This window comes from Cajanus cajan, chromosome 11, assembly GCF_000230855.2.
Source record: "Cajanus cajan strain Asha chromosome 11, NIPB_CcT2T_4, whole genome shotgun sequence".
In the NCBI taxonomy this organism is placed as follows: Eukaryota; Viridiplantae; Streptophyta; class Magnoliopsida; order Fabales; family Fabaceae; genus Cajanus; species Cajanus cajan.
The window spans coordinates 23,191,722-23,335,900 of NC_138527.1; the positions used below are offsets into that span (position 1 = coordinate 23,191,722).

Here is a 144,179-nt window from a genome sequence, read left to right on the forward strand (position 1 = left end):
CGGTGAATGAATCTGCAGTACTGATTTTACTTTCGCAGCCCTGTGTAAAAACGAGAATGACTTTCTCTCTTCCTCTCTCTCAAAGTGCTGGTGCTCTAAGTGACTTATGACTTTCCCTCTTTCTCTCTTGCCTGCTTCAGACTCTCTCTCCACTTAATTAAGTGAGACATCAAGTGGGCTTCTCAATTTTGGGCCTTTTCTCCACATAGGAAGGGAGCCCAATACCCAACAAGAACGGGCCGTTCCAGAGTTGAGAACGGTCATTCCAAAATATGACCGTTGTAAGTATTAAATTCACCCCAGAACGGTCCGTTCTGGTTTGAGAACGGGCCGTTCTGGATGTGATTTTTACTCGTGATTTAAGGGTCCAGAACGGGCCGTTCCGAATTTGGAACGGACCATTCTGGAAACATCTGATCCTATAAAAAGAGCACTCTGGTACTCCCAAAAGGACACTTTTCACTTCTCTCTTCTTTTCTTCTTTGCTCTCTTCTTTTCCTTCTACACTCTCTAAAGACCGAGAGGCACTCAGAGGAGGAGACCAAGGAGATCTCTATTTTAGTTTCAGCTACTGTTTATCCAGGTACGGGGGAAAAGGGGATTATTTGTATGTAGAGTTACATGAGGGAGTTGGGTAGAGGAAGAGTCCCTTAAGATTATGAGTAATTTTATAATTATTTTTGTTTGAGAAATTGTTGATCCCATTAGATTCTATATATATTGAGGATTAGAAATATATATTTATTTTATAAGAATGTGCCTGTAAGGTTTTGGAAAAATTGGATTATTTCTGTTTGAGGAATTGATGATCCCATTAGATTCTGAATGTGTTGAGGATTAGAAATATATGTTTAATTTGTAAGAACGATGATCTGGGAGAGAGAACAAAATTGTAGAAAAGTGTTTGTGAGTTAGGTTTTGGAATAATTGGGGGTTTTACCATTTATGTTAAGGTTATATTAAATTGGTAATTCCATTTATTATTATATTAACTTATGAATGTTATTCTTATATTACTTGATAAGAATTGATGATTTAGATGTGAATTATTTGAGGGGTGTGTAAACCCTTCTTTTGTTGGACTTATCTATTGTGTATATGGAATTGTGTATGTGATATGGAATTGAGCTATGAGATGAGAAGTTGCATGAATGTGATTATGATTTTGATTGTGGTTCCTCACATCAATGACTAGGGATGGCACGGCCCCTAGGTAAGTGATGTTACAGGGAGGGCATGAGCCAGGCATGGTGTGGGATGAGTGAGACAATTAACGCGTATCGCTTATGTCAGATGTGGCATGGCCTTGGCATAGTGTTAATTGTAAGATTTGTGATGATCATGATTGTGATGTAATTGTGGTTCCTCACATTATGACTAGGGGTGGCACGACCTTGGGCAAGAAATGCTACAGGCGTGACCTTGGCATAGTATGGGATGGGTGATTCCTCATGCTTATGTCGGGGGTGGCACGACCTTGGGCAAGAGATGTTACAGGCGTGACCTTGGCATAGTCTAGGATGTGTGATTTCTCATGCTTATGTCAGGGGTGGCACGACCTTGCAAAAAGAGATGCTACATGCGTGACCTTGGCATAGGGTGGGATGTGTGAGGCAATTAATACTTATGTCGGGGGTGGCACGACCTTGGGCAAGAGATGCTACAGGCATGACCTTGGCATAGGGTTGATTGCAAGATTTGTGATGATTGGTGTGATTACGAATTGTGACGTGATGATGATGCACGATTGATAAAGTTATGATATATTGAAATGTTTATGAATATTTAATTAAGTATCGAGTTATAATGAGATGACATGTTGTGTGTTTGTTTGTGCTTTACATATAGATGTTTTCTTTTCTCACCGTACAATTTGTGGATGTTTTAGGTTAGGAAGATCTGGCTTTGAGTGGCATCTAGAATGTCAACCGTTGAGTTGTGGGTGTGCTCTGATATTGTGACATCGGGGCAAAGAATTCTAGGATAAATTTTTATATGTATTTAGAGTTATACCTTCTCTTTTGAAAGCAATTTGTAAACTCTCAAGTTTTACTTTCTAAATTTCATTTTTAATTATTTTGGTTATTTATGAAGGTTTTATGTGAACCCTTTTACCGACGTTGAATATTTTATTCTTTAGTTTATTTACAAGATTTATTTATATATGTGTTGGGGTAGTAAGGGTGTCACATTTAGTGGTATCAGAGCAGGTCGATCCCACCAGCCGTGAGTTATGAGTCTATTATGCTTGTTTGGTAGATGAAAGATGGAATGAATTAATTGTGGAACTTATTGATATGCTAGTGTGATGATTGATTATGTTTGTTGTGATTGTGTACTCAAATGTTTTGGTTTAGGATGAGGATAATGATGATGAAGATGATGTGTCCCTGGTGTTGTTAGTGTTGTGCTTAAACTTATATTATTTTCTCAAAATTTGGCTGAAAGACATGATATAGCTTAGTTGATGCTATTCATGATTGCTTATTTGTTTTGATACTTCTTACTTACGTAAGAAGTAGTGGTTGAGTGGTATCGCTCGTATTGCGAGCATATGTGCCAGTAGTAGTGGACGAAGCCTTGCTAATCTACTAGAAATTATTGGGACCTTAGATTTGGGTGAGACATTGATTTGTCGAGAGTTTACGGTTAATGGAGTTTCTGAAATCTATAGTTGTAGCGATTGAATCCAAGGAGGTTGTATATGAGAATTGGAGTTTTGGTATCATTGATGAGAGATTGAAATGTTGGTAATTCCCTTGAGTGTTGGTGCTGGCATGTTAACCGTTTATGGTTTAGGTAGCATGTGAGTTTTATTTTCTAAGTCTGTTGTACTGAATATGTGAGTTGTTTTGGTTTAGGATTGTAGTGGGAAGCTTGAATGTGAAGTTGAGAAGTGAGATGGAAGGATTGAGGTATTTTCGTGGTTTTAGAGGTTGATATAATATTGTTGTCTGCTATAGAGGATTTTTTCGCTGAAGTTTTGTTATGCCAGTATGAGTACCGTATTGACATCATCAGGAAAGTTGAATCCTTAGATGTTATCTTTTCAATGGAACTAGAATTAGGAAAAATGAATGTCTAGAACTCCAGTTATAGCTGCTTGGGTGATCAAAGGTCTAGCTATAAGTGCTAAATATATTTGTCGTGATTTTTGAATTTTTAGCTAAGAAGATAATCATTTTATAATTTTATGTTTTCATAAGAGTTATAGCTTATTCTCTTAGCTTTCTTTTGAGATAGGTTTGAGATCATTTGGATGAGTATGACTCTGTGTGTGTCATTTGCTTCAACAGTTGTTAAAGGTGTATGATGTTATGATGTTTTTGAGTTGTTAGGCATAGCAAGGATAAAAACTGATTTGGATATAATGTTCTGAGGTGTTTCCATTGAGAGGTTGTTTAAGATGGTATGATGCTATGTGGTAAGGTTGGTTCATGTACATGTTATATGGAGTAAACGATGATTGATTCATACATGCTTAGGGATGGTATATATGAATGTTTGAAGTAGGTGTTCTAATATGATTTGATATGCATGTATGTTGATATGAGGATAGATGACCTTATATAACAATTAGTGGGTGTTTGTGTGTTTAGTAAGATTGACCTTAGGATGTGGTATCATCAAATTAGAGTTGAGGATGAGGATATATACCAGACAGTTTTATGCTAGTTATCTAAGTGTGATTTTTGATTATATGAGGTGAATGTTCTAGGCCCTGTAATTTCTAGTGGAGATATAACGTAGATCTACCTAAGGTAGAAAAGTTGTGCTTAAGTGGGAGATACCAAAAGTCAATTAGTGAGGATAAGAGTTTTCTTATATTAGTTTATTATTATAGGAGAGTTATTGAGAAAATTTCTAGGATATCATTACCTTTGACTAGATTGACTAAGAAGATTGTTGTCTTTGTGTGGAATAGTGTGAGATAGTTTCCAAACTCTAAAGGAAAGATCGCATAGTGTTACTGGATTTTAGTAAGTCTTATGTGGTATATAGTGATGCTTCTAAGATGGGTTGGTTGGAGTATGGATGCAAGAAGGAAGGGTAGTAGCTTATGTGTCTAGGCAATTGAAAATTCATGAGAGAAATTACCTTACCATGACATTGAGTGAGCAGTTGTGATATTTACACTAAGATTTGGAGATACTACCTATATGATTATAAGCTTGAGGTATTTAGTGATCATTAGAGCCTTAAATATCTATTTGACCCGAGAGAGTTGAATATAAGACAAGAGAGATAGTTGGAATTTCTTAAGGACTAGGATTTTAATCTTAGTTGTTATCTGGGTAAAGTCAATGTAGTAGTCGATGCTTTGAGTAGGAAACATTTACATTCATCTTCACTTAAGATTTGAGAGATTGACCTTTTGGCTCGGTCTATGGATTTAAGTTTGAATTGTTAAGTTACTCTTAGTAGTGTGAAACTAAGTATGACTCGAGTAACGAATTGATGGTTGAAAGAAATTGGAGAAGCACATTTAGATGATTCATTTTGGTGGTAAAACATGAGGCTATAGGACAAGATAGTGGATGAGAGTTTGCCTTGGATGTAGGAGAGTGGTGAGATTTAGATACCGAGTATGAGTACCTAGTAAACCTATGCCTAGGTGTTTGATCTTTGGAGAGGGTCATAGAAGTAAAGCTAATATTGTGACAGATGCCTTGAGTATGATGATCATTCATCTATCGTTTTTGATGATGTATGTGTTGGATTTAATTGAGGAGGTTAAAAACATAAGCGTGATGTATAAGCTCACCCTTAAGAGCATTGGATTGGGTATGTCGAAAGAAACTAGAGAATTAATGGATGAGATTAGAGAAGCCTAGGAGTTAGATCTTTTCTTAGTGAACCAAGTGGAGAGAATTGGTAGGGGTATGGATAGCCCTTACAAGTGGATGTTGATGGTATTTTAGGGGTTCGAGGATAGAATATATGTGCCTAGTAATCCCGAATTAAGGAAGATGATCTTAGAGAAAGGACATAAGAGTACTCTTAACATTCATTTAGGAGCTATTAAGATGTATCAGGACCTTAGGAGGATGTATCAGAGTGGTGCAACGAAAACATGGTGGCCTAAGATAAAGAGAGGAGTAGAGGAATTTGTATACTCGTGTTTAGTATGCTAGAAGTCTTTAGGAATTTTTGTAGCACTTAGACGTCCCATTTTGGAAGTGAGATTGTGAGTGGATAGACTTTAGTTGTAGGTTTGTCTGATACGCTTAAGAGATTGATTCTCTTTGGGTTATAGTGGATAGACTCGCCAAGTTTACTTGTCTTATCCTTATTGATAATAGACATTCTTGGGTGAAATTGATAGAGTTGTACATCTATAAGGTAGTGAGGTTGCATAGGAATTAGAAAGCAAGATGCGAGGAGTCTGCCTTTACAAAAATTTTGGGGACGAAATTTCATAAAGGAGGAGAGAATTGTAACAGCCCAATTTTCACTGGGCTAAGAGCCCAATTAAGGTGGTTTAGTAGCCCGAAACGGGCCGTTCCAATTTACTAAATAGACCTACTTTCCGGGCCATTCCAAACCATTAAAATTGCCTATGATTCTTAGTTGGGAACGGGACGTTCCGGTTTTCAGAAATGGCCTTTTCATCTAATTGAGAAGGGGTCGTTCCAGAGTTGAGAACGGTCGTTCCAAAATATGACCGTTGTAAGAATTAAATGCACCCCAGAATGGGTCGTTCTGGTTTGAGAACAGGCCGTTTTGGATGTGATTTTTACTTGTGATTTAAGGGTCCAGAACGGGCCGTTTCGGATTTGGAACGAGACGTTCCGGAGACATCTAATCCTATAAATAGAGCACTTTGGTACTCCCAAAAGGGAACTTTTCACTTCTCTCTTCTTTTCTTCTTTGCTCTCTTCTTTTCCTTCTACACTCTTTGAAGACCGAGAGGCACTCAGAGGAGGAGACCAAGGAGATCTCTATTTTAGTTTCAGCTACTGTTTATCTAGGTACGGGGGAAAAGGGGATTATTTGTATGTAGAGTTACATGAGGGAGTTGGGTAGAGGAAGAGTCCCTTAAGATTATGAGTAATTTTATAATTATTTTTGTTTGAGAAATTGTTGATCCCATTAGATTCTATATATATTGAGGATTAGAAATATATATTTATTTTATAAGAATGTGCCTGTAAGGTTTTGGAAAAATTGGATTATTTCTGTTTGAGGAATTGATGATCCCATTAGATTCTGTATGTGTTGAGGATTAGAAATATATGTTTAATTTGTAAGAATGATGATCTGGGAGAGAGAACAAAATTGTAAAAAAGTGTCTATGAGTTAGGTTTTGGAATAATTGGGGGTTTTACCATTTATGTTAAGGTTATATTAAATTGGTAATTCCATTGATTATTATATTAACTTATGAATGTTATTCTTATATTACTTGATAAGAATTGATGATTTAGATGTGAATTACTTGAGGGGTGTGTAAACCCTTATTTTGTTGGACTTATCTATTGTGTATATGGAATTGTGTATGTGATATGGAATTGAGCTATGAGATGAGAAGTTGCATGGATGTGATTATGATTATGATTGTGGTTCCTCACATCAATGACCAGGGATGACACGGCCCCTGGGTAAGTGATGCTACAGGGAGGGCGTGACCCTAGCATGGTGTGGGATGAGTGAGACAATTAACACGTATCACTTATGTCAAATGTGGCGTGGCCTTGGCATAGTGTTAATTGTAAGATTTGTGATGATTATGATTGTGATGTGATTGTGGTTCCTCACATTATGACCAGGGGTGGCACGACCTTGGGCAAGAAATGCTACAGGCGTGACCTTGGCATAGTATGGGATGGGTGATTCCTCATGCTTATGTCGGGGGTGGCACGACCTTGGTCAAGAGATGCTACAGGCGTGACCTTGGCGTAGTGTAGGATGTGTGATTTCTCATGCTTATGTCGGGGGTGGCACGACCTTGGGCAAGAAATGCTACAAGCGTGACCTTGGCATAGGGTGGGATGTGTGAGACAATTAATACTTATGTCGGGGGTGGCATGACCTTGGGCAAGAGATGGTACAGGTGTGACCTTGGCATAGGGTTGATTGCAAGATTTGTGATGATTGGTGTGATTGCGAATTGTGACGTGATGATGATGCACAATTGATAGAGTTATGATATATTGAAATATGTTTATGAATATTTTATTAAGTATCGAGTTATAATGAGATGACATGTTGTGTGTTTGTATGTGCTTTACATATAGATGTTTTCTTTTCTCACCGTACAATTTGTGGCTGTTTTAGGTGAGGAAGATCCAGCTTTGAGTGACATCTAGAATGTCAACCGTTGAGTTGTGGGTGTGCTCTGATATTGTGACATCGGGACAAAGAATTCTAGGATAAATTTTTATATGTATTTAGAGTTATACCTTCTCTTTTGAAAGCAATTTGTAAACTCTCAAGTTTTACTTTCTAAATTTCATTTTTTAATTATTTTGGTTATTTATGAAGGTTTTCTGTGAACCCTTTTACCGACGTTGAATATTTTATTCTTTAGTTTATTTACAAGATTTATTTATATATGTGTTGGGATAGTAAGGGTGTCACATTAACCTTATCTACCTCATTTTGCATTTTGAAGGGTTAGAAGAGAAAAGGAAGAGGAGAAAGGACCTCTGAAGAGAAGTGCTTAAAACCATCTCAAACTACGTTAGATTTTTCCTATTAACACAACAAGGTACGGGGAGGGAAATAAGTGGTTTATATGTGGGATTATAAGAGAGAATGGGTAGTGGAAAAAATTTCTAAATTTTTAAGGTTTTTTCTATTTCTTTTCTGAAGTTGAAATTGACGATTGTGGTTGTTATATTGTTTGATAAAATTGATAATATAGATGATAATTGAATTTATTAGGATGTGCTCTATAAGTTAAGGTTCGTGCAGATCGATGAGCACCCTTAATTATATAAATTAATGAGTAATTGAGAGATTTTACTTATGAATGTACCTTAGCATTTTTTCATATCTTTATGTGTGATTAACCAAATCAATTTTTGTTTGTTGGGTTAGAAAGTAGACACTTGAGGCTATAATTTAGACTCTAGAATTGTGTAAAAATACTAAGAATTGATTGTCAGCCATGCGGTGTGACCTTAATGACATTTTTAGGCTTCGTGTTCTTCACAAAAGTTGTAGCCTTGGATGTTATCTTTCCAATGGCATTGGAATCACTCAAAAAGGATGTGTATAACTCAAGTTATTGTCAAAATAGTGAGTTGAGGTAAAGCTGTCATGATTTATGATGCCCGACGTGGGTATTCTATTTCAATTTGTGTTTTTGACATTTTGGGATCCTTTTTTTTTGCATGTTTGTGATACTTTATGATTTCTTAGTGATGCTTTATAATACTTATGATATGATTGAATGCGTTTGATGTGGGATTGTGAAATATGGTATTATATTGATGGAATTTGATGATGGTTATGAATTGTATGATGTCTAGTAATGACTATTGTATGAATAGATATAAATGGTGTGTATTTGGCTAAGTATATTTGAGTAAGAATGGTTTGTATTCGGATGAGTGATTTATAAATGTGGTTGTATGCAAAACTACTTAATAATTGTGCATTAGCATGAAAGAAGATGAGGAATGAGTTTGGTGGCATTAGCATGAGCATTGGGGCATGTGCCTATGCATTACCCTGGCCTGTGTGGTGATTAATAGGGAATGCATTACCCTGGCTTGTGTGGTGATTAAGAGGGAATGCATCGTATATTTTATACACTGGCCTGTGTGGTGATTAACAGTGAAGCCAGACGTGGTAATGCCTAAGGAGATTGATAAAGTTTGCCCATTATACGACGCTTTGAGTCAATGCTTCTTAGGAGGTTGCATTACATAAACATTGATGTGAACTTGAGCATGGTGCATAGTTGTATTGCAATGTGGTGATGAGGATAGTAGTGGATGGATTAGGAAATCAACAATAATGTTGTGATTGGATATTATTATTGATTATATATAGGTTGACTTTGTATTGAGTGGGAATTCTTTCTTGTATCTCACTTATGAACTCTTGTTTTTCTCACCCCGTATGTTTTGTGGTTATTTTAGGTAATGATGATCTTGATGTGGTGGCACTCAAGATGCCAAGAGTTAAAGTTATGGATTGCTCTGATAGTGTGACATTAGGGCAATGGAATTAGATTAGGAGTTTATATAATATCTGAATATACCTTTTCTTTTCGATTTATAAACTATTGTAAAGTCTATAAATTATAACTTCGTTTCAAATTGGTTGAATGTTAGAGACAGTTTTCATGTGAGCCTATTTTACTTGCAGTTTAATTGAAAATTTCACAAATATTTATATTGTTTGTTGGGGGTAGAATGGGTGTCACAAGTACAAATTAATTCCTTTAAGTCATCCTCAACTATACAATCTCATACTTGTACAATCTTTGGATCCCTTCCATTTCAGTGTGTCCAAGTTGTTACAAGCTCACCAGCTTCCACTTGGTTTGTCTCCGAACCACATTGTACTAGGAGAGAGGACCTGCTCTGGTTCCATTTGTAACGTCCCTCATATTTGATGTCTCAGCGGCTCCACTCCACGAAACTTTACATGATGACACTTTACACAGTTTCTCATTGGTCAACACCTTTCATCAGTTAGAACCCTTAATGGGTAGTCCTTCTTGCGATGTTCGTCTACTTTTAGGATCAACAATTGACCCCACAAACCAACACAAGACTTTTCATCATGCTTTGTTCTCACTCACATCATCCATCCACTACAAGAAAACTGACATGTAGTGATACAGGCCTTATAATGACACAATAAGTGTCACTAAAAGGTACTTTTACTCACACACTAAATATAGTATATGTTGGTATATTGTTAAAAAAATGTTGGTATAGGCTATAGTGACACAAAATATGTTGTTATATCACATTCAAAATCAATACTTAAATTATATGTAGCTATATGTCAAATAGATATATACCTACGTATATTGTACCTCTAGTGACATTTTTTGTATGTCATTATATGTAACATTTTTTGTAGTGATTCCTAAATTACTCCAAGTTAAACACGCTTAACTGTAAAGTTCTTATGGGATAAGCTATCGAAAATTAGATGCATCTTGTTGGTATAGATAGTACAAATTAATTCTTTTAAACCATCCTCAACTATACAATCTCATATATACTTGTATAATCTTTAGATTCCTCTCATTTCGGTGTGTCCGGACTGTTACAATAACCATCCTTAAGGTATATTTGGAAAATAGGTAGGGGAAGACAAGAGAAATGTGTGGACATCTAAAAAATAAATGTTGTTTGATAAAGGAGAATTGAGGAGAAATGTAAGGATATTTTTATGAGTTTCAAACAAAAAAATCTCTCCCTTTAAAATAAGGAGAAGTGTAAGGAAGTGGATAATAAATAATAATTAATAATAATCATAATCATAATAATAATAATAATGAATATAATGAAAATATTTATTATATTTAACTAAAATTAAATTTATAAAAATATTTTTGTTTTTTTATTTAAAATAATAATAATAATAATATATTTATTTTTATATAAATTATCTATAAAAAAAATTAACTTCCACTCTATTTTCATCTTATCAAACAATTTTTCATTTCTATTCTATTTCTCTATACATTCTCACCCTTATCTTCTTTTCTTTGTTTTTACCTCTATTTATTTTCTCTTTATCAAATAGTGTAAACCAACGATGGGAAAAATGGTTACCCCAATCAATTGTCATCAAACTCAAAAGAAGCACAACAACATTAAAATACACCAGAAATCAAAAACATATATCAGCTGAAACAACCGACCAGAAACATAAACCACAAAAAACAACAATAAATTAAAATAGAGCATGTGAAATATTTTTAGAACTTTATTATATATTTTTATTCATAAACAATATTTATATAATAATCTAAAATTAATAACTAAATATTAATTTATGAGATTTTTATTCATCAAACAAATAATTATATTTTCATTTTATTAAATACTTGGTATGTCAAAAATAGATTGGATCGACCATATCAACTAGTCTGATCAGGGACTAAACAGATGACCTATCCAACAGCTTAAAAAAATGGTACATTTTAGAAATGGTGTTAACATGTCAAGAACTGATTATATCGATCCAAAGCCAGTAACATCTGGTCAAAAACTAGTGTATAAAATCATGTTGAATTGGTACCGTTAATTTTTCTGATAATTTTTTAATTTTAAATTGTATTTAAATATTTTATAAAGATTATAACTAGAGCAAATTATTTTATCATTTTTTATTAATTTTATTAGAAAGAATTTATTTATTTATATGAATTTATACTTTTTTATGTCTTGATATTTTTCAATTTTATAGATATTAATTTGACATTTTTTATTCTAAATGTAAATTTATTATTGTTCATGGGCATTGTTATATTTTATTAAAATTTAAATTTTTTATTTATTTTGAATATTAAGAATTTATTTTGATTTTTAGTGTTATGAAATCATGATATTATATTTAATTAATGTTGTCATTATTTATATTATAATAATAATAATTATTATTATTATTATCATTATTATTATATTATTAGAATATTAATAGTCATGTTTAACAACGGTTGAAGCATTAAATCTTTAATTAATACTTTTAAAATATTACTTTTATGTATTCTCTCAATATTAATAATTATAATAAATGTAGTAATGAAAAGATATATACAATAAATAATATTATTCTAGTTGTAATTTATCATTATTTTTTAATGTAACATTGTCATCTCATAACTCTATTGTTTGATTTGGTAGTTGTTGTTGAGAGTTCTAGAGTCGGAAGATCTTGAGAGCTTGTTGATCTCTAAAGGGTTAGACTAGAGATAAGTGAAGTTGACTCAAAGAAAGTATAAAAGGATTTTTTCACAAAAGAAGTTCATAATTCAAGTTTTTCAAGAAATCTAAAGAGTAGAGAGAGAATTCCCCATTTTCTTATCCTTTATTTCTTCTCCATTTCACTAAGAACATTCCTTTCCAATCATTTTGTCAGCCGACTCTAGTCAAAGAAAGTGAAAATTAGAGTTTTCAAGGTTGGAGTTCAAGTGATTGAAGTACGAAGTCACCCTGTTTCTTCTCTTCTTTATGAATTTTCTTCAAGAGGTAAGGAAAGTTGTGATTTTTAATTGTAGGTTTATAAAGAGGATTAAAATGGTGTAATAGATTTATTTTAGATTGTTAAGAAGATTTGATGATGAAAACAATGAACTGAGGGAGGCTTCTTGGTAGCCTTAGAGCGGGGTATGAGAATGGAGTTGACTCTTGATGGATTGTTATTGCATGTTGTTTTTAATGATGAAATCATGTTGAAAGTGTTGTATACATGTTGTTTATTATGTTTCATGTTGTAAGGAATGGTTGATTTTTCAGGTGATTTGGGCGAAATTAGTTTCTACATAGGTGCGAAAATTGATATCAAGTCAAGGGCGCCTTCAAGATGCCAAGTGTGCTTCCAAAGAGAGGTATTTGTCTCACTCGCATTAGGCGTTGGATTGATGGTATTGGGTGTGAGGAGAGAGAATTATCTCAAGTTGAAATTATGCCATACGTGGGATGAATGACGTTGAGCTTGAGATAAGAGGTTAGTCTCTATTTGGGTTCATGCCAAGCATTGATGGAGTGGAGCTGGGCGTGAGTCAGGTAGAGAGTTCTCTACCTGATTGGGGCCAAGTGTGGATGTTGTCATGCCAAGCACGAGACTGAGGGGAACTCTCTATCTCAATATCACACTAATGGTGTGACATCGAGTGGGGGTGAGATAGGGAGCTCCCTATCTCGGTGGGGCCAAGCACCTAGTGAGTGGTGTCAGACACAAGTTGTATGATGAAAAGTTTTGATTTAATGTTGTTTTATAGTTGATTGATGGTGAATGAGTGCAGGGACGGAGCCAGGATTTTAATACTGGGGGTGCCATATAGTAATATATATATGAGTTTATATTAAAAATATGAGTTTATATTAAAAATAGGGGGTGCCATATAGTAATATATATGTATATAAAAAAAAATTAAAATTGTTGGGGGGGCCGTGGCACCCGTAGGTCCCCCCTTGGCTCCGTCCTTGAATGAGTGGTATGAGGTAAAACTAATGTGTTATAAAATTGAAAGTTGATAAAGTTGTTAAGTTGATAAGCTATAAATATATGGGTAGATACATGTCTTACCTATGATACATAGAGACTATAAGAGAGTTAAAGATGTTTTCGAACTTTATATCCCATTATGCAGATAAACATTGTAGTTGATGGAACCTTCAAGTGAGAAAACTCCATGAATGCTTCAAAAACTTCTCCTTGGTTCCTTGTGAATGATGCAAGGAGTTGAAACTAAGACGAGAAGAAAATGTAGCCGAGAGTGATCTTCCAATCTCTATTAGAAGACAAAGTTCCTAGCTCTACAAAGAGAGAAGCTCAAGTAGAGAAGGAGAAAGGCTCATAGTAGGTGACTTTCGGTGGAGAGAATTTACAAGAAAGAATTCTCATATAATTTCCAAAAGTGATTACAAATCCAGCCAAGGTGAATTTATAGGGAAGAAAGTGTAGTGAACAAGTTTGACTTGACCCAAGGTTAAGTTAAACCATACCATGGTTTAATTAACCTTAGGCGCCAAAATTTGAATGTTTAAATTCAAATTTTGGTGCCAAATCCGGTCACCACCATGTGCGCCTCACATTTGTATGTAATTTGGTATTCATTTAGGCATCATTTCGGTCACACTATGTGCATGTGTGCACATGGTCGAAATGCCTACTAAATGGAATACTAATTACATGCAAATTGAAATGCACATGTTAACCTAAATCAACCCTAAATTCACATGGCAATGAAATGAAATTCCTATCCTAGGTGGCCAAAATACAAGGCCCAAAAATACAATACAAGCCTAAAGGCCCAAACCTATACTACAACCTATTCTACTTAGGCTTGAGTTAAAGCCCAACTAAAGAGTACTATGGGCTTCTCTTGAGCATTGGCCCATTCTTCATGCATTCTTTTGCCCATAGCCCTAGTAGTTGGGCCTTTGGCCCATGGGCCTCCATCACCCCCTCCCTCTTGAAGAGGATTTGACCTCAAATCCAAGGAATCCTCCTCTTGATCAGCAAGTCCTGTAAAAAGAGATAAATCAGATATGTTGAAACTAGGACTAACCCCATACTCAAAGGGAAGATCTAGGACATAGGCATTATTGTTGATACGCTTAAGGACTTGAAAGGGTCCATCTCCTCTAGGACTAAGTTTAGACTTTCTTTTGGAAGGAAATCTATCCTTCCTATGGTGGAGCTAAACTCAGTCACCTTCATTGAAGACAACTTCCTTCCTACCCTTATTATTGTATTTTGTGTATTTTTCAGTTTGGGATTGTATATGATTTCTAACCCTCTCATGCAAGTTTTTAACAAATTCAGCCCTAGATGTTCCTTCTTTATGAATAAAAGAAGCAACATCAGGTAGGGGTAATAAGTCTAAAGGAGTAAGAGGATTGAAACCATAAACAATCTCAAAAGGAGAAATCTTAGTGGTTTTATGAACCACCCTGTTGTAGGCAAACTCCACATGAGGGAGATAGTCATCCCATGACTTTTTATTGCCCTTGAGGATTGCCCTCAACATAGCTCCAAGAGACCTATTAACTACCTCAGTTTGTCCATCAGTTTGTGGGTGACATTTGGTAGAGAATAGAAGTTTAGTTCCTAGCCTTTGCCACAAGGCTTTCCAAAAGTGGCTAAGGAACTTAACATCTCTATCAGAAACTATAGTTTTAGGTAACCCATAAAGTGTGCCATCTTACTAAAACGGTCCACTACCACAAAGATGGAATCCTTTCCTCTTTGGGTTCTAGGCAACCCAAGGACAAAATCCATGGAAATGTCAAACCAAGGAGCATTGGATATGGGCAAGGGGGTGTAAAGTCCATGAGGTTTTTTTGTAGACTTAGCTTGAAGACAAGCTATACATCTAGTACAAAACCTTTGAACATCTCTTTTCATATGAGGACAAAAGAATTTCTCTTTTAAAAGTAAAAGAGTTTTCTCAATTCCAAAATGCCCCATGAGCCCACCCTCATAGCTCTCCTTTACCAAAAGTTTCCTAATAGATCCTTGGGGAATACAAAGTTTGTTTTCTTTAAAAAGAAACCCTTCAGAAATATAGTAACCTTGATAAGGTTTTTGAATACATAAGAGATAAAAGTTAGCAAAATTGGGATCTTTCTCATACAATTCCTTTATGTCATCAAACCCAAGTATTTGAGATACTAGGATGTTTAACAACACATGTCTTCTTGATAAAGCATCAGCTACTACATTTTAGTGCCCTTTTTATACTTAATGACATAAGGAAATTGTTCTAGGTACTCAACCCATTTTGCATGCCTTTTATTTAACTTACCTTGGCCCTTCAAATATTTAAGTGATTCATGATCACTATGAATGACAAACTCCTTGGTCACAAGATAATGTTCCCAAGTTTGAAGAGCTTGAACTAAAGCATATAGCTCCTTGTCATAGGTTGGGTAGTTCAAGGCAGTCCCATGAAGTTTTTCACTAAAATAAGCTATGGGGTGGCCACCTTGTAACAACACAGCTCCTATGCCAATACCAGAAGCATCACATTCTAGCTCAAAAGTTTTGCTAAAATTAGGGAGAGCTAGAACAGGTGCTTGAGTGAGTTTTTGCTTAAGTTCTTGAAAGGCTAAATTATGTTTTTCTTGCCAAAGAAAGACCACATCCTTCTTCACCAACTCATTGAGAGGTGAAGCTAATGTAGAGAAGTTAGGAACAAATCGTCTATAAAAGCTTGCCAATCCATGGAAGCTCCTAACTTCACTTACATTAGTAGGAATAGGCCATTCTTGAATGGCTTTGATTTTCTCAGGGTCCACATGAACCCCTAGTTTTCTCACCACAAATCCTAAGAATATAACATTATCAACACAAAAGGTACACTTGTCTACATTGGCAAACAAGTGATTGTCTCTAAGCACAAGTAACACTTGTCTTAGGTGATCCACATGATCACTTAGACTTTTGCTATAGATTAACATATCATCAAAATAAACAACTACAAACCTACCAATTCAATTCCTAAGGACATGATTCATTAACCTCATGAATGTACTAGGTGCATTAGTAAGCCCAAATGGCATTACTAACCATTCATATAATCCAAACTTAGTCTTAAAAGCAGTTTTCCACTCATCAACTTCCTTAATTCGAATTTGGTGATATCCACTTTTAAGATCTGTTTTGGAGAATATGGATGACCCATGCAATTCATCAAGCATGTCATCAAGCCTAGGAATTGGGTGCCTATATTTATTGGTGATGTTTTTGATGGCTCTACAGTCACAACACATCCTCCATTTTCCATCCTTTTTGGGAACCAATAAAACAGGTACAACATAAGGGCTTAGACTTTTTTGAATCCAACCCTTATCCAACAAATCTTGTACTTTGTTTCTCTATCTCTTTTGTTTCTTGAGGATTTGTCCTATAAGATGGTCTATTGGGTATACTAGCCCCAGGTTCAAAATCTATTTGATGTTCTATTCCCCTAAAAGGTGGAAGTCCCATAGGACATTCACTAGGAAATACATCATCAAATTCAATCAAAAGATTTTGAATCTCAAGAGGTAGAGAAAGTTCCAAAGATTTTGTGGCAGTGCATGTGAGTGTTCCTCTACACATGAGGATATAAGAAGATGGTTCAAGTAAGAAAGATGTTTTTTTGCAAAGTTTTTGTTTCAAGTTTCTCTTCTTGAACTATCTCTAGAGAAGGAACACTAGTCTTTCTAGAATCTCCTTGGTTCCTATTTTTTAGGGGTTTTTTTTTATTCTCCTTTTTTTTTTGTTTTCCTCTCCTTTTTCTTGGTCACGTTTGGTCTTCATTTGGACTTGATCCTCTACTACTTGTGACGGTGTTAGAGGATGAAGTACAAACTTTTTACCCTTATGAGTGAAAGTTATTTTGTTAGAAAAGCCATCATGATGTGTTTGTTTATCAAATTGTCATGGCCTTCCCAACAAAATATGACAAGCTTCCATGAGAACTACATCACATTTAACTTTATCTTGATAGTTCCCAATGGAAAACTTTACTTCCACTTGTTGGTTAACCACTATGTCCCCATCATCATTGAGCCAATGAAGTTGATAAGGTTTTGGATGGGGTGTGGTAGTTAAGCCCAACTTTTCAACCATCCTAGTGCTACAACAATTGCATCAAGATCCACTATCCATAATTAGAGAACAAGCCTTATTTGAAATGTTACACCTTGTATGAAAATTTTTCTCTCTTTGGGATTGTGTATCACTAGGTTGGTTATTGAGAACCCTTCTCATCATAAGAAGTTCCCCGTTGTAAGGGTAAGTGACCTCACATGGTTCTTCCTCACTTGCTTCCTCTTCATCTTCACTTGAAGATGAAGAAGTAGTAGCTTCATCTTGGCTACTATAAATGTCTTGGCCCCTTAATATCATGGCCTTCTTGTTAGGGCATTGAGAAGCAATATGGCCTCTCCCAAGACATTTAAAGCACTTTATCTCACTAGATTTGGTACTAGTGTGTGAGGTGTATTTTTTCTATTTCTTTTTCTTTACCTTTATCTAGGTTTTTGGAGGAATCAAAAGTATTTTTCTTTTCAAAATCTTTACCCTCCCTCTTGTAGTCTTTCTTGGAATAAGAAGATGAAAATGAGCTTTCTTTCTTGAAACTTTTTCTCAAAACTTGTTGTTCAACCTTGATACAAAGTTGAACTCAATCATTTAAATCTCAGTATGGTAAAAGCTCAGCTTTATCTCTTATTTCCAAATTAAGACCACTCAAAAACCTAGCAATGGTAATGTCTTCCTCTTCTCTAATTCCAGCCCTCATCAAATATAACTCCATTGTTTGTCTATATTCCTCAACACTCATGTTTCTTTGATGGAGTCTTTGGAGCTTATTCATAAGCTCCCTAGTGTAATATGAGGGTATGTGTCTCCTCCTCAAGGAACTCCTTAACTCATTCCAATATTGAATTGGAGGGTCATTATGAAGATGCCTATCCCTAACAAGGGATGTCCACCAATACATGGCATGGCCTTGAAAACTTAGAGTGGCAAGAGACACTTTTCTTTCTTCACTCACTTGATGGCAAGTGAAGATTTGTTCAACCTTCATTTCCCAATCAAGATACCCCTCCACATCATCTTTTCCATGAAAATAAGGGAGATCCACTTTGGATTCCCTAATTTTGGGGATCCTATGGGTTCTTCTAGGAGGTGGTTGATAATGATCTCCTAAAGCTAGGCTATCATCATGCATGGACTCTCCTAGGGCTGAACTATGGAATTGAGAACTACCATGCCTACTTCGGTGCTTGTTGTGTAGATTTTCTTCCTTTTGCTTTAATAGCCGAATTTCCTCCTCTAAGAGTGCAAGTTGGGCCTCTATTTCAATTTTCTCTTTAAGTCTTTGTTTGGCCTCTTTCTCTCTCCAAAATTTTAGTGATCTTAATTCATGTGCCACCTTTGAAATATCTTTGTAGGCACTTGAATCACTATCACTTTGAGGAGTAGAAAATTCTTCCATTATAGGCGAAAGTTTTTCTTTAATAAAAGACTTTTTGAAAGCAAGTACTTGGAGGACTAAGTATACAAATTAAACTTTGGAGGGAGGTGAGCTACTAAGATCCACTTAATAACCAAGCCTCTTCAAGTAAAAATTATTAATCCCCCTTGTAGTTAATCCTCACCTAAAACCATTTTTTTAATGAAAATATTTTTATGATTTTGATGTAGTGATATATCTAGACGAAACAAGTAATTAAGGACAAAGTAAATTGCAGAATTTTAAAGCTAACTAAACGGATTCCTAAGGTGAAAGCTTGATAGGTACCAAAGACCTTCAAGGACCACTTTCACCAAGTCTAACGCAATTAGGGTTCTATAGAGAGATGGTTGTGTACCAAAGACACTTCCAAGACACTCCAAATGGACAATTACAATTGATGCACAAATGCTAAAACAGAAAATGAATCAAAGTGGCTTAGTAATTAAAGTAAAACAGCCACCGAGACTAGTGATGGAATTAGAGACCAATTTTGCAAGGAAAAGCAATTTTGTGACGGAAATTTCGTCTCTAACTCCGTCTCCAGTGCTCTGTTGTTTTTTTTTTATCAACACAATTTAAATGTCTCTTTCAAGTTGAACTCCGCAAATTTGAAGGAGATGCAGCAGCCAAAAATCCAGGTGTTTAAAGTGTTTGATATTTTGCTTGGTAGCCAACCGAAAGTCTCCTCCACTTGTCACCTTTCCACAACTCTTTCTTAGTTCTCTTTTAATCACCCTTGTAGAACTAGCTTCTAAAGAAATGTGTTAGATCAACACTAGGCCACACTTAGAGTTCAATTTCAAGCACAAACAATCAAGACATTTTTGTGAACTTAAAGACAAAGAGTAGAGTTGAAGAGTTAGATGATCAATGAAGACAATAAGGCTAGCTCAAGAAAGAATTCTCCTAGATAGGTTCTAGATTTAGAATGACAAATCAAAATAAACTCAAGGAGTAAAGCTGAAAATCATCTCACATACTTCATACCACACATGTAAACCGAGAAGCATTAACATACAATTCAATCTCCTTTTGGCTTTTACTTGAAGTTATGTATGCATTTTTTTTTTTATCAAAGTTCTTTTTGAATTTTCTTTTGATTTTGATTTGATTTCTCTTTTTTTTTATATCATTTTATTTTTAGGAGATGCCTTTTTCTTTTCTCTTTTTGAATTTTGAAATCAAGTAGCTCTCGGTCACTCTCAATATTACACCAAAACCAGTTTGAACAAATTAAAACAAATGAGATGCAAATTATATTGAAATGAAAATCACTAGATCATGCTTTTCTCATTTGCTTTTACTCACACCACATGTCATGGTTTCCCTCTCAAAGTTTGAATTCAAATTTTCAATCAAATTTCCAACAACTAGTTTCTTATATTTTCAAAGATTCAACATGGATTTTTCACAAGAAAAATTAGGAGACAAGTTGACACATAGGAAACTTAAATCTAAGAGAACTACTAATGAACTAATAGTAATTCATGAACTCAATTTAAAATCAAAAAAGGAAGCACAACCAAACTCAAATGGATTCGGCCAAGTCCAAAACTCAATTCAAATGACACAAAATTTAAAGTAAAACAAGCATAGCTAGGGAATTAGAACATACAAATGACTAAACATGACACTAGACATATGGATTCAAAAATTAAAAGACTCAAACAAGCATATGACCGAAAATTTTTAAATCAAGACTCAAAGAAATAAAAAGCACATAAGCTGAATTCCTAAGGCACATTTAGATCATGATTCATAGGATAGCAACAAGATCAAAAGCATTTTATGAATCATTGAAGCAAACGAAACTAGATCTCTCAATTTAAATCACAAGAAATTAGATCTAGGAAAAGGAAACTCAATCAAGACAAAATGACACAAAAAATTTGAACGGATCACAACACAACCAATCACCAAAAGATGAAGGACTTATCTCTTGATGATCCGGCTCTAGATACCACTTGATGGAACCTTCAAGTGAGAAAGCTCCATGAATGGTTCAAAAACTTCTCCTCGGTTCCTTGTGAATGATGCAAGGAGTTGAAACTATGACGAGAAGAAAATGTAGCCGAGAGTGATCTTCCAATCTCTATTAGAAGACAAGGTTCCTAGCTCTACAAAGAGAGAAGCTCAAGTAGAGAAGGAGAAAGGCTCATAGTAGGTGACTTCAGGTGGAGAGAATTTGCAAGAAAGAATTCTCATATAATTTCCAAAAGTGATTACAAATCCGGCCAAGGTGAATTTATAGGGAAGAAAGTGTAGTGAGCAAGTTTGGCTTGACCCAAGGTTAAGTTAAACCATACCATGGTTTAATTAACCTTAGGCGCCAAAATTTGAATGTTTAAATTCAAATTTTGGTGCCAAATCCGGTCACCACCATGTGCGCCTCACATTTGTATGTAATTTGGTATTCATTTAGGCATCATTTCGGTCACACTATGTGTATGTGTGCACATGGCCGAAATGCCTACTAAATGGAATACTAATTACATGCAAATTGAAATGCACATGTTAACCTAAATCAACCCTAAATTCACATGGCAATGAAATGAAATTCCTATCCTAGGTGGCCAAAATACAAGGCCCAAAAATACAATACAAGCCCAAAGGCCCAAACCTATACTACAACCTATTCTACTTGGGCTTGAGTTAAAGCCCAACTAAAGAGTACTATGGGCTTCTCTTGAGCATTGGCCCATTCTTCATGCATTCTTTTGACCATAGCCCTAGTAGTTGGGCCTCCATCAGTAGTGCTCTAAGAACGCAGTTGAAACGTTTCAATAGGTAAGTTGGCCTTTGAATGGATAAACTATTTTTAGTTGTTTTCTCTAAGTTCTATATGATATTTGTGTCTAGGCAAGGTCAAGATACACGTGTATAAAATGACCAACCATGTAAAGTATCAGATCAAAGACTTAGTCTCTAATATAGTATCGGAGGGTTGTAGTATTTAGAGAGTAGTTAGTAGGCTAATTCTATAGGTGATTTAGTGTTGTAGATTAATGTCATAGTAGGCATATACCCAAATTAATCTGCCCTAACATAATATCATACTTCCTTATTTAAGTGGTGAAACCTTAGAAATCAATCCAACTTATGTTAGTTATTGTTTCTAGCCTTGTGCTAGCCATTTTTTTTTTGCATTAGTATCAACCGTTATTTCTAATATTATATTAATCATTGTGATTCTTTAGGGTCAAACCACTTAAACTACTCACTTTAAGATGTAGGAGATCTCCATAATTAATATGTGTGACAATACATTAGATGTGGCATTTATATATATGTTGATATGCTTAACATGCTATGAGATGTTATGTTGTTATGATGATGATGTTATTCTGTTTTAAGTTGAAATATTTTGTTATGATGATATTGTTCATAAGTTGTTATGTTGAATTCTTTTCACAAATTTATCTTGTGTTTTCCTTATAGTTAAAACTACAATGATCATATTTGGTATGGGACACAACAGGATTAGCATGATGGTTTGCACAGTTGAAGAATAGTCATATCGAAAGTGGCTAGTTTTGGTTATTATTGGTCACTCCTATATAGTCAAGTTTTGTAAAGATACCAATTAAAATTTAGGTTTATTTTACTCTTAGTACATATTTTATATATGACTTCTATATATAGGATATTAGTTAGTGACTCTAATATAATAGGATATTAGTTAGTGACAATATCATAATGTGGAAAACGTTTTTATCATATGGTTTCCATTTTTATTTTAAAAAACATGGGAGCGAAATGTGAATTAGATGTTTCTTTTCGGTTTTACTTTAAATGTATAAAAACAACACAAGAGTAAAATATTACCCAGCCTAGGCCCAAAAGTAAGAAACATCCTACATCTGGAAGGGTCTAATAATTTATTTATTTTTGGCAAAATACCATTCCTTTTATTTTGAAATTAAAATAAAATAAGGTTCGCACAATTATCCAATGATGTGGGGTTGGTGTTGAATTCGAATTTCTCTACATGCTGTCTATGATTGAAATTGAAGGGAAAACGCAGAGAATAGCCGACAGCGTTTTCCATGTTTGTTTTAATAAATAAAACGTAAATTTTATATTTGTGTCATTAGTGAGTGTGAGCAGTCCATGTTAGACACTACACAGAAACGCTAGAAAAAAATTAAAAAAAATGACGTAATTTTTTATAATATCCACAGCATGTGATGATTAGTTTCAGAAGACCCTATCCAGAAATCTAGTGACTTTTAATTAGAAGGTCGAGTAAGTATTGTAAACATTTACACTATTATTATTATTATTATTATTATTATTTTGCATTAAATTCGATTTTTATTTTAAAAAAATGATCAAAACAGCCTTGTATTAATTGTTTGTAAAAGATCCGTTTGTGCTTAATTATATGATAAATTAATCATTATGCTTGAATATGGATTCATTCCAAAAATTTTGAAATTGTGCAAATATATTCATTTAAAATAAAGGACGAAGCATGTTTATTTATTTATTTATTTTTAGAGAAACGAAACATGTTTATATGTACTTGTCGCATACGTTTCTTTTCTTCTTTTTTTATTATTATTTATAATTATTATATTTGCTTTAGTCTTCAAAGAAAGAACTCTATTGTCATAACAATAGTCAAATGGTGAACTTATAGTAGGACACCAATCAAATGTAAATTTACTTATATGACCTAGGTCTATGATCCACTAATTTAAGAAGATAGATAACCTCTCAATCTCAAATATTAAAAAAGGTGAATAGACTATTAAAAATAAAGTAGTCGAAATATAAGTTTCTAGCCTAAGATCAATTATTGATTGTAGGGATGGTAAAAATATTTGCACCCGTAGGTATTTGCGAGTAAAATCTGCTATGAATAATAAATGGATAGGTATGATGATATCCATACTCGCGAACAATGGGGACGGATAATTTTTTACCCATTTATAAATGGGACGAGAGTGGGTATGATGATATACATACCCAGGAGTACCCGTTTAATAATATTTCTTAAATATCCTAATTATCATTGTACCACATAATCCTAAAATTACACTTTCTCATCTTATTTTCTTACAAAAGTGAGGTTGATGAAGTTACCAACATGTGTTAAGCATGTTATAGAATTATGTTAGATGTAATTTGATTAATTTTCTAGCTTTGATTGGACCAATAAGATTTATGTATTTCAAGTTGTTTAATTTTGTTTGGAATTATGAGATTAAATTATTGTAGTTTTGTGATAAGACTTTAACTTACTTATGAGATTGATGTATTTTAAGTTATTGATTATCTTGCAATTTTTATTATTATTTCAACAAAATTAACGTTAAATACAAGTTCAAAATTAACACTAAATTTTTATTTTTAATATTTCAATGATATTAAATATACACTTAAAATTATTTATAATATAATTTTTTTAATTTCTTAAAAAAATTATAAATATCCATGGATATTCGTGGGTATTTAAGAAATTCATGGATACCCGCTTAATAGATACCCGCCTGGATATGAGGTGGATATGAGGCCAATTTTCATCCACCGAGATGAAGTTGGGTTTACTACTACCTGTCCCATGGGCCCATTGCTATCCCTAGTTGATAGAATAAATCATATTATGAAAAATTATAAGATAATATTGAAGATTAGGTTTAGGGTTATTAACTTATGAAGGTACATGACCTCTTACTCTTGAGTCTTAGTAAGACAAAGAGACTATAAAATTGTATTGAAGTCAATTAGAATCGACTTAAGAAGATATATAAATCCCTTAATCTCAAGTCTAAGCAAGATTAAAAGACTATCAATCTATGATGATACACAACCCTCTAACTAGTCTCAAGTATTAGCCAAATGAAAAAAAATTATGTAATTATACTAAATCTCTTGATTAGTGAAATAATCATGACACATGTGAATCAACTAGATTTAAATTTTAACAAGACAAAATAAAATGTTTTCTTATAATAACTAATATGTGATTGATCTGGCATGAACTGAGACGTTTCTTCTTCTTATATTTATTTTGTATTTTAAAGAAAAATATAATATTTATAATTTTAAAAATAAAATAATGTAATTTAATTTAACCGTATTAAGTTAAATTAAATGTGCTAAATTAACTTTGGAGATTTTTAGTAAAAAAAACGGTGGAAATTGCATGCACCCACTTTAAACTTTGATTTCTTTTGTATTTGTATAATTTATGTGTTTAGGGTTAAAAGTATCTATGTCTCATTCAACCACGATGTCGATGTAAATAGCTTCCTACCACGTTTAACGAATGAAAGTAAAAATAAATTCAGGTTAAAAAATTAAATAAGATTTGGCTTAAATAAGTATCTAATTATTAAATTTTTCAATATGTGAGAGTTTGAATTATAATTAAATTAAAATAAATTTTTAAAAGATATTCTAAAAAGTCACATAAAAAATACGAAAAAGATAAACAACTTCTATAAATTTTTAATTCAAATAATTTCTAAAACACACCTAACACCAGGAGCTTTTCTTTTCCAGGAACTAGAAACAAAAAATGGGGTAAAATTAAATTGACCTTTCAATAAGGCTGTTTTGTAATTTTGGGAACAAACTTTTAAGCTTTAAATATGTTTTTAGTCTCTCAAATTTACGATAAATCTGTTTTTGGTCCTTTAAATTTAAAATTATTATTTTTAGTCCCTGTAATTTTAAAAAATCTTATTTTAGTCTTTATATTCAAATTTTGTTAAGAAATTTATTAAACATTATTGCATAAAATCTACCTATTGGTATTTTTATTAGTGAAAATATTACATTAAATTTGATTGATATTTCATAATTATCTTAATTAGTCACTTTTAAATATGTTATTAGTGGCCTAAGAGACTAAAATAAAATTTTTAAAAATTACATGAATTAAAAATAACAATTTTAAATTTAAAGGATCAAAAATAAATTTATCTTCGATTTAAGGGACTAAAAATATATTTAAGTGAACTTTTAATTATGGGAATTTATGTATATATGTAACGCTTTCAAACATAGGAATGTGTGCCCATTTTCTACGTTCGTATTCAATGAGTGGTCAATATTGCATCTCACATACGTTCAACATAGTACGTCGTAGATATTAATATAACTTCACATAAATACGATATGAAATAGAAAATGTTAAGAAGGAAGAATATTTATTTTATGTGTGTTTATAGTATTTGACAAAAATTATTTATTATTTCTCTCACAATAAATATTTTGTATTAATATTATAATTAATAAAATATTATATATATATATTATTTCTTTTTACACAACGTTGTACTTGTACATATTCTTCAACAACCATTGTTTTGTAGTGACTGACTGACTGGTTTCTACTTGCAGAATCAATATTTTCGTCTATTTATTACGAAAATAAATATTTTTCAGTCTATTTTGGGGACAGCTTATTAAATTATTTTTCAATTTGAATTGAGTTGGATATATTTAAGAAATTATATTTTAGTGTTTATTTTATTTAGGTTAATTACATTTTTAATTTCTATAATATTATAATTGTGTGGTTTTGGAGTAAGTAAGTGGATTATATATATATATATATATATATATATATATATATATATATATATATGTGTGTGTAGCAAAGGACTATTTGTAAACATCTTTCATTTAAATATTAAAAATAACTTGTTACTTAATAATATCATAAATCATGTTAGGATATATCAAAATTATTTTTTATGTTATTAGTGTATAACCATTAAATCATATAATTTATAGTATTAAATAAACAAAAAATGATTTTGATGTATGCATGATTCATGATATTAATTGAATAATAAATATTGTCTGTTATTTGAATCGAAGATATTTATATATGATTTAGTGAAAATAGACTTAGTGTTACATAGATATTCAATTACAATTCACTATAAATGATTAGTGTGTATTGAATTTTATTATAACTATTTAAAGTTATACAAAGATTCTCAAGACTATTTTTCTATTTTATATTTCTACTAATGACAAGAAAACAAAACCTAGATGATTAGCAAAATGTGCAATTAGTTCTCTCCCCCCTCTCTCTCTACATAGTATATATATATATATATATATATATATATATATATATATATATATATATATATATATATATATATATATATATATATATAAACGAAATAAAAACAAGGTCAATAAACAACAATGTGAAACGTGAAGGTATGATGATTAAAATTGGTTGATAGAATAAATGATTTACAATATGATTTACGAAATAAAATAAAATATGATAAATTAAATATATTTTATATTTTGTTTCATTCTATTTATCTGTCTCCTTTTGTCTCTATTCCTCCTCCTCCTCTTCTTCTAATTTGTACGGAATGGAATAGGACTTTTCTTTCATATAAGTATTTAAATAATAAAAAGATACCTTTTATTATATTTCATTGCTTTTTATCTTGTATTTATTTTATAGGTGGTGCTTCGATAAAGTATCATAGAATAGTACGTGTGAAATAGAATATCAGATTTAATAGTATTTTTTTACTTCGCGAAATTTTTCTAAATTTTGGTTTTAGTCTCTAACTTTTAAAAGCATGTAGAGGTTTAGGTTTTAATTTTGTCAAGTTAATATCATTTCTTGCATATTTAATGTCTAAGTCTCGCTCACAATCATTTTTCTCAATACCTTCATTTGAGACCTCAATACCTTTTGGAAGATTTGAGTCCTCTGTGTTTTTTTTTTTTCTTTTTCTTTTTCTAGTCTTATTAAAAAAAATTATTTTTACTTACATTATAAATACAATAATATATTATTGAAAAATATACACTATAGTAACAAAATATGTTAGATACAACATGGTTTATTCCATTATTCAGACCATCAATCAAATCTAAACAAAACAAAAGTTCTCTATTCTGATCTGTTCTGATTTCCTTCAACGATGAAGCAATTGGGAATGTGCGAAAATTGAAGAAAAGGTGAAAGAAGAAAGTGAAAGAGGAGATAAAAATAATATGCAACGAATGTAAAAATGATGACATTATTTTTAAAAATGTCACTCCCTCTTCTATTACATCAAGCAAACCGATGTTAAATCCTAACATAATATCCCATTTTTATGCTAGTGCTACTAAATAGAGGATTTTTCTTTATAGAAACCCTACATGTGATGTATCAATTCCGCTTCTTTGTTTGATGTTGGTTTCTTCATAATTCATGAAAGGCTACGTATGATTGATTTATCTTTATATATTTTTGTAGTTCTTTTATAGTACATTATTTGCAAAAAAAAAAAAAAAACCTCTAATTTTTATAAATAAAATAAACTACAAATAAAACTAATTAATATTGGAGTTTGAGTCATTGTGATTGGACATCACACCTATTAGTCAAAAAAGTTTGGTACAAACACATTGAATTACTTAAAAATGGAGAAATTTGTTTCATGTCATTTTTCTCTATTCTTGAGAATGTCAAGGTAGGAATATTTATTTCCACTTTTATTAAAAAGTCATGCAATAACATTTCTAAATATCTTTTATTCTAAAAAAAATTATATTTTCATAGTGGAGTGATGGGTATGTGATAATTCTATTAGAATATTAGAAGTTATTTTTATAGCTCTTGAAACTTCCACTTTTATTTATTTATTTAAATTATTTTTAATTTTAAAAATATTCTTAAGAATATTAAAATAAACTAAATACTTTTCTTATATTCTCAAAAAATTATATTATTTACGAGAATATTATTTTGAAAAATGCAAAATTATTACGTTAAACAAACCGTTTATCTTGACAATTATCTCGTTCCAAAGTATCACTTGGTCATTACTGTTAATTGTTTTCTGACTTTTAAACCACTCTAACTCTTTTCTCAAATTTTTCTTCCTTTGACATTTTTTCCTTTCTTCATAATTGCAGTTCGTTCGGTTCAATCTCATTAAGTCTTCCCTAATTCTCCATTATTAGCATTACTTGAACCAATTCTAGACTTTCATATCTATGGTCTTTTGAAAACTCAAATCATATTTTTCAACACTTGGAAAAATTCTTAGTTTGAAACCACCAATTTCATAATATATATATATATATATATAGAGAGAGAGAGAGATAGAGAGAGAAAGAAGGGATCCTTTTACTCTAGGAGTAAGTCTACCTAGACTTACTCCATTCAATAACTCATTTTCTACATCAAATTTCAACGATTCAACCATTCAATTTAAAGTTCTTAATGCATAGATCAAATCTGCAAATTTTTAAAAAATTTTAAAATCATTTGATACTTCATTTCATTAATTTAAATTGAAAGATAATCATAAAATTATTTTATAAATTGATTTGAATTAATGAAAAGAAGTATCAAATATATTTTAAATTTTTTAAAAAAATTACAGATTTGATCTATACATTAAGAACTTTAAATTGAACGGTTGGACCGTTAAAATTTAATGTAGAACATAAATTAATGAACAGAGTAAGTCTAGTAAACTTACTCCTGGAGTAAAAAGATCTCTCCTTATATATATATATTATTTAATATTTACACTTTCATAAATAGTTTTGTTAATAAAACTTTATAGAAAATAGAAATGAAAGTTTTATTAACAAAAGTATTTACTGTATTGAAAGTGTGAATATTAAATAATTATATATATATATATATATAAAATTAAATATCCCTAAGGTGCTCATTAATCAACTCTAGATCTTTTATATATTATTGTTAGATGAAACATGATTCACGTTGCAATACATAGATTTAAATATTTTTTTAAAGTAAAAGGTGAAAGTAATAATTTAAAAAATAATTTGAAACAATTCTAAACCATAAGATCCCACCAAACATAAATATGTTTTCTAGTATCCATCGGTATCCGCCACTAATGTTGGAGACCGAAGAGGTTTATAAATACTCCCAAATGGTTCCAACTTTTCCCCAAGGCAAAACCAAAGCTAAAGGCTATATATTTTCATACTTTCCAATATCCTAAACCTTCATCATGCTCACCAAGTACCTAACTCTAATTTACACTCATCTCAAATGGGTACTACATTTTCTTCTCTACTATCCCTTTGACATGCTCCATGTTTCTCAGCCACCCATGACTATTGGAGCTGAGTTGAGTACATTCCATTATGAATCCTCGGATGAACATGTAGATTGTGCTGTGTGTCTCCACACAATATGTGAAGCAGATGGGGATATTAGAGTGCTTAGATGTGAACATGTTTTTCACAAAGGTTGTTTGGAAACATGGTTTGGTTTCAAGAATGCCACGTGTCCTCTTTGCAGAGGATCAGCAGCAACAAGGCCTATCACTCACTCGGGGGCTGAGGTTTTGTTATTTCAGTTTTGTTCTGTCCGAAATGAAAACCGTGACACATGGTGGCTACGCTGAGTAATCAACATTGTGGCTTCAAGACCATTTGATCTGATGAAAATATCGTGTAATCAATTCACTTTGTTTTTGTTGTTATGCAATTGGAAAAGGAATCAAATGACAAAAGTTATATAATAATGGTGGGTTTTATTTTGGTGTTTAATGACATCGGTTTTACACATTTAACTAATCAGAAATCACCCTTTGTATAATTTTAAGTTATTGTGTAAAAGTAACAAATTTACCATGATAGATTTTGATTGATTAATAATGTAAGATTATTTTACGCTGTCAATAATAACAATTAAATTTTTTATTTTACAAATTGTTTAAAATAAAATAAAATATGATAAATTGTGATGATTTATCTCTTTTCTCCTTTATCAGTTGCCTTTTTCTCTTCTAATTTGTGGGTACAAAATGAAACAAATCATTTTTTTCATTATATATAAAAATATATAAATAATAAAAGGAGACATTTTTCTCTTATTTTATTCTGTAATTCAAATAATTAAATAATTAACTCTTTTTATTCTACATTATTTCATCAAATATCATTTTATTCCATTTTATTCTTAACCATTAACATTGAAAATAATGGTTGATTTACTAGGAAATGCTTTTATATCAACCAATATTTTAAAAATTGATACAGAGTGATTGGTTAGACCAGAAATTAATAGTCTAGTTGATTCAAGTCTTTCTATTAAATTAGGTACATATGTCATTAATTTGATATAAATCGATATAATTTGACAAGTTTTCTAGATTAATCAAAAAAATAAATCAATTTTTTACATTTGAAATTTTTAGGGTTAGTATTGCATTTCACTGATATCTCTTATATATGATCTCTACAAATCCATACCACACTATTCAATAGTTAAGGGTGACAAAATGTAACGACCCGACAGGCCACTACACTCACAACCACAGCACACCGGAAACACTAGGTAAAATAGAACGAGTATATAAATATAGGATCTAGAATATAAATATATACGAATGTTCCAATCCAACTAGAGTTAGGGCGTACAATACAAACATTTCATCAAAAGTCACTATGCCAAGTGACTGAAAAACAAACAAAGCATCCTAAAGGATTCAACTCCACCTTCCAGCTACAGATACACCACCTATCCCTGCTCTGCTCCCATACATAGTATGATCATTGCAGTCCAACTACATGGAAACAACAAAAGGGTAGCTAGTATAAAAGAAATAACATATAGAAAATTTAAGAAATATAAATAACCACAACTATCAACACTTCATCAACATACATCCCATTGATTTTTCAACTTGGTCATCAATATTCATGTAATGCGTCGTCATGCATATCAACTCGGAGATCTCATACAACAACTCAGCCTTTCGACCTACAACAACTCAGCCTTGCGGCGTACAACAACTCAGCCTTTCGGCCTACAACAACTCAGCCTTGCGGCCTACAACAACCAATATCAACACACAACACAACACAACCGTACCGCTCAACATAGCAACTTACAATAATGTACAACTGATACAACTCAACTCGTCTCAACAACGTTAATCAATATTAGTCAACATATTCATGAAATAACACATCCAAAACAACCTTCAACATATCTTAATCACTCATTGTGAAGTGACAACCATTACTAATCATAGAATATCTGGAGTTATAATGCTCCTATCAGGCTCATCCTTATCTCATATTAAAGATAAGAAGATTTCCTATAACTCTTATGAAGACACCAAATCCTAATTCCTTCATCTACCATGTTAAAAAAAATGATAAAAACCGCAACAGCTATAAGGAATACTGGCAGCTTGACCCCTCTTCACTAAAACAGACATATATGGCGTTATAGCACTCCTATCATACTCATCCTTATCTCATATGAAAGATAAGAAGATGTTCTACAACTCTCATGAAGACACCGACTCCAAATTATTTCATCTACCTTGTGAAAAATTATAAAAACCGAAACAGTTATAACCAATGCTGGCAGCCTGACCTCTCTTCACTAAAACTGCCATATCTAGAGTTCTAGACCTCATTTTTGGGTGATTCCAACGCCATTGGAAAGCTAACATCCAGGGCTACAACTTTCATGAAGACCTCAAGACCAAATTCGGTCATCTAGGCCCACCGCTGCAGCGCTCAATCCAGCGCTTTAGCTGTAACTCTCTGCCAGCTCATTTTCTCCTGGGCTTCCTTTTTCGTTTCAGCACCAAGTGCAGAAATTCTACACTTCCATGGCTTCCCTTTTTATTTTTCAGCTAAAATCCATCAATGTTTACCCTCAAAACATGATCTACCAACCACATACAATCCAAAAACATCAACAATTACAATATACATGCATCAATCATCAAAAACCCCAAATTTTCATCAAGCACCACCATCAATCCACAAAAATCAGCCATCAAGTGAGTTTCTAACTCACTTCTAAACAATCAGCATAAACAACTAACTTCCCTTACCTTGGCTCAAAAACTCCAAGCTCCGGGAAGACGAGTATGGAAGGGAAGAAGAGGAAGAGAACTCCGCACACGGTATGCTACCCTTAGCTTCCAGCTTGCAAAGAAGGGTCTTCAAAATCACTCACGGATTTAGCTAGAAAAAGAGATTTGAATAAGGTTAAGAATTGAGAGAAAAGAAAGATCAACCACTATGTGCCCAAAAGAGAAAACAAGTGAGAGTGGGTGAGGGTCCGGGGAAGAAGAAAAAAAAAACAAACATCATGGGTCTCACACAAAACATGTCAATCTAACCCATTTTGAATCACTCAAGCTTGCAAAAAAGGGGACAATGTAGGTTGGCCTGCTTACTAAAAGTGAGAATGATATTTTTATGTGAGAATTAGAACTATCACTCTTAATCATCAAATTAAAATAAATAGTCATGATCAAAACACTCATTAAAATATATCTTGATTTCTCACTTATAAGGTTAACCATTCAAATTTCTCTTACTCACACTCCCACCATCGTCACCACAACCACCACTAATATATTTTAATGAGCAATTGAAATTGTGAAAGATTAATTTGATAGTAAGAGATTGTAATATATTTTAATCACAATCATATATTTTAATTTGACGATTGAGAAAGATAATTCTCATTCTCATAAAATTGTCAATCTCATTATATATACCCCTTTTATACATACATACATACACACACATATCTCTCTCTCTCTCTCTCTATATATATATATATATATATTACATATATTTTAAGTTGTGGATGCAAAATTTTCATATATAAATCAGTAGTTTAGTTATATACTACATGTTCAAAAAAATATTTTTAGATGATTAATATTTTAAAAAAAATTTATCACTCTAATAAATCACTCATAATGGTTAGAAGAATGAAAGAAGAGTGATTAGAGAACAATAGAGTAATAGAAAATAAAAAGTGAAGGAAGAAGGGGTGAGTGGAGAAAATGATTTTTGGATGTAAAATTTATTTTAATAAAAAGATAATAAATTAAAAGAAATTCAAGAAATTAAAAAAAAATGAAAAGAGAGACGTAAAATGAGATAGATATAACATTTACCTATTTTTATATTAAAAGCAAGCTAGTAATAAAATTTAATAAAAAAATTATCCAACACATTAAAATTATTTCAACACAATCACTAACACCGAAAAAATTAACATTTTCCTTTATTAGCAAACACCAATAAACTTTTTGATTTTGTAAGTTGGAAAAAGTCACATATAAACACATACCGATATACCGCTCCAAATCAAAGTCAGTCACTAATAATTTTATTGATTAGAAAAAGGAGTCATAAGATTAAATGAGTTTTGTCTTTCCCAACCAAATACTCTTCATACATACAACTAGAGAATCAAACCATTGTCATCATTCTTAAGAACTCATTTATCATATTAAAATTATTAATAGAGCAATAATAAGGTACGAAATTTATAAATCAATAACTATTACATCCATCCTTATATATAAGAAAGAATCTTTCAATTAATTCCTACTCATTAAGAAAACTGTGTTAATTTAGTTAAGGAAAGAATCTTTCAATTAATTCACACTCATTAAGAAAACTGTGTTAACTTAAGTTTATATCAATTGTATTATTATTTTTTTTTCAAAATTACTCTTAAATTATAAAGGACAAAGCAATAACCCATCGAATTTGAATTTTAATAGATGGAATGATTAAACTTACAACATAATATCAATATCACTATTACTTATGATCCTCAATGGAAAGATCCACTATGATAACACTTAAACTTGAGAAATGACATTTAGGGCTATTTGATCGGCTTTGTTTAAGTTTGCTTTCAGAATTACATCATCAATTTCGTTGGCGGCCACGTGTCAACTTCTCGCTCTCTGATCTTTGCTTCTGCAACCTTTATTGGTGATCGAATCTAACATGATGAAGATGATAACATATGAACGATCGAACAAAATGACCTAACAATTAGACGATAGGTGCAAACACTTGTCTGAAAAACAAACTTCCAAAATTGAAAGATTTTGAATGAAATAAGTTGCTGACTGGCAAACAATTGATTTTCAATCAAGTTTTTAAAATGGAAAGCAGAAAAAGTGAATCAAACACCGTTAATAATTTGTAGTAAAGGTTTGCAAAATAGTCAAAGTGCATGTTAAGCTTTCACCGTTTTCCTATACGGATAGTTATACCAAAATTTGGCAACATTTACTCAATTTCGAATGAACGGCAATTACATGTTTCTTGAGTCCCGTTTTCTCCAGGAAAGGGAAAGGATAATTGTTACTAAGATTAAATATATCCTTAATCCCTAAACTTTTATCAATTTTCCAATTTCTATTTTTAACCTTTGAACAAATTTTTAAAATCCTTGAACTTTTTTTCACGTTAATATTTTGATCCTTGACATCAAATTTTTTTATGTAAAAAAAATGTCAATGACTAAACCCAAATAAAATTTAATAAGAGACTTAAAAATATATATAATCCTTATTACCGAGGGAGGGAAATAGGGGAATCCTTACGGAAACCAAAACATATAAGGGTTAACTCTACCCTATATTATGATCCTAGGGATATATGCAAATGCAAGAGAAGGGACAACGAAAGCTAGTTAAGATTTTAAAACCTGCAAAGAATAAACTCGAGACTGCATTTAAGTTTTCCAACAGGAAAAGCAGGATCCAAGCCAATTGACATTCTTATGCACCATTATTCTACCAACTGATGTTCCTTCCTCTTTCTTTTCTTTTTTTTTTTTTTTTTTTTTTTTTTGAATAGATGACAATTTGAATACAAACAAAAGATTTGGAGAATTAACGATGGACAAACAAAGAAAAAGCAAAACTGATAACTGATACATACAAAACACGTCGAATAAATAGAATCAATAGACATACAAGGGGGAACAAAGCAGGTGAAAGAAAACACCTTTCAAAACTGCAGACAGATTTCCCCAACCTGAACATGGGAAAATATTGATTTCCAACCATCTTTGTTTCACTCTGGTAATTATCAACCCATCCTTGAGACGGCACTCGCTGATTTCACACTAAATTCTCATCTCTTCAGTACCATTTGAATGACATTTCGTTGAGAATGAGTCAAGTTCTGCAGTGCAAGACAATACATTTCACAAGTTAACATTTGTGGGTGTGTTAAAAGATGAACTTAATGATGAACATATTATATGATAACCTCGCAAATGTGATCCAAGAGCTCTCTGTCTGACTGAGAAAAGCTAACAAAGAAATCAACCAGGTAATTTGCCAGATTTATCTGTCAGTTACAACCATACTTGTTAATAAATACACATGCAAGTTGGTGCATCACATTGAACAAACAAAACAGACTCCAGAGCACAGACCTGATTGAGAGGATCGGCAACACTTAAAAGGTCATCTTCATACTGATCAACTTGATCCTTGTAATTTAGAAGCAAATTCAACAAAATAAAATAGAATAGATTATAATTTCAAAATAAAAGAGATATAATTGAATAATACAGAAAATAAGAGAGGTGAAAACTACTATAAGTCGAACAAACCTCGTTAAATACTTTTGCCATTGCTTCAAGATGTTCATACGTGGCTTTTCCCGAAGATGTAGACATTGAATAAAAAAATTCTTTATCATTTTCAACACCATCTGCTTGAACTTCTTCCCAGTCACTATCCTGAATAAACAGTTTATATAAGGTAGTGAGCTTACTCATTAGTGTATAATTATACACATCAATATGCGTCAAATTACCTCATCATCAGCGGCCGAAACTTGTTCTCGTATTTCAGATAATGCATCTGCCAATAAAGCTACTATCTGCAAGAAATTAAAAAAGAAAAAACAAACTAGGTTTATCTACAATATCTAAAAAAATTCAACTTTTACACATTTTCTCCTACAGATAACCGATAAATTTTAATTGGATGGTAACACAGTAGCATTGTTGCAATTCATCCTAGACATTCTGTCAAAACTGCACTTTGGGTTCCAAAAAAGCAATCATTTTCTGATATAACAAGTGCTAAAGAAGTAATATGAAACCATTCATGTATTTTGACCAACTAACAAGATGTTGGGATAGTTGACCATATCTTTTGAGATGAAGTAGGTGGAGAAGGGGAGGACGGACTGGAGGGAGCAAAGAAGGAAGACGAAGAAGTGGAGACACTAGGAGAAGTTAAAATAAGAATGGTTGCACTGATCAGAGAGGGGAATGAAGTGGTGAAAGAAATTGGAAGAAAAATATCAGTATAGGGAACCTGTATTTATTAAAAATGACATCCTTAGAAACATATTTGACTAGTAGAAGGAAGACGTGTGTATTTGAGAAGGCCCAAAATGTAAATCCAGCCCAAATAGATATAGAAAATTTGGCAAATATTACACTAGAAGAAAGAAAAATATCGTAAAGGAACTTGAGCAAGGCCTCTCGGGAGAGCATGGGCACTCCATAACTGCCTAGAATCTTAATTCCCTTCTGTATTTTCATCTATAGTTTTCTTACCATCAGTTCTTGTATCACTTTGGCAAAGGTCTGAAACTATCTATAATACAGGGAATATTCAGTATTGTTTTCGATATAATTTTGGGTACCTAATAGTATCCCTAGTGTTTAGCGGCGTATCCTAAAAATATAAATTTGTGACTTGATTCAGGTTGATGATTAAATAACTTGATGAAAGGTACTTCAAAATTTAAAGTGGGAAGCCTGATGATAAGAAAGACACTTGTGGGAAATGCATCATCCCAATATTTGTAGGAAGTGAGGTTTGAGCTAGGAGTCTTTCCATTCAATAATTCCATTTTTATGATGGGTATGTAAACAAATGAGCCTATGAATATGACAACGAACTGTCTGAGATATTTTGAAAAAGATCTAAACTCACCACCCCAATCAGTTTGAACAGCTTTGATATAAGTGTTAAATTGTTTTCAATCAGAGATTAAAATTGTTGAAAAATGCTAAGAGCTTAAGAGATTTTTGTTTTAAAAGGAAAATCCATGTAAACCTAGTACAAGCATCTACAGAAGTAGAGGTAAAGAAAACCATGATTAGAAGTTATTGATGCAGTCACTAAAAACAAGTTCAAGAGGATTACTACAAATGGCGTTGGAGATATGATGGCAATCTATGTGCCTTTCCTAGAAAAGAAGCAGCAAAAAATTCATTAACATTTTTACTCGTTGTACAGACGTTAAAAAGTTAAGAACAATTTTCTGAATGTTGGCACAAGGATGACCTAAGTGAGTCCCTAAGAGAGTAGGATGCATCAGAAACATAAGTAATATTTCAGTAGGATTGGTTATACCTGTGCAAAACTATAAGTGTTACTAGTATTGTCTTGTGATGTAATGTGCTTCAATAGAGAAAGAAACTAATACAGGCCATCTGAGCCCTTGAGGAGAACCTCATTGTTGTCCTATAATTTCACCAGCCATGAAAAGGGTAAAATTAAAATAAATAAATAAAATAAATTATCCCTTGCAAACTAACTCACACTAGCAATGGAAGGAACATAAGTTGCATTTTTTAGGGAGACTGTAACTTGATCAGGACCTTAAAACAGGATATTGTTTGATGTTTTGACTACTTGATGTAACATGATGGGATGCCCCCAATCAGGGTACCAAACAAACAAACATAATTTAAGGCATGGGTGCTGGTGAAGCAGACAATGGAGCAAGTAGTGGCTGCATACACAATCTGTAATACTGTTGGGCCAGGGTGAGTGGATTTGTTGTGGATTCCACTAAGTTTGGGCTTGAGAACCATATACAGAGACTAAATGGCTGTTGGGGATAGTAATTAGGTTCAAATCGATGATTACAGACAGATGCATCATGACCAAATTTGTTACAAAATTAACAATGAACCTGATTCTGGCCACCACAACCACCAAGGCTATAGGACCTAATCTTTCTCTGCAACCAACACAATGGCCAGAGGTCAGTGTAATTGTAATCTAGCTGGGAATCATTAGATAATGTTGTGTAGGATTTGCTTGAGGCTGCACTGAAACACTTGAATTTTGTGGTCCAGCCTCAGTTATATTGCTAGAGACAAGATTCTTGCAAAACTTCTCAAGATAGGCTTCATGTGCAAGGAGTGATTCAACTTTATCAATGATTAAAGGATCAAATTTACTGCTAACTAGGGAAATAGTTAACTCCTTTATCAGGTAGGCTCTCAATAATGACATCATGGTGTTATTTGGGAAAAAGAGTGTCACCAATAGCCGTGAGTGCATCAACAAGGGCCTGCATTCAAAGAAGGTATTCAGAGATGGAGTGACTTTCAATTTCATGCTCCTAAGTTCTGTTCTCAATTGCCATGCCTTGGCATTGGTGTGCAAATGAAAGGACAAGTGAATCTTTTCCTTAAAGTTCACAATAACTTTTGCAACCAAGAACCTGAGTTATCATTTCACGAGCAATTGAGAATTGAAGCCATGAGAGTAGCAATTGATCTTTCTTCTCCCATGCAAGAAATTCGTCTGAAATATGGCCTGCATCATGGTCTTCCCCAGAGAGGATTTTTGCAGTATCACAGGATTAACAGGGTTATGAAGCTAATAACCTTGATAATAGGTTTGAGTTCTTGACACCATTAAAAAAAATAGTTCTTGGTGTCAAGCTTTTAAAAAATCGCGTGCAAGAATGTTACATGTGAAGAGAATGAAGACACCATTGATGACGACTTGTAGGTGGACGGAAAGGTTTGCAACAGTGAAGCATAGATAGGGGTGGGAGAAAAATAGTAACTCATTGGGATTCAAACCCTGCTCTGGGTACCATGTAGATTTTCAGATAGAGACATGTAACTGAATCAAACAAAAACTGAATAAATTCATTACAGACAAAAGAAGTGTTTACAATGGTGATTACTCATCTATTTACAACAGTGTCAGCTAACTAACTGGACCCAAAATACTAAAACATTACCGAAGCCCAAAGAAGAAAAACAGCAAGTGGTATTTTTAAAACAGCTATATCTCTCTAATACTATGTCATAAGATAAGGCTCAAATAAGTTGTAAATAAGGTTTCCATATACACTAATAGAGTTTGATTCTTGCCACCCCCATTACTCTACTAAAATGTTGAATTTCAGCATGTGTTTCCACAATATTCACATTTCAAGTCCCAAGGGCTCATAATCATATGAGGGCTTGTGATATATCATAAAAGGAATTACCTTTGTAGGAAGTGGCAACATTACCCATTGATCCGGAGCTGATTTAGCTTTTGATCTTGTGGTTATTCCCATGCCAGACTTCATGAGACAAATAAGTTTAAGAAATCAGTTAGTATCCCCTCCCACGTCCCCCCTCAAAAAAACAAAAAGAGTGAAGAACAAATAAATAAATAAAATAACAGTAATACCTTAATCAGATGGCCCTGGACATGTGTTTTTGCCAGTTGATTATGCCTACTGGTTAGCAACAAGGCCAGGGCACTTGTAGTGACTTTGATTTGATAGGCCCCCTGTATCTCCCCTACAACCAGATATCACATGGAAAAACATTTACTTGATCTTGCTTGTGCACATAGCATCCCTAATTTATCATTCTCATGTTTGGCAAAGAGCTAAAAGTAACATAAACATGATTTTCCAGAAAAAGGATCAGCTATTCACACACATAGTGACAAATAAATAGGTGTGCGGAAGGGGAGTAAATATATTCAGATCTATTAATAATTTTTAAAATTGAGTATAAGCATTTTGTGAAACGAGAAATTTATTGTGCAGAGGAAACCCTTGGATTACAGATCTCTCTCCTATTTGTGTATTTTCCGTTTAATTCAATAAAATCCTTTTTTCTTTTCCCATTTCTATTCTTGGTTAAACCCTCTGGCATAACTAATAGTAGTGATCCTTAAACACTATTGGGAATTTGGATTTGACCCTTAACAGCTGAGTCAAAACTAACAACAGTTTCAACCATTCATGCATGAAAACTCAATAGCGATTACAAAAAAATATAAGTTAAAGAAACATACTTCAGTGCTATGGACAAACTATGTTGTGACAAGTTCAAAATTTGAAAAATAGAACATCTAAAAAAAAAAATACATACTACTGATACTGGGATACCTTAGCAATTATAATAGTGTAAGGACACTCACCTTGCTGCCTAGTCCATTCTGACATCACATAAGCAAAGGAATTATCATATCCTTCCACAGGAATTGAGATCAGCAAATCAATAAAGTGTCCAGCATTAACACTCATGTGTACCTGAATTTTAAGTATTATTTTGAAAAATTATCCCTACAGAAAAAGTGAAAGGGGGCAGGTTTCTTGCGAAACATAATGAAATACAAAATCAGAAGCTAGTGATAACTTGACATGAACCAGAAGTTAAGCCATTAAAGGATACCATAAAACACATGCTCTTACTAGCAACGAATAATAATTGACATAAGGGAAACACCAAAACTGGGAGAAATAGAAACATGAAACAGAGAAACATACAAGCAATTTGAAGATTATAAAAAAAAAAAAGTAGTTTTGCCATTAACCATTACCATCAAAAATTGACAGCAGAATCATTAAAAATCAATTTGAAAAATTGGCTACATTACCAGTCTGGCAAAAACAACCAGCAATGAGCTTTTCAAGGCATCAATTTGAGCAGATTGCATACGTCTGACAAGAGCAACAACCAAGTCTCGTATATGTACTGCCATCTGTGATGGTAAATGCAAAATAAGTTGAAGAATGTAACTCCCAACAAAGAGAGACCCAGAGCTTTCCAAATTGGGGTCTAGTAGTCTGTTCCAAATTTACAAGAAATCATGCAACAATTAGAAACTTGAAAAGATAACATCAGATACACCTGCACATGCACAAATAAGCAGAAAAAAGAAAATAAAATAAAACAATAAGATTTATCCAACCCGTAACTTATATATTGGTTTGGCTACTGCACTTAATGTCAATTGATTTTAAGATGAAACCTAATAGTATATAGTGCATCACTCATATTCAAGCAATCAAAGATATGAAGTTCACAAGGGCAAGAACACAAGATGGGGCCATAGAAGATTTTTTGATAACTATAGAACTGCATCAAGGGTCAAGTTTGAGTCACTATGTTTTTTACATTGGTATTGGATGTGCTCACTAAGCATATCCAAGAGTCAGTGTCACAATGCATGTTTTTGGCGGATGATAGAGTCCAAGTTAGAGAGTCAACAGAGAAGCAAATGATAAGTTAGATATATAAAGACAAGCTTTAGAAGTTCAAGTCTTTCATTTCAGCAAAAGATGGAGTATATGGAATGTAAATATTGTGAGATAATGATCCCAAACTTAGATGTGAATCTTGGAGACCATACCATACATATAGGTGGAGTTGTCAAATGAGCTGGTCTAGTGCCCAGCCTTGCCTACACAGGCCAATGCTTGTAAGTGGATTGGCCCAACTTGGCTTGGATTTCTCATGGGACATTTTTTTAAACAGTTCTAGCCCATTTTCCTGTTGGACCAAACCAAATTGTCCCATTTTTATTTCATTTAAATTTTATTAAAGAATAAAAAAATATTAATCCAAACAAGACTGTCAGGTTTCGGGCTTAAAAATTATTGGCCCAACTTCGTAATACTGTTGTTTATATACCTATGTGATATGTTGTTTGATTTTACATAGTTGTTTAAGGGAGATCTAAGGAAGAGAGAACTCTAGAGTCAAGTTGTGAAACCTTAGTTTAAGAATATGTTGAAGTTGGTCAAGACAGGGTCAAGGAATAAATAGGAAAATGAAAAGTGGAACATCATGAATTTCATTTTTTGAGATTTCTAGAGAGATAAAATAGACAGAAGATCTTTGGGAACCAGGAAGATCCAAGAGCTTCTAGTCTTGTCCCTGAAGTAGAAATCAGGCTCAGGTAGCTGATAAAGGATCAGTGGAGCTCAAATCTGAGGTGGGAAAGCTGGTTTAGAGGGTTTTTGGAAATGTTTGTTTGCAGCCTGGTGCAATGGTTTGCTTATTCCAATACCATTGTTGGGTCTCAAGTTCAAGACATGACATGCCCTCATCCAAAAAAAAAGGTTTCAGGAAATTCCATTTTCCTTCCGATTCTTGCTTCTAGGAGGTAATGTGAGGTAAGGAAAGTTTAATTTTATGTTGTTTGTGTGTCAAGATCACTGATTTGAAGTTGAAAACGCAGCATTTATTGAGATTTATGATGTTTATATGGTGTTTGCGGGTTTTGGTAAGGGTCCTGCCTGTTGAGGGAGAGTTTATGCTCAAAATGTAGTTGTATGTGCTCTTTTTATGCAGTTTTGAAGTGGGTGCATTGTAATGTTGGTTTTGGCTCAAAAAGAAAATGGTTTGGAACCCAAAAACCCCGAAATACATGACTGTTCTGGGTATCTTTGCTCAGTGAGCCTTTACAGGCTCAAGGCCAAAAAGGAGAAAGGTGGATTTTCCCTCGGCGAGATTGGTCTCACTCCGCAAAAGTTGTGAGCATAATCATGTTGAAATACATGTTTTATGAATGTTGTTTTGGAGGAGAAAATGTTAGCTTCAGTTAAAAAAGCAAGTTGAAAAATGTTTTAAAGTTTTAAGATCTCATTGTGTGGATCTAAGATATGGTGTTATACGTCCAAAGTTGAAAAACCTTCAGCAAGAAAGTTCTCTTCTAAAGTGAAAGTTCTTCTAAAGTTGTCTCCTCTTAAGTTTTTATTGAAAACAAACAGTATGGAGGAAGCCAATTCAAACTTGGCCTAAGTAGCTATGAGTTGGCACAAAACCAAGGATTCATGATAGTAACCTAGGGCTGGAAGCGGGTGTGGTATTTAGAGGATATGCAACAGACTAATACCATTTAGGACTTGATTTATGTATGTCAATGTTATGATAGGCTCACACCCAAGTTGTACTATACTTAATTGATGGAGGCCCATGGGCAAAGCCCAACTATTAGGGCCATGGCCAAGAGGATGCATGAAGAGTGGGCCAGTGCTAAAGAAAAGCCCATAGTTCTTTTTAGTTGGGCTATACTCTAAAGTCCATGTAGTGTAGGTTTGGGCCCAATGGGCTTGTATTTTGTTTTGGGCCTTGTATTTTGGCCAAGTAGTTTAGGAATTTCATTTCAATATAATTTGGAATTTAGGTTAAAGAGGAGTTTCATGTGCATCTCAATTTAAATGTCATTAGCATCACATTTAGAGAGCATTTCGGCCATGTGCTTTCACGCACATGGAGTGACCGAAATTCACTCCCAAATGCATGCTAAATAACATTCAAATTGAGTAGCACATGGGGGGTGACCGGTTTGGCACCAAAATTTGAATTTAAACATTCAAATTTTGGCGCCTAAGGTTTAATTAACCATACCATGGTTTAAATTAAACCTTAGGTTAGCCAAACTTCCCTAGCACACTTCCTTAGCCTATATATTTCATTTGGACGTGTAATTTGGCACTTTGGCAATTGAATGAGAAAATTCTTCTTCTTAGAATCCTTTTCTCTAAACCGAAGTCACCAAAGGAGAGTACTATCTCCAATTCACCTTGAGCTATCCTCTTTGTAGTTCTAGGTGAGATCACTTCTTCTACTCAAGGAGCTTAGTTCTCCTTGTTCTTCATCGGCGCCTCAACTTGGCCGAAACTCCTCCTTGAACAATTCTTCAAGGACATCCAAGAAGAGACGTTAAAGGTTCCATGGAGTTGGCATCAATCAAGACTCCATCAAGTGGTATCAAGAGCTCGGTTTCTTCCTAAGATGAGTCACTAATTCTTTGAGTGATCTATCTTCTTGTCTACACCAATTCGCTTTTCATGTCTTGAGTTTGTGCTACCTAGATCTAATTTTTGTTCATCTTATTGATAGATCTAGTTTTCATTTCCGGAAAAATTCTATATGGTTCATAACTTGTTCTTATGGATCATGAAATTCAAAAATGCTTTAGGTTCATGTGCTTGTGCGTTTTCATTTTATTTGAGTCTTCTTAAATTTTGATTTCAATCGGTCATATGAACAATCTTTGAGTCTTTGATTTTTGAATCTATCCGGTTTTGTCAATAGAAGTCATGTTTAGTCATTTTACTTGTCAATAACTCTTGTTAAGCTTGCTTGCTCCGAATTTGTGTGAAGTATGATATACAATACTGTTTTGACCGATTGATATATACAAGCTTTGGTGCTTTTGATTTTAAATTTTTTGAGTTCATGAATCACCATTAGATCATTGGTAATTCTCCTTAGAGTTCAGATTCCATTATGTCATTTGGTTATCTACATTTTCTTTAAATTCCGGATGATAAATTCTCTTGATGTGAATGATAGTTGCTGAAACTTGAAGTTGAAATTTGAATTAGACTAGACTGTGGATCATGGAGTGGAATTGGAAAAACAAGAAAAGCATGACACATTTCATGTCATTTTAAAACAATTTGTGTTGCATTTGAAATTCAAATTACTTAAAGATTACCAATCCGGTGCCTAGGCTAGATATAAGACCGAGACTCGCATTTGATTTTCAAAGAAGAAAAAAAAGGCAACTCCTAAGCATTGCAAAAAAAGTATTAAAAAAAAGAGAAGCAAAGAAAAGTATAAGAAAATTTTAGTTAAAAAAAAAAAAAAAAAAAAAAGCCAAATAGGAGTTTAAAATTTCTTTGATGCATTCGATCTTTTGTCTAAATTTTCTGGAAAATTTGAGCAACTATTGAAAGCAATTGACATTGTGATTCCTTGTTTTGATTTGTCATTCTTCTCTAGAACCATTCCTAAGAAAATCTTTTGAGTGCTTGCCATCTCTAAATTACCTTTCATTCTAGTTTGTGTCATTGATTGGCTTTCTTGAGTATCAACTTCTCTTGGTTTGTTCTTAACACTTTTATTTCTCAATGCGGAACAATGTGTGGACTAAGCATCCTTGGTAGAAGCTAGTACTACAAGGGTCATCAAAAGGATACTAAGGAAGACTTGTGGAAGCATTCAAATTTGGTGATAGTTGAATAGGATTCTACAAAATAAATCAAACACCATCTTAAAACACTTGGAGCTGCTGCAACCAAAATTCTGGAGTGCTGATCAAGCTGGACCAATCTGGTTCAGCAAGGGGCATTTGAAAATTTTTGTAAAAAATCTGGAAAAACAGAGTTTAGAGACAGAATTAGAGACAGAAAATTTTCCATCACAAAAATTTTGTCACTAAATCCGTCTCTAACTCGGTGGCTAATTTCTTTAATTTTCAAAGCTACCTTTGATTCAATTCTGCATTTGTTTTTGATTCTTTTGCTGTAATTGATCATTTGGAGTGTCTTGGGAGTGTCTTAGGTACACGACCATCTCTCCATAGTACCTTATAGCTTGCGTTAGTCTTGGTGAAAGTGATCCTTGAAGGATTTTGGTACCTATCAAGCTTTCACCTTAGGAAACCGTCTAGTTAGCCTTTAAAATTCAGCAATTCACATTCCTAGTTGAATATTTGTTCGTCTAGATAATCCACAAGGCACAAGAAAAACAAAATTTTTCATAAATAAATTGTTTTGGTAAAGATTAACTACAAGGGGGATTAGTAACTTTTACCCAAAGAGACTTGGTTATTAAGTGGCTCTTAGTAGCTCTTAGTCTAAACCTTTCAAAATTTCTTTCCAAAATTCTTTTCTAAAAGAAAAACTTTTGCCTATAATGGAAGATTTTTCTCCTCATCAAAGTGATAGTGATGCAAGTGCTTACAAAGACTTTTCAAATTGAAATCACTAAAACTTTGGAGAGAGCAAGAAGCCAAACATGGTAGAGGAGGCTCAACTTGCAATCTTAGAGGAGGAAATCCGAATTTTAAAGCAAAAGGAAGAAAATTTACACATAAAGCACCGAAGTAGACATGGTAGTTCTGAATCCCATAGTTCAGCCTTACAGGTATCTATCCAAGAGGAAAGCCTAGCCTTAGGCAATCATTACCAACCCCCTCCTAGAAGGTCTCATAGGGCACCCAAAGTTAGGGAATCCAAGGTGGATCTCCCTTATTTTCATGGAAAAGATGATGTTGAAAAGAAAACAACTTTTGATTCCTCCAAGAACTTAGACAAAGGTAAAGAAAAAGAAAAAGAAACAGAAAAAGGAAAATACACCTCACGCACTAGCACTAAGTCTAGTGAGATTAAATGTTTTAAATGTCTTGGGAGAGGCCACATTGCTTCTCAATGCCCTAACAAAAAGGTTATGATCTTAAGGGGCCAAGACATTTATAGTAGCCAAGATAAGGCTACTACTTCTCAATCTTCAAGTGAGGCTGAAAAAGAAACAAGTGAGGAAGAAAAATGTGAGGTCACATACCCTTATGATGAGGAACTTCTTATGGTAAGAAGGCTCCTCAGCAACCTAGTGATACACATTCACAAAGGGAGAACATATTTCATACAAGTAATACTTCAAACAAAGCGTGTTCTCTCATTGTGGATAGTAGCTCTTGGTAACTGTTGTAGCACTAGGATGGTTGACAAGTTAGGGTTAACTACCACACCCCATCCCAAACCTTATCAACTTCATTGGCTCAATGATGATGGAGATTTGGTGGTTAATCAACAAGTGGAGGTAGAGTTTTCTATTGGGAATTATAAAGATAAAGTTAAATGTGATGTAGTTCCCATGGAGGCTTGCCATATTTTGTTATGTTAGGAAGGCCATGGAAATTTGACAAGCAAACAACTCATGATGGTCTTACTAACAAGATAACCTCCACACATAAGGGTAAAAAGTTTGTACTTCATCCTCTTTCACCATCTCAAGTGGCTGAATATCAAGTACAAATGAAGGCTAAACGTGAGTTTGAAAACAAAAAAGGGAGATTAAAAAAAAACCCTAAAAATTAGGAATCAAGAGGATTCTAGAGAGTCTAGTGTTCCCTCTCTAGAGATAGTTCAACAAAGAGAGAATCATTCTACTAAAACTGTTAAAAACATCTCTCTTGATTGAACCATCTTCATATGTCCTCATCTATAGAGGAACACTCACATGCACTGCCATAAGTAAAGTAAATACTTCTGTACCCCTTGACATCTAAAATCTTTTAGTTGAATTTGATGATGTATTCCCTAGGGAAGGGCCTATTGGTCTTCCACCTTTTAGGGGTATAAAACATCAAATAGATTTTGTTCCAGGAGCTAGTCTTCCCAATAGACAAGCTTATAGAACAAATCCACAAGAAACTAAAGAGATAGAGAAGCAAGTACAAGACTTGTTGGATAAGTGTTGGGTTCAAAAAAGCTTAAGCCCTTGTGTTGTGCCTGTTTTATTGGTGCCAAGAAAAGATGGGAAATGGAGGATGTGTTGTGACTGTCGAGCCATCAACAATATTACCATAAAATATAGGCACCAAATTCCTAAACTTGATGACATGTTTGATGAATTACATGGTTCATCTATATTTTCCAAAATAGATCTTAAAAGTGGATATCACCAAATTCGTATTAAAGGTGATGAGTGAAAAATTGTTTTTAAGACTAAGTTTGGATTATATGAATGGTTAGTAATGCCCTTTGGGCTTACTAATGCACCAAGTACATTCATGAGGTTGATGAATCATGTCTATAGGGATTGTATTGGAAGATTTCTAGTTGTTTATGTTGATGACATCTTAATATATAGCAAAAGCCTAATTGACCATGTGGATCACTTAAGGCAAGTGTTGCTTGTGCTTAGAGAAAATCACTTGTTTGCAAATGTAGACAAGTGTACCTTTTGTGTGGATAATGTTATATTCTTGGGATTTGTAGTAAGTAAAAATGGGGTTCATGTGGACCTCGAGAAAATCAAAATCATTCAAGAATGGCCTATTCCTACTAATGTAAGTGAAGTTAGGAGCTTCCATGATTTGGCAAGCTTTTATAGACTTTTTGTTCCTAACTTCTCTACATTAGCTTCACCACTCAATGAGTTAGTGAAGAAGGTTGTGGTCTTTCTTTGGCAAGAAAAACATAACTTAGCCTTTCAAGAACTTAAACAAAAGCTCACTCAAGCACCTGTTCTAGCTCTACCAGATTTTAACAAAACTTTTGAGCTAGAATGTGATGATTTAGGAATTAGCATAGGTGTTGTGTTGTTACAAGGTGGCCATCCCATAGCTTATTTTAGTGAAAAACTTCATGGGGCTGCTTTGAATTACCCAACCTATGACAAGAAGCTTTATGCTTTGATTCGAGCCCTTCAAACTTGAAAACATTATCTTGTGACCAAGGAATTTGTCATTCATAGTGATCATGAATTACTAAAATATTTGAGGGGCCAAGGTAAATTAAATAAAAGGCATACAAAATGGGTTGAGTATTTAGAACAATTTCCTAATATCATCAAATACAAGAAAGGCTCTACAAATGTAGTGGCTGATGCCTTATCAAGAAGGCATGTCTTATTGAACACCCTTGGTTCTCAAATATTAGGGTTTGATGACATAAAAGAATTGTATGAGAAAAATCCTGATTTTGCTAACTTATATCTTTTATGTATTCAAAAGTCTTATCAAGGTTACTATATTTCTGAGGGGTTTCTTTTTAAAGAAAATAAACTTTGTATACCCCAAGGATCTATTAAGAAACTTTTGGTACAAGAGAGTCATGAGGGTGGACTCATGGGACATTTTGAAACTGAGAAAACTCTTTTACTATTGAAAGAAATTATTTTGGCCTCATATGAAAAGAGATGTCCAAAGGTTTTGTTCTAGATGTATAGCTTGTCTTCAAGCTAAATCTACAACCAAACCTCATGGTTTATACACCCCCTTGCCAATATCCAATGCTCCTTGGGTTGATATATCCATGGACTTTGTCCTTAGGTTGCCTCGTACCCAAAGAGGAAAGGATTCTATCTTTGTGGTAATGGACCGTTTTAGCAAGATGGCACACTTTATTCCATGCCACAAAGTGGATGATGCAAGTAACATTGCTAAGTTATTTTTCCAAGAGGTAGTAAGGTTACATGGGTTGGCTAAGACTATAGTATCTGATCGAGATGTTAAGTTCCTTATCCATTTTTGGAAAACACTTTGGTCTAGGCTAGGAACTAAACTCTTGTTTTCTACTAAATGTCACCCTCAAACTGATGAGCAAACTGAAGTAGTTAATAGGTCTCTTGGAACTATGTTAAGGACAATCCTCAAAGGTAATAAAAAGTCATGGGATGACTACCTACCACATGTAGAGTTTACCTACAATAGGGTAGTGCACAAAACCACAAACATGTCTCCTTTTGAGATTGTATATGATTTTAATCCTCTTACTCCTTTAGATTTGTTACCTCTCCCTGATGTTGCTTCTTTTATCCACAAGGAAGGATCATTTAGGGCTGAATTTGTTAAGAAATTACATAAGAGGTTAGAGACAATATCCAATCCCAAACGGATAAATATGCTAAATACAATAATAAGGGTAGAAAAGAGGTTATCTTCAATGAAGGTGATTGGGTTTGACTTCACCTTAGGAAGGAAAGATTTCCTTCCAAGAGGAAGTCTAAACTTAGTACTAGAGGGGATGGTCCCTTTCAAATCCTTAGAAAGATCAACAAGAATGCCTATGTCCTAGATCTTCCCTAATATCACTTATTTATCTCTTTTTACAGGGATTGATGATCAAGAGGAAGATTCTTTGGATTTGAGGTCAAATCCTCTTCAAGAGGGAGGGGATAATGGACGCCCATGGGCCAAAGGCCCAACTACTAGGGTCATGGCCAAGAGGATGCATGAAGAATGGGCCAGTGCTAAAGAAAAACCCATAGTTCTTTTTAGTTAGGCTATACTCTAAAGCCCATGTAGTGTAGGTTTGGGCCTAATGGGCTTGTATTTTGTTTTGGGCCTTGTATTTTGGCCAAGTAGTTTAGGAGTTTCATTTCAATATAATTTGGAATTTAGGTTAAAGAGGAGTTTCATGTGCATCTCAATTTAAATGTCATTAGCATCACATTTAGAGAGCATTTCGGCCATGTGCTTTCACGCACATGGAGTGACCGAAATTCACTCCCAAATGCATGCTAAATAACATTCAAATTGAGTAGCACATGAGGGGTGACCGGTTTGGCACCAAAATTTGAATTTAAACATTCAAATTTTGGCACCTAAGGTTTAATTAACCATACCATGGTTTAAATTAAACCTTAGGTTAGCCAAACTTCCCTAGCACACTTCCTTAGCTTATATATTTCATTTGGACGTGTAATTTGGCACTTAGGCGATTGAATGAGAAAATTCTTCTTCTTAGAATCCTTTTCTCTAAACCGAAGTCACCAAAGGAGAGTACTATCTCCAATTCACCTTGATCTATACTCTTTGTAGTTCTAGGTGAGATCACTTCTTCTACTCAAGGAGCTTAGTTCTCCTTGTTCTTCATTGACGCCTCAACTTGGTCGAAACTCCTCCTTGAACAATTCTTCAAGGACATCCAAGAAAAGACGTTGAAGTTTCCGTGGAGTTGGCATCAATCAAGACTCCATCATTAATAGTAATATCAAACCTTTCTAGAGATAGTCCAGTAAGGAGAGTAGATCAAATTGAGGGAAGCCCTATGACAAGAGATAGAGGGAGGTCAAGAAAATTAAATGAGAAACCACTAAGATTCAGAGTTACATAGTTTGTCTATAGATATGATACATAATAGTACATTATGATATCATATGATCCAAATAGATAGCTAACCCACCAAGTGAAAAACTACTTGCTTTGTTGGTTTTTACTGTTGTTGAATTTTCCATTCATTTCTGGCCACAAAAACAGTATACACAATCACTCCACCAACAACTAATAGTAGGTAACAAAAAATAAATTGCAAGTTTTAGATAAATCTATGTATAAACTTGGGTAACATGTTGATCATTCTAGAATAAATAGAAATAGCAATGAATCTCAGAAGTCATGCATTTGTCATACTGGTTTTCTCCTTTTTCAGAAGGTTCAACACGAAAAGCACAAGGTTAAAGAAATAACAAAAGACTTTAATCAATTAAAGTGTATGTTGAACTTGAACTCCATAATTATTAGGGATTGATCATAGATATCCATTCTAGTCCAAAGGTCCATTATGAAGGGTAATAAAAAAATTGTCTGAACTATTACAGAAAGGAAGCTTGAAGCAAATAATGGTAGTCAATTTACTTAGAAATATAAAATAACAGCCAACTACCTTGAAGCTATATCAAGTAGACTTCTCATAGTTGATCCAGAATCAGATCCCCACACAAGAATTTCTTGTCTTCCCCCAGATATAAAAGTAGATAAACATTCTGTAGCATTCTGTTCATGTCAATCAATGCATATATTTAATCTATGTTCCAATCAGAAATCACTGAAAACACAAATATCGAATAGGGTTGGTGTGTTTAAAAGAATAACCTGAATTTCACTGTGGTCATCACTTTGAAGGATTATATTGATAACAGCATTAAAAGAGACATCATATATTGCTTTCACTACATCAGAAGGGGCATTCTGTATAAAGCTACAACAAACTGAGATGAGAAAATCATAAGATAAATAAAAAGCTCAAAGTTCAAAGCTGGCATGCTTCCAAGTATACTTGCCTTCAGTAACATTGTTACCAAATCTAGTGATCCAGCTACCAAACCATCTGCCTGCTCTTGGGGCTGTAAGAACATTTACAGAGATGTATAAGTAACAGGTATTATTCTAAACTCATTAACTCTGACACTGAATAACTTTGAATAGTCATACTTGATTTAAAATTGGTCCAATATACGGCAAAATTCTGGAAACCAATGGATGTACACATCCGGGAATGCTTTTAATAGCCTGGAAAAAAAAAATTAATCAGATGACAAAAGAAATTATTTATAATTATTGAAATAATTGTTTTCTAAGTCTTTGTGAATGTGCTTAACTGAGTAGAACCACTCAGCTGAATGATCTATTTATATTCAAAAGTATTACAAAGATAATCAATGATAGGCTACTTGGAAAAAGGAACAACATTAAAAATGCTCTTATTTCCAACACTCCCCCTCAATTTGAAGTTTGGATATTTTCCATTCCCAGGTTGGATACAATTCTCAAAATCCGGAATGCACAATCCTTTGGCGAGACTATCTACTAGTTGATTTTGTAAATGTACATATGGAATACAAACCAAACCACATTTGAGTTTTTCCTTGATAAAAATGTATATCCACTTCAAGGTATTTCATTCAATCACACTAAACAAGATTACTATCTACGACTATCGCTGACTTATAATTACAGTAGAGACTCATATGTTCATCCCATTTAATCTTGAAGTCTCGTAAAATATTTTTTGACCAAAGTAGTTCACAAATACCTTGTGCCATAGCTCAAATCTCAACTTCAGTACTAGACCGAGCATCAACAATTTGCTTTTTACTCCTCCAAGTTATTAAGACTCCTCCAAAGTGTAAAACCCAGTAATAGAACTCTTCTTATTCATTGACCCAGCATAGTCAGCATCATTGTAAGACTCAAGAATTGCATTTCCATTCCTTTTATATAAAATTCCTCATGAGACAGAAATTAATTTTCTAACCAAATGCTAATACATCTCCTTATCCACTGTAGCATTATCATCTCCCAGTTAAGAGGGTACTCACAGGTTTAAAAGTTGTCTTACATGTCTCCTTAGCACAACTCTGATATATTTCTGTTGAGATATGGAAATACCTTTTTTTGGAGTAAGTCACCTCAATTCCCAAAATATATTTTAGCCTCCCTAGAGTTTTCATCTCAAACTCCTTAGCATGATAATTACTCAAGATTGATTCATTTCAATCATCAGCAATTACAATAATATTGTCTCCATATACTAACAACAGTCAACCCCATCCCCACCCCCCGACATTGAGTGTCAGATGGATACAGTGTAGTCTCCTTGACTTTGTATTCTAAGGCTGACATAATGTAAGAGAATCTTCCAAATCATGCTTAAAGGGATTGTTTCAACCCAATTGGAAGCAACATTTTGCTATATCTGGTGAAACCTCCATATAAATTTCTTCCTCAAGCTCCCCATATAAGAAAGCATTCTTCATGTCAAATTGCAGTAATTCCAGCCATAATTGGCAGCAAGAGATACCATTACCTAGACTGTATTTATCTCTGTAATCTGGGAAAGGGTCTGTAAGTAATCGGTTCCTTAAGTTTGGGTGAAGCCTTTGGCTACTAATCATGCTTTATACCTTTCAAGTTTCAATTGACCAATCAGCATTATACTTCAAGGTATATACCCACTTGAAACCAACTGCCTTCTTTCCTTCCGGTAAAGTAACTAGATTTCATGTATGAATCTGATCATTTCCCAATGCATCCATCTCTGTATCCATAACCTGTTCCACTTTTTATTATATAATGCCTCAAAATTACAGGGTATGATGTTTTCAACTGCCCTGTTTTTGTCTTATGCATTTAGTTTTTCCCTTGTTTTGCCACTTCATGTTAATGTTGTGCTTTTATTTGCTAGAGCTTAGAAACCTTTATTTTGATCAATGTTGTCAAATATCGGTTATGACTGCCATGGCAGTTTTTTAACAAGATGCCATGTGTTATGACACAGCAGGTTCTCATGGCATAATCATAGACCCAAAAAAAGGATTATGGTGGAAAATTCAAAAAGGCCTACCTTGAGGCATCAATATGACCCAACTAAATTTTTACCTATTTACATGGGCATACCATGACCCATAAGCTCGAGTGAAACTCCACCGCACAAGAGTTTACTTTGAGGATCCCAACATCCATATATTTTAATTTTCAACTCACTCCCATATGTTTTCTTCTTTCCTATACATCACTGCTGACAGAAGTTTCACCTCCAATGATGTGTATTTTCCAACAACTTATATTTTTTCCAGTTACCCATATCCCCTTTCCTATTCTGAGCTTCTCACCTTTTTCTCTTCCCATTTCCTGTAACCTTCTCTGGAAACCAACCATTCTTTTCTTTTGCCTTTTCTTTTTCTTTTCCATCTTGTAATTTTTTCTATTGATTCTGTCCACCATTTTTTTCAGTTAACCTGTCCTTTAGAGCTCTAGCGCTACATTTCTATTTTGCATTCAGCCCTTCATTCTTTAATGATACTCGATATTTAATTTATTTTTGTCCTATTTTTTATCATTTTATTGTCTCTTTAAATTTGCAATTAACTTGTGTTGAGAATTGTGACATTGTATTTAAATTTTCAAGTTAATGAATTGTGACGCTTTTAATTTAATGTTTTTTTGACATGTCTGCTTTTCTGGTAAATTTTGTATATATATTACATTTTTATTATACCTTCCATGCTTCCGCCATAACCCACAATGCCATCCACTATTACCTTTATGGCATTTTTTTTTCACTTCTCGCCAAGAGCTGACATCCGTCATTAACAACACTGATTTTGATAAAAGACATGCTTTGTCACTGTTGGTAGGATAGAACCTTTCGTGTTACAATCTCATGTTTTGCCTTTCTACCTCCCTTGACCAATTGTATACATGTTTGACTACATTTATCATAACTACTGTAAGATGCTAAGAAAAACAGAACTCTACAGATAATAATATTCACAAAATAATAAATAAATATTATCAATACCTCGAGAACTTCAAGTACATCAATACTGATAAAAGGATCCGAAACATGTGATGCCCACACATTAAGCATTATAGGAGAAACCATGTGTTCTACTAATGTCGACGATTCATGGCCTATAATAATAACGAGAGTATAAATACAGTTGAAACTGAGACGAAACAAAGATTTGAGTGAAAACTTGCTTGAAAGAAACCCTCTTAGCCCAATGATTTATAATACATTTTCTGTACAAGAGAATACCAAAATTTTGGAAAAGAACAAGATTACAGCATAATTTCCAATTCTAAATATGTGCAGAAAATCAAGCTCACAGTAAATATCCTCAATATAATCAAGCTGAATCAAATCAAATTTAATCAAACATAAGAGGATTACTCCAAATCTCAACAATCCCTTATGTTGGTACATGTAAGTCATATGCAAGCAGCCTGTTACACAAGTTTGATATCATAGGTCCACAAAGAGACTAGTAAAGTTGTAAGTTAGTAATTAGAACCAACAATCGATGTAGTGAACTCCCTACAAACAATCTTCTCAAATAAAATGAAAATCTCATTATACTTCATTCCCTCCAGAAAAATTGGATTAGAAGTGATATGCAAGGGTACATGAATATCACAAAAGGAACTCATAAGGCCTACTTTAAAAAACTAGAACTTTGGGCCAGGGCTCAAAGTCCTCAATACTAGGACTAAGTCACATTAACAAATTTCTCTAGAAAACCATGCAAGGCGAAATGCCAATCTTAGATATGAACAAAATGCTTGCAATATGATAAGCACGCAATCACTTGGAGAACCCTCCTGTAAAACTAGTTGTCGAGGGGGAGAACCAAGACACTTAAGTGAACTATTGAGCTTCTCATAGAACTGGATGTTAGACTTAGGCACACCACAATACCCAAGTTCCTATCTTAGCACTGCTCATGAAAGCCAACATCCCAATGGCTGCATTCTATGAAGCTTCACTCATCCTTTCTCGCTAGTCCATCTGTAGTCTAGTTGCTCTTGTTATCAAAGTTGGCTGTAGGTGTCTAGGGGTAAAACAACAAAGAAAGGTGGTGAAACATTCAAACCCAGAAACCAAAAAATGGTAAAACAGACTGAGGAAACTCTAACGAACAAAACCAGGTCAGTAAAGTCCCAAACTAATGACAATAAAGTGGCATGTGGGCCCCTGCATTGGCAACAGCACAACTAGCGAACAGCGCATATGGGTACGGGCATGTGAAAATAGATCTGTAGGCAGATCTCTAGGAGACAAATGGTTGGTGGCCACTTAACCAAACAAAACTGGTCCTACTTGACTGTAGCTGAAAATAAAAAATAGGGTTCATGGACTAAAAAGCACTGGTAGCAAGTTGAAACAACCATACAGATGAGTGAAAATTTGCTTGAGAGAAACCCTCTGAATCCAATGATTTATAATGCAAGCTTCGTACAAGAGAATCCCGTTATTTTGACAAAGAACCAACAAGATTATAGCATAATTATTATAAATATGCACAGAAAATCAATCTAATATCTGAAAATACATTCAATACAATCAAGCTGAACCAAATCAAATCTAATCAAACATAATAAGAAATACTAGACCTAATTCACAGAAAAGATAATGCACAGAGAAAATGAAAGAGAAATGAACAACAATACACTGTCTTACTTTATTGAATAGAAGAATATGGTTTAATATGTACATGAGGGAAGCTGAAAAGGAAATAACTAACAGAATATAACAAACTAATGATAACAGAAAAAGGGAAATTGCAACAGAACTATTCTTGAGACTAATATCAGCAAATACAAACAAATTGAACTAGCTAACTGAAATATTTATTAATCATGGGTGGAAGTTTGATGAGAGCATACAAACATACTACATTATAAATAGTAATACATACATATCTCTTACATGCATACATATACAGGGGATGTATTAAGTGAGAAATGAAAACTACGAAATTAAGTCATTCAATCATACATGGACAGTCAAGATTAAAAGATAGTAGTCATATAACCACTTAAAAAAGTGTATTTTCCATGACTTTTAAGTTAGTTAATGATCAAAGTTGAATGAAAACATGAACTTTTTAAAGTGGTCATGTGACGACCAACTTTTAATCTTGACCATCCATGTTACATGTATCATTTATGGTTATATGACCTAGATTATACTTCTCATTTCTACAAAATATCTCAAAACCTAAGCAATATATAAAACTAACCTGCTTTTACTGCAGCAAGCAATGTATCAAGTACCATGTGCAAGGTTTCATCTGATGCCTGGAAATCATACTAAGGTAACTATCACATGCAACAATAGTAGAAAATATATGGCAAAAGGATTATAAGTATTGTACATGATTAAGAAGATCTGTGAGAGATGACAATAAACCCAACAACTGTGATTGGACAATTTCATTTTTTGCTTCAGGAAGAAGGTTAGAAAGTGCTCGGCAGGCACCTACTTTTACAGGTGGGGGCCTGTTAAATTCAAAAGTTAGAAGGGTATATCATACAAAGAATACAAACAGATACAGATGTGCTTACACATCCATTGTAATTGCCTTCATTGCTGAATATAGAAAATGTTCTAGTAAACCGCTGCTTATCTGTAAAATATTTTGAGCAAATAGAAGTCAGGCTGTCAGAGAGACAATCTTAAAAGTTAGGGAGGATCATTTACCATAGAGGAGAATTTAGCAACTGAAGTGAAAAGGCGGGCATATAGAAAGGGATATTCAAGAGGACCTGTCAGAAATACAAAAACAGTATTCGAACAAAATATGTATCACAGCTGCATTCATTGAAGCAGTATGGGAACTTAAAGGAAGCAAGGGGAAAGTTGAGAATGACCTATTAGAGAGTCCTCAGTGAAAATCTGCTCTATCAGGTGCTTCAAGCTACTTGTCTCAAACCCAGACTCCTGTACCAATAACAAAATATCTCATATTTTATCTTAGTGCAAAATAAAACCACATTATTGAAAATGGAAATGAAAATGTTTAAGCCTAATTCTACTTATATCATATATCACAACCAAAGTCAAAATCACTAACCTCTGTCTCAAATAGTTGTTCCGAAAGAGATGATAAAGCAAAAAGTGTAGCTTCTCTTATCTGCCAAATTTATGTATAAAATAGTTTAGCCTATGAGGAACTTAGAAATAAAAAGGAAGCAAAAGAAATAAAAAAAATCTCATGAAATAGTTGATGCATAAACAAGATCTGCCTGTTCTGCCATACGTGTTCTTCTGGAATCATTGGCAGGCATACCATGGCAAAGATTAACAGAGCATAAGTACAAGAATAAAACCCAAATAAGAACAAGGGGCAGAAAAAATAATCGAGCCATGACAACCATGCTTGATGCTTACATCTCAAGGGGTGTGGGAAGGAAAGGAGAAAAGTTGGGGTGCAGCAAGGATGTGGAGTTTTTTTTTGTGTGTGTGCGTGTGGGGGAGGGTGTTCCTGCAGATTGTGAGGTACTATTCTTTCCCGGTAAGACTCCAAACACAAAGAGATACAGACAGAAAAAAAGGGTAAAAACAGGGATTGAGAATCAGCATCATTTTAAAAATAACCTGTGTTAGCAGGACAATTAAATTTATATTCTCCACCAAACATAATACATAAAATTTCTAGGTCCAAGGAAAATAGGCATTCTCTATTTACCCTCCACCAGCTTGCATTTCCAGCTGTTTTTCTGATTTGAGACTCACTGAACCATTGTTTTGCAGCATCTATGATGGCCAAAATTCCTTCACCGTCAAAAGAACTTATTACCTCTTCCAGTAAAAGCACACCTACAAAAAGCATTCTCTGATGAAGTTTCTGACACTAAAACAGATACATAAACTCGTATGAACACAGGATCAAAGAAATGAAGAATTGAAATCATTCTAAAGTATAGGTGGCAATTAGATCCATTAATCCATTATCCAATCAGTCAGACCATCTATATATATTTCCAATTCAAGGCACGCAATTACAATAAAGTTTAAAGAATTGGATGGGTATTCGGTTGTCTGTTTTGTGGAGGTGAATAAAGAAACCAAAATATCAAATGAATAACCAATATTGATGGTGGATATTGAATGCATTGATGAACAAGGTTGTCAAACACTCGAGTTAACTAGTATACTCTTCCAAGTTTACAATCCTAAGTGGAGAAAATGAGTTAACTCTATAGGGAACTCTCTTTCGAGTAAACTCTTATAAACTCTCAAGTCAAGAAGCCAATTAACTCTTATAAACTCTCAAGTCAAGAAGCCAATTAACGAGTTTGAAATCAAATGTAATTTTTGCTCCTATTGACTTCATAGTGTTGGTACTTTATTATAACTCAAACGATTCGAAGAAATCAACTCCTTTTCAAAATAATTTCACTCAACCATCTTATTATGAAATTATATATAATTTTATCATTTACATTGTTTAACCCTATTCAGTACTAATGTACTAGAACACTTTATTATTGTAGTTTAGTACTTTTGCCTTTTTATGGAATTTAAATGTTTAATTATTGTTGTATTAAGTGTATTATGTTATGCATATACGTCATTAATAGGTTTTTTTTAATGTTATTTTTATAATCCGAGTTTACAAGTCAAGCCTAGAAGTTGAGTTCACAGAAACTTTATGAGTTTGCATAGAATCTCAAGTTTGACAACAATGCTGATAAATTATATATTATCTATCCAATGTGATCCAATCCAAAGTCCTTCCAGTACAACCGATAAGCTGTTTAGTGTTGTTGAATGATAAAACACACATTAAAAAACATTACTACAATACAAGGATAAGGATTTAAATTATTATCATAACAATCACCAAAATAATTATGATGAAGGAAACTAACTCAACATAGGAACTTATTAGTCAAATTGAAATAAACTACCATAGCCATAAAACTGCAAGTAAAATATTATGCAGAGTTACTGACCAGAGATGCGGCAGCTGTAAGTGGCATCTTCTTCATCAGCAATGAACTGGTTAGCATCCACAGACCACGTATGAACCTGAAAAGTGAATTGACAATTCTTGAGTAATAAAAATTGTAAATGTTCCGATTGCTGCAAAACTAATAAGAAAAAAAATGACAGGAAGAACACCAAAGGCACTGCTATAAGTTACCATGTTTTGACTTTTACATTTTTGCTATAATTTAGGTAGGGGAAGAAAAAAAGAAAAAAAAGACCTAGGGGGAATTTGGTACATAGGAAGTTTTAAGTTTTCCAAGAATATGAAGTTGAAAATGTTACTTTTCCATATTTGATTTATTATTTAAAAAATAAAATTCCAAAGAAACATTATTTCTTGGAATCTATTTTACCTATGTTTCCTGTTATATTAATATATTTAGTATTATTAATATCTGTCTTGTAAAAGCTGTTTTTACGTTGTCTTTGAGAGGATAAGGAACCTAATTAGAAGACTCCTACACACAATTTGCTTTAATTCTATCTCTCACATAAACATGCATAAATACGCATAAGCTGTAAAGTGTCATATGAAGCAGTAAAAGGATTGGCATCCATTTTATGATGAAATAACAAAATTAAAGAAATAATTTATCAAATAGTGGGTACAGAGGAAGAGATCAATCTACACTCAAGTAAGCTATAGCTTCTTTTCTTCAAATGACAAACAACATTTTAAAGGGCAGTAAAATTATTAAGTGAATCTGAAGAAAGCCAATCATATGCTACTGAGCAAAATGATGACAAATACAAACTAAGCAATGGGAAGAGTCAAAAATGTTAAACCTGTTGTTCTGTCATTTGAAGGAAAGCAATGGTATAGTACACCAATTCTCTGACATTAGCCATAACCACCTATAGAAGTGCAAGCCACAGATCAAAGTAATGACAATATAACACAATCAACAGAAAAGAAGATTTCAAGAATGTTCTGAACCAAACCTTTCCAAGTCTTGGATTCCCCACAATGGTCAACATGAGTTCAAATAGCTGCAAATGAAAAATTAGATGAAAAATAATAATAATTCAAAAGTAACTAAAAGAAATCAAGGAAACAGAAACATAAAACCATGAGAACCAGATCTATACAAGTTAGACCTATCTCAGCCAGTTAATTACTTAAAAGTCTAATTATTATTATAACTTTTGATCTTTATCCATACAATAGCTCAGCAAAACAACTATCAAACACTATTATAGAAGGTATGGATCAAACAAAGAGTTTCCTTTTTATTACTCCCTCTGGTCCTTTATATAAGAAACAAATAACTAATTTATCAAAATCAATAAAAATAGTTAAGATGGTTAATTTTCATTAATAATGTCATGGAGTTAAATTTCATTCCAAAAATACCCTTTGAGTTGATTGTTTTAAATAGTGGTAGCACTAAATGACATTACAGCTAATTGAAAAAGGTAACTTTTTCCAATAATGAGTTTAACTTGTATTGATAATGCATCAATAAATACATCCACTTGCATGAGGGTATAAAAGAAAATTAGTAATTTATACATCTTAAAGTAAGTATTTGTTTCTTGTAATTAGGATCATTTGTTTCTTATATAAAGGACCAAAGGGAGTAATAATCTAACAAAGCCACAACATTCAATAATGAAAAAAGGCTTATTATCATCGCAGTGACTCCAGTATCCCATGTGGATTCTGGTTTGACTAATTTTAAAAATTAGGGTTAACTTCCTTGCCGGATGAGGCTTAATTATAAGTCTAACTCAATCATACAAAATCAACTTCTAAGATGAAAGTTGTCCTCTACTTATACACTCTATTTTGGCCTTATTTCTTGTCGATATGGTACTTAAGTTTTTTTTCCAATACACCACCTCACTCCCAACACAATTGGGTTTGGTGTATAGATAATATGATGGGTGACACTTTTTTTAATAGATCTAAGATAGAATCTAATACAATCTTAGAATATGGGTTATAGGCCTAACTCAACCTAACATAAACTAACTTATAAGGTGAGGGTTGTCCTTTATTTATATACTATATTTTGGTTTTGTTTCTAGTCAATATAAAAATTTGTTTTCTCCCAATAACTAGCAACCAATTCAGTTTGACACTTCATAATTGTTTAAGCAATGAAGATAGGATTTACAGCATCAGATAATTGTTTAGGATCCTAATTTTTCATTAATTATCTAGGTTTTTCTCCTTGTATTAATTATCTTGTATAGTCTAAGTTTATCTTTGAGCCCATAAAATTTGACTGAATATTTTCAACAGTCAACACCTGTCTAATTGCATCATTCTGCAACAATATACAGCTTCAAATTCAATCATCTGATTCTTTACAAGCTCATTGGAATACACAAATGAATGGAGGAAAATGGAAGTCATATGTAAGAAAACTTACACAATTTTTCTTCATAAAAGAAAATAGAGCTATATGTATTATCAAAATCCATGTTGATTGGTTAATGGGTATCTTCACCTTCTATTGGATGATGTTATAAAGTTTCTACATTTAGTAATTGATAAGAGGCACAGAAAGAATGATAGTATAAATCAACTTTACAATAAATTTAAATTCACAAGGACAGGCGATCAATGAATAGAGATCAAAAACCATATCCAGTAACATATCACCCAGCTGACAAATGTTTTCCTGAGCAAGCCTTCACGTACACAAAATGAAAAAGGAAATGTAATGCCATTAAAAAGGAGATTGAAAAAATCGTCCATGACAGCTAAAGTCTGTCAGTCAATTCAGACATGAAAATATCTCTAACAGAAGATTGTAATTTCTTGCATTATAAAACAATTAACGTGAAAAACATAGATTGCTGCTATCATCACCTGGATAACAAATGAATCAAGGCTTTTCTCTGAACCATCAGAATCATATCTTCCCTCAAATGAATCTTCTGTTCCGTCAATAGATGCTTGCTCGTAAACTCTCAAAGAAGAGACAAAGGTATTCCATAAAGGTCCCAATATTACTACAGTGAAAAGCATTTTGTAAAACAAATAAGTTAAAGAACTAAAAAAAAATGTTTAGCAACTTAACTAGAGGAATAAACATACCCTCAAATTCACTTTTATTGATGAGACTTGAAAAATTCTGAATAAACTGATTCAAGCACTTCAAAACCTTACAAAGAATAATAAAACATTGATTTATTACATACAAAATATGTGTGTACAAAATTACACATTGATCAAAGGGGGGAGAGAATTTATTAAGACTAACCTCCATTCTGATGCTCCAATCATCTGGATTTTCAGATTGAACTGGAACTTTTAGAATGGAAGAAAACTGGTCCATCCATGGTTTAAGAAAAGGAACTATCAGAGAACCCGTTTCTGCCTAAACAGAATATATTGATATGTTAATATTTATAAAGAGAAAAAAAAAACAAAAAATAATACTAATCCAACAATCCACAAGAACAGTGCATATCACTTATTGGCAAGAAAATACCTTGTAGACACCACTCATTGTCCCCAGCATAGAAGTGCAAGAGTAGATTACTGAAAGAGCCTTCGTTCGAATGTATGGGTCATATATCTGAATGGCAATAAGAAAATAAGAAATAGTTATGGGTGACAGAAGTGGCTCAATTTACCATATAAACAAAAAAAATGGTAATTTTCTTCATTTTTTCTTCAAAGAATTCACAGATCTTGGAAAAGTATTGAAATGAATTATCAAAAAGAATAATATTAGTACAAACATTTCAATTTTACTTCAAAAAATCTGCACTGATGAAATGAAAAAACTTTTGACAAATGACAATTGACAAAACTTATGCAACAAGCAGGTAGACAGTAATGACTTTTATCCATAGCCACACTTGTTAATTCATACAATCTGCTCTCTTCCTTTTAAAAGTTGACAATTAAGAATATATAATAACGGAGATAATGTAGGGGAAAGATATAATGTCAACTTTTGATTCTTAGAATGTAAATTTGAATCTAACTCAATCTTACAAAACTGACTTTTAAGGTGAAAGTTGTCTCCCACTTATAAACTATTTATTTGTCTTATCTCTATTAGATGTAAGACTTGGATTTCTTACAATACCACCCCTTTCAACCAACACTTTTGGACTTGGTGTGTGTAATAGTATATACTTCCACTATGTACATTCCCACTATCTACCACATGAAATAGCAGATATGGAATACAATCTGTTATTGATCAGAGTCACCAAAAACTTATAAATCCTAGTCTTCTACTTGTATCGTTCGAGTAGAACAGCATCTTTGGTGCATTTTGTTTCAAACTGTTCATGATGGTCTAACTCCTGCAACAGATTTTGCAGTCTCAGCATACTCACTAATCGATCAGTCCTCCAGTTTCATAAAGGATATGGATATCCTCATCCTAATTTCAAAATTTTGAGCAGTATCACCAACCTTAGAATATATAAATAATAAAAATAAAGAATTTCACATCTGCCCCACATTTCCTGGGCTTTCTTCTTAAACATGTGAGCATCACTCATGTCTACTAGCATCATGAAGTTCCATAATCATGAGATCACAACTGCATTGCTTTGTTCCATGTTGCAAACTTGGGATCTTTGGACTTCAGGTATTAACTAACTAGTTCAATTTTTCCCTTCTTTAGAAAGATTTGGATGAAATAAGACTATTTTAGGGTTTTTCTTCCATTGAAACAAAGGCTAAAGTGGATGTTCTGCAACTCTACAATGTGCATATATTCTATGTGGGCAAAGGTGTTTGTCTCTGACATTATAAGGGGTTTATTTAAGGTAAGGTGCTCCAGAGGAAGGAAAAAAACTTCCAATGCAGGATTAGAAGAAATATAGAGGAAGAAAAAGAAAAAACTAGCCAACATGCAATGGTATCTATCAAAAAATCAGTTTCCTCATTTGAATAGGATTAAGAGTCCAGTATTTGTATCACATCATAATCAAGGTTGTCGGTAAGGTTATACGGCGGACAGCGGCAAGGACTTTTAAGTACCGTATTATATATATATATCATAGTAGTCAATAGCGGGCGGAGCGGCCACTATCGCGGCGCTCTGGAGCGGAGCGGCCCGACCCCGCCATTTTGATGCTGTCGCGTCGCAGATGTGTGTCGCGGCTGGAGCGGCCGCGTCGGTGGCGGAGCGGAGCGACCAGAAATGTCGGAATCGCGGCGCTTCTTTGACATACCCTTCATTAAGGGTAAGTTTGTCTTTTCAGTTGGCCTTTATTTGCCCTAATTTTTCCCCTCCGTCTCGCGGAACCACTCCATTTCTCACGTCTCGCACTCCCTCTCCTCTCTCTCTCTCTCTCGGATGATTGATTCTTCTCTCTCAAGGACGACCGTCGACGCACTCCGGTTCCGACGCACCTCCAGTTCCGCGACGCACTCCAGTTCCGACACAGTCCTCCAGCTCTGATGTGCCTCCAGCTCCGACTCCGATGCTCCTCCAGCTCCGACGCGCCTGGTCTGTCTTCTTTTCTCTTCTCTCTTCTTTTCTCTTCTTTGTTCTTATTTTATAATTCAACAGAATTTTTTCTTATTTCTCATTAAATTTAATTAAGCAAAATTTTTTTTTATTTCTGAATAAATTTAATTTAGCAGATTTTATTTTTAATTTCTGATTAAATTTAATTCAGCAAATTTTTTTAATTTCTAATTAAATTTAATTCAGCAGATTTTTTTTTAATTTCTGATTAAATTTAATTCAGCAATTTTTTTTAATTTCTAATTAAATTTATTTCAGCAGATTTTTTTAAAATTTTTGATTAAATTTAATTCAACATATTTTTTTAAAATTTCTGATTAAATTTAATTCAGCAGCTATTTTTTTTTATAGCTTTTATATATATATATATATATATATATATATATATATATATATATATTATTAATTATTTAATATATATAAATTAATATTAAAATAGCGGTTATACCGCTCCGCGTCATCCCGCTATCCCGTTTTTAGGGTCAACCGCTCCGCTCCGCTATCCGGGATTGACTACTATGATATATATATATATATATATAGAAGGGGATTATAATTATACCGGTGTAACTTTTACTAAGTATTACACCGCTCAATAACTTTATATTAATTGTAAATTTTGTAAATCCAACTGTTAGATTGAAAGTTCATATCACTTTATACGTGTATATCAAAATTTGTTAAAATTGAACAACAACTTGAAAGTAATCAAAGTGTTCATATTTTAGTGTATTTTGTAATGAATATATTACGTCAATTTTGTTTTATAAAAGTGAAGTATCAAATCATTTTGAATTAATATAAAATTTTGTATATATGATTTAAGATATATGAACTTTCAATCTAACAGTTGGATTTACAAAATTCGCATTTAATATAAAGTTATTGAGCGATGTAATACTTAGTAAAAGTTACACCGGTGTAATTATAACCTCCCTCATAATATATATATGTATATATATATATAATATGATGCAAAAACAAAAAAATACAAAACACATATTAAAACCAACAATATAACAATCTAAAATTCATGGCATTCATAATCTAGTGATAGTCATCATAAAAAGACATAAATTCCTAACCAACAAAAGGATTAAATAGCCATCAAAACAAAGAAACAACAATAAAAAACAGCAAAACACAATGACAAGTCCTAAAACTATTTTGTTTAATCCTCCTCATCCTCATCAATTTTTGCATAATTAGTTTCCACATGATGATGTTGTTGCTAATTTAAAAATCCTTGAGCTTCTTCTCCATCTAAATGTATGAAATTAGCATTTGGCACTAATTCTTCCTCCTCACTGCTAGAATCTTCTGATGCCTCAACTTCTTCAACAACTTCAACCTTTTTCCCCTTGTTCTTTGAAGTTACTCCTTTGGCTCTTTTAGAAGGATTAGTAGATGCTCCTACTTGCCCCTAACATTGTCGCTTGTGCGGGTGCTCGAGCAGGACAAGGAGCAGAATCGTGCGAAGAAGAAAGATGAGGACCTATCATAGACGGTGGTGGTCGCATCGGCGGCACCAATGACGGCAGAACTCGAGGAGGTGTGCGGTTGACGTTGCACGAAGGAGACCAAGTTTTAGGGTTTTAGCAGCAGTAAGGCGAATCGCGCAGAGGGATAAGGAGCAGAATCACACCCAGTGGTGGTCGCATTGGAGGCGGTAGAACTCGTCAGAGGAGGCGCGCAATTGACATTGCACGAAGGAAAATGAGTTTCAGATGTTTAGGGTTGTTCGCCGTGAACCAGAAGAGGTGAGGAAAATGAAAAAAAAAAAAAAAAAAAAAAAAATCTGACTCTGGTTGACCCAGGCCTTAACTCAGAAAAAAAGCCCAAAATAGACACCATGACCGCCGTAAACCACCATGCCATTATCGTCATAACGGCTGCCATATGCAAAATGGCGGACCCACACCATATAAAGGCCAAACAGCCATAATGGAACGCGGCGGCGGCCACCATACTGCTACGGCACCGCCATAACCGCCATTTAACAACACTGATCATAATACACCATATCAACTTAATATTTGAGTGTATGCTCTCTCTTTACCTAAATCCTATAATTTCATAAAAATATCATACACACCAGCTAGAAAATAGTAAATTAAATTCAAGAAATTCTATACATTTTTTTGCATTAACTAATGCACTTAAATGCATTGAACAATCCTCTTAATAGCAGCTTAATTCTTCCTTCTAAACCAATCAACTTAAAAAAAGGAAAACATTTATTTATAAACAATAATTGTATTGAGAACAAAAAAAGCAGAGGAACAAATGCAAGAGGATAAGAAATCCTCAAAAACTGTACCAAGAAATAAGAATTAAATGAGGAAAAAAAAACAAAAAAATACACCAAAAGAAAAACAAAACAGGATAAAAAGAATGTTAACAGAAAAATATCAAAGTATAACCTGGGGAGAGGATACAATTGTCAGCAAACTCGGGAACAAAGCAGGTATTAATGTTGGAACCATTTTATCATCCAAGTCCGCAGAGAGAAGAACCAAGCATCTCATAGCTCCATGCACTAGAATAAAATTATTAAAAGATAAACAGATAAGAGAGTTTATTAACATACAGAAATTCCATCAAACAATGTTACCCCAAAACAGTGCAATTATGGAGCATCATTTCCAGAAAACCTAATAGAGAAAGTAAATGATGAATCAACTAGTCACCAGCATCCAAACCAAATTTAGTTATTTCATTGATTTGTCATCTAGATTCTAGAATATGAAACTTCTGGGTGATTATGCATAGTTATAGAACATGCAAGAAAAGAATCAAGCAAACAATTTAAACTCAGGGATAAAAAAAGTTTTCCTGTCATATAATGTTTAGGCTTTCTATGATCTACTCTCTACAAAATGGAGCCCATTTTTCACCCAAAGCTTATCCACAATCATTCATACATAGAAAATCCCAAAAAAATATCAACTCACAAAAATGTGTACCTCCATTGAAGTTGGTTTGATTGTTAATCAAATTCAGGAGAAATGGCAACAAATCTGGCCACAACTCTGGCCAGTCATGCACAGCAATGGAAGCCACAGCCATACCAATAGCTGTGCAAATTTTCCTATGAGGATCATCCAATGTCAATAGAAGCATTCTGCGGATGATTTCCTGTTGATGGAAGAAACAGCATTTAGCATGATAAAAGTGCTTTTTGTAGACTTTAAACAAATGGCTTTTCACAGAAAAGAACAATTACATGTAGCCATGCAACAAGAAACAGGCTTATCAGTAGTGTATAAACCTATCATTAAGCATTCCAAAAATTCAGATTCAGAAAATTAAAAATTATTTGCAGAGGCATATATGAGATCCATGAGGACAACTTCAAACCATTGAAATCAGGTTAAGCCCTATTCAGAGGCTTAAAAACATTGCTATTACCCTCAATCCTTATCTAGCGGAAAGAGTATGTTAGAAAATCTGAGAAATATCTTAGGGTATCATTTTTATATCTTACAATATTTTAGAGTATTCTAGAAGATCTCTTAAGATTTATCCTTCTTTGACATTATATGATTTGTTTCCTTATTTAATTAGGATCTTTGTAATTTAATAAGTAATCCTAGTTAGTTAGTTAGTTGGTTAATGAGTCACTTAGTGAGTCAAGTGGTTTATGTTAGAAAGAAGGCGATGGGGTCCATTCAGCATAGTTTCTTCTGTTATATTCTGTAAATAAGTTACATGCTATAAAAAGGGGTTATCTGTATGATGTCTACAGACTATTGGAGAGTTAGAAAGTTTAGAAAAGTGGATCCAGGCCTCTCAAAATCTCTGGAGCATTGTATCTTTTCTGTAGGGAAATCTTGCCCTATTATTCTCAATAAAATTCAATCTTTTCACTTATTTGATACTAGTTATCAACTGGTACCAGAGCTCCAATCAGATTGGAGCTGTGGGTATCGATTCTTAAAGATAATTTCAAAATTCCATGGGACAGGCAATGCTTATTCATGGCTGATCAAGGTACAAGAATAACTCATGGGGGAAAGGGGCTAAAGGCTATTTTAAGCAGCAGTGGGCCCATCAGTAATTTCTTCAACTCAGCAAGCAATTGGCCATCTCTGTTTTTGTCGGAGTGGACACTATTGGAATTTGAATTTCTGAAACTAACCAAATTGCTTCAATACGCTTGCAAAACTACCCAGGCCCCTGGTGCAAGCTATAGTATTGTCTTGCAGCCTACTTTTGGTGCCAACTGTGCAAATACCAAGTGAGGATTTCAAGAAGTTTCTAGTTGTTCCTTTTTATTGTTTGAGTGAGGTTTTTGAAGGGATTTGGCAGCAAGTGATAATTAGAAGGTTCTTATTTGACCCTGGTGGGATTTACTTGAAGTTAAAGGTTGATGGTCAAACAATATCTCAAATCCAGAACAAGTCACAATATTCAATCCATGTTGTTTTCCAGTTGAACATGAAAATATGGTGTAGAGTACGGCTAGCCACAATATTCAATCTATAATTTGGCCTACAAACGACACCATGACAAATGCAAAAACCAGGAGCACTATAACAAGTGCCTTAGGAGAGGCAAAGGCCCAATCTGCCACTCTGAGATCCAAGCACAATAGCGCGCAATTGACTACTATGTCTAGCACAAATAAAATCCAATGATCATGTCTTGATGTCTATTAGATAGACTAGCACACACTTGACACCCTTTTTTTGAGATAAAATCCAAATTTCTTGCACAGAAGGCACAATTTGAGAAAAATAAGGTAGCTATCATTGATTCTATTTCCATCAACGCAACTCAGGCAAGCATAGCAACTTGGTATGCACCAGACCTTTTCAAACAATCCACCTCACCCCCTATCAAGTGGTTATGCTATGACATTGTATCAATAACCCTGTATCAGAATTGACTTGATGATCTCACCACAGACACTGTTCAACAATATTGACTTATCTAATTTTTAGGCTTGGTTCTCCAACTCTTGAGCCACACATTGTGTCACAACTCATCCCCACAACCAAGAGCTAGTAGCTCTAGCCTCTGGTGTTGATTAGGTTCTCCTAGGCAATGGGCAGGTTCTGCAAATCTCTTCTGTTGGCAATTCCTCATTTCCCTCTCCCTTTCACCCTCACACTTCACTATATCCTACTTGTTCCCTCTATAGCTACGATCTTATCAATGTTAGTGGCTTTGTAAAAGATAATGGTGTCATTTTCTATTTTCACCCTACTCATTGCTTGGGCAAATCTAAGGTTTCTTCGAAGTCCTTCAATATGGCACATTTGAAGATATGCCTATATAAATTCCTTGATATCTCTATTCTTGCAGGAGCCTCTACCATTTCACCTCCATCAATAACCCTTAGTGTTCATAGTTTTTCACCTAACATTGTTGATTATTGTAAAATGTAATTTGTTGTATCTTTTTCCTTTCATACTGCTTCCAATACTGAACATACCACCTCCATGTATACAATGTTGCATTGTAGGCTAGGTCATCATCACTTTGAGGCTATTAAACACGTAATGAAATCATGTAATACTCCACTCTAATAAAATTGATTCAGCCTATTCATCCAGCAAGTTGTATGGGTAATTCCTACCATCTCCATTCTCATCAATCTACCATCATCTATAACAATAACACACCTCTTGAATTACTGTTTAGTGGCTTGTGGGATGCAGCCCCTGTGGAGTCCTCAAGTTGTTTCCTCTGTATCTCAAACCCTAAACCCCAAACACTGACCATTTTTAATCATTCAGACAATGGCAGAGTTACATCATAACAAAAAATAAAAGCTGTACAAACAAATTGGTGAGGGTAATTCAGACCTCTGTTTACCTTACTCTATAATCTTGGGATCATACATCACATCACTAGCCCTCACACTCACCATCAAAATTGATTAGTTGAACTTAAACAATGTCACATTGTTAAAACTAGGTTGACATTGCTTGCCCTTGACCTAACTATCATGCTACTAGGCCTTCATATCAGACTAAAAAATCTCATCAGCATCCCTATATTTAAATCCTAATGAAATCAAGCTCGGAAAATTTGTTTACTGCAATAGCTTCCTGACATCCACTTATCAAAAACACCCACAATAGAAATGAAAGCATATTTACCTTTTCATCGTTAGAGACAACAGGAGGTTCAAAAAATTCCTCATCCTCTTGCCAATGCTTTTTAACTACCTGCTTAAGAAGGACTGCAGCTAAGTACAGGAAGGTTAAGTTATCCAAGCTCATAAGCTCACTGAAGAAGGAAAATGAATAATTTATGGGTACAAACATTCAAGCTGTAACTCTAGGGTTGTTTTTCACAAGTGAATGGAAAAAAGAAACACATAAGCAAATACAAAATATTTGTTTTCCCCTAAAAGAATAAGAGGTCATTTAGTTTGAAAAAAAAAATTTGTTTTCACTTTTAATTACAAAAATGTCACATTTCCACTTTGGTTCGTGTCTTCAAAAGTTTTAATAGGAAACAATGAAGATAATAAAATGTAGTTTCACTATTTCACATACAATTTTTTATATTGGAGAACGAAGTGAAAAACAAGGCGATAATTTTACAATTAAAATTGAACACAGAAAATGTTTTCTTAAACTAAACTGCCCCTAAAATGCCTGAAGGATGGAAAAGAAACATAGCTCTCAAGTGTTCTCATCAAGTTACTCCAAAGATTAGATAATTTGATAACAAGGAAAATGTCAACTCTAGCATTATTGCATGTTTCCTTCCTTAGTTTTATTTTAACAATTCCTCACACCAATGATGTAAGCTAACATAATTATTATTACTATGAAACACCACTGAAAAATTGTCACAAAAAATATTTCTATTTTTAAGAAAAATAATGAATCGATGGAAGGAAATATTTCAGTTCTGAATCAAAAGTCACAGTATCAAGTATGTGATCATATGAAATAGGATATCTGACGCATTCCCGCCGCATGCTCCTTGTTTGCAGCAACTTTAGATAATGCACTGCCAAAACCTTCAGGACAATTTAACATTCAAAATTAAAAAAGAAATTTAGTTGAGCCGGACAGAAAATTTTTGTTAAATAAAAACAACATTGAATGAGGATTACGGATTATGTTCCTTCATCTCCATCATCAAGTTATATATCAGTTATAGAGAATAAACTCATTACAAAAGACGATAAAGCAAAACAGAAAGCAATGCTTCACTAAAAAAAATCAAACATATAATTCCCATTTAAGAATGATAATTTTCAACCCAACACAAAACCAATGCATAACATTATAGTCACATGCTCACATTGAACACACTGCCACCTCAGTAGTGAACATACTATTTTTCTTGTTAAATGCTTATGCACATGCATCCATCTTCTAATTACCAAAAACCACTCGTCCTCCTCTCATCTTTTCAATCACAAATAGCAAACAAAAAAACAACAGCATTGCAGAACAAACTCAATTTCCCATTCTCCTCACCTGCAAAACACTCGCTATTACACTACCACCACACCACACCACACAAACAGCAATCAGAGCACGCCTAACACATCACACCACAAACATGAACTCGTGTTTCCACATCACAAAGCGAAATCCGCACTTAATCATGGCTATAGAGGTGGCGAACAAAACCTGGTTGGCGAGAAGCCTGATCGAGGGAAGCTTCGGCGAAACAGCGAACCTCCGGGTTAGGGTCGAGTGTGGCAGACAAGCAATTGAGCAGCCATTGCTGATCTTGATCCACCACGTTCGCCATGTGTGAAACGGAGAAGCTAAAACCCTAGAACGCAGGCGATGGAACGGCGACGTTTGTGGCTTTTCCGCTGCTTGACACTTCGGCGCGCTCCTTTTTCCCGCTCTGCCGAAGAGGGAATATATATATAGGGGAGAGCTGGGAAGGTGTTTTTGTTTTTTGGTTTTTGATGGATGGGTAATCACTATAAGAGTTACTTAGGCACAGTGGCAGAAATGAAATTCTCGTGCATAGTTGCACACGTGTTATTCCTTCGATTTAGGGTAGAGATAGAATGTGTTTTATATCTTTCAATTTCATATGACAATTTAAAATTCATCTTAGCATTTTATATTTTTAAAATAATGATATTGATTCTTATATTTTTAATAATAGTATTTTATTCTATGTATTGTATAGGTTAAATATTTATTATATATAATATAATTAAAATTTGTAATATATTATATATTAAAATAAATATTGTATTTAAATATATAAATTATATTATATTTAAAATATTATAAAATAATTATGAATTTTAATATTTATTATATTTTAGTAGTTATGTAAGGTACAACTTCATCAATGTTATATAATATATATAAATGTATTTGTAACATTTCTTTTTATGTGTAATTCATAATCTTTACATTTTATAAATCCTTTCCATCAATTCTTTCATGACGGGACTTAAGTACCTCCATAGAGGTATAAAACTCAATAATTTCTTTTGTAATATATCTTTTAACAATTGATGTTTCGAACATTGTCAATTCTTTATATACCTTTTTAATATATTCATATATCGCAAATAAGTACATCCATCATAAGAACATTAAATCATAAAATCTAACTTCTTTGAATAATTTCACAATATAAGACATGATAGAGAAAAATACATCTCCAATTGACACAATATAAGAAACACTTTGTTTTCTAACTCATTTAAGTTTTTAGGATCAACAACTTTACAATAAATTGTGTTAAAGAAAAAACACAATCTAGTGATGGCATGTCTAACATTCTTGGATAATACGTCTCAAATGGTCATAGGAGGCAACTATCGCATCAATATGTGACAATCATGAGACTTTAAATCTAATAATTTAAGATCTTTAATTGAGACAAGTTTTTTGACAATGGAAGAATAATCACTTAGAACCTACACACCTCGTTAACACTCACAAAAAAATTTCTTTTATATTTTAGACAATATACAACATGCTAAGTGTAAAAATGTACGCTTACCATGAGCCCACAAAGCTAACTATTCCCTTGTACCCATGTCAACCATATCTAAACAAGCATTTACATCATCCTTTGTTTTCTCTTGAATGTTAAGAAGCGTTCCAATAACATTGTCACAAATATTTTTCTCCACATGCATAACATCTAAATAATGTCTAACATCAAGTATCTTATAGTATGGCAGATTAAAAAATATTGATCTTTTCTTCAATTTTTTTTTTTAGTTTGTTGTTTTCATTCTTCCAAAGTACCACAATTAAGATTTTTATCCGTTCATAAACTTGGTTACTAGTTAAGAGTGTCAAAGCTACTTTATTTTTCTAATGACCATTAAATATTTCCTTCAATCTACACCAAGGGTGATTACGACTAAAAAATCTTGAATGCTCAAGGTAAATTGGTTTCCTTTCATGATACAATTGAAGGTGACGTGATGTTTTCACATATAGGAAAAGTTTTGTGTCTTTTAACATTGTAGTTACTTAAGTTGTCATAGGCAGGAAAGACATTAATTATGCAAAACAACATGGCACGCATGTTAAAACTTTAGCTAGAAATCTATCAATAAACACTTCAATATTGGAACAATAGGAAGATAGTACAACACCTTTCTAGGAGGACCTTTGCTCACCCCACTTTCAAAGTCATACTCCTTTAGTTTGTATTGTGACACTCCATACAATGGACACTCAAGTAAGCTATCAAACATTTTTTTGTACAAAATGTAATCATTAGGATATGCATGAATTTTTTTTATACTTCATACCAATTGGACACAATATCTTCTTTGCCTCATAAGTACATGTTGGCAATAGGTTATCTTTGAGAAGCATTATCACTCAACAACTCAAGTAATTAAAGTTTTTATCAGTTCATCCATTTTTTGCCTTAAGATTGATCAATCTTAACACGGGCAAGCAACTGCATAAAATTAGCGTAGTTTGGATACAATGATTTCTCAACATCACTATATAAATTATTATACAAATGTGGACGTTTAAAAACTATTTGATACTTCATTTTATTAATTCAAATTAATAGATAATCGTAAAAGTATTTTATACGTTAATTTGAATTAATGAAACGAAGTATCAAATGGTTTCCAAATTTTTTTAAAATTTGCATACTTAATTTATGTATTAAGAACTTTAATTTCAATATTTAGATTGTTGAAATTTGATGTAAAATATGAGTTATTCAAAAAAGTAAGTTTAAATAGACTTATTCTTAAAATAAATGATTTTTTTGTTATATATGTGTGTATGAAGGTATGGTTAATTGATTATTCATACCCTTGATGTTTCCCCTTCCCTTTTATCACATTATAGCACTTTGAAGACAAGGGTTGATTCAATACAGGAACAAACAAGTCTTCTTCACCATCGCTTGAATGGTTGATGGTTAAGTTTTTGTTCCGAGGAAAAGATCCTTAATAACGTTGTCCTTGCACAAATTAAGAGTAAGTCTGAGCTTCATCTTCATCGAAGATTACAAGATAACCTAAGTCTGAGCTCCATCTTCATCGTAGATTACAAGATAACCTTAACTTGTCACATACATTTTTCTTCTCACGCTCTAATATCTCGGTTGCAATATATTCAACTTAACTTTGTTTCATATACATATGTATATATGCACGTACGTTTATCCTTCCAAGGAAATATAAAATACTTTGCCTTCTTATCAATGGAATGTAATAATAATTTGAATGAACCAAAATCAATTGATTGGATTAATCCGTGTACAAAGCTCGTGGTAAACTATGTTTGCCATAATAATGATAATTGTCCATTACAAGTGTGTTGATTTTTATATATTAACTATGAATAAATATTTTATACAAAAGTATTTATAAGAATTTCTCTTTAACAATAATACATTTTAAAAAAATTATTTAATGAAAGTGTTTTTAATTTTTTTTTATCTATTTCAATTTATATTGATCACTTTCTTTTAAAATTAAATTTTAACAATTTAAAATAAATTATTTATAATTAAAAATAATATCACATCATAATATAAATTATTTATTATAAATCTAATTTATAAATTATAAATTTTTAAATATAATATGATCTATATATTCAAATATAATATTTATTTATATAATTTATGTAACGACCCGGCAAGTCTCACACAGTTTATAGTATCAATGGAAAGTGTATCAGTAACACCGTCCATACCATGCAGAAATTTGTATAAAATAAAACATCACAACCAAACAGTTATATGCATAATAAGAATATATAACTAAAGATCCCATATACATGTACCACTAAAAGTAAATGATGTAATATCATATACAAAATAACTAGGCAAACCAATCACAACAGAAAACAACAAAATGCTAGCTCCTCTTCTGAGTCTTAGCCAAAAGAATGCCAATCCATCACATCACAACATCTACTCCTAATCTGCTCCCATATAATAGTATGGTCATAGCAGTTTCAACCACACAAAAACAGCCAAGGTAAGCTCACAAAAACAATCACCATATAAAATTAATATCATATAATAAACGGCTAAAGGGAACACAACATTTAACTTTCAACTGTCAACTTAAACAACATATATATATATATATATACACATAACATCAACAGATGTGTCATCACACATATATAACTTAGGAGATCTCCAACAACTGAGGTTGAGTAGTCTAAGTGGCATAAATCCTATCGAACCCAACTTTTGACCTATCTCAGTCATGTCATGTATAGGACAATGTTAGGAACTCTAAAGAGAACTAGGTATAGATAACAATAGTTGATTGCTCAGGCGTGCCACTTAGACTCAAAAGTCTAGTACTACTGTCAGGGTAGAAAGGTTTGGGTATGAACGTATCACGGCCTTGGCTTGCATCACCAATCCAAATGTAGAGTTAGCCCACCTACTACCCTCCAAGTACGATGAACCTTCTAGTACTTAGTCAAAAACTACATCTCTAACTAGATACCTTACTCATTTTGGTCATTCAACCATAACATGGATCAACTACTTCCATGTTATCCACATAGTACTAAGGGATTCAACTTTAAAACAACTTTCAACTTTCGCCTTAGTAATATGTATCACAATTTAGGACACATATCATCAACCATATGTCCTCAACTTAACAACTTTACAACTATAGTCATCATGGTATCAACTTTAATAAACAACTTTAGCAACATTTAATTAGTTGAACAACTTTAATCAACTTTACAACATAAACAACATAAAACTTAACAACTTTTAAACAACTTTACAACATAAATGACATACATCTTAGTCATTCAACACATCACCCTTGCAACACAACAATAAAACATCATCAACATTAAACAACATATAAACAACTTCAACTAACAACTATATAACTCAACATCAACATTAGAAGATCCATTATTAACCCTTCATAGCAACAGAGGCACGCCTGGCGAAACTCCTATTTTGCCCGACGCTAAGTTCAAATAGAGAGTTCTAAAGCTCTCTCGCGCCCAACGTGGGTTAACTCACGCCCAACGCCAATCTAGCAAAGACTCCCCAAGGGGATCTCGCCCACCGTGGGAGATGCCATGCCCGACGTGGGTCTGGTAGAGACCTCCAACTTTAATTTTGCCCAATGTGATAAGTTCCACACCTGGCGAATTAACTACGAGGGCACCAGGGCCCTCTCACGCCTAGCGTAGGGTGTCTCGCCTAACACTAAGGCCTAACATAGACTCCTCTAAAGAATTACGCCCGACGTGGTAAATGCCATGCCCGATGCCATAGTAATAGAGGTTCCCATATTCCTTTCTCTAATATTAGGCCCGATGCTGCCCTCTCTACATCTGGTGCCATTCAACCAAAGACCCCAATCTCACTTCACGCCTAGGGCGACCAACTTCACACCCAGCATGATCGTGATACTTAGGTCTCTATTGAATGCTCGGCCAGAGCCATGAAGGCACGCCCGACGCGAGTTTAAAAACCAGCCTACCCACTTCCCAAGCCTTTACAACAATGTAAAGCAACTAAAACATCTTAAAACATCAACATGCAACCATCATCTTAGTCTCAATTCTCATCATTTCCAAAACAACACCAAAAACCCAACTTCCCCCTTCAACAGCTCAAATCATTACACACACACCACCAACACCTCAAACAACACGAATTCAATCCACACAAACTAAAAGTAAATTTCCCTAACCTCATATTTTGAAGTTCCGGGAAGATGAGAAGAATGTTGAAGGAGGGGAATGGAGAAAAATGAGAATTTTGATCTCGGAGCCAAGCTTCCTTCCTCTACCAGATGCTCAGTCTTGAGAAAATAAGAAAAGAGTGTTTAGGAAGATTGAGAGAATGAAGGTAAAAAGAAAAGGAGGGAGACTCACGGCATCACAATTTAATTATAAATTATAATAATATATAACAATTTTTAATCAGTAAATATAGAAACTAAAATACTATAGTTTTGAATATATTCGAATATGGTGGTTATGATATAATTTTAACGTCCATTGAGACTCGACACTTTCAATATTTCAATGACGATACCATAACGACTAGTTGATGTAGTTAAGGATCTATTATACCTATATAGTCTATACTTTAAATTATATCGAATTATTATGTTTTTAGGTTTAATTCTTTGATAAGAGTATTTTTAACTTTGTTTTAGATCTTTTTATAACCTCTAATTCTTAATAATATATCATTCTCAACTATTAATAAAAAAATATGTAAGTTTAAATATATTTTTAATTATTGTAAAATAAATGATTTTTAATTTTATTCTTTAAATTTTTTCTTTATTTTTCATGCTTCTAAAGTTTTTAAATATTTTTTTCTTGTAAAATAAATAAATTTTAATTTTGATCCTTGAAATTTTATTTATTTTATTTGCACTCGTCTAAAATCTATAGTTAATATTTTATGTTTTGAAGATCATTTTAAGATAAATAAAAAAACATTTTTTAAGGAGATATAAAAAAATTTAGAGGTGTCACAGATCAACATAAAATCATTAATAGTTATGGATAAAACTTATGATAACAATTTTATAAACACACAAATAGTTAAAAAATAATCACATAATAGTATGGGCTTAAAAAGTAGTTTCAAATTTTACTAAGATGGAAAACAAAGAAAAAATTTTAAAATGTCCAAATTCAAAATTTATTTATTTTATAAGAAATAAAAATATATTTAAGTAAAAAATATATATATTATTTTCATTTTTTAGTATTAATTTAAAATAAATTACTGATAATAATCTTCTTTATATTTTCTTTGTCAATAAAACGATATCATGTTTAGAAATATAAAAAATAAAAATTTATCTTGCGCATTGCATGTAATAAAATACAAGTATTATATAATAAAATACAAGTATTATATAATAAAATACTAACTTATATAGAATTTTGACATAAAAATATATATCCAAAATATTATTTATTATAAAATGTTAATTATATAAAATAAAAATATATCAGGTGTATTATACATACTAAAATAATAATTTATGAAGAAAGTCTAGCTTAATTAACTGAGTAGGGTGTATGAGTATCGTAAATTTTCTCAACAATATTTTTGATTCTCATACATAAAAAATACTAAAATAATAGATCTAATTTAATATATAAGTAAAAGACTGAGAACTTAGGATGTTCTTTACACACACGGACACCTATAACGTACTTGTTTATTTAAAGAGTTTTTTTTTACTCTTGTGGTGTAGTTCTTGAAAGTATTTATCTAAATAGAGCTATTTTTGAAACTATTTACACTTTTGAATTGTTTTAATAGTTTTGTTAGAGGTCATAGCAATCCATGTGACATATAATTTTCTTTTTAGTCATGAGAGTCATGGAGAAAAAGTTGATATAGACAATAATAACCTATTATAAGTCGCTATAGGTTATAAAGACATAAAAGTAACTAAATTTTTTTTGTTACAATTCATAGCAATCCTATTATCTATTATTATTATTATTTTATTTTTTTTAAGGGATTGCTATAACTCATAACAACTCCATTTTTTTAATTAACTTTTCAACGGATCATTATGGGTTGTAACGATCCCATATTTTATTTTATTTTTATTGGATTGTTGTGGCCTATATCATCTATATATTTTTTTTTTTAAGTTTTGAGTCATGTGAGACTCTTCTATAAGAATAGGACCATTAAAGCAAGTGTCATTATGGTCCATAGCAACTATATTTTAGTTTTTTTTTAATGTTTTATGGGACCAAGGCCTATGGTGCCATGGTCTACAACCGTATTTATAATTTATTTATGCTAATATATAAAGTGTATCTTTTTAATGACCACTTTGATCTCTCCCATATTAAGTAAACCATTATACCTTTTTATTATTATAAAAATAATATTTTTATCAAATCTAAGACTTAAACTTAAGACCTTCATGCTCGAAGGCTAGTTTCAATACTAGTTGGACCAACATATTATTATTACTTGATCTCAATTTTTATTTTATTTTTAATAGAATAAGTGACGTTATGGGTCAAAGTAACTATATTTTAATTTCTTTTTTGTTTTTTTATTTATGTTTTATGTGCCTAGGCTTGTGTCGATATAACTCATAGTAGAAATATATATACTTTTAATTACTTTATTTATGATAATATACAAAGGGGACCCTTTTATTAATCACCTTTATCACTTCCATATTTAGTAGACCATTATACATTTTTATTATTATAAAAAATATTTTTACCAAATGGATTATGCTAATAAAATATAATGTATAAAGGGGACCATTTTAGTTACCATCTTCATCTCCTTTACATTCGATAGACTATTATACCGTTTTTTATTATAAAAAAATATTTTTATTAAACCTAAGATTTAAACTCAAAACCTTCAAGTTGGAGGACTAATAGTACCAATTGGACAAACGTGCTTTTATTACTTAATCTCAATTTTTATTTTATTTTTAATAAAGATGACATGGGCCATAGTAACCTAATAAAAAATAATAAAAAAATGGAGATAATATGGGTCATAACAACTCAATTAAAAAAAAGAAAAATTGGAGATGATATGAATCATAACGATCCAGGAGAAAAAAAAATAAAAAAATTTATTTTAGACCAACACGTGACATTGAATGGCTAGTCAATATAACCAACAACGACATTGACGAAGTTGCTATTAATTGTATTGATCCCAAGATAACTCCACCAACTTTAAATTAAATAAATTATACCTGTTACTTGAGTCACTAGACACATAACGACATCGTGTAAAATAACAAAAAAATATAAATAGTTTCAATACAGTCACACTTAGGTAAAAAATTTCAAAAACTATACCATAAGAGTAAAAAATAACTTATTTAAAGTTTAAATATATTTTTAGTCCTTTAAATTTAAGATAATTCTTTTTTATCTCTTAAATTTAAAATTAATTTTTTAGTAGTGTAATTTCAAAATATCTTGTTATAATTCCTAAAGCCAACATTAATTTAAAAAACAATATAATAGATTGAGATAATTATATAATATTTACATAATTTACTGACTGATGTGGTATTTTATTAATAAAAATACAAGTAGATGAATTTAGTACGATAGTATTTAAATTAGAACGAATAAACAGATTTTTTTTTTTCAAATTACAAGAACTAAAAAGTAAAATAAAAATTTAAGAAATTAAAAATAAATTTACATATTAAAAACATATTTAATGGACTTGTCAGCCTTGCACCATTATATATGCTTTTTAAAAAGAACAAATGATCAAGCCAAGATACCACAAGACAGGAGAACAGCAAAGATATATGGCACACCTTATTTTTTTTTATCATGTGTGGTTACATGACTTTGATTTATATTTCTCATTTCTCACAAAATGTCTCAATGTGAATATCTAAGTATATATTTAACTAGCCTGGAAATCATACTAATGTAACTATCACATGCAACAATAGTAGAAGATACATATGGCAAAAGAATTTAAAGTGTTGTATAATATTAAGAAGATCTGAGAGGGATGAAAAAAAAAAAGACAACAACTGTGACTTTTTTGGTTCAATAATATTTCCAAAAGCTTGATAGCTAAAACCTCATGTATTGTTTTATGTCTCATATCATGTATTGTACACAAGTATTGTACTCTATCTCTAGCAGTCATCGATCCCATAACAATGAAACTAAGACAGTAGCAATTGCAAAGACGAAATGTCAGAGATAGAAAGTCAAAATATGATTGTTGCCATTGGTGAACCTTGATGGAAAGAAGGAAAAGCTAAAGCTTCTGATGAATTTCTTATCGCTTTATGTAATATAATAACATAATTTTTCCCTAACTACATGTAAGGTTTCTCCCAAAGAAATTTGGCCAGAAAAATCTTTCTACAAGTAAAATTGTATAAAACATTAGATGTTTTTCACATTATTATAGATATAAAATAGAGCAATTAAGACTTTACCAAGATTGGAAGAATAAAAGATATTGCATCATTAACATAAATGACACAAGTATTAAAAAATATATAGACACCAAAGATGCCAAAAAATAATCATAATATCAAGAACATGAACTAAATCTTCTTGTTATGGGGAACATACATTATAAATGCAGAGCTTTACTGCTGCAAGAAGGTTTTGTTACATGGTTCAACTCGAAGGAGGTGAGTCACATAACTAAACAAGGATCATTAATTTTTGGGTATAACCACTGACACATGCTATACCTGGCCACAACTAAGTAACAAAATAAAGAACATAGATGGTGTGATCTCATATAATAGATTTTGTAAATTGATTCAGCAATCCCTAAACATTACAGTAAAAAGAAGAAAACTAAAAACCCACAAACAATAATCATTGCAAATTTTCATTTTTCTTTTTCTTAACAAAGTATTATCCTTGCTTAACAATTATCCTTCACACATGCCTTTCTCGGACTCGTTGGTTAATGTTTGACGCTAATAAAAATGTAAATAAAACCACTTTCAAAATTCCCTAAAAAAAAAACCACTTTCAAAATAAAAACCAATTAAACAATGTAACAAAAAAAACAAAGAAAGAAAAAGAAAATAGAAAGCCTTATAAAGGAAAACAAAATTTTGATATTGACGAATGAATGAAATCGAAATAGATCGTTGTTGACAATAATGAAATTATGATCAACTGAAATTTAATCAAATTATCCTATTATACAACAATGAAATTTAAAGTAACAAAAATCATGGAAATTACTAAACTATGTCATTACACTCCTACCGCAAATGAATAAACAAGAAATCAATGAAAATTTATCTAACATTTAAACCTTGTTTAATAAAAAATATAGCTTATTTTCTTCCACCCTAAAAGACCATATGTAGAGTTCTTGGTTCTCTTCAAACTTATTAGTAGAAACGACATTATTCCAATGCTTTGAAAGGTTTAAAGTACAGGTGTTCTCCATATCCCACTTCTTCAATAGTAAAGTGAATTCTCTAAGACATGGGTCCAACACATGCACTTCCACACCAACAAGTTTTCCCTTTCCACTAGTGCCTTCTCTTTCCTTCAATTTTGCAATCTCAGTTTCTGTGAGGAAATCACACCTAATTTCGTTTCTTGGCATTGACAAACGATTTTTATTCGTGTCCAAATCTGAACGATAGAGTTTCTTTTGCATGAGAAATGTAATATCACCACCATTTAACTCATTGACTCGATTCTCGAATTCTATAGGCAATTTTGGTGATGGATGCTTTATCTTGATTTTCTTTCTTGATGTTTGGTTCTCTGGCATGTCTTCTTCCTTAGGCATCTCACTAATTGGTCTACATGAACAAACAAGAGTCATACATTTAATATATTTACTATAGTATTTAATAAACATAAATTGAGTTGCAACTGTGTACCTTTTTCTACTATCTTTTCTCTTTGACTTCAATTCGAATCCTAGATGTAACTTGGAAAATTGATTTATTTGAGCAAATTGTTCTTCACTATAAAATTGTGGTGCATGTTGCCATATTGTCGCGTCCAAAAGTTTAGGCACAAAGGGTTTGAATGTCATCTTGTCAAACGTCTCCCAATCTGTAATACTTGCCACTAATTCCTGTAAAGTTTTCAAATCCCTCATGATGCTAAAAAGAATCAAGCTTAAGTGTCGAAAAAGACGAATAAAAGAAAAAAAATAGTGGTGAGAAGAAGAGTGTTTCTTTTACGGTAAAAGAATGTGTGAGACAGTGAAAGAAAATAAGTTATAAATAGTAAGAAAAATAAAGATACAAAAAAAATATTGATAAGAAAAGATTATCAAATTTTAAAAATAACATAATTTAATTATCAAAGATAAATCTCCTTTCAAGAAAATCAAGAAAATTATAAAAGATAAAACTATCAATCATAAATTTCACAATAACTATAATTAAAATTATAAAAGATATAACTACTTCAAATGATATCATTAATTTTAAAAGATCCTTATATCTTATATCTTGTTTCACATTGAATCTTTTGTTTTTCGATCATATAATAATAACTTTATTGTGATTTCTTTTCTATGATTTTGGATTATTAAGTATTGGAGGGAATGCAATTTCACTATAAAAGATTTCATTTTTCATTTTTTTTCCTTTTTTCCTCCCTTACGATGTTTAAATTTAATTTGCCCTGTCGTGGGACTACAATTTGAGGCAGGACGGCGAAATAATATATCTTCCCACAATCTATCCGGTTCATTTATTTAAAATTTAATTTGATGTATCTAATTGTTTTATAAAAAAATCTAGCATCTAATTATTTTCAATCGTCAATTGTTTCCTTTCTTTTAAGGTATTTTATTTTTAAGTTGTATTTAAAAGGGTGATTTTGTTTTTTAATTTACTTTCAACTTAGATTTTCCATTCAATCCTTTCCTTATAGTTTTGGGTCCTAATTCCTGGGAGCTTCCAACTATGTAATATAAATTTAGTTTCTATAGTTTTTGGTCTTAATTCCCTGGAGCCTTTGAGTTCCACATATATATATTTTCCTTCTTTCATTCATTCAATATTTATATTTTAAAAAAATGCAATTGTCAAAATCTATCTAATTCATCAATATAAATTCTATTTCAAACCTGCCACTTATTTAAAAAGAAAATACTTCTATTAAATTGGATGAATTATATGATTAAATTAATAGAAGGATAACATCCATTTTATCTTATTTTTTAAAATTAATGAATTTTCTAATTAATACTTTTAGTTTTTGAAATTGGCAGAAGAATGAATAATTGAAACACATGATAGATAAAGATATTTGATACACTTTTTTAATTAGTTTTGATTTGGATCTCGTTAGAAGAACTATAAAAACTAATTAATTTTTTGAAAAATATTATATATATCTATACTTACTATTAATATTATATAAATTTTATTGACTATTTTGTCTAATATTTTAAAAATCAGACCAATTATCAAATTGATGAAAATATTAGATTTTTGAGTCAAGAGTCAAATTGATGAATCATTAATTGAATTTCATGACTCGATCCCTAATAAATATTTTAAAAAAATATTCATGTCATATATATATATTTCATTCTTGTAAATTTTGATAAAATTCATATCACATCTTAAAAAAAACAAAAATAAAAAAATTATTGTCAATATGATAATGAAAGAACAACCAAATTATAAATTGGTTGAACTGTATAAAGTTATATATAATTTAAAATTGAAAACATATTATATGAACTATTTAAAACTTGTAACGCTTCGGCAAGTCATCGCATTTACTACCGGAAAATTGACGTTAAGCTGAAACAAAAATATGCATAAAGTAAAATGTATGAAATATACATAACATATAAAATCTAGTACATATATTATATACATCACAACTAGAAAACTATCAAATGTCCTCTTTACAGTTGGTCGAGGGTTCCAAAATACGATTTTACTAGAAGGGTCATACCAAACAATTACCATCTCACTAGTTGTACACCTAATCCTGCTCTGCTAGTATACCAAGTATGGTTATAACCCAACCACAAGGAAAAGAAGGGTAAACTTACAAAAAAAAATAACATACAACAATACAACTAAAACAATAAAAGCATAGATCGACAATAGTACAACTTATAGCTTAGAACATGTTCAATAATTATCAACTTATTCATAATCAACATCTCAACATGCATATATTAACAACTGATGTGTCGTCACGCATGTCAATTAAGGAGATCAACAACTGAGGTGATTAGTTTAAGTAATGTGTCCCTACCCAATGACAACCATAGACCTATATGAGCCAGGTCAAGTATAGGACAATGTTAGGCCTCATAAGAGGGCCAAGTATTGAAAACTTAGTTTAATTTTTCAAGCCTTGCCACTTAAATTAGAAAGTATGGTGTTATATTAAGGTATAATAGTTTGGGTATGAGTCTATCACGACATTAGTTAGCTTCACTAAGCCACCTATGGAATTAACTCATCAACTATTCTCCAAGTACTACAACCCTCCAATACTAGGTTAGGAATTTTAGCCATCGACTTCATACTTTACTTGGTTAGTCATTCCACTAAGATATGGTTTGAATATTTCCATACCAAAATCACATAGACCTTGTGACACCCTCTACCCCGCATACCATAACACATAAATAATAAAATTTGAATAACACAATCTTTCATAATTGAAATACCAAACGTGTTCAGATAGAGAGCACCACATCCATGACTTAAACAAATAACATAATTAGCAGAAATTACAAAAGAAATAAGGCTAAGGTTTACAAAATAATTTAATAGAAACAACATCCTAATCTTAAAAAATACAATTTAATTTACCTCTAGCATCTATGTATTTCAACTTAGACATGTATCTCAACCACATGTCCACAACTTTACCACTTTATACAACATACAACTTTACAACTTGAAATAACTAAACAACTTAACAACTAAATAACTTGAAGCACAACTTCCAACCACTAGTACCACTTACAATATATATATTAATCTCAATATTTAATAGCTTAAAACATCATATATTAACATATGCTATAAGAGAGTTAACACATATTATTTTCAACATGTAATTATCAACTAGCATACAACAACTTCCACATAACACAACACAATTTGAGTTGCACAAATCTAATCATACTCATCTATATCTCATATGAAATCTAATAAGGTTATTTACAACTCTTATGAAGACTTAAAGTTCTAACTCCATCATATACTACACTAAAAATCACAAAAATTGCAACAATTTTCCTAATTGTTGACATCTTGACCTTTACTCACTAAAAAGGTCATAACTGGGGTTATGGACCTCCTTTTTAGGTGATTACCAAGCCACTAGAAAGATAACATATAAGGATACAACTTTCATGAAGATATCAAGACCAAATTCAATCATTTATCTCGCTAGCTGTTGTAGTGCTTAATCTGATGCTTCAGCATTAAGAGTTTTGTCAGCCCAGTTTTTCCCCATCACTATAGCACTCAACTGCCGCTACAATGCTGGATCTCTATTCGAACTTTTTATTTGGGCTATTTTTAGCGCTCCAACGTCAAAATTAGCACTCTAACATCAAAATCAGTGCTCCAATGCTGAGTGCAAAGTTCTTTTTGCATATTCATGGTTTCTTCTTCTTTTCTTACTTGTAGTTCACAATTTTTCTTCCTAAACACCATTTACAACTCATTTTCATCACCAAATTCATACATGCAATAAAAAATTTCATAAAATACCACACACAACCATTAGGGTATAAGATCATCCATTTTTGCCCAACTCATTCAAGAACATCCACAACACTAATTGAACATGCAATCTATGTAAACTCAACTATCTCAGCCACGAATCACATCTTTCATGATGATCCAACCACATGCAATTCAAAATGTAACAACAATTTGAGTTTTAACTTCCCTTACCTCTTGAAGAAACAAAATCAGTCAAAATGATGATAGGAAGAAGTTCTGCATGGATCCAAGCTTGATTCCACAACATAGCTTGAGGAAGGAGTCTCACAATTACTCACCAACTATGTAACATCCCAAATTTTCTATTGGTAAATAGTTAATTATTATTTATTTTATATTTGTGGAGATTATGTTCTTATAGTTATTTTAATGGGTTTTATAGAATGTTTTAAAGATTTTTAATAATTATTAGTATTTTTGATAATGAATATTTATGAAAATTATTTTTGTAATATTTTGATTTTTAGTAACCTAGAACGGGCCGTTTTCAAACTGGAACGGGTCGTTCCAGACTACTAAAATGGCCTAAAAAGACTAGGTTGGAACGGGCCGTTCCAACACACGATTTTATGAGTAATATGTAAACCCAGAACGGGCCGTTCCAGAAGTCAACGTTGTGGGTTAAGTGTAATCCCAGAACGGGCTGTTCTGGATATAAAATTTGCGTAGGATGAATGAGTCCAGAACGGGCCGTTCCGGATTCGAAACGGGCTGTTTTGGCCACATATGATGCCTATAAATAGAATGTTCTGGCACTCCAAAAATGCATTTTTTCACTTTTGACCTCTTTTCTTCTATGCTCTCTGAAGACCAAGGGGGAACTCAGAGGAGGAGATTAGCAAGGTCTTGTTTTGGTTTCAGCTCCTGCTTATTGAGGTAAAAGGGGAGTGAGAAACCTTGCTATGGGTGTGGGGATATATATATGTTGGGTAGTGGGATTGACCTCCAATCCTATGTTTGTTGTATGCTTATGTATGAGGGGTTTTCCCCAATTGTATCTGTTTCATCTATTGTTCCTCTTGTGTGTAATTAATTGTATGAATTGCTTGAATGAATAATTAATTCTAGTTTTAAAATTGTAATTGTATATATGATTTGAGATTTTTGTGGGTTCCTACGGGAAACCTTATGAGAAGTAGGCAAATTTTTAAATGTTATTTAAATATAAATGTATAATTTTGAGATCTCTATTGGTTCCTATGGGGAACCCTAAGGGAATAAATTTGTAATTGTAACAGACAAAATGTAAACGTTTTCTGTTTTGCTTTCTGATTGCTCTATTGTGTTCCTTGTTGAATGAGATGAATGAATATGTGTTTAGTTTTGAAAATAAACAAGTTTTGATATGAATTAGAGTGCTCTGTGGGTTCCTGTGAAAATCCTATGAGAAACAGACAAATTTTAAATGTTTTCTGTTTTATCTCCTGAATTTTCTGTTGTGTTCCTTGATGTTTATGGAGTGTAAATATGTGTTTAATTTTGAAAATAGACGAGTTTTAATATGGATTAAAGTGCTCTGTGAAAATTGTGAATGACATGTGATAATGTGATATGACAATGAAATGTGAATATAATGATGAGATATGATGATGAAATATGATGATGAAATGTGGTGATGAAATGTGATGATGAGATGTGATGATGACTATGTGATATGAGAATGAGAAATGAAAATGTGATATGAGGATGCATAAAGTCTTGATTAACATGCATCATGTGCATAAATGTTTTTAAGGGTATGATATGGAATACACCGCCAGAGAAGGACAACTTTGGGGATTAGTCCTTGGGGATAGCTTTGTTTGTAAGTCTCAGTCTCGCCCATTGTGTGCATGGGATGTATCTTGCGCGGCTTAACTATCCCGACGAGACTCTGATAGTATGTCTTTCTAGTGAGAGTGCGTAGAGGGTGTGACCCAGTATGTACTCCTAGACTACTCTTCGTGTATTTGCTAGTGACAATATGCCATGTGATATGTTACTAGTGCCACATGCATGATAAAATGTAGTCCGTGTCCATCCATGTGCATTTTAATGTTATATGATAAATTAATATTTTTATGTCTTGAATAAGTGAGATGTGATATTATTATTAATTTATCTGTGTTATATATGTTTTGTTTGTGTTTGACTATCCGATGTATATTCCTACATTGTGAGCCAAAGTGAGATGTTTCTCACTCCCTTTTCTTGTGTTATTTTCCTTGACTATCTTACAGGTTATTATCAGCATGAGGCTGAAGATGTTGGTGATGAAGCTTAGGCTTCTATATTGGGATTTGCTCTAAAAAGACATGTGACATTGGGCGTAGATAGGATTAGATTAAGATGTTTTTATTAAATTATTTTGGAAACTTTAGTTTTATTTCTTTGTAATTTCCATTGATTTTGCTAAGTTATGGATGTAGTACTCTCTATCTGAACACGTTTGATATTTTAATTATGAAATGTTATGTTATTCAAATTTTATTATTATGTGTTATGGTATGCGGGATAAAGGGTGTCACAAACTATACGAAGAAAGGGAAGAAGAAGATGGTTTTTAGGAATAAAGAGCAAAGAGTTAACTTCTTTTACTTTAAGTTCACTATTTCAAGAACAAGCTCATGAAACTCCCTTCACAATCTTGAGTGTTACAAGACTATTATATAACAATAAAACATGTTGCTTTAGTGATCATATAAGTGTTAAATAATTACATTTAATCGATTTTAAGTAATATCTTATCTAAAATTACTTTTATTTATGTTTTGTATGGAGAAATAATGTGTAAAATTTTTGCTATAAAAAATTAATCAAAACACCAAATCAGTAAATAATCGCATGAATTATTATATATATATATATATATATATATATATATATATATATATATAATTTTAAAGATATGTATATAAGTTATTTAAGTAAAGTAAAAGAAATATATTCGATCAGCGGTCTTTCCTTTCCAAATAGACCTAGTAGCAGGTTTCAAGTTCCATGACACTCCAAATTTCAATTATTTTTTCTTGAAATAATGCACTTCTCTTGTATGAAATGTATATGTATTGGCAGTGCGTTTTTTTGGCAGGAGCGTGAACCACAAAAAATGAGACATTCATAATTTGAAAATTTAAACAAAAAATTATGATATGATCTGACTTAAAATCCACAAATATACGATCAAGTTAAATCGATTCATTTTAGGTCGACTAGTTGACCAACTTTTAAAAAAATTATATTTTATGATGTTTTTTCTTTCTTATTTTGATGTATTTTTAATGTGTAATAGTGTACTAATTAATATTAATAATTAATTGTAGTATGTGGATGTGCTATTAACAAGATTGTGAGTCATACATGAGGTAAATGATGTTAATAATTAGTTGTAGTATGTGAATGTGCTATTAATAAGATTGTGAGTCATACATGAGTTTAATGATGTTACATCATTGGTACCTTGATATATAAGGATTTTTTTTAGATTCATTTGATAAGAAGTTTAAGTTAAGATTTAGCTAGGATGTGAACATGTGATGATCGTGAAAGAATGTACACTTTGTGATAACATGATATGATTCAAAGTCTGACATAATATATATCATATATATAATTATTTTGAATAAGTACGATATAAAATATATTGTTTGAAAACGTTTCCCTTACTTAAAAGCTAGAGGATACAATCAAAATTATTCCCTCTTTATATATATGAATTAGAATAATATTTTATTATTTTAAATATTTTACTATTGTCACTCTATTTTATATTTATTTTTATTTGAATACTCTCCTCCTACAATAGGCAGATTTCAGTAAGAAAACGTGTAAATGTTCCTTATATTTTTTGTTTCTAATAAACAATTCATTATCTAACAAATAGTAATTATATATCAAAATGAAATATTATATTATATATATATAATTGATACTACTTATCTTAAAATATAGCAACCAACACTTAATCATGTTAAATATTAATTATATTTAATAAATAAAATTTAATTAAAATAATATAAATAATATATGTAATTAAATTTCTATAAAATAATTATACTTAATAAATTTTATAATGTTAATATTAATATATAACACATATGCAAGTGCTAAAGAAAATTTTCCAGAACGTAAATGAAAATATAAGATAAATCGATTGAATTACAATTATAAAAAAATTACCATTACATGCAACTATTTTTTTCAAAAGTGCAGAAAATAGTGAAAATGACATTTTTTTATTTTTAATTTTAGACTTCTCCTGAAAATATTTTGAAAAATAACATTTTCTAAAATTAAAAGTAAACACATTTATTCATTATAATTTATAAAATATTATATACATTATTATTATTTCATTATTATTATACTATTATTTTGTTATTATAATATGATATTTATACGTATGTATACTATGTTTGTACTTTCTTATATAGTTATAATATTATTAATGTATTATAAAAATATTATTTTTTAAAGTTATTTTTATATTATTTGAGTATATTTGATCATAATTTGTCTATTTAATTCAGTTTATTTAAACGAGATACTGTACTTGGATTAAATTTGATATATCATATATTTATTAGGTAAATTTTGTTTCAAACTATATTATACGGGTACAAATAAAATACTCTTCTCAATTTAGATAACAATATTTTGAAAAAATATTCTTTGGATACTTTTTAAAAAAGTTGAGTGTGCATTACCTTAATGGATTTTTTTTTTATATTTCTTTTATTATAAATAAAAAATAATGTTTATATATATATAGATATTTTAAATGAGAAATATTATATTAACTTTTATATTATAATTAAAAGTAATTTTTAGTTAAGATTAATACTCAATTATAAATATTTTATTATTATTATTATCATCATCTATTATTGCGATTGTTGTCATCAGTGACATTATCATTATTACTATTGTCTCTACTTCTACCACCATTATCACTATTGTTGTGTTTACATGATGATAACGACAATGACAAAAATGATGACAATCATGACGATAATGGTGATGGTAAAAATAAAACTAACGATGGTGGTTGGTTATGTTCAATGCTATCATTAACAATATTAACCACTATCATCACTATTACTATCATTGACGACATAGTCATCACTAACATCACCATTATCATTATCGCCTCTACTTCCATTATTACCACCACTATTATCTTCGTATAACAATAGACACATTAGCATTGGTTGCAATTAGAGGTGTCAAATAGGCTAGCTGGCCTGCTCAGTCCAATCTTACCTATACAAGCCAAATATTATTTAATTTAAGCGACATTAACCTAAAAAAAGTTATAACATAATTAATTGATATTATTTATTAATATAAAATACTTAGTTATTTTTATATAAATAGTAACTAAAATGAGATAAAAAAAATTGTCAAAACTATTCAAAATAAAATAACACAAAGAAAAGTAATACTCTATAATTCTATGATCTAAACGTCGATAATGAGTCGTTATCGACAACAATAGTAGAAGATATATAGAAAAATAATTTAAAGTGTTGTATTAAGAAGATCTAAGACGGGTGAAAAAAAAGAAAGACAACAACTGCGATTGGACAATATTTCAACTTTTGGTTCAGGAAGGATATTAGAAAATTGTTCTGCTGACATTAAATGCAAAGTTACAAGACTATATTATACAAAAACAAATACGAGTGTCATTACAAGACTAGTGGTTGGGTGGGGAGGGGTTGGGGTAGTTAGAAGCACGAGGATCTAAGTTCAATTCTCATTGTGACCATCTTTGTAATTTTTCTTATTTTTACCAAAAAATTTCCTTCATTGCTGAATATAGAAAATATTCTGCTAAACCAGTGTGCTTATGTTCTCTGTAGATTTAATCAAGCTATTTGAGATTTTTTATTCACAAGGACAATTCATATTTGTTCAATCATTCTAAACATGTCTTGCAATAAAGCAGGCCACATGACTTAGTTAAATCATCTTATATGAGCATATGAAATAAAACCAAAATATTTAGTTAAACTGTCTAATTTATCATCACTTTATGTAATATAACAATTTTCCCCTAACTAGATGTAAAGTTTCTCCCAAAAGAAATTTGGCCTGAAAAATCCTTTTAAAAGTTAAATTTTATAAAAAAAATTAGACGGTTTACACATTATTATAGATATAAAATGCAGCAATCATAATTACGACATTACCAACATTGGAAGAATAAAAGACATCCCTGACTTCATTAACATAAATGACACAAGTATTAAAAAATATATAGACATCAATATGCCAAAAGAAAAATCATAATATCATGAACATAAACTAAATCTTCTTCTGTGGAACAGACAATATAAATGCAGAGCTTGACTGCTGTAGGAATATATATAACCACTAACACATGAAGTAACAAAATAATGAACATCTTTCTTAAAAATTAAAATCAAGATGGTGTGATCTCATATAATAGACTATGTAAATTGATTCAGCAATCCCTAAACATTACAGTAAAGGGAAGAAAACTAAAAACCCACAAACAATAATCATTGGAAATTTTCATTTTTCTTTTTCTTAACAAAGTATTATCCTTGCTTAACAATTATCGCTTCACACATCCTTTCTCGGACTCGTTGGTTAATGTTTGACGCTAATAAAAATGTAAATAAAATCACTTTCAAAATAAAAACCAACTAAACAATGTAACAAAAAAAAAACAAAGAAAGAAAAAGAAAATAGAAAGCCTTATAAAGCAAAACAAAATTTTGATATTGACGAATGAATATCTATAGGCTGAAATTGAAATAGATCGTTGATGACAGTAATGAAATTATGATCAACTGAAATTTAATCAAATTATCCTATTATACAACAATCAAATTTAAAGCAACAAAAATCATGAAAACTACTAAACCTATGCCATTACACTTTCTACAGCACATGAATAAACAAGAAATCAATGAAAATTTATCTAACATTTAAACCCTATTTAATAAAAAATATAATTTTTCATCCACCCTAAAAGTCCATATGTAGAGTTCTTGGTTCTCTTCAAACTTATTAGTAGAGACGACATTATTCCAATGCTTTGAAAGGTTTAAAGTATAGGTGTTCTCCATATCCCACTTCTTCAATAGTAAAGTGAATTCTCTAAGACATGGGTCCAACACATGCACTTCCACACCAACAAGTTTTCCCTTTCCACTAGTGCCTTCTCTTTCCTTCAATTTTGCAATCTCAGTTTCTGTGAGGAAATCACACCTAATTTCGTTTCTTGGCATTGACAAACGATTTTTATTCGTGTCCAAATCTGAACGATAGAGTTTCTTGTGCATGAGAAATGTAATATCACCACCATTTAACTCATTGACTCGATTCTCGAATTCTATGGACAATTTTGGTGATGGATGCTTTATCTTAATTTTCTTTCTCGATGTTTGGTTCTCTGGCATGTCTTCTTCCTTAGACATCTCACTAATTGGTCTACATGAACAAACAAAAGTCATACATTTAATATATTTACTATAGTATTTAATCAACATAAATTGAGTTACAATTGTGTACCTTTTTCTAGTATTCTTTTCCCTTGATCGCAATCCAAATCCTAGATGTAGCTTGGAAAAATGATTTATTTGAGCAAATTGTTCTTCACTATAAAATTGTGGTGCATGTTGCCATAATGCCACGTCCAAAAGTTTAGGCACAAAGGGTTTGAACGTTATCTCGTTAAACGCCTCCCAATCTGTAATACTTGCCACTAATTCTTGTAAAGTTTTCAAGTCCCTCATGATGCTAAAAAGAATCAAGCTTAAGAGTAGAAAAAGGCAAATGAAAGAAAAAATAGTGGTGAAAAGAAGAGGGTTTCTTTTACAGTAAAAGAATGTGTGAGAGAGTGAAAGAAAATAAGTTATAAATAGTAAGAAAAATAAAGATACAAAAAAAAAATATTGATAAGAAAAGATTATAAAATTTTAAAAATAACATAATTTAATTATCAAAGATAAATCTCCTTTCAAGAAAATCAAGAAAATTATAAAAGATAAAACTATCAATCATAAATTTCACAATAACTATAATTAAAATTATAAAAGACGTAACTACTTATATCATTAATTTTAAAAGATCCTAATATCTTATATCTTGTTTCACATTGAATCTTTTGTTATACTTTTCGATCATATGATAATAACTTTATTGTGATTTCTTTTCTATGATTTTGGATTATTAAATATTGGAGGTAATGCAATTTCACTATAAAAGATTTCATTTTTCATTTTTTTCCTTTTTCCCCCTACAATGTTTAAATTTAATTTGCCCTGTCGTGGGACTGCAATTTGAGGCAGGATGGCAAAATAATATATCTTCCCATAATCTATCTGGTTTATCTATATTAAATTTAATTGTATCTATCTAATTGTTTTATAAAAAAAATACGTGGATCTAATTATTTTCAATAATCAATTGTTTCCTTTCTTTTTCAAGCTATTTTATTTACAATGGTGATTTTTTTTTATAATTTATTTTCAACTTAGATTGTCTATTCAATCCTTTCCTTACAGTTTTGGATCCTAACTGCTTCCAATTAATTAATATAATTTTATTTTCTATATATATATATATATATAGATATATATATATATATATATATATATATTCCTTCTTTCAATATTTATTTAAGCGTAACAAAAAAAATGCAATTACCAAAATCTATCTAATTCGTCTATATATATAAATTCTATTTCAAACCAACCACTTATGTAAAAAGAAAATACTTTTATTAAATGGGGTGAATTATATGATTAAATTAATGGAAGGATAACCATTAAAAATAGTATGATTAAAAATCTTATCTTATTTTTCAAAATTAATGAATTATCTAATTAACACTTTTAATTTTTAAAATTGGCGGAAGTATGAGTAATTGGTATGCATGATATAGATAAAGATATTTGATACACTTTTTAATAGGTTTTGATCGGGATCTCATTAGAAGAACAATATAAACTAACTTATCGACTGATTTATCTTTCAAAACTAATTATATTAAAATATTCTTCTCGCTTTTAATTCTATATATGCTATTATACGGTTGTATTTACATATTAATTAAAACATGTCTTTCTAAAAAAACTTTGCCGCCCAAATCTCTTGAAACCTAAATGCACAAAGTCACAAACACGGTGGTTTTACTTTTTATTTCATTAGTTTTTTTTATTTGTTTTATAATTGATAAGAAAGTCTTAGAAGAAAAATATATTATATATTTAATTATACTTAAAAATTAGTAAAAAAAAATGTCTTTATAGTATACACATTTTCATAATCGTTTTGTTTAATATATTAAGAATTTCATAAACTTACTCTTTTTAAAATTTATTTTTCAAACTTCTTACACCTTCTAAATATATATTAAAGACTCTTCACATCCTATTGTTAATCACTTTCATATATTTAGCTTCAATTATTTTTTATTATTTTTTATTTCTATCTTTTAAATAAAAATACACAAAAGCACAAAATATTTAATTATTTTATGCTAGTAAAAATAAAGGTAAACTCTACTTGGCATATTATTAACTCATGGATTTACGAATGTTTGTTGATTCCAACTAGTACTCTGCTCGCTACTCAAATCTCAAAAATTTTAAATTTGAGTCTTGAATTTGATAAAAATAATGTTGGAAGGAACAATCTGATGAACGATCTTGGGTCAAAGGTCTAATTACTAAAATCATGAGTAGGAGCACAAGCTTAGCTTTAAACCCTAGTTAGCTTAGTTTCTCTCACAAGCTTTTCCACACCTATATATATCTTACACACTTGTAGCTGACCACTTTTTGATAATATATGAGTTTTCACTTTAGAAAATTCTCTCAAAGAGTCCTTAAGAACCGTAAGGAAATTCTCCCTTCTTAAGCTCCTTCACAAAGGAATCCTTCCTTTGTGCTTTAGTGCTTCTTCTTCCTTCACTTGCGAGAACAAATTAACCACGGATCCAACACCTTCTCCATGAGTTTGGAGTCACCTTCATCCATTGGAACCTCAAAGGAAGATGTATGGACATTAAAGGAAGCAAGGAGAAGAACATCCGTCACTTCTTCTCGCTTGTTCTATCACAATCTTAATGCAGCCAAGTTTCGAGAGAGACTAATTTTCTGCAAAGATAATATATGTTCTTGCCAATACCATAATAATAGTAATAAAATACATGAATTTCCTTTTTTTATTATTATAATTTACAAAATATTATATACATTATTATTATACCATTATTTTGTTATTATAATATGATATTTATATGTATGTATAATATGTCTGTAATTTCTAATATAGTTATAATATTATTAATATATTATATAATAAATATTTATTTTTATATAATATTTTTATTTGTGAAATTATATTAGTATAGTTGTAATATACTCATGTATGGTAATGAACCCAATAATGATAGAAGGAAGTACAATGACAATTTATGTGATAATTTAATTTTTTATTTTTATTTTAAATTATTTATTTTAATCTAAAGATTGTTATTAATTATTTAGATATTTGTAAGTATTTTCACTCAAGTCCTCCTATATGTATGTGTTTGCAGGTGTTGTTTTAAATAGAAATGAGAACTATTATAATAACTTTTAAATTATAAATAGAAACTTTTAGCTAAAAAGTATTTAATTCAATAAAAATAAGGTATTTTTAGATATTAAAAATACATTATTTAAATATAATAATTTTAATTTGAAATATTTTAAAAATAATCAGTCACTAAATTAATATATAAAAATTTTATCATTATATAAATGGATACTCATTTTAGTGATCACTTTAGTTTCTATTTTTATATGGATCATTTTTCCCTTTTTATTCTACTAAGAAACCTAAACTATTCTTTCTCTCTCAACGTCTTTGTCTTTTTCTTTAGTTTTTTTTCTCTCTAATTTTATACTATATTGTTACTACTTATCCCTTTAAATAACTATTTGTTTCATTATTTACCTTTTTATTTATTTTAAAAAAATATAAAAGATCAAAAGTTAGAGTGTCTTTTTTCTTTCATCAGTGAATATTAATGAATAGATAACTTAGTAGTTTGTTTTTTGTAATTATGATATTAATACAAAGTATTCAATAAAAGTAGTGACTAATCTCCTCCAGAAATTTGAGTGCATACAAAAGGACTATTTTTTTTCTTCAATATAACTCACTTCATACCTAAGATCTGAATTTCAACCTAGTCTTTATATCCAAGGTTAGGATTCGAACCTTAAACAACTTGATTATGAAACACAAACTACTATTACTTGTGCCAATTTTATACGATCCTTGCAACAAAAATATGAGATTGTAATCCAAATAACACGAAAATAATAACATTCACAGTCATAAATAAGTTGATTACACTTGATAAAAAAAACTAATTAAAGTGGAACAATATAATCTTTACATATACATTATTATACACTACGCATAAACTTCTTAGGTCTTACATTCCCTTCTATACACAAAGTATCTCCTTTGTTTATACTTGCTCCGAAAAAATATATAAAGATACATTCAAACATATGGAAAGGTTTTAGTAATTGAGGTTTACCAAATAGCAATTTCAAACTACTAAATCTCAATGTGAACTACTTCCCCTGTTTCAACTCTGCATCCCAAAACAAACAGTGTTTTAGGTTTCAGATAATAACTAGATTGCAATAACCTTCATTCCCATTTGCACATAATTTGATGTGTGTGCTTGAAATCATAAGTTAGCACCAAACCTCTATCCATTCTCCTAAATACAAAACTCTCTACAAGCACATAGCAACCAAATCTCTCCCACTTGTTAGTTCCTCTAAACTCCTCTACTCTCACCACACTCTCTTGCCTTCCATCACTTGCTTTCCATCCAACTCTCTCTTGCTCCCATTTCATTCTCCCAACCACTTCCAAACTCAATCCAACCCTCATCTCTCTTCCATCGTCACCAAAACTCCTAAACCATAATATCCCTTCAACCACACCATTTTCATCCCAAACAGCATCTCTTCCTGCAACCTTCACCACTTCAGTTTGGATAGCAACATCTACAAGCACAGTATCTTCTCCACTGTTTTCATTTTCCTTTGAAAATATCTTCTCCCATCTTTGCACAAGTGTGACCTCATAGAACATTGACATTTTCATCTGCTCCTTTAGCCCCATTCCTTCCTTCAAAAACATGAAAGGGCAGTACCACTTTCCAACTTCCACTGATTCAGAACTACCATTGGACACTGAGAAGTTGAAATGTGGAAGCTTGGAACGCAAGGAATCATTGGGTCCTAAAGCTTCATGCAACTGGTAATTGCGGGGAGTTCTAGCCTCAACATTCCAACCTTTTGTCCTCAAGAAGCGAGGTGGAATTCCATCTGGGGCAACAGACTTTGCCTGAAAACCATGTCTCTTCTTGATTATTTCAACTTGCTGATAATCATCAGAGGGAGCCAAAGCTCTTGGTTTAACATCTTTCACAAAGCTGCAGCATAAACAAGTGGTCTTGTCCTCTTCCTTTGAACTTGTACTCGCTTGGCTGAAATCAATTCAGTTAATGATTAAGGGGTGTGTTTCATTTCTGCTTTCAAAAACTCTGTTTGGTATTATTTAAGATGCAACTAACCAAAATGAAATGAACTTATAAAAACTGCACTGAATTGAATTAGGAATCAGTTCAGCGAATTTGAAATGAATTACACTCCAATAGTTTTGTTGGAAATGTGCCTTTAATTACTAGCAAAGTAGTTTTAATTTTAGTTTGAATAAATCAATTAGTCAATTGATAAAAATATGTTATTATGTTGTTAGTTAATTTTATTCTCTAGTTATTGGTAACGTTCCTAAAATCATTGCTCATGATTTCTATTAGGTTATTTCGATGTATTTAAATATGTCATATTCAACAAAATATAATATACTTTCCATCGAAAAACAAGAGTCATATTGTTTTGTTATTCTTCTGTTTTTCTATATCCTAAAACTAAAATCAACTAGTTTGAATTGAACTCCAATCTAAATGTTTGAGCTACAGGACTACCTCACAAGTAAGTATATATATTTATATAATGCTTCAAAAGGTCGAAGAGATTATAAGAGTCACCTTAAACTCAAATAGGAGATAATATTAAAGTTAGTTGATGCATAAAATCCGAGATGCAGTTTTTCAATGAATTCTGATGGTCTAAAGGTTAAAATGGTATATCATGATTAACTAATTAACATATAAAAAATGAACACATACCCTTGATGTTTGCCCTGCCTTCTTATGACGTAGTAGCAGTTTGAAGAAAGTGGCTGATTCAATACTGGGATAAACAAGACCTTGTCCCTGTGAGTATCAGTGCTTTCACCTGAACTTGTTGTGTATGTGGTGGTCAAGTTCTTGTCCTGAGGAAAAGGAAGATGCTTGATTCTTGGGTCCTCACACAAACCAAAACAAGTGTAAGTAGGGGGTAGATCCCAGATTACAAGATAACCTGAATTTGGTCCAAATGGAGGTTCTGAAAGAGCACCAGGGTTACTCTTGTACATAGATATTGGTCTTGTCACATACATTTTTCTTGTTCTTTTTTCTCTCTTTGATTTTTCTGTTATGTTTCTATAGCGATCAATCGTTGTTTCTCGTGAATATATAGGACTCCAAGGAACGATACAAGTACCTGTCATTGGTGTAAATGGATAATGTGTATATATATATATCAAGATAAAGTAAATTTGAATACTTGTCAATTGGTGAAAGGATGGTTGAGAATAATATTGTCTGAATTTTGAAAAGTTCAAATTTATCAACTATTTAAAACTCAATTTCAGTAACGATTTTATTTTATCCTTGTCAGGTACTTTTTCTTATTTTTCAATGGAGTTGTAATGTTTCAGCAGCATTTTTGTTACACTATGTCGTAATAATAAAATTAAAACATATATTTCAACACACTCAATACATTTTATTTATCCAATAAATAAAGGGTAAGAATTAGCGATATTTTAGTTTAAGAATATAATATTCCTTGTCGGCGTAGCACATGTTCAGCTCAGAGGAAATATGGTGGATGCAATTTCAAGGAAATTTCCTCGGAAAGACGTGTTTTGATTTTTGTGGTCCTTAGTTTACTTCTTCATAAAGAAAATTAAAATACTGGGTGCTGTTATTCAACCAAAGCAGAAGAGTCAATTAGATATTTTTATGGTACACTCAATTACATCTTATAATATTGAAAAGGTCGAATGCGTATAAAACTTCAACTAAAACATAAAATTTAATAGATCCGTGTAGTTAAAAATATTTACAAAAAAATTATTATAACTAAAAATTTTATAATTAAATCTTCTTACCTTTGGTATAGTGACAAGAAAATTTCTTGTGGTAACTATTTATTTATTTTTTATTATTTGTTGTGAATGTTTATGATTAAATCTCTAATTTTAATATGCTAATTGTTAAATTATTAAAATGTTATATAATGACATGATATTTATTATTATTTTGTTTTTAATTTAATGTTGAATCTTTAACAATATTTTACTTCTTTTATTAAACATGCAACAAATAGGGAAAAAAATACAAAAAGAGAAGAAATAAGTACAATTAAGGGATAACATGAAGCAAATATGAAGGTTAACCATGCATGATAGTACTTGGAGTGTAAACATGATTGTGTTTGTCAAGTATGTACAACCATGTTATAAAGTATAGTCCTGCTTGTCAAATATGCATAACCATGTTAAGAAGCACGATCGTGCTTGTCAACTATGCAAAATTGCGCTCTAAAACTTTCTAAATGACAAAGTAGGTCCTTAACACTAATAAAGCACACACGTGCTATGAAACACGATTGTGTTTCTTGTTTTAATGAAGCACATCCATATTGTTGATCATGATGGTGTTTGCTGAGATGCATGATCATGCTTAAAAGTTGTTATATATTTTTATATATGTAATGTACCCTTCGGATCTCCAGTTGGCCGAGCAAACCGATCAATGGCTCTTCGTGTCGTTAACACTCAAGTTAGAAGGGTTGTGTACCCTCCGAATCTCCAATTGATAGAACAGGCCGATCAATGGCTCTTCGCGTCGCTAATGCTCGGGCCAAGAGGGTTGTGTTCCCTTTAAATCTCCAATTGGCCGAGCAAACTAATCAATGGCTCTTCATGTCGCTAACGCTCGAGCTAGGAGGGTTGTGTATCTTTCGAATCTCCAATTGGCCGAGCAAACCGATCAATGGCTCTTCGCGTCACTAATGCTCAAGCCAAAAGGGTTGTGTACCCTCCGAGTCTCCATAGGCTTATTATGGGAGACATCCACGCGCATTTCAGGGGATTAGGGTCAAAGATTCATATGATGGATATGAGACCCATATAAATAAGGAGAAAGGGGATTCGTGGAGAGGCAGGTCTTTTTTTTGTCACTCTTAAATATTCTAGGTCAGGATGACAACTAGATTCTCTTAGAATTCACATCACTAAGAGTTTTTCGGTTGCTATCCCTTTACTGGAACAATATATAAATAGGGATGTCTTGTGATCATTTAGCTTTTAACTTTAATTTTTCATATATTTTTCTCTCTTTCTTTCGTTATTGAAATTTTGTAAGAGACTAAATGTCAAATCCTTAGAGAAGGATTCTTCCAATTATAGTTATTCCTTTTCCTCTACAGTTTCTAGCAACATGTTTGACTAGTTTATCTATTTTAGGGTTATAATATAATTGTTCCTCATGAATTCCAATGATGAATTTCATGATTTACTTTTTGTTAATTGTCTTATTATTTTAGTGTTTTCAATTCTTATATTGAAAGTGCATGATCAAACTCTTTTAATTAATAAAACCCTAAAATAATTGAATTCTAGAAATTTACATGATCAAACTAATTTTCTTAATTCCCAATTGTATTAATTTATTAATTTGTTAATATTTGTGCATTTATGCTTTGTTTTTAGAATAAATCTCTTATAATCAATTTCGAATCTTTTTAAAATAAAGATTGCTAGTTTCTCAAAACCAAAGGGTCCTTAGCAATTTCACAAGTAAATTGATGTAATTACTTTGTGATTTATGATGTTTATCTTGTGGGGATTAAGAATATAAGTCATAATTCTAGGATTTTTATCTCTGAATTTTAATAATTTTCTAGTATTTTTTTTAAAATTAATAATCTCTCCAATCAAATATTTCTTCAAACTACTGAAATTAAGATTAAATTGGTAATTGTTGAAAACTGATAATTTATGATTCTTCATATTCTTTATTTTATATGCCTATGTTAGTATGTAAGATAGAGAGTATTACACTACTCTCTGTCTTTAAACATGTATCAATATTAGCATTTTAGTTACATTTGTTTTTTGAATTTTTGACGTATTTGATTGTCAATTTTTCACTTTTAAAGTTTTTTTTTTAATTTCCTTTGATTTAAAGACTAATATAACAATATTTTTTTTTTCAAATTTAGGGTTCAAATTGATTGATTATTCCAAAACTTACACAATTGAATTTTTATATATATAAAAAAATAGTAAATAAAGTTACATCTCAACACTATTTTATTTAAAGTAGTAAATGCATCATGTATGACCAGTACTTTTTCACTAGTGATATCAGTGAGTCTTTGGTGATTGCTAGCATCAACAAGAAGCCTTTTAGTTCTTTAAAGTCATAGTAAAAACACCAACAATAATCATTTTAATGATTAGGATAAAATTTTCCACTTTCTTTCTTCAAGCATCCGTCATAAAGTTGACATGAGTCACTTGGATATATATATTGTAACCAAAAAATAGTCCAACAAGGATACAAATACAATTGGTCAAGTCAGTGACATTTTGAATGACAAACAAACGTCCAAATAAAATACTCTGCTTCTATCTTCTTCATCGGGAAGACTACTAAAAATAATATGCCAAAGTTAGAACAAATGTACATGTATATATTGGGATTATATTCTAATTTCGCATATTTCTAAAATATTTGTTAGAAATATTGGAAAAAAAAAAAAGGAATTTAATGCTATATGTAGGAAGTGACTATCAAGATAGTCAAAGGACCAAGCCTAACATAATGGCTATTTGATTTAGTAGTTTGAACTTTGAAATAACCTATTACAAACAAGTTATGAATTTTACGTTGTGTTACCCAACCTCAAAGCACTTGTCCATAAATGATTCTTTGAATCAATTTTCATGGTTGGTTCTAGTTATGCTGCATCATATAGAAGTGTGAAACGATTTTTATAACCAAAATAAATATGAAAGTTAAAACTCAACTGTTTATTTTAAAATAATTGAAATTATAGACTTTGATCAGAAGTGTACATTACATGTACAATTGTACTTACCAGTTGAGTGATGAATCTAACAACATATCTCTCAAAGTCAGAATATAATTCATCAATCTCATATAGAGATATTAGGATGGATATCATAGTCAACTTTTTTGTAGAGAGTTGACTCCTTTATGTCCTATTATTTGCCTACACCACCAATTCCAAGTTAGGAGAAATTGCTCCCGAGTTTGTTGAAATGTGCTTCATATCTATATACATTTAGGAATCCAATGTTGACGAAAAAGAGACATAAGAAAGGGGAAGAATAAAACATTATGGATAAAACTAGAGCTTCATAAACTAACTAGAACACTATTGTACAAACATATTTATATACATGCATATTACCATATTATTATCCTCACATCTCACTTAATAATCATAATCAATCAACATCATGATCAATCATAACAACGAACCCACGAGTTCATACCAAGTTCACAATGACCATCAACAAATTGCTGGTATGATATATAATGAATATTTTAGCAACTATTTGTTTCACAAGAAATGATATTAGTTTGCTATATGTTCGCAGCAATATATCATAGGAAGTAACATTGTGAAGTTTAGTTTAAATTAAAAAATGGAAATAAAGACGAATTAAGTGAAAAGAGAAAATTAACCTGTTTAACTGGGAGTGAGAACTCTTTTAGGTCATTCTCTAAGGCATGCACAATCTTTCCAATGCTCTAATCAGTGCTTCACAAGATACAATACATAAATAGCACTGTAGAAATTGGTGGCAGCAAAAACACAAAGCGGTGGTCCATTTGTTTGATGCATTATGCTGGTGATAGTAAAGCAGAGTTCTTTGTTTAAACACATATCCACATTGACACATGCAATTTGTTTTTTTTCAATAGGTGGCACATTATACTTTAACATGATACATGAAATAGACACATATAAGACAATGTCGATCAAATTACTATGTCCAATAAATTCCTTATATCCCACAAATTCATCCACCACATTCATTATTTGGTTGCACATTCTGTAATATCTTGAATTTTTATACAATATTATAATATTTTAAATTTTTATTATCATTATTTTATTTTTAAAATAATAATCCAAATTTCTAATTACTATATTTTAAAAATAAGAAAGAGAAAGTATAATGTTTTATTTTTAATACTTTAAAATTTTTATATTTTCAGTAAACTAAAATGGAAATATATAATTATATTATAAAAATCCTATTTATAATATTTTTTAAAATAATATTTTAATTGTTATTATAAAATATAAATATTTAAAATATTTAAAATCTTAAATGTTTAATATAAATAATAAGATTATTTTTTTTAAATCTCTTATAATATAAATAGTTAAAAAAAACTGTTACAGATAAAATGACCCTTATCCATAAGAAACCAAAATTTAACTATAAGTAAAAAAGACTTAAAACTTCCACTACTACAAAAATATTATTCTACATCGGGTCTTCTACATCGGTTGTTCAATAACTGATGTAAAAAAGAGGTGCGGTGGCAATTTTGTAATTATTTACAAATTATTAGCCATTCTACGTCAGTTTTAATAAGAAACAATGTAAAAGTATACTATTCTACATCGATTTTAATAAGAAACGATGTAAAAGTACACTATTATTAGCCATTTTACGCATTATTTACGAACTATTAGCCATTCAACGAGCACTTGTTGGCACTCCCTTGCAAAATGCCCTAATTCTCCACAGCTGTAGCAATTTCCAACACCACCGCCGCCACCTCCTCCACCGTACCTTCCACCATCGCCTCCGCCATACCTCCCTCCACCGCCGCCGCCTCCTCCACTGCCTCCTTGAAAACGGTAACGGCGCAGCCTTCTCCGCTAGCCCTAGGGATCGAGGTCATCGACGAGACGGCGTTGCTCCACTCCGTCGCCAACAACCTCCGTTCTTCAAGAAGACGAGGAGGAGGAGCCAAGAACAATAGGAGGACCGACGAGACAACACTGCCATGGCCCAAGAACAAGCCCAAGCCCAAGATCTCTTGACAAACAAAATGGACCTATTTTAGCTTTTCTTTTTCATTTTTGTCTAAATTTGGAGTTGGTATTATTCAAGTTGTGAGGGGGTGGTGATTTCTCATTTAGTCTTGGTGAGTATGGAGATGGGAGAAAAAACGGAAACCACATGGGCTTCAGTTTATAAATTACTTGTAATTATATTTTGTGATATCATATGCCATGACCTGAGGCTTGTAAGTTTCAGGTGCGAGTTTTATGAAATTTTATACATATTTAAATTTAAATATCTGATACCTATCATATTCTATATATTATTAGTATAATTGTATTGTCGTTGTGTCAGATATACGTTTCATATTTGTGCATCATAAAATCTAGCACAATACAAAGAGATTAAGTTCACTTGCTTGATGTTTATATCCTTTTTCATTTATCATAAATCCATTTGAATGCGTAGCTAATTCGTATGCTGTAATGTTATAACTGCGTTGAAAGTTTAATTATTGGCAAATTTGCTTGTTTTCAGGAAATGAAAAAGGGGTCCAACCATGGATAAATCTCCGGGTTAGAATCTTTATCTCTTATGAGTATATTTATTTTAACTTTTTTTCTTATAAATATTACGAGTTCTGAATATGTTTGTGTCTAAACTTTTTATTCCAGTGGCAGCTACACTCTCATAATAATAAATATATATTTTATTTTTTGCTTTTTGGGGGTTGCATGCAAACATGTCCTAACTCATATTATTTGTTTGCATTCCCTTCACCTTTCTCTAACCATTGTGTTTGTTGAATGTTTATGTGCAATTATATTTTTTTATGTGCTGATGTTAAGTACGGGAAGCATGTGCATATTCTTCCCGTGGATGATACCATTGAGGGTGTTACTGGGAACCTCTTTGATGCCTACTTAAAACGTGAGTCGGTTACTATTTTTTCAAGGTTTTGTTTGTTGTGTAGGAGAATTGGGATTGATTGTCTTTGGATAAACTTGAGTAATTTGAGTGCATAGGATGGTTTAACAAAGGCAGTAATTAAGTAGTACTATTATTATCCAAAAAAATAGTATTATTATTACTGTCTAACTTGCTCTATTTTTATCATATAATGTGCATGTAGAAATAAATTTAATAGTGTAGAAATAGTATGAGTTGTGTATATGTATATAAAAAGTGGTGTTTATAGTAACAGAGAGTTAGAGTAACTTATATAAGATTTTTATGTTTGAATATTATATAAAATATTTATATAATATTTATTTTTCTTTTTCATTGTTTAGTTGCAATGTTATATATGTAAATTTATCTTTAACATATAATTATTAAATTACCATTATTTATCCTATTTTGCTGATTCATTACCGTTTTTCAATAATTATATATTTGCTTCCATTTAGGCATTGATCTCATCATCATTATTATTATATAGTAATAAGATTGACAACAAATAGTGTGTCTTGAAGCATTTGATTGTTCGTTAATTGTTTGTATTGGTGTTTGAGAGTAGAGTTTCAGGAGCTGTTTGCCCTGCAAATAAGCATGATTTTTTTTATAAAAAAAAATCAATCTACATCGGTTCTCAAGAGAACCGATGTAGATTTAAGCTTAAATCTACATCGGTTTTTCAGAACCGATGTAAAAAACTATACATTTTCTACATCGGTCTATTCTACATCGGTTTTAGAACCGATGTAGATGGCTTTAGAGAACCGATGTAGAATGTGCATATTGTAGTAGTGTTCTCATTCATTCCTAACTAAATTGAATTATATATATATATATATATATATATATATATATATATATATATATATATATATATATATATATATATATATATATATATAAAAGATTTTGCCTATAAATATAGGCCAAAAGATGGGGTCGTAGCTTAGAAATAGAAGAGATGAACGAGGAGATTGAGAAGGAAGAGAGAAAAGAAAGAAGAAAGAATGGGAAGAAAAAAAAAATTCGTTTAGATAGCTTTAAATTATCTCTAAATATTTCTATTTTTCTATTAAGGTAAGGGGGGAGAAATCTTTATATTTTTTCAAATTTTTTATATTATTATATTTATTTATTTTATATTTATTTAAGTGAGGTATCCTAACCTCATTCATTTGTTCAATTTATGATATTTTTAACTCTAAATAGTTAATAAGGTGTTACTAGTTTAGATTGTTTTATTATCTTTTGATTTTCACATATGTCATATATCTAGTTTAATACTTTTAACCACATCTCATTGCTGTAAATTATATTGTACTGAATTTTACAATTAAAAATATTCTAAATCTTTTAATTTAAATATTTTTATATTATTTTTAACTATAATCTAGTTTTCTTTTTTATTATTCTTAAGCTCAACTTATTATTATATCATCATTACTTATAAAGATAAATGTCAATCTATGACCATAAGAATGAAAAATCTAAAATATATAATTAATATTGATTACAAATAATTTTGTACGTTCTATTTATTTATTTGTATTTATTGCAAAATTATTTTTACTCCTTATTTTTTTTATTTTAAAATTAAATTAATTATAATGCAAATAGATGGATCTTTTTGACATACCTGACCCTTTTACTTCAGTTATATCGGTTGTATTCTCTAGAACAAATTGGAGTGTCGATGCAGTTGCCAATTTAGTTACTTTTCACAGTGTAAGATTATCAACTTTTATATTCTTTCCAAACTAGGAAATTCGCACCATTGTGGATGGCCCCATACTAGTTACCTTCTATCTATCCCCCGACCAATCATGTCAACCCAATAGTAAATTTATTTCAACCTAATATGTAATTCTTATAGTAAAAGTATATAAATAAATAGTTTGTAAACAAGTACGTTATTGTAAATGTTTTATAATAGTACGCGATGTATATAAAATCCAACTATCACTAGTATAAAAATTAGTTTCAAGATCGGGGTTTTAAGATCAATTATAAGAAAACCGATCTTAAAAGTGACGCGATGACATTTTTGTAAATAATGTTACAACTTTTAAGATCGATCACATTTTAGTTGATCATAAAAGTGACACGATGATATTTTTGTAAATAAGGTCACAACTTTTAAGATCGATCACATTTTAGCCAATCTTAAAAGTGATGCGGTAATATTTTTGTAAATAAGGTTGCAACTTTTAAGATTGGTCACATTTTAACTGATCTTAAAAGTGATGCGGTGGAATTTTTGTAAATAAGGTTATAGCTTTTAAGATCGGTCACATTTTAGTTGATCTTACAAGTACTTTTAAGACCAGTTAAAATGTGACCAATCTTAAAAGTTATAAATTTATTTACAAAAATGCTACTGCATCACTTTTTAAAATCGGCTCTCTAATGGCTGATCTTAAAAGTTCATTATAAAAAAAAATAGGTGTATAGTGGTGCTTTATTTCTAGGGGATTTATTAAAAAATTATATATTTATATATACAATAACAATACTTATCTTATTTTATCCATGTCATTAATTAAAACTTAAAAACTTATATACTTTTAAACAACAAAAATTATAAAAACTATTTTTATATAATTTTTAAAATAATTATAATTATTATAAAAATTAGTAACCTTAACACAACATTATTTTGAATCAACTAAAACAAATGATGTTGTGAAGGGAGTGAGATGAAATTAAGCAAGTAAAGCAAGAGGTAGAATTTCATTTTAATTTTCACATCCAAATTCAGAGGCCATGGATTCTTTGTTAACAAAGGATAGCCTGAGGCTCGTGAAGTGCTCCCACAAACCCATTTTCAAAGGTAAAATCCCTAATCCCAATTTTTCTCCTCCGATTCGAATGTATGTATTGTGAATCCCGATTGTCGATTGTCGATTCGCAAAGGCTCGTGGTTGTAAATGTTTGGTTTTTGCTTTGGAGATCATTGTTCTAGTGTTGTGGTGCTACATTAGCATTTTGGGACCATTCCTTTCTCCATCCCACCATCAAAGTCCAAACAACTTTCTTTTTTTTTCTTCTCTGATGCTATTGTTGTGTTATACTCTTCCTTGTGCTAGATCTGAAGCTATGAGGCCAAATCCTCTTCTTTCATTTCCACCACATGCTTAAATTGCAAGTTGGAGCCTCCCTCTTCTACTTCTACTTTAAGATCGACTATTAGGATGACCGATCTTAAAAGTTCAGCTTTTGACTACTAATCTTATAAAGTTCAACTTTTAAGATCAATTCCTTCAAGATCGATCAAGGAACCGATCTTAAAATTAAAAAAACAACTGATTTTAAAAGTATTTTTTCCACTAGTGTATATGTACATTATTTCATGAAATTTTCTTTTATCTTTATTACAAATATTATTAATTTTATAGTTGCGTTAGTAAATCATAAGAAATATATTATTTTAGATTTATAAAAAAAATAGACACTACACATTCTAATTGAACATGCTGGATCAAATAGATCGACACATAATGAAATAGTGTCGATCAAATTATTTTGTCGGTGAATTCCATATATCCCACAAATCCATCCACATTTATGATCACAAGATATATACAAGCAAACATGTGGTGGGAATAGGTAGGCAATGGATAGGAAATATTAATTAAAAAAATTATTATAATTAAATTAAAAAATTACTCTTAAATTATCGTTAAAACAACTTTAAATCATTCAAATATAACTCATATTCAAGCAACATTAGAAATATAAAGTCCTAAACATAAATTATGTTAAAATGTCTTTTTTGGTCCTTATAGTTTCACCAACTTTATCTTTTAGTTCCTATGGTTTTAAAAAAATACTTTTAGTTTCTATACTTATCTTTTTTTTAATTCTTTTATATTCCTACCGTTAATTTGTCTATAATTGACTCTTTTGTGATGATGTGACATGAGTCTTCAATTTTGTATTTGTGATGTGGTATTTTATGGTTAAAATATCTTTTTGGTTTGTATAGTATCATTTATTTTACTTTTTTAGTCTTTATAGTTTAAAATAGTTATTTTTAGTCTTTATACTTACCTTTTTTTTTTTATCTCTTTAAGTCCCTATCATTAATTTGTGTTTGTTGTTTTTGTGTGAGTACATGACACTAATTTGTTTAGTTTGGTGGATGATGATGTGTGACTTAATATATATATATATGGTTTAGGAAGAGAAAAAAAAGCAAGTCTTTGATCAACATAAAGTTCCTTTCTATCCTTGTCAATGTGCTCGTGAAGCAAGTGAAGAAAAACCTTATTATGGTCTTTCTTTTATTGCAGTGGAGAACAATAGTGTTGCTATTTTTGATGGAGTGTAGTGGTGTTGGATGTCATGTGCAAAGAAGTGTTTCATGGACTTTTGTGGCGAACGATGTTGTTGCTTGGTGAACTTTTGAAGCGAAACACAATAGTGAAGATAGGTGGTTTTAATCCCATCTTTTTCATCTTGTTATTTCGTTTGAATTCACCATAGGAAAATGTTTTATCGTTTGGCCAAGTTAATTCCATGTGAAATTAGGGATGTATTTGTGCAATTTCATTGTTGATGTATTTTACAAAGGTCATTTTCTAAATATGTCAAAGTAGTCACAAGGTGATTTGTTAAAATATGTGAAGGGGAGAGATATTTACGATGATCGAATGTGATTTAGATGAGTGGTCAATACAATAAATGACTAGTTTGAAATAAAAATGGACTATAAAGAATGTGACACTATTTGTTAAAACTAACTTGATAAAAAAAAAAAAAAAGCCTTCAAACTAGTTTGTTGGAAAAAAACTGGGTTATAAAGAAAAAAAACTGATCAATTTAGGAGATAACTAATTTTTTGAAATTAATTTGGTAAAAAATAACAATAAGGACTTAAAAAGATTAAAAAAAATTGTAAATATAAGGACTAAAAAAAATTATTTTAAACTATAAAGACTAAAAGAAAAAATAAGTGAAATTATTAAATCAAAAAGTAAAGTAAGTGAAATTAAAGAGATTAAAAAAGTATTTTAAGTGCAAAATAATTACTACATTACAAACATGAAATTGGAGACCTCTACCAAACATCAACACCAAAGGTGACCACGTTACACACAAATTAATGGTAAATACTTGAAAGGATTAAAAGAAGGTAAGTATAGGACTAAAAAAGTCTTTTTAAATTATAGGAATCAAAAATATATTTTAACCTATAAATTATAACTATTTAATATTATAATTAGTAAGAATAGAAACATGTCAAGTAGAGTAGATTTTGGCATGCTTAAGTCTAATTTGTCTTGTTATGAATTTTTTTTTCAAGGTTTGACTTGGTTTATTGAAGAGTCTTCCTTACATAATTGTTTTACAAAACCTATAAGCATAACTAGATCAATGAACTTTGTTCGTCATCTAAATTATTCATTTTTTTAAGTATAACTATTCTAATAAGGTTCAAACTTGGGACTTTTAGTACACTAGTCCAACTTTTACCTTTTAGGTTGACTTAGTAGTTCGTATTCTTTCTTTGTAAAGGCTAATAATAATATTGCTAAAAATTAACAAGTTATTTTATCAAAAATAATATTGTGAACTTCTCTATAAATTTAAAATTTTAAACTTATTAATATCAATAAAACAAAAATTACTACTTCTCTATATAATACAGGATTAGCAGCAAAATTTGACTGGATTTAAAGTGGGATTAAAAAGCTAAGTTAAACATATTATTAGTTTCTCTAAATATCTTAAAGTTTGGCTTTAGTGTCCCTTAAGGTTTTTTTGGGTCCCTCAATTAAGGAAATGTATTAAATGTTATGCATTTTACTAACATTGTTAACAAAGGTTCACAAAAAGGCCTAATTCAATACCACGTCTAAAAAAAATGATTTTGTACATGTAACTTTTTTTTTTAAAAAAAAATTCCTGATGTTGTATCTAATAAAACATTTTAAAAAAATTGATTTTGTACATATAAATGTAATTTTTTTTTAAATATAACATCATCATAGCGTCGTCATCACATTTTTTAATGTGGCTAAACATGAGTTTATGTATGATCTTGAAATTGATGAATTGTACATTTAAAAACGGAAATAAAAAAAGCCTTTAAATATTTCAAATGATTAGAGTCTGATCTTTGCTTTCAACAATAAAATTTTGCACATCCACATAAATCTGCATTCAGTGATTATTCTTACATATACAAACTACCTCATTGGTTTAACCATTTTCTCCACAAAAGTATATATACAAGTATAAACATCGAAATAACTGACTTGCAATTACAAATCAAAGGAGTTTTAAAATATTCATTCCCATTTGCACATGATTTGATGTGTGTGCAATTCCATCTGGGGTGTCGGATTTTGCGTACAAACCATGTCTTGTTTTAGATTGTTTCAACTACTGATAATCATCACAGGGAACCAATGGTTTTGGCTTAACATATTTGACAAAGCTACAACATAAACAAGTGACCTTGTCCTCTTCCCTTGAACTTGTGCTTGCTTGGCTGAAAACAATTCAGGTACAAATTAATTTGAAGAAATAATGCTTTTTGTAGTTTTAAACTCAATTTTTTTTTTTAATTTCAAACTTTCAATTAATGCAGAACTAAATAAAAGAGAAGAGAATTACCATAAGACACACATCAATTATGACATTTGCACATTCATTCTTCTACGAGGCCTCTTCCTTGCTCTTCTTGTCACCCTTTTAGTAGGTTGAACTTCAACCATCCTCACAAGCCATAGAGGTTTTCCCATTAACAATACACAACATCCTAAGGCCACCCCAAATGCCATTCCACATCCATATCCTACGGCCACTGGTTTCCAACCAAACCCAAATTTCTCTTCACTCGAGAAGGTTGGTGAAGCTGAAGAACATTGTTTACATTTCATGTCACATTTAGTTGACAATGGAAGTCCACATAAGCCCATGTTTCCCACATAGGAATCATTTGAAAAGGTGTTGAACTGTTTTCCTTGAGGTATTTCTCCTACAAGATGGTTATGAGAAAGATTCAAGACTGCAAGATAGTTCAGATTGGTCAATTCCATAGGAATCCCACCAGTGAGCAAATTTGAGGAGAGATCTAATGATTCCAAATTTGTCAAATTTCCTAACTCACTAGGAATAGTACCCATGAGTTTATTGTGCGACAGGTTGAGTCCTCTGAGTGCTTTAAGCTTTCCAAGAACATATGGAATCTTTCCCTCAAAACTATTTGCAGATAGATCCAAAGTTGCCAATTTTGTAGGGATTCTGGTTATGATCAAGTTGACCCCTTTCATTGTTATAACCATGGAATCATATGAAAGGCTGTAATGTTGGAATTTATCACTATAAATAATGTAATTAAATTCCACATATTGTGAACTATTTTCCAATTCAACTGGATTCTTCATGGCTTCTAAATTTTTTATATAGCCTAATGGTAATGAGCCACTGAAGTCATTGTATGAGATGTCAAGAATTGTTAAACTGGGAAATATGTTCTTGGTGTATGAACTGGTAATGGGACCATGGAACTTATTGGCTCTTAAAACTAGCACTCTTAATTTTGGTAGCTTCTGAAGCCAATGGGGAAATGTATCTTCTATTTGATTGTTGCCAAGATTTAAAACCTGCAATTGTGTACATTTGGACAAAGATGTAGGCAAAGGACCTTTTAGTTGGTTTCCACCGAGATTCACATCACTAAGCTTGTTCTTTGGAAAAAAAGGGGGCAAAGATCCTTGAAGTTTGTTCATGTGTAGATCCAAAACTTGAAGGGATGACAAGTTTACAAGGCATGGTGGAATGGTTCCCTTCAGCCTGTTATGTGACAAGTTGAGAATCTGAAGAGAACTTAGATTGCAAATCGATGAAGATATGTCACCAGCTAGTAAGTTGAAACTAAGATCAAGCACATGGAGCCTGTAATTCCATGAGAATTGGTCCATTGATGTTGTCAACAGGTTTCGAGAGAGGTTCAAAATTTGTAAAGAATCCATTTCATACAACCAATTTGGGATTTTCCCAATAAATTTGTTATCAGACATTTCAAGACAACTCAAACTCGAGAATTTTCCTAACAATTTGGGAAACTCAGTTAAATTGTTAGAAGATAACTCTAATATTTTCAAACGAGGGAAACTATAATTAACATCAGATTCAAAGTCTATGAATAATTGACTAATGTGATTGAGGGAGAGCACTTCCAATTTTTGAAATTTGGAAAATAATGGAAAGTGGACAGTGCCATTCCAACCATTTGATGATAGACATAAACCAGTTAAGTTTACAAGGTTGAAGATTGATTTTGGAATATTACCCTGTAGTTTGTTGTTGCACAACAATAGAAACTCTAAAGAATATGCTGAGATTGCATTTATGTGCCCTGTGAACTGATTATTTGATAGATCTATACCTATCAAAGATGGCAAAGAAAAACACCATGCTGGAATTGTCCCATTCAGTAAGTTGTTATTTAACCTCAAGGCAATTAACTTTGAAAGTCCTGTTATTTTGTTAGGCAGAGGACCCTCTAATTTATTATAAGAACAATTCAAGCCAGAAAGTTGAGTTGAGTTGAACAATGAAGATGGAATTTGCCCTTCCAAGTTGTTTGCAGTAAGATCAAGGGTTTTCAACTTGGTTAGCCCACCAAAGACATTTGGAATTGAGCCACTAAATTTGTTGAATGAAAGATTCAAGTGAATGAGATTTTGAAGTTGCGAGATTTGGAAAGGAATTTCACCTTCAAAGTTAGAGCTAGACAAGTTGAGATGCATGAGGTCCACAAAGTCACCAAAGAGAGGTAACAAGTGAGACTTGGAGAAGTCATTGAAAGCAAGGTCAAGTGACTGGAGACGAGTGAGACGAAAAAGAGTGTTATTTGGATGAAGTTTTCCTTGGAGTCCACTGCAGCTAAGGTTGAGACCAATCACGTGACCAGAGATGGGGTCACACGTGACTCCAAGCCACGAGCAACAATTTGTGTCATTTTCCCACGTTTTTGTCTTTGCGTGAGTTTGATTGCATGCACCGGAAACATGTTCAGTATTGCTAGTAAAAGAGGTCTTCAACCGAAGTAAGGCATGGCTCTGGTCTGAAGGACACAAGGGTTGGGAAGAATGAGAAGATAGGAAGTGGAAGAGCAACAAATGTAAACTTAGAATAACTTGGAATAGCAACCCCATTTCAAGTAAGCACAGAATGAATAGTAATTGATAAGGAACTAATTGACCAGTATTTATAGCCAAAAATAAGAGTTGTGGGCAAAGTAAGCTTTGATCAATTGTCTGTAGTGACCCACATGAAAACAAAGTTAAATGTAAAAAAATAGATAACATTAAAAAAAAAATTATCATCTGATCATACACACTTACATAATATTTATTATTAAAAATTATTTTTACTTATACTATTATATTATATTATATATATATATATATAAATATATATTATAAGTATGGGGAATGCTAATATACTCCCACCTATTTTTTAGTGGAAGTATGTTAGCAATCTACACCAAAATTTTATGACAAAAAAATCACTCATTTCTTTTGATTTGGTTAATTCGTACAAAGGATATTATAATAATTTAATTTTAAATGAAAATAAAATATTTTCTCTCTCTTATTAATTTTATTCTCCAATTCATTTATTTTTCTTATTAATTAATTTTTATTTGTTCATAGAGAGAGGGGGAGACATCATGAGAGATGAGAGAGAAATGAGTTAAAGAAAAAATTTAATAGTAGAGAGATAAATATGTTAGAGAAAGAATTTAATAGGAAAGAGAAATGAGTTGGAGAAAGAATTTAAGAAGAGAGAGAATTGACTTAGAGAATGAAGTTAATAAGAGAGAGAAAATATTTTATTTTTATTTAAAATTAAATTAAATTACTATAATATCCTTTATACAAATTAACCAAATTAAAAGAAATAACTGATTTTTTTGTCCTAAAATTTTGGTGTAGGTTGCTAACATACTCCCACTAAAAAATAGGTAAGAGTATATATATATATATATATGGGAATGCTATATATAGATATGTACCCTCCACACCAAGTCAATAATATCGGATGCACGCCATCATACCAATCTCGGAGGAGATTACCTCGGCCTCAAATCATCTAATCATATCGGTCAAAAGGTTAAACCATTCCCCAATTGACAAGATAAAAAGATAAGTGACCAATCTTATATTAACCAATGAAATATTTGCATAAGGAAGAAAAAATCCTAATTAACATTAAAGTATATACACTATATATATGAGACACTCATATCTGCGAAAATTAATATCGGAGTCTCTTTTATAGATATTATCTCTACCTCGGAACACCCCACCTGTAAGAACAAAGGAATTTCACCAATCTCACCAAAGAGATTGTCATTAAACTAATTTTAGGTGAGAACAAGATATATATTAAATATATAGATATATATGTTAAATATATAGATTTATATCTATATATTGTAATATGAAAATGAAAGTGTGGAGAAGGTCATGATTATCCTTCAAAATAATTATGTGAGGTCTCTATAGACTATAGGGAATCAATAGTCAATCCTAAGAGAGAAGTCCAATTTTTGACGTAACGTAACTATTGACAGTCAGTTTTGATCAGAGCTGAATTGGTCTTCTGAATTTGTTATGGCATCGTGAGCCTTCAGGCATTGACATGATTTTTAAAAATTTTGAAAAGAACATTTTATTCAAACAAAATCTTGTCTATGATCATGACCCCTTAAATTTATACATTAATATGCTCCCAAGTCGCACCACGTACAACATAATACATCAGACATTTCCAATGAGGATTCTTAGTAAATTGGTCAAAAGGATATTTCTCTCTAATCCCATTCCACGTGGTTCATCCATACTGGCCTTCGTGTATCTTAATTAGGACTTCACCAGCTAGTACAATGAATATGACTACTTCTAACTGCAATCCCTGCAATAATTGATCAGGACAATGAATGAGTTTCTTTGGTTTAATAGATGGTCAAGTGCATATATTTCAGTTCTTAATCATCAATATATATTCTAGACTTTTCAAAGAATGGTTATATTGATTGACATGCATTCAAAATCTTATTCATGACTTCTAATTATAGCGTGTTTATTCTCTTTTATTCATGTGTATTAACACACTAAGAAAAAGATTAAAAAAAACTAATTTAATACTACTTCTAATATTATACATAAGAAATCCATATCTCTAATTAATTAAAATCAATAAAACTATTCAATTAACTAATTATAATTAATAATACTATAAATTTAAATTCTATTCCAAGAGTGTCCACAATATTACATATTTTAAGTGATAATTATATTTAATGACAGTACTCATAATTTAAAGAATAATTTTTTTCAATCAATGATCTTTTGTTAATAATTCAATAAAAAAACTGAGTAAATATCATATAATAGACTTTACGATTGATCGATTGAGGCTATAAAAATAAATAAACAGTTAATAGAAATTGAAGTGAAACCATATTTCTTATAATTAGTTGAAAAAATGACTCATTTATTTCATTCCACATTAGTCAATATAGCCCTTCTTAATATTAAAGTCAATAAGGTTTAATAGTAGTGTTAATTTTTTTTAAATAAAAAACATAGTAATATAATAATATGTTAAAAGTAAAAATAAAAAAAAAAGGTTAAGATAATTCTTTGTTTTTTTTTTTCTTTTTAATAAGAATATTGTTGTAATTGTAAATTTGGTTGAGTATATATAGAATACGCATTATTTAGATGTTTGGTTAGGATAATTGTTAAACTATGAATTGTTGTATTTTTAATATATCATTAATTGTTTTTTTAATAATTAATGGAAAGGAGGGGAGGAATTAGAAATTTTATTTGGTTGAGAAAATGAGAGGAAAGAGGACAAGAGATAACTATTTTCTTATTTGTTTCACAAGAGAGGAAGAGATTTTTAAAATAAATTTATTTTTGTATTCTTATAATTAGAAATTTAATAATATAAATAAAGGTACTTATATTAAAAATGTTTTAAAATCCCTTCCCTTCCCTCCCCTCCAAATCCTTCCAATTTTGAAGGAGAGTTAAAATTGGGCAAGGAGGGATTTTCCTCCCTTTCCTTTTTAAAAAATAAAACAAATAAGATTTTTTTATAAAAAAAAATAAAAAAAAATGACCCCCTCACCTTCATATCACTCCAACTAAACACTACATAAGAGTACTTATAAGGAAGTCCTAAAGGAAAACATTAAAAAATATGCAAAATAGCGATAAAGGTGGTGGAAGAGCATGATGGTACTATAGAGATTATTTAAAATAAGAAAGGAGTGAGAATATCTCTTTTATAGATATATATGACGGGTGTGAACAATGACTTGATTCTTAAAACTCTTAGATTGTTGATTAAATTTTTGTAAACGCATATAAATATGATTTGTGGTTGATTTGTTATTTTGTTATTGGAAATTCGTGAACAATTATGATGGATTGATTTTGTGATAGGGTTATGATTTATATGTATGAAATTGGGGGTTCTTATGCAATTAGATGAACCTGAGTATTTTGACGATCTTGTATTGTTTTGCGAGTGTTGTGTATGTATCATATAGATTAATTTTGTGTAAGGAACATACTAATATTTAAGATGGGTTTTGAGACCTAAGAGTATCTGCAATGGGGGTTGCTTATAAGCAACTTTCTGTGTCACATCACTACTATATCAACTCTGATCCACTTTATAGGTTATTTAAATTTTAGCAAAGTTACTTGTAGAAGTAACTTTACTAAAATTTAAGTAATTTATAAAATGAGTCAGAGCTGATATGACAGTGATGTGGCACAGAAATTGCTTATAAACAACTTTTATCGCATATTTTCCAGGATTCGTGAGGCTCGCGATACTATGAAATGCAAAATCTACGGAATATGTCATCGATTTTGAATAGATATGACGCATGATGTCTCTGACTTTTCCATGCTAAACGCGGGTGGGTAGAATCACTAATGCCATTAAAATTTTGTTAGCTTATACTTATTAGATATTATGACATGACAATTATCTTTAAATATGGTAATTAATTATTTTTTATTTTCATTTATTTTAAATGCTTCTGATTAAATCCTAATTTTAATATGCTAATTATACAAAAAAAACTTAAGATTCCTTTCATGTTTAAATTTAAATTATATTTCAGTTTTCAATTTCTTTATTCTTTTTCGATATACAAATACAAAACTTAAGAAGAAAAAAATTAAACACATAACTTTTATCCGCATTTAAATTTGCAGTTTGTGGACTACACGAATGAATGTCTATTTTATGCTATTAAATTTTTAATAAATAAATATTTTAAATATATGTAAATAGCTCTTAAAAAACAATCTCATTTAAGACACTAATTATTTAATTATATGTAGAGAGGATATGCTTTTAATTTAGAAACCATATTTTGTTTACTTTTTATTCTCTTTCTCTAATTATTAAATAAATATATATATTATTTTATATTATCAACTAACTTATTAATTAATTTTATTAAATATTTTTAATTTAATTAGCTAATTTATAAACTTTTTATTTTTGAGCTTTGTAGCAACTTTGGTTGCTACAGGATGGCAAAATAAATTTTTTAATAAATATGAGGTCGTCACTAATGTTTATTTTTATGAACAAACATTGAAAAAATCACAAAATAAAAAATGGTCTACAAAATCATATTTGAGCTCGGAGTCGGTTACGTATAAGAAAGGTATTAGCACCTTAAAACGTCCGTGGTAAAAACGATCACCTCTAATTAATTAACAAAATTATTATAACTTTTAAAATATTTATCTCACCCTGAATTAATAAAAGCTAATGATGATAATCAAATATGTTTTATTTAACAAATACGTTTACTTTATTTAATTATTATCATTATTGATGTAAAAATGAGATAATAATATTATTTTTATTTTTGGGCTAGACAGAAATGATTTCCTACTCCTACGTATCTCCATACGTAATGAAGAATTAAAGTCACGTAACTCTTTCCAGAAAATGTTTGTTTAATAGTTTTTTATTATTTAAATTTACCTTTTTAATTTAATTTAGGACTCTTGAACTGTCTCAGCTCATACACCTTACAATTGACAGAGGTGTACACCAAAGCTAATTTATTGAAATATTTCATTTTGATTATACTTATTGTTATTATTGAATACAAATTCTTAGTCCCCTTTTTTATAGTAAATTTTGTTGCAATGCTCTAAAATAATAGTATTTAATATGAATTATTAATACAGTAAAGAGTTTATGATAACAGGTCATCACGACTTGTATTAATAAACTCTAGGATTGAAAGAATGTCACGATCAAATAATTCTTTGTCTGTCAATAAATAATTAATTAACTTTTAAAAGTTCTTAAGTCTCTCATGTTATTACAACTTGTATTTCAAGATATTATAAAATTGAGAAAATGTCACGTTTACTCAACCTTTTCTTTTTTATTTAAACTTCATCGAATTTTTATACCATAAAATTTTATGATTACGAATAATTATAATTTTTATAGTTATGACTCTTCAAATTGTTAATTAGAGTAAAATATGTCTCATGAATTTTATCACAATAATTTTAAAGTTTTTAACATGAAGTTATAGTAATATTTTTAACAATCATGATATTAATTTTGCATATTATTAATTTAAGAGAGAGCTTCAAGATAACAAGTCGTTATAACTTGTATCCTTAAACTCTATGGTTAAGAGAATGTCACATTTAAATAATTCCTTCTTTTTGTCAAAAAATATTTAATTTTTAGATAAATCATTTTCCTAATAAGTTAAATATTGATTTTAAAATAAAGTTTATAATTTAATACGTTATATATATATATATATATATTTATTTATTTATTTAAGATCTCGAGACTATCAAATTGTTACAGCATGTATCTCAAAAGGTTTTAAGGTTGAACAAATGTCACATTTAATCAACATTTTTGTATCTATAAAATTATCTTACTGTATTACTAAAAAAAACTTGAATAATTTAACTCAATATTTTTAATTATGAACAAATTATCCCTTATGATCATAAAGTAATTTACAAGTAATTCTTGGAACTATTTCAAGAAAGTATGATATTTAAATTTTAGTTATTAACTTTTTTATACGAATGAAATACTTTCATAGTGATTTGGATTATAATATTATTCTAGGATTTCATTTTCATCTTTTATCAACATGTATTTTCCTTCTAAAATGTTAAAAATAATTAATGATATGTCATCACAAAAATATCTTTAATTTAAGGAAGAAAGTAGACATTGCAACCATATAATGACTCTAGCATTTGATTCACACAAACAAGAAATATCATAACATGTTTTCATCCCTACATTTGTACTTTTCTATGAGCACATGGTGGTTATGGAATTTTGGAGACGAGTTGGCAGTGATGCAACTGCGGAAGAAGAAGTGAGCTTCCTAAGTATGGAATTAAGTATGCGGACGAAATTGAGTGTTTACAAACTCCTAACTTATAACCAATAAGTGATGTAAAATAAACTTATAAGTTTTCAGGATTTTATAATCTTTTAGCAATGTATAAACTAACTTTATCAAACACACTTAAAGGGAGCTAATGACTTCGTTAGACTTGACAAAAATAAAAGTCCCATGCACAAATTGAGAAAAACCAAATCTTTGTAAAATTTAAATATAAGCAGCCATAGTTTTGCATTTCTAATCTTTTACACGGTCCATACAGTCTATTTCTAAACCAATAAAAATAGTTAAAATAGTTTGTTGCAATCAATAATATCATAATTTGAACTTTTATTTCAAAAGTATGTTATGATTAAATGGTGTAAGTAAAAGTTATACTTAATGAAACTACTCAAAAGTCAAGGAATAATTTTTTTAACCAATACATGACCCATAGTGTTTGTTGTCCAATAAATACATTTAAATTCATGAAATTGAGTAGATAACACATTAATAAACTCCTAATAAAAAAATGAAATTACCAACTAATACATTTAAAAGTAGTACAGTAGAAAATCTTTAAATTAATAATGTCAGAACCGGAGAAATTTATTAATTTAGAGAGTTATTAATTTATCGATAAATTAATAATTATTAATTTAAAGAGTTTTTAAGTAATTATACTGTACATACCAAACAAAAAGGCAAATTAGTCTATGCCTCTTAGAATTACGTTGCAGCGAACCTTGGGACTCAACGTAAATTAGTAATTTTTGAAGTATATATGCATTGAAAATCAATACGTAATGACTTTTGAAGTACATATGCATTGGAAATCAATAATGACTTTTGAAGTACAATAAATGTAAACAAGAGGAACAAATGTGTTCAATGTATTCTTAAGCAAGTTTGACATATATAAATTATATGAATGTGTTAGAGTATTCAAACCATATCTCACAAGATGGCTTTTCATCTAAAAGGTGTTGCAAAATCAACTATGTCAAATCAAATATGTAAGGAGTTCTGTGAGTATAAGAGAGATAATCCTGCAAGCACACAAAAAGACTTGCAGAGATAGCTTGAGGGAAAATTTCATTTGAAAGTTAGTCAAGGAACAATATCAAACACACTTAAGCGGTCAGATGACTATCTCTCTGCTGAAATAGAAAAGGAAAGAGCAGAGATCAAAAGATACAAACCAGCAAAATATCCTGACATGGAGAAGGTTGTTTATGAGTAGTTTCTCTAGCATCAAGAACGTGTGAATATCACAGGAGAATTAATTTTGCAGAAGGCAAGAGATACAATGAAACTCGTGTACCCTCATGATGATTCAGATTTTAACTTCTCTATAGGATGGCTTGGGAAATTCAAGCACCGACATGGCATAAAGTCATTTCGTCGTTTTGGCGAGAGTGGGTTTGTTGATGTACAAGACATGGAGCAGAAATTGGTATCGATTTGAGAGAAAATTGATCAGTTCCCTATGAAAGATGTTTTCAATATGGATGAAACTGGGTTGTTTTATAGGCTACAAGTTGATCATTCACTGGCAACAAAACAACTTGAAGGAAGAAAACAAGATAAAGAAAGGCTGACGGTAGTTATTTGTTACAATGAAGATGGCTCTGAAAAAATCCCTCTATGGATTATTGGGAAATATGCAAAGCCTCGTTGCTTCAAGAATGTGAACATGAATAGCTTGAATTGTCAGTATCGAGATAACAAAAAAGCATGGATGACTAGTGTGCTTTTTGATGAATATGTTCGTTCATTTGACCAAATGATGCATGGTAGAAGAGTTCTACTTGTGGTGGATAATTGTCCAGCACATCTAAGAAATATTGAAGGGCTAAGAAGCGTTGAGTTGTTCTTCTTACCACCCAACATGACATCAAAGATTCAACCTTGCAATGCTGGGATAATACGAGCTTTCAAGATGCATTACCGTAGAAGGTTTTACCGCAAAATATTGGAAGGTTATGAGGTGGGACAATCTGATCCAGGGAAGATAAATGTCCTTGATGCTATCAATTTGGCAATCCCAGCTTGGATGATAGATGTTCGAAAAGAAACAATAATGAATTGCTTCCGACACAGTAAAATTTGTTCAGCTAGTGACGTTGCAAGAAATTTGGATGAATCCACTTTTGATGAAGAAACTCAAGACCTCGAGACTATGATCAATCAATGTGGCTATCGTAATAAGATGGATATCGACAATCTAATGAACTACCCAGGTGAAAATGAAGCATGTTCGGAGTTTCAGAGTTTAGAAGATATTGTAGGTACTATCATTGAGAACAATGCAGAGGATGACAACGAAGATGATACAGTGTCTTTGGAGCCTGTTACACGAAAGGAAGCACTTATAGCGTCGAACACTCTTCACAACTTTATGATACAATACAAAAATACAACACCTGAGCTATTGGATGCAATAAGAAAAGTTAGAGATGAGCTCTAAATAGACTTGAACTTTAAAGAAAAACAGACAACTATTGAATTATATTTCAATAGAGTGTAATATATTTTTTTCAGTTTTTATGAATTATTAATTTATGATTTTATTGGGACCGAAAATTATAAAGGGATCTCCCAAAAAATTATTATTTTATTATTTTATCAAGTTTTTCAATTTTTTACATTGGCCCAAGTCGGACCGGATAAATTTATTATTTTAGAGAATTTATTAATTTACCGAGTATTAATTTAAAGAGTTTCTACTGTACCATGTTTCTTGTAATCAAGACTAAAGCAAGACTCTTATTTATTTCTTATACATAAGAAAAAATACAATATTAAATAAGTATATGAATTTAATTACTTACTATCTTTTAAAACATATCAATAATAACAATTTAGTTAAATTTTGTTTTTGAATTTTTGACTAATATGATTGTAAATTTTGCAATTTTAAGGATTTTTTTTTTAATTTTCTTTGATTTAGAGAGACTAATATACCAATATCTTCTAAATTCAGATACCAAATTAAACTGATTACTTCAAAAGTTACATACACTCTTTTAAAGTATAGTAAATAAAGTTACATACCCAACACTCTTCTATTTAAAGCAGTAAATGCATCATGTATGACCATTAATTTTTCACTAGTGATATCAGTGAGTCTTTGGTGATTTCTAGCATCAACAAGAAGCCTTTTAGTTCTTCAAAGTCAGAGTAAAAACACCAACCGTAGTCGTTCTTATTATTAAGATAAAAGTTTCCACTTCCTTTCTTCAAGCATTCAGCATAAGATTGACATAAGTTGGGATGTTCGTTGATCTTCTTCGCCAAAAATGCAAGACCACTTGGATATTTGTAGTAACTAAGAAATAATCCAACAAGAATACAAATAGAATTGGTCACGCCACAGTGAAATTTTGAAGGGCAAACAAACACCCGAAAAAAATAATCTGCTTCTATCTTCTTCATTGGAAACATTACTATAAATGATATGCCAAAGTTAGAACAAATGCACATGTATATATATTAGAGTTATATACTAATTTTTCATAGTTTCAAAATATTTGTTATAAATCATAAGAAAAATGAATTGTATGCTATATAGGATGTGACAAGCAAGAAGATAGCCAAAGGACGAAGCCTAACCTAATGGTTGTTTGAACTTTGAAATAACCAATTGCATTGTGTTACACAACCTTAAAGCCCTTTTCCGTAAACTATTCTTTTTGAATCAATTTTCATGGTTGCTTCTAGTTATGCTATATCATGTAGAAGTGTCAAAGTGAGTCAATTTACTTATCTAAATTGACTTATCATAACTTAATAAAAACTTGCGTCAATTTAACCTTAATCACTTAATTGATTAGTGTATCATCCCTTTATACTCTAATAGGACCCTAATCTCAAAAGAGCTTTGTTTACTCCAACTAATTTGTAATTAATATCATTTAAGACTCAAAACCTTTAAGTATATTGTGAACTTGCTTATATATATATTAGAAAAACTCATTAATTCATCTAGGCCGTGAGAATGAATTAAAATAATGCAAGTGAGATACCATAATTCTTAAACATTTTTGTGACCAAAATAAATATGAAAGTTAAAACTCAACTCTTTATTCTAAAATAATTGAAATTATAGATTTTGATTGGAGGTGTACATTACAAGTAGAGTTATACTTACCAATTGTGCGATGAATCGACCAACGTATCTCCTAAAGTCAGAGTATAATTTATCTATCTCAAATAGAAAAATTAGAATGGACATTATAATCAACATTTTCTAAGAGGGTTGAGTCCTTTAATGTATGTCATTTGCCGACACCACCCATTCCAAATTGGGAGAAATTGGTCTCGAATTTGTTGAAATGTGCTGCATATCTATATACATTTAGGCATCCAATGTTAGTGAAAAGGAGATATAAGAAAGAGGAAGAATAAAATATTATGAATAAAACTAGAGCTTCATATAGGCTAACTAAAGAACTATTGTACACACATTTATATACATGCATATTATAGATAAAAAAAAAACAAAAAAAAACAACTTAATAATCATAATCAATCAATATGAAGATCAATCATAACAACGAACACACACAATTTCATCCCAAACACTAGATGGAAGTTCACAATAATGATCACCGATTCGGGGTTTAAAAGGCTATCCTTTTAGTTTAGGGAAATCGTTTAGTTCCAATATCAACATAATTATTATTAAAAAAAAAATTTCTAACAATGTGTTCCCAAGAATAGTGAAGCGATAGTAATATTACTTTAACTTAAATATATTTTTAATATCTTAAATTTTAAATAAATTAAGACAAATTAAGTGAGTTATATAGTATTTATGTGATTTTATTTTCTGACAAATAAATTAGTATATACGTTTTGTTTAACAAATTTATTTATAGAATTAATTTTTTTTTAATTTCAGAAGCAAAAATATATTTATTTTATATTTAATTAGTAGAAAAGAAGGACTTTATACCTCCCTGAGGAGGTCCTTTAAATACACACATAAAGGTGATGATAGTATGTAATTATCGATAATTTTAAGGATAAAGCTTAGAGTTAATCTTCTTTATTTATTATTATGTGATTTATACAATTTTATAAATAGTTAAAATTATTAAAAAAAAATTACATACATTAAAATAAGAAATCAGTATATACGGAGTAACAAATTAAGTAACTCTATTTATATGAAATTTAGAAAATGGTAAGACTATAGAGCGAAGTTCATATAGTAAGTTATATATATTTGTTGAGTGTGCCATTAGTGACCTTTAATGGTTAGATCTGGATTGGCTTCAGCCAACTTTGTCAAAGTCTACAAGAAGGCTTTGCACGGCCAAACCATGGGTGGTGTGTCTCCGGTGAAGGGCCCTACTATAAGGGTTTCTATTTTATACAAAGATAACCAAGTCTTGTACTAGTTTCAGAGCTTTCCACATCTTAATTAACAAGTTTAATTACTTGAAAGATATATAGTGAATTTAGCAACTATTTGTTTCACAAGAAATGATAGCTAGTAGCTTCAGCTGTTTGTTTGCAGCAATATATCATAGGAAGTAACATTATTATCAAGTTTAGTTTAAATTAAAAATTAAAAATAAAGACTAATTAAGTGAAAAGAAGAAACTAACCTGTTCAACTGGAGTGAGAACTCTTTTGGGACATGCATGCTTGTGATCTAAATCTTTCCATGTTCTAATCAGTGCTTCACAAGACAACTATAAATAACACCATAAAGCGGTGGTCCATTTATTTAATGTAGTATGCGGCTAAGAACTGTGATTAGACACATATCCACACTTTGTTTTTTTTATAATTGGTGGCACATTCTAATTGAACATGCTAGATCAAATAGACCGACACATGACAATGTAGATCAAATTACTATGTTCAATATTCCTATATCCCACAAATCCATCCAAATTCATGATCACGAAACATATACAAACAAAGAGGGATCAGAATGTGTAGATAATGTGTATTATACTATCCGTTTCTGTATTTGCCTGTGAAAAAAAATATTTCTATTTATTTCATACATACGTGCAAGTAAGTGTACATAATTTTAATAAGAAATATTAATAATAAATTATTTTATATTATATTTTATAATAATTAGCTTTTTAAAAAAATTGTTTTCATTATTAAAAATAACAAAATAACTAATATTAATTATAAAAAAATTAAATTAGAAATTTGAGATTAACTAATAAACCTTTATATATTAAATACGAGTTTTCACGAAAATCCTTTTATGATTTATTCTTCTATTACAGCAATTTTAATAATTTTTTTATGACTTTTTCTCTAATTTAAATTTTTTATGTATCATATTTATTTATATTAAATTTAAATATTTAAAATATAAAAGTTAAAATAATTTTGTATTATAATATAAAATATTTATTTTAAATAAAAATATATTTTATATATTTAAAAATATGTATTTACAAAATTTGTAAATATAATATTTATTTATTTATATATATAATATAATTTATCATAAGTTATATGTAATAAATATTTAATATGTGAAACCTACATACTAAAATATTATTAATATGAAAAGTTAAAAGTTGAGACCAACTAATATTAATTATACGAAAGTGATATATTACATTTGTGTATTACGATATAAAATTAAGGATGAATATTAAAAAAATAATGTTTATATTATAATATTATTATTTAAAAAATTACAATTTTTTTTAATTTTTAGTTGGTTTAGTTTTTATATTTGGTGGAAAGAGAGATATTAGTAGAAGGTTGAATTAAAAATTCAACATTTCTTTTAAAATAACGAAGTAATAACAGGAAGAAAAACACACAATATTTTCATATCAATGCATGTGATGTATTTTTTTTGGGACATTTTAATTAAACATGCTAAATCAAATATATCGATACAATCATACATGTGATTGTGACAATCAAATTACTTTGTCAAATGAATTTTCTATTGTATACACCTAATTTCGTCCAGACTAGTAAATTAAGAAATAGACTTCTATTTTGTGAAGAAAAGGAGCTCCCAAGCATGAAAACAACAGGACATGTCATCAGAAGGCCTAAAGTCCAACAAAAACTGACTTAGTAGCCTAGAACGGGCTGTTCCCAAGCCAGAACAGTCTGTTCCCAAACTGCAATGGGTTGTTCCTAAGCTGGAACGGCCTGTTCCCAACATGTAACGGGTCGTTCTCAAACTAGAACGGGTCGTTCCAGACTACTAAAAAAGGTCTAAAATCCTAGTCTGGAATGGGTCGTTCCAGCACAGGCAATTAAGTGTTAAACTCAACTCTAGAACGAGCCGTTCTGGTTTAAGAACGGGCCGTTCCATATATGAAATTAACGCATAATGAAGGGGTCCAAAACGGGCCGTTACGGATCTGGAACAGGCCGCTCTGGCCACTTTTGATGTTTATAAATAGCAGACTCAGGCACGACTCCCGAGGGTCAGAAAAATTGATCCAGAATCCCTTATATCTCGAAATTTCTCTCCCCCTCTATCTTTTATATTTCTTGAGATCTGTGAGGCATTTATGTATTGTGAAAGGTTTCCATAAAGCACCTATCTCCATATCTATTTTGAAGATTCAATACAGCTCGTCTAAGAGGTATTTCAATTAATTTTCCTCTCTCCTTTCTTTTATTTTCTCATCTCTAATAACATTGTTATACTAAAAGCAATCATGTATACCTCTCAGAGACAATCGCGTAATTTAAGTTTTAAGCATTTAAATAACCATTAATAAAGGGAATTAGATATTTAATTTGTTAATTCTTACTATGCTAACTTCATCATGAGGGTATCGATTAAAGGCGTTGTCGGGGTGATTAATACCTTCCCTGCACGTAACCGACCCCCGAACCTAATTTTGGTTACTAAGGCCATGATTGGATCTTTTTAAAAATCTTTTTTCATCTTTTCCCAATGTTTTGAGTAAAACATTGGTGACGACTCCATGAACTCCTTAATTGATGAGACTTCTTTAATTGGATGTCTAATCCATAGGTCGCAAGAACTAGAATTTTTTGAGTTGCGACAAATGGCGACTCCTCTGGGGACTTTTAAAGAGGGTCAAGCCCATATAAATAATGAAGTTAGCAAAATAAGAATTAATGGTTTAAACATCTTTTCCCTTTTACCTTGTTTGTTTTACTTGTTTGGCTTTAATATCTGTCTGTTTGAATTTTATGCATATTTGAAATAACGATTGTACACAAACCATAGCACACAATAATTCCCCTATACCCAAGGGCATGAGGGCATAAACATAAGGAGTGGTTAACGTACGACCAGCCCAAGAACGGCCTCAGAGCCTACAAGCCTTGTCGGAAATCACACTCAAGGTGATAAATGGTTACTCTAGCCTGAAAAACTACAACAGATCTTAGAGTTTGCCAAGTGAAGGCGACAGAGATACTGGGTCCCTATAATGGGGCACCTTGGGAGCCTTTAAATACCAAGTGAGATATATAGAACCGTCCTATACAATGCACTTTCTTTGACAGGAAGCTCAGACCATGGACTTTCACTGCTTATGAAATCATTTGTTTGAGCATATGTTTTTTGCATTTGTTGTTTCACCTCCCGAATGAATGAGGATTAAAGGGGCAGTAAAAAAATCAAAATTACCCTTCTGTATTCCGTATGCCCCATTTTAAGTATCATGTGAGTTAACTTATTATGAAAAAGAAATACATATACACAGATTCATGCATCATAACCCTTAGCAAAAAAAAATGATAGAAACATAGGCAAAAAAATATATCCATCATGCATTTCATTTGAAATAATAAATCATCCCTTTAGACATGGAAGGTTTAAATGATAGCATGCATGGACCATTGAGGAAAGTGAACATTTCGAATTCTGCAATGCTAAAAGTAAATGACTTATGTGCCCTGATGTCGAAAGAAGCCAAAGCAGAATTTGAAAGACGCTATGGAAGAATCCTCGATTTATTGAAGGTGTCTGTTGATCCTGCTTTTATCAGAGCTCTGGTACACTTCTAGAAGCCAGGGTTCCATTGCTTCCGATTCCCACATTTTAACATGGTGCCCACCCTTGAGGAATATGACCTAATGATTAAGTGGCCCAAATCTGATGGGGTCTACTTTACTCAAGAAGCATGAATATCTTCAAATAAGGTGGCTAAGTTAATTGGACTACCTCCTCACCTATCCGTTTTGGAAGGCAATGGAGCGGTCAAGGGATGGAAACTCTCCACATTAGAAGATCATCTTTCTCTCTTGACTCATCAAGGGAGCAGGACGACCTTCAATAAGACCCTAACATTAATACTGTTTGGGGGTAATCTTCTTTCCTTTTCATGAAAGGGTGGTAGATCATGCCGCAATTGTTGCTTTCTTTACTTGGGATGTACATTCAAAAAGCCTCGTGTCTGCCGTCCTCGCCAATACTCTCATTGTAATCGACTTCTGCAACCAGAAATCAGGGGAACAGATGAGATGCTCACTACAAGAAAAATGTAAATTTCTGACGGATTTGGATCCGACGGAAAATTTTCAACATAAAAATCCGTCAGAAATTTTCGACAGAAAATTCCGTTGAAAAAATCCATCAGAAATTTCTGACGAAAAATTTCGTTAGAAATTTTCGATGAATTTTTATCCGTCGGAAATTTCTAACGGATTTTTTTGTCGGAAAATATAAATTTTTCGACGAATTTTTTTGTCGAAAAATTTATATTTTTTATGAAAAAAAAATTCGTAGGAAAAGTTATAGTACTGATGAAATATTTCTAACAAACTTATATTTTTCAAAAATATAAGAATTTATTTACAAAAACTGACAATCATATATTAAAAAAATCAATAAAATTTTACATATATATATATATATACATATATATATATATATGAGGAGGGTTATAATAACACCGGTATAATTTTTGCTAAGTATTACACCGGTGAATAACTTTATATTAAATGAGAATTTTTTAAATCTAACCGTTAAATTGAAAATTCTTTACTCTTAAATCATATATACAAAATTTTATATTAGAAAATAAAACAAGGATAAATACATTTTTTTTGAATTTTATATGTTTGATTTAAGAGAAATAAATATATTAAATTAATTAATAATTTATATTTAAAATGTTAAAATTTAATTTATAAGTATGTAATAAATAAATATTTATAATTTTATAAATTATATTATCATTATAAATTATAAAATTAAATAATTTAAATTATTTTTAAATAGAAATAAGTAGATTGTTAATTGTAAAAGTAAGTATATATAAATGAAGATTAATTAAATATATTATTATTATTATTCGTAATATAATTATTATATATTATTATATTTTTATAGTAATCTAACAGTTGGATTAAAAAAATTAAATTTAATATAAAGTTATTGAACGGTGTGTAATATTTAGCAAAAGTTACACCGATGTTAGTATAATAACATCTCTATATATATATATATATACAAAGAGAGAGAGAGACAGAGAGACAGAGAAAATGAATGGAAGATAAATAGTTAAATAGTTGTTTGATTGTCTATAGTAATAGATAAAAAGAAATATACGTCATCTTGTAACTGATTTTTGTCTAAAAAATTATGGATAATTATATCCTTAATTCTTAAGAAATAAATAAATAATTTTTAATTATTTTACTTTTAAAAATATTTAAAGACACGAAGTGTGTGTTTCCTCTTTCTCCTAGTATATATAATGGTACGTGATAACCTAATTTAATATATGAAGAGAGATACTTTTTACTCCAAGAATAAGTTTACCTAGACTTACTCCGTTCAATAACTCATGTTCAACGTTAAATTTCAATGATCCAATCGTTTAATTTAAAATTCTTAATGCATAGATCAAATCTGTAAATTTTTAGAAAATTTGAAAATTATTTGATATTTCATTTCATTAAAAATTGACGGATAATCATAAAATCATTTTATACATTGATTCAAATTAATGAAACAAAGTATCAAATGATTTTCAAATTTTTTTACAATTTACATATTCGATCTAAAAATAAATAATTTAAATTATAATTTTAAATAGAAATAAGTAGATTGTTAATTATAAAAGTAAGTATATATAAATAAAGATTAATTAAATATATTATTATTATTATTATTAATTTTTTTATTCGTAATATATTATTATATTTTTTATAGTAATCTATCGGTTGGATTTACAAAATTCACATTTTAATATAAAGTTATTGATCAGTGTGTAATACTTAATAAAAATTACATCAGTGTTAGTATAACCCTCCTTTCTCTCTCTCTCTCTCTCTCTTTATATATATATATATATATATATATATATATATATATATATATATATATATATATATATATATATATATATATATATATATATATATATATAGAGAGAGAGAGAGAGAGAGAGAGAGAGAAAGAGAGAGTCTGAGATAGAGAGAGAGGAGGAATCAAATAACTTACAAAATAACTCTTAGTAAAGTTATTCCGCTCAATAACTCATGGTATTTGTTGAATTTCATCGATCAAATTGTTAAATTAAAAGTTATTAAATTTTACTAATAAATAATATAAAAAATAATTAACTTTGAAATAAATTATTTGCTAATTAATAATATAATTGAAACATTAATTATTTTAAATTATTTAAATAAAATCTTAGTTATTGACAATTTACTATATGATTTTAATATTTTCGTATAACTAATATTTGGTTTTAAAATATGAAAATATTATGATATAATTAGATAAGATTTTAAGTTAATATATTATTAATGGTTGATAATTAGAAAATAAAATAAGGATAAATACATTTTTTTTGAATTTTATATGTTTGATTTAAGATAAATAAATATATTAAACTAATTAATAATTTATTTAAAATGTTGAAATTTAATTTATAAGTATGTAATAAATAAATATTTATAATTTTATAAATTATAAATTATAAATTATAAAATTAAATAATTTAAATTATAATTTTAAATAGAAATAAGTAGATTGTTAATTATAAAAGTAAGCACATATAAATAAAGAATAGTTAAATATATTATTATTATTATTCGTAATATAAAATTATTATATATTATTATTATAGTACAAATATGAGATTATATAGTTGAAGATGACTTAAATGAATTAACTTGTACAAGTTATACTAACAACATGCATATACATTTCGATAGCTTATCTCATCAGAACTTCACAGTTAAACGTGCTTGACCTAGAGTAATATAAGGATGGGTGACCTTCCATTAATAGAACCCTTGAGAGGCCAAATATGAGGGTTGTCACATTAATAAATTTATTAAAATTAAATAAAAATTATAATTTCTGACAAAATTTTTCAACGAAAATTTTTTACAGAATTTTCCGTAAAAAATTTCTGATAGAATTTTCTGTCAGAAATTTTTTGTCGAAATTTTTTGACAAAAATTTCCGTCAGAAATTTTTGATAGAATATGGTATTTCCGACTCCACTTCTTCTGACGGATTTAAATCCGTCAGAAATTTATTTATTTCCGTCGAAAATTAGCATTTTTCTTGTAGTGGCTACAACTCACTCCTTTATGTGTGGGCGTACACTCATTTCTTTGCCAAGAACCACGTGGGAAAGTTACACGATCCATTGAGAAGCTTTCCTAGAATTCTTGCACCAAAGAAATATGCCATGGCATGGAAAGCCGAGATGAAGGATTATACCGAGGATGCCCTTACATGGATGTGTCGATGGTTTTGACCAAGTCAAGTGTTAATCCGATGTGGCAGATTCCCTAACATACCTTTAATGGGATTAAGGAGATGCATAGCCTATTCCCCAAATCTGGTGTTAAGGCAACTCGGGAGAACACAGACCTTACCGAATCAAGAAGACATTGAAGGGATTTGTTTCCTTTACACCGTAGGGCAACAGTCGCAAATTGACCTCATAAAAGAGGCTTGGAATAAACCCCTTTACTTTGGGGATGATGAGCTTGGCAAGCCTCAAGTAGCTTTCTCAGGTGATTATCAGAAATGGAGAAGTCAAAGGGAAGGCACAGATACGACCAGAACGACAAACCGAAGCGAATAATGTCAGACCCCTTCCTCGACAAAGAGGATAGAGATTTTGGAAGCCTAGATAAGAAGAGCCTTTGAAGAAAAGGACGAGGAATCCAAAATATACATTGACAGTTTGTAAAGGGAATGCAAAAAAAAAAGGACATGGAGATCGAGAAACTAAATGATGAATGCGCCGACAAAAATACACAGCCAGTGAAAGCTCCAAAGGTCAACCTAGATAAGCAACTCACAGAAGCTTTGTCAAGTGTGACACAACTCGAGGTTAGACTCCAGGTAGAAACATTGGCAAAGGAACAAACACAAAGAGAGGCGCTAAAGGCCTAGTCAAATATTCAGTCTTGGTGGGAGATCATGTAGGAACAAGCCGTAATCATTTTCGACTTCCAACAGAAAGAAAAAAGGGGTTTCGGCTGTTCACAGAAATTACTCACCAAAGAGACCAAGCTCTAGAAGAAATTCAAGAGTTAAAAATGATGATTGGGTATTATCAAGAAAGGGCCAAGGAAGCACGATCAAATTACGATAACATGAATAGGGCAGTCCACGAACAAGTGGAAGCAATGAAGAGACACGTATTGGAAGCGGAAGACAACTTACCTACGCATCAGCCTAGTTTAAGTTTCTTCAGACTTTTGAGATTTTGTCAAAACTTACTGAAAAGCATTGTACGAAGAATGTTCACTAAACAAACAAATCAATGAGAATGATATTTGTTGAATTTCTCAATTATCTTTGCATCCTATATTGCATTTCATCTAGAACATATGCTTTCCTAGTAAGCTAATAAAGAATAAAAAGGGAAATTTAATCTGTGCATGTCAATTACATAATGAAATCACTTGTGATCAAATGCAAACCCGAAACATCGCATCGGGAAACCCTTCATGAAGGGACTGCAAGCATACGAGAAAACGAAGGGGAAAACGTACCTAAGTTGACCATTCGAGTGCCACGTCCTTTCCTATATGAAAGTGACAAAGCAGCGTCATGGATCTATGACGTGCAAAATTCATCGTCATTAGATTCATCGAATATTATTGGGATCGGGGGAATGACTAGGAGTGGATGCATCTATACTCCCAAAGACCTAGAAAACAAGTCCCCAAAAGGAAAGGACAAAGAAGAAAAAAAGACAGATTTCGACAAGGAAGATGAATTTCTCAAATTCATTCGACAAAGCGAATACCCCATCATCGACCAGCTTAATCATATTCCCGCGAACATCACGTTGCTTTCACTGATCATGAGCTCAGAACCACATTGAAAGGCGCTGTTGAAAGTCTAGAACGAAGCCTACGTTGCACACCACATATCCCAAGACAAATTTGTAGGGATCGTAAGCCACATCACGGCTAACGACCATTTAACTTTCACTGATGAGGAGATAAATAATGGTCAACTAGATCATAATAAACCCTTTCATATATCTGTAAAGTGTTAAGGAATTCCTCATCGCCAAAGTCTTGGTAGACAATGGGCCTTCCTTGAACGTGTTGCCCAAAAGTACTTTTGACAAGTTATTGGTCAAAGAAGCCGAAATGCAACCAAGCAATATGATCGTTCAAGCTTTCAATGGATCCCAAAGAGAAGTAATGGGAGAGGTCATCTTACCCATCCAAGTAAGACATAGTATTTTTAATGTGGAATTCTAAGTAATGGATATTGCTCCCGCTTATAGCTGTCTCCTTGGAAGGCCATGGATACATCAGGCAAGGGCAGTACCGTCCACGCTTCATCAAAAGGTCAAGTTCATATTGGATGATAAGTTGGTAGTCGTACAAGCAGAGGAGGATATGATTATCAGCAAGCCATTAACCATTCCATATGTAGATGCGATTGAAGAAGCGTTAGAAACAACCTTCCAAGCACTGGAAATTGCTCACGTGGAAAGGATCCCAAATAAGAAGAACCCAGCAACACAAATTTTTGTTCAGAAATGGATATCGACCAAGGTAGGGGCTCGGTAAGAACGCCCAAGGAATAAAATAATTACCAAACTATGTAAGTAATCTAGGGTGATGAGCTTTGGGATATGTACCAATAACAGAGCTCAAAAAGGAAAAGTTGATCACCCCTACCTCATACAAGATTTTCCAGAGTGCTAGTATCCGAGCGGGCGGAGGAATAGTCTTGGTGATTAGATCCACTAGCCTCCTTTGAAAAGATGTTTTTCTTGTTTTCTTGTGTATGAATCACGAACTCGGGGCATGCCCGGGCCCTCGAGCTGCATTAAAAGGGCACGTGCATGAAATAGGGATGTCATTAGAAACAATGGCTTAATAAACGACAAGGAACACATAAAGATCAATCAAAATCGGTATGACTCGTGAGTAAAAAGCCGAATGAAATCAACGTAAGGGGGATCTCCCTTTAACGAAGGAATGAAAGATGATACAAATGTTGCAAAACAAAAGCCTGACAGGAAACCCATAAAGGGGGTTGCACAAAAATCAGGGCAATGCCTGCTAAGGAACACGTCTCAAGTGACTGATAAGTGCTCAAATTGCATATTTTTATGCTTAATTTGGCACTTATTTTGGATGAGATATAAGTAATTTTGGTTATGTTTAACCCTCCAAATAGATGAACTAAGATTAATCTAAGGAGTTACAAGAGTGTAGTTTCTTTGGCTAAAAATATTTCCTTTTTGTGTAGGTTTTGATGAAATTGGAAATCCAAGGCTATAGCCCCAAAACCAGAGCTGCAGCCATGAAGCATGAACCAAAAAGAAGTGTTCCAGAGAGTTAAGGCTATAGCTTCAGATTCAGAGCTGCAGCCTTGAAGCTTTGTGCGTATATAGACCAATTCCAGAGAGTTGGAGCTGCAGCCCCCATTCCAGAGCTGCAGCCTTGAAGCCTTGTGCGTATGGAAACACTTCCAGAGCTGCAGCCCCCATTCCAGAGCTGCAGCCTTGGGTTAAAAATCCCAACTTTTCCTTGGACAGAACATATGTGGGGCCCAAAATTAAGGAGAAAAATAGTGGGGGACAAAAATTAAGGAAAGAAACAAGAAGCACATGAGCACTAAATTAAAAAGAAAGACAAGGGGCCTTAAATTAAGGAGAAACAAACAAGGAAAAAGGGAAAAATAATTAGTGGTTTTCCACTAATTGAACCACTAATGGAGGCTACAGCTGGACATCCACTAGGCTACAGCTAGAGACCAATTGGAGGGGGCAAGTGTTTTTTTTAGTAACACACAGATTGGGGGGCTATAGCATAGACACGAAGGAGGGAACCCAAATTCTCTGGTTTTTCACTTCCAACTTTGTAATCTCTTATGGAAATTGCTGGAGAAATTGTAATGGCCATGAGTGGCTAATTTCATTGAGGATTGGTTGGATGTAACTACTAACTCTTCTCCTTCTTAAATATATGCATTTTAATCTCATTATTTGTGTATGATTCTTTACTTAATGCTTATATCGGCTTGATCACCCGTTGTATGAATTTTTGGTTTTTGAATCCAGTTGGAAAACGTTTTTGAAAACCCGAACTGAATCTTGCACCTAATCAATTCTTGTTCTAGGGATAGACTTGATTTGGTTAGTCACATTGTTCAAGTTCTTGTTCTTAATGCGAAGTGTTGAACTCAAAACATAGAGGAATCATGTTTTGAGCTTAATGACTTTAGGATTCAACCTTGAGGAATCTTGTTGGATTACTTAATGAACGTGGAAATAATGGAATTAGAATAGCATTTATTTTAAGAAGATCTATGAGTTAGCAAGTGCTTCCGAACCAATCCTTGTTTCTTAATCATCATCCTTACTACGTTTGTTTTACTGTGTTGTTTTAATTTATCATCATTCATCCGCAAATTGAACATCATTTTCTTTTAAATCATTAGAGTAAGAATTACTAATCACTCAAATCCCTGAGGACGATCTTTAAATACTACTTCGAAACTTGGTTCACTTGCCAAGTGATGTGTTTGCGATAAAACCTCATCAAAAACACCATCATTGACCTAGGCAAAAGCTAGGACAAAGCAGCATTTAAAAAAAAAAGGGCAGCTCGGGAAGGTCATCTAGCCAACATGCGATCCCGGCCTTCATTTAACTTGGAAGGAAATAATAAGCTAATGCAAAAATGATTTCCTCGTTTTAAATATGCTTGTTCATCAACCTATACACTAGCCTACCTTAACCAGCCTTTCTTCTAAAGACCATTTTTGAAAATCCCTTCTAATAAACCTTTTGCGAAGAAAATGTATATATCCCCTCATTTTCTCCCAGACCTACATGGCATTAAGATAAGTTGAGAGATGCATGGAGTGTTAGATCGAGCGCTTACCACTAGGCCAAAAGCTATAGCTGATAGTCAGGGCGCAACTCTTTTTACTTAAGAGCGCAGCAGCCCAAGCGCCATGATTCGACAATGACTTGGCCCACCTAGCCTCCGCCACGGGACAATTGATGCAACCCGCAACAATCTCCCCCTCAGCAATTGCCCCGCTGGGTATCGAACTCATGACCTTGGCTCTGATATCAATTGTTGGATCGAGCGCTTACCACTAGGCCAAAAGCTATAGCTGATAGTCAGGGCGCAACTCTTTTTACTTAAGAGCGCAGTAGCCCAAGCGCCATGATTCGACAGTGACTTGGCCCACCTAGCCTCCGCCACGGGACAATTGATGCAACCCGTAACATGGAGTATGCACAATGAATACTCACATGAAACAGTTAAAACATCTTTAAAAAAGAGGATTAAGCGACATCTGAACCAAGCATTGTTCACAACAAACAAGCAACGGTAAGACAAGGAACAAGGAATATTTCCTAGTAAACAAAAAGCAAAGGCACAAACAAGCGGTGATTTTTCCGATACATTGACAAATTAGATTTTCGGCTAAAATCCTAATTTAGTCCCTTGTAATATTAAAAAAATTTCAATTTGGTCCCACTTTAATTTTTTGTTTCAATTTAGTCCCAATTTATTTTAAAATTTTCAATGTGAGACTTCCGTCCAAATTTCACAAACGACGTTAAAGGTCCGAGAGAATCACGCCCGTGATTCCAAATTACGGTCGAGATTCTCACCACCTATTTTCGCACCTCTTAATCTCAGGTGGTTCCAAGGTCGTGATTTGGAATCGCGGCCGTGATTTGGAATCACAGGCATGATTTGGATTCACGACCGTGATTCTCTCAGACCTTTAATGTCGTTTGTGAAATTTGGACAGAAGTCCAACATTGAAAATTTTAAAATAAATTGGGATTAAATTGAAACAAAAAATTGAAGTGAGACCAAATTAAATTTTTTTTAATATTATAAACGACTAAATTAGAATTTTAGCCTTAAATTTTCCAACCACAAAAATAAAGTTGCATTTTAGGACAAAAGTTGCATGCATACCACGGATTTTTATTAAAAAAAAAAAAAAAAAAGAGAAGAGAGACAGAACGGGCCGTTCCGGAACAGAACGACTCGTTCTACGCATCACCAGAACGCCCCGTACCGAAAATAAAATGGGCCGTTCCAGTACCAGAACGGGCGTTCTAAGTGGGAGAACGGGACGTTTTCCGTGAGAACGGACTGTTTCTATCTCGAAACGGGTCGTTCTGGTACCGGAACGGCCCGTTCTGCATTTGGAACGGCCCGTTCTGCTTATGGAACGGCCCGTTCTGTGTCTGGAACGGCCCGTTCCGCCTGTATTGCCTATAAATAAGGCCATTTCCCCCTCATAATCCTTATTCACTTTCCAAAACGCCCTCACTTTCTCTAGAGAATTTTTTTGGCATTTTTCATATTCTTTCATCATCATGCATAGAGGTAGTTCTTCTCACGTCCGAGGCAAGAGACTTCGCATATTATCTCCACCACAACCAGTCGTGCAGCCACCATCGTCGCCAGTTGTGCAATCTCCACCATTAGTCCCTAGTGTCATGAGTGATGCACAACTTAGGCGGATACAGCGTCTGCCCAATTTCGAGTTCATGTTCGCACGACAGATTGACCTCCCCATTCTCGAGCAGGTAAGGCTCTTGGGGAGAGTCCAGGACTACCTATCGGCCATTGGATGGGAGTTTCTGCTAGAGCCACTCGGTCGAGCTTATCGGGAGGCTACCATCGATTTCTTGGCAACCGCCAAGATGTATACAGTCACAACATCGGAGGGGCCAAATGTACAAATGGTCCTATTTTGGATGGGCGGCGCTTGCCGTAACATCACACTAGCAGAGTTCAATCGGATAGCCGGTTTCGTCTCGGAGGAGCAGCTAGCGACGCCGGAGTACACAGATAGCCTCCTTTTCCCCATGTTCGAGACCTCTATAGAGGACATGTGGCGGGAGCTCACCGGCCAGGCAGTCATGCCAAGGACTGCCAAGGCCTCAGGGATCAAAGACCCAGCACTCCGGGTGGTCCACAAGCTGATGACAGGGACCATTCACAGACGCTACCAGAGTCCAAGTTCTGTCACGCAAAGAGACCTCTTCCCTCTGTATTGCATGACCCAGGGGATTCGATGCAATCCTGGAGCTTTCTTCCTCCGCCACATACAGGACTATGGCGAGAGATCCGGGACAACAAGGCGCACCGGGTATATAGTGGTCGGGTCGATGCTCGCACGAGTGGCTGAGCATTATAGGATTGTCGACATAGACTCAGAGACTGGTCCAGACCCTCGCCCTCTTGATGCACTCACCCTCAGAGCTATGAGTGTCATTGAGCCTTCCCAGGGTGGATATACGGTCATAGAGGACCTCAATGTCGATAATGTATTATTTGATGAAATACCTGACTTGCAGTCACAACCACAACAGATGCAGCCGGAGCAGCTCGCACACCCGCCACCTTATGTGGGGGCAGATATTGAGGCCCTTCGCCAACAGATGGCTAGTCTCGATAGTCGTCTCACTAGCATACAAGAAAAGATGCGCCAACAACATCATCAGCAGCAGCAGTGGCATGAGCAGATGATGGCTTGGCTTCAGAGGGGATTCCCAGATCCCCCTGCCGAGAGTTAGACTAGCGATAGCATATTCCTATTTTGTATTGTATGTTTTTATCTCAGTATTTGTACCCCCAAAAGACATATTTTATCTATGAGATTAGCTTTTGTGGGCTCACATATATATACATACATATATATATATATATGTATATATATATATATATATATATATATATCCACTTCAAACACATGCATGCATAAAATACAAAAGAGATAAAAGGCAAAAAAAATAACATGAGAAAAAGGCAAAGCTTCCGCATCTAGAAAAAGCCAAATCTATTAGACAGAAAAAAAAAATAAGTACTAAAAAAAACCTCAGCACAGAGAACCACCTACAAGCAGGGGGAGAATTACCCATAATGATGATCAAG

General features: G+C 31.7%; 6 protein-coding genes, 1 long non-coding RNA gene and 1 pseudogene across 9 annotated transcripts; 2 read left to right on the forward strand and 6 right to left on the reverse strand.

Moving 5' to 3' along the window:
* Positions 1-30,985: 30,985 nt before the first annotated feature.
* LOC109806067 (ARM repeat superfamily protein) lies at positions 30,986-73,363 on the reverse strand. 3 transcript variants are annotated; one of them, XR_014430613.1, is made up of 35 exons: positions 73,077-73,363; positions 72,393-72,454; positions 71,580-71,672; positions 68,436-68,607; positions 67,893-68,008; positions 63,463-63,549; positions 63,232-63,348; positions 63,066-63,132; positions 62,838-62,980; positions 60,959-61,006; positions 60,803-60,871; positions 59,980-60,055; positions 58,710-58,840; positions 58,095-58,154; positions 57,892-57,961; positions 57,722-57,786; positions 57,586-57,647; positions 57,396-57,519; positions 57,261-57,318; positions 55,037-55,149; positions 52,168-52,245; positions 52,017-52,079; positions 51,829-51,924; positions 51,620-51,729; positions 41,086-41,275; positions 40,627-40,738; positions 39,883-39,995; positions 39,695-39,772; positions 36,251-36,316; positions 36,045-36,173; positions 35,865-35,921; positions 35,696-35,776; positions 35,429-35,608; positions 32,488-34,412; positions 30,986-31,162 (listed from the first exon to the last, which is right to left on the reverse strand). XR_014430613.1 is itself a non-coding variant. In XM_020368416.3 (33 exons), the coding sequence occupies exons 1-33, from the start codon at positions 73,198-73,200 to the stop codon at positions 35,558-35,560; spliced, it is 3,081 nt and encodes a 1,026-aa protein (XP_020224005.1). In that variant the 5' UTR covers positions 73,201-73,363; the 3' UTR covers positions 35,118-35,557. The 3 variants fall into 3 exon arrangements, 1 of the variants encoding a protein (XP_020224005.1); XR_014430612.1 differs by having other exon boundaries at positions 30,986-31,197; XM_020368416.3 differs by lacking the exons at positions 30,986-31,162; positions 32,488-34,412 and having other exon boundaries at positions 35,118-35,608.
* Positions 73,364-82,989: 9,626 nt separating this feature from the next.
* LOC145953221 (putative B3 domain-containing protein At2g27410) lies at positions 82,990-84,622 on the reverse strand. Its single transcript, XM_083067085.1, has 2 exons — positions 84,284-84,622; positions 82,990-84,202 (listed from the first exon to the last, which is right to left on the reverse strand). Exons 1-2 carry the CDS (start codon positions 84,505-84,507, stop codon positions 83,695-83,697), a joined length of 732 nt encoding a protein of 243 aa, XP_082923211.1. The 5' UTR covers positions 84,508-84,622; the 3' UTR covers positions 82,990-83,694.
* Positions 84,623-94,311: 9,689 nt separating this feature from the next.
* On the reverse strand, positions 94,312-96,691 carry LOC145953199 (B3 domain-containing protein At2g24670-like). The gene is made up of 2 exons (XM_083067006.1): positions 95,657-96,691; positions 94,312-95,575 (listed from the first exon to the last, which is right to left on the reverse strand). Exons 1-2 carry the CDS (start codon positions 95,878-95,880, stop codon positions 95,071-95,073), a joined length of 729 nt encoding a protein of 242 aa, XP_082923132.1. The 5' UTR covers positions 95,881-96,691; the 3' UTR covers positions 94,312-95,070.
* A 2,758-nt stretch (positions 96,692-99,449) lies between these two features.
* Positions 99,450-101,749, reverse strand: LOC109806017 (uncharacterized). The gene is made up of 2 exons (XM_020368347.2): positions 101,358-101,749; positions 99,450-100,652 (listed from the first exon to the last, which is right to left on the reverse strand). The coding sequence occupies exons 1-2, from the start codon at positions 101,669-101,671 to the stop codon at positions 99,803-99,805; spliced, it is 1,164 nt and encodes a 387-aa protein (XP_020223936.1). The 5' UTR covers positions 101,672-101,749; the 3' UTR covers positions 99,450-99,802.
* Positions 101,750-114,476: 12,727 nt separating this feature from the next.
* On the reverse strand, positions 114,477-117,528 carry LOC109806350 (uncharacterized). The gene is made up of 2 exons (XM_029272979.2): positions 114,980-117,528; positions 114,477-114,854 (listed from the first exon to the last, which is right to left on the reverse strand). Exon 1 carries the CDS (start codon positions 117,526-117,528, stop codon positions 114,997-114,999), a length of 2,532 nt encoding a protein of 843 aa, XP_029128812.2. The 3' UTR covers positions 114,477-114,854; positions 114,980-114,996.
* A 7,237-nt stretch (positions 117,529-124,765) lies between these two features.
* Positions 124,766-126,682, forward strand: LOC145953196 (CENP-B homolog protein 2-like). Its single transcript, XM_083066996.1, has one exon. The coding sequence runs from the start codon at positions 125,296-125,298 to the stop codon at positions 126,274-126,276; it is 981 nt and encodes a 326-aa protein (XP_082923122.1). The 5' UTR covers positions 124,766-125,295; the 3' UTR covers positions 126,277-126,682.
* Positions 124,771-125,274, forward strand: LOC145953197 (CENP-B homolog protein 2-like; annotated as a pseudogene).
* A 314-nt stretch (positions 126,683-126,996) lies between the features above and the next one.
* On the reverse strand, positions 126,997-129,558 carry LOC109806136 (uncharacterized). Its single transcript, XR_002240372.3, has 3 exons — positions 129,425-129,558; positions 127,960-128,156; positions 126,997-127,137 (listed from the first exon to the last, which is right to left on the reverse strand). It is a non-coding gene; the product is annotated as an uncharacterized LOC109806136 (long non-coding RNA).
* Between the last annotated feature and the right edge of the window lie 14,621 nt (positions 129,559-144,179).

Coding starts and splice junctions, on each gene's coding strand:
- LOC109806067 (XM_020368416.3), bottom strand. CDS start 73,200: ATGGCGAACGTGGTGGATCAAGATCAGCAATGGCTGCTCAATTGCTTG. Junction 52,246..55,036: donor ATGTACTTGAAGTTCTCGAG/GTATTGATAATA, acceptor TTTTTTTTCCAG/GCTATTAAAAGCATTCCCGG. Junction 40,739..41,085: donor TGGTTGTTTTTGCCAGACTG/GTAATGTAGCCA, acceptor CTTAAAATTCAG/GTACACATGAGTGTTAATGC.
- LOC145953221 (XM_083067085.1), bottom strand. CDS start 84,507: ATGAGGGATTTGAAAACTTTACAGGAATTAGTGGCAAGTATTACAGAT. Junction 84,203..84,283: donor AGAAAAGATAGTAGAAAAAG/GTACACAGTTGC, acceptor TTGTTCATGTAG/ACCAATTAGTGAGATGCCTA.
- LOC145953199 (XM_083067006.1), bottom strand. CDS start 95,880: ATGAGGGACTTGAAAACTTTACAAGAATTAGTGGCAAGTATTACAGAT. Junction 95,576..95,656: donor GAAAAGAATACTAGAAAAAG/GTACACAATTGT, acceptor TTGTTCATGTAG/ACCAATTAGTGAGATGTCTA.
- LOC109806017 (XM_020368347.2), bottom strand. CDS start 101,671: ATGTATGTGACAAGACCAATATCTATGTACAAGAGTAACCCTGGTGCT. Junction 100,653..101,357: donor AGGCAGGGCAAACATCAAGG/GTATGTGTTCAT, acceptor AATTGATTTCAG/CCAAGCGAGTACAAGTTCAA.
- LOC109806350 (XM_029272979.2), bottom strand. CDS start 117,528: ATGGGGTTGCTATTCCAAGTTATTCTAAGTTTACATTTGTTGCTCTTC.
- LOC145953196 (XM_083066996.1), top strand. CDS start 125,296: ATGAAAGATGTTTTCAATATGGATGAAACTGGGTTGTTTTATAGGCTA.